This window comes from Sceloporus occidentalis, unplaced genomic scaffold (genome assembly GCF_023333645.1).
Source record: "Sceloporus occidentalis isolate IW3139 unplaced genomic scaffold, rSceOcc1.0.p SCAF_9, whole genome shotgun sequence".
Lineage (NCBI taxonomy): Eukaryota > Metazoa > Chordata > Lepidosauria > Squamata > Phrynosomatidae > Sceloporus > Sceloporus occidentalis.
Genome location: NW_028316989.1, coordinates 32155227 through 32277122, shown reverse-complemented (window position 1 = coordinate 32277122; position 121896 = coordinate 32155227). Strand labels below are relative to the sequence as shown.

Genomic DNA, 121896 nt, shown 5'->3' with positions numbered 1-121896 from the left:
GATATGACTGAATCTTAGAATCTTATAAAATAAGATCCTAAGATAAAATATAAAATGTTATTAAATCCATATAAATATTTTTGTAAAATATATAAAATTATATTTTATAAAATATAAAATAAGATGCTAAGATTCAATTATATCACTTTCCATCTTCCATAAATAAGCTATATAAGAGATAAGGGGTATGTGTGTGTACACACACACACACACACATATATATAAACAAACACACACACACACAGAGCTTATCTCTTATGTAGCTTGCTTATTGAAAAGTTGGAAAGTGATAGATATTAGAATGTTATTTTATCCAAACACTGGAGATGTGTGTGTCTTCAGGATGCCCCATTAATTTCATAGTGTTTTCTTAGGCAAGGAGCACTCAGAGGTGGTTTTGCCAGTTCCTTCCTCTGCTATAAAGCCTACAGCACTTGGTAAATGGGTTGGCCGTCTCCCATCCAATTACTAACCAGGGCTGTCCCTGCTTAGCTTCCAGGATCTGGTGCCTTTAGAGTGGAAACCAATTAGCTTTTATCTCCAGCAAGCCCAAAGCTGCTTGGTAACCAATCAAGAGCTTGCTTTGGGGAAAGCAATAGTGCATTTCCTGCTCTGATAGGAAGCAAAGGAGAGTCCATGCATTTCTATGCTTTAGTTGCAACTCAACTGGTTCCACTTGGTGCTGTTTGTGGGTCGGTTGGCGTGTTGTATAATGTTTTGTTTTGTTTCCAGGATCTTGCAGTTGGCAGCAACCTCGACCCCTCCTAGGTGAAGAAACCTTGCCAAGGGGAAAAAAGCCATGATGAGTTCTCCTTAGGGTTGCCATAAAATTGGAAACGAGGGGAAGACACACAACAACAACAAGCAACACAACAATTGTGGCTGTAGCGCTCCCTGCTGGGCTTCCACACCTTCTGCACGAAAGTGGTATTTAAATACTCTTGTTCTTTTTCGATTCAATAGCTATTGCAAGAAATGTAAATTTATAAGGATTTTTGCATACAGTAAACTGAAAAGAAAGGTATATATATATATATATATAGAGAGAGAGAGAGAGAGAGAGAGAGAGAGAGAGAGAGAGAGAGAGCATGCATGCAGTATGCAAAGGGATCTTGTAGCACCTTTTTTAAAAGACATGCATCTGAAGAAGGAGGAGGTTGAAGTCTAGGAAAAGCTCACATTGAATTTCTGTTCTAATCCAAAGTTTGGTGTTCCAGGGATTTTTTTTCCGTTGGACTTCAACTCCCAGAAGCCCCAGCCAGTTTGGTCAGTGGTCAGGAATTCTGGGAGCTGAAGTCCAAAAATCTGGAGGACCAAAGTTTGGGAAGCACTGTGCTACAAGATCCCCTTTGCATCCTGTTTTTCTAGACTAACAGGACTGTATCTTTGCAGAAAAGATGGATATATATGTGTATGTGTGTGTGTGTATATATATATATATAGGTCAGCTGTGTATGTGTGTATGTATATATGTGTGTGCATATATTTATATACATACATATATTACCCACCCAATCTTATATAGGAGATTATTAAAATGAAATGCTACACTTCGGACTATGATTGTATGATAACTGGATGAATAGACAAAGCTCTGACTATTTTATTGTATTCATGTGAGCATTTTATTGACTATATTTTTATACTGCATTGTATTATTTGATTGATGTAATCCCACCTCGATCCTCAGGGAGCGGCGGGAAATAAAAATAAAAATTATTATTATTATTATTATTATTATTATTATTATTACATATATACAGTTGAGTCTTAGATTTCCTGCCCAGGTAAGGTAACCTCTCTCCCCATCTGAAATACTTTGTTGTTCTTCTTCTTGTTATTGTGTGCCTTCAAGCCATTTCTGACTTCTGGATACCCTAAGGCGACCCCATCCTGGAGTTTTTTTTGGCAAGATTTGTTCAGAGGAGGTTTGCCATGGCCTTCCCCTGAGGCTGGGAGAGTGTGACTTATAAATAGTACATAAAAATAATAAGACTTGCCCATGGTCACCCATTGATGGTCATGGCTGAGCTGGGATTGGAACCCTGGTCTTCAGAGTTGTAGTCCAACACTCAAACCACTACGCCAACTGTCAATACTGTATAATTGTTGGCTTCCAAGCTTTCCAAGACAGTATTCTACTTCATTCAACAAGGTTGAAATCCCTTCCTGAAGATTTAAGTTACTGGTTTCAGTTTAAAGCTAAAATATGCTGGCATTTTAGTCTCAGCCATTTGCCTTGCAAACTACTACAGTATAATGCAGCCTCCCAGAATTCTGTAATTAAAACTCTATGCTCCCATTCTTTCTAAACTTTTATATAGACCACCTAAGTTAGCATCCATCACTACCTCTAGTGAACCTCTAATTCTGTAACCAATGTATGGCTTGAAGCCCTGCATCCACATTGCAGAAATAATCCAGTTTGACACTGCTTTAACTGTCACGGCTCGGTGATATGGACTTCTGGGTATTGTAGTTTGTTGTGGCACCAGAGCGTTCTGGCATGGAAGGCTAAATGTCTCACAAACTTACAGTTCCCAGAATTTGAACCATGGCACTTAAAAGAATTGCAGAGAGGTTACTCTGATCTTGCTTAACAGAGTCCAAGGGTCATTAGGGAGAAAGCCACTCTTCGAACAAAGAAGATTGTTATCATATATAACTTTCAGCAATAGTAGTTTAAATCAGAATAAGAGCTGAGCGCAGGGAAGTCATACAGCTTTGCTTTATTATTTTAAAAGTACAATTTGCTTTGTGCCTTGTTTTTGTCAAGTAAGTGACACAAATTGCGTTCTTTAATTCTACATGTGGATTCCAGGTTTTAAATCTACTTTGGTGGTTTGCTGGCAATATACTTTAACTCCCAGAAGAGGTTAAGTGTGATATACAAGGAATGTAAATGTTTTCATTGTAATTTACTTCTTACTTCCGAAAAGGCTGAATTGCAGTTAAAATTCTGCAGCTGAGATAAACCAGGAGTTATGTGTGTGTTGTTGAAGTTAAAGTTTCTTTGAATTGACTCTGGACTTGCATCTTTGTGTTAATGTTAATAAATCGACGGGTGTGGAGTTTTTAAAAAGTTTCAATATGTAATAGGAGTCAATGGGGTCATTCTAGGATGCATCCACACTGCAGAAATAATCCAGTTTGACATCACCTTAACTGCCATGGCTCAATGCTATGGAATTCTGGAAATTGTAGTTTGGTGGAAATGACTTGAAGGCACATGACAACAAGCAACAACAAAACTGTTTTTGACTATGTGCTTTTAAAATGTTTCTTTTTTTTCCCTTTAACATTTGTAATACAACATTTTAGCTAAACCTTCTTGTAAGCCGCCCTGGATCCCATGGCAAGGGAAGTGCCAAAAAATATCATCCAAAACCAAAACCTTACTTTCTGATTCAGAGCATTGCAGCTACTTAGTTTTACAGCACAATTCACATCTTCCAGTCTCCTTGCTCTTTTAAATCACTGATTTATTATTCCCTTCTAGATGTGCAATGTCTTCTGGAAGTAATCGGCAGCTTTGCAACCTGAATAAGCCAGCCTTCAGCAAAGAACAGGCCACCAAATTGGTCAAAAGGGTATTTGGAATAAAAGTCTCTGAGATCAAGCCGCTTCCTAGCTATGACGATCAAAACTTCCACGTCCGTGTCGCGAAGTCTGAAGAGATTGGAGAAGGAACCGAGGAAGAATACGTCCTCAAAATTATTAATTCTGAGGACAGTCAGAATCCTGAGCTTATTGAGGTGCAGACGCAGATTATGATGTTTCTGAACAAAGAAGGCTTCCCTGTGGCTACTCCTCATTTTACGAAAGAGGGTGAAATCATGTATCTGGAATCCGTCGGTGAGAAAGCTGCAAAATATTGGTGATACTCCTTGGCCACAGTTTTCTTCTTATAAGAGACACATGTCCCAGCTCTCTGTATTCCTTACGTAGCCAAGAACAAACTCATCCTTTGTGCCACTTTTTCCAGCTCTATGATACAGAGTCCCTTATCTCAAATTTCAGAATATTCCAAAAACAACACTTGTTTAATGGGTAGCTGAGAGACAGACACCTTTGCTTTCTGGTGGTTCAATGTAAACCAACTTTGTTTCATGCACAAAATTATGTTTAAAGTATTGTATAATATTACCTTCAGGCAATGTATATAAGGTGTAGGCAGTGATTCCCAAACTTTTGGACTTCAGCACCCAGAATTCCTGACTGTTCACCAAGCTGGTTGGGGCTTCCAGGAGCTGACATCTAAAACTCGGAGGATCACAGTTTGGGAATCCCTGGTGTAGAAGAAACATAAATGAATTTTGTGTTTAGACTTGGTTCCCATCTCCAAGATATTTCATTATGTATGCATATGCAAATATAGGTATTTTAAAAAATCCAAAATCCCAAACACTTCTGGTTCCAAGCATTTTGGAGAAGGGGGACTCAACCTGTAAAGTGTTCACGTCTTAAGGCTTTCTTGTTTCCCTCTTAGAGACTGCTTCTGCCACCAAAGAATACATGGTGAGACTCTTGAGCTACCTGCCAGGCAAAACAGTGGCAACGCTCCCAATAGGCCCTCCTGTTCTGTATGAGGTCGGCCAGCTGGCTGCTAGACTGGACAAAACACTTACGGAGGTGAGATTATTCGTTCATTCATTCATTCATTCATTCTACAGTCATAGACCAAATATAAAAATAAGATAGAGCCTCTTCTGGTGCAGAGGATGACCCCAGGGCATTATGCATGCCAACAGAAAACTTGAAAAGGTTACTTTTCTGACCGCAGTTTTTAGAATCCCTTAGGGAATCTCAGAGCTGTAGTCCAGAAAAGTAACTTTTCCAAGTCCTATGCCACAATCTGTTTTACCACTGGGCTCTTGCTCCTTTCCCAACTACCGTTTGTGTATATATGAAGAGGAAGTGGGGGGAAGTTGCACTTTGTCTCACTTGCCTCTGTTTGAGATGACCACAGTAGCCCATTGCTTTTTCTTTAATTGTAGCTGTTTAATAATACTACAAAGCCAGGTCCAACATATAAACATTTCCCATCTGATGAAATCTTTCCACTTAAAACAACATTGTTTATAAATCCTGGTGTTAGTCCAGGGGAGATTAGAACCCCTTGAATCCATGGGATTTACCTATGTATTGACCTACCATTAAACAACGTGTTGAATGGGTCTACTCTACTTAAGACTAATGGACAGGAGGCCAGGTGTAATATTGGCGTGTTAACTCTAGTGACAGTGGTGGTGCAATATTATTTGTATTTTTTCCCAAAAGAAATTCCAGCATCCATTGATAAAGAGACTACACCGAGGGGAATTTATCTGGAATCTGGCAAACGTCCCTCTTCTGAAACAGTATGTTTATGCACTGGGCCAAAGCAGCTACTTGGAAGTGGTGAAGCAAGTGATTGAGCAATTCAGTGTTAAAATAGTGCCAAACCTAAGCTCTTTTCGACCCAGTAAGTTTTCTTTTTAATTAATGCATTGTGATATGATGATTGGGATACGGTTATTTGGTGTTTTTGCTTTTCTGTATGAAGCCTGGAAACCATTCCCTGTGAGGAGCCATTTAGGGAGCTGGGTATGTTTAACCTGGAGAAGAGAAGGTTAAGAGGTGATATGATAGCTCCGTTTGAAAATTGGAAGGGATATTATATTGAGGATGGAGCAAACTTGTTTTCTGCTGCTCTAGAGACTAGGATATGGAGCGATGGATTCAAACTAAGGAAAAGTAATTCCACCCCAACATTAGGAAGAGTAATCGGACAGTAAGAGCTGTTTGACACTGGACTATGCTCCTTCTTTGGAGGTTTTTAAACAGAGGCTGGATGGCCATCTGTTGGGAATGCTTTGATTGTGTATTCCTGCATGGCAAGGAATTGGACTGGATGGCCCTTGTGCTTGATCCTTTTTTTCCTGGTTCATTGCACCTTTGCTTATACCTCTTTTTATAATTATAAATACGTTTCTCATTAAGTTGGACTGGAACTGCCATCTCCCTTCGTCACAGTAACCATTGGAGAAGGGCGATGTGAATCACAGTCCAACAACATCTGGATGGCCACACATTGCCCACTTTTGATCTGGTCCAGGAGTGTGAATCATGCAGCCCTCAAGATGTTGGAATACAACTTCCATCAGCCCCATCCACCATAAAGAATGCTGGTAGTTAGAGTCCAGCAACATTTAGAACAGTAACAGATGTGATTGTACATTTTTGTCCAACACAGAATGTCCCTATCCAGATCGTGCCTGCAGAGGTGGAGCTGGGAATGATGCAGTTCCCTCGTGTACACAGATGGCACACTGAACATTGCTCATTGACGTGCATTGGATGTGTGCACCATGTGCATTTGATTAGGTATTCCCCACCTGGTGCTTTTGCTCAGTTGAGCCATGTTGCCATTCAACACAAGGCTTGCATAACACAATTAATACATAACTCTACCTGTAGATATTCAGTCTGAAATCCCAATATAGGATCTCAGCCTTTCTTGCATTGTTTCTCTAAAGCTAACTGAAAAGTGGGCAACATATGGGTCATATGAGGCATCCTATTTTGAATCCAAGACTACTCAAATGGTTTCATTGCCCTACCTAGAGATTCCTGGTATTCTCTGGTAGTCGCCAGAGAATACCAGGAATCAAAGTACTAACAATCCTAATCCTGCTTGGTTTCCAAAATCAAATGGGATTGGGTGCAGTTTGGTAGCATGAAACATTTGGCAGGGTGAGGTGAGGATGAATACTGTGTTGGGAAAGTGATGGGAAACTTTAGAAAAGTTACTCCTTTGGATACCATCTTCCAGAATCCCCCAACCAGTTTGACCACTGACAACTCCAGCTGCTGCTGGTTAGGATACTGGGAGCTGGATTCCAAAAGTCACCTTTTCAAATTCAAGGAGAGGGAATAGAATGACAGGGATCATGACCAGAAACATTCTACACTGCAAAATTTTGTTACCGTTCTCGTATGTAACACTGATTTTCCTTGTTGCCCATTTAGGCATTAATCACGGAGATCTCAATGACCACAATATTTTAATAGACACCGATTCTGCTTCCCTTCAAAATCCACGCTACAGAGTGTCTGGTATTTTAGACTTCAGTGACATGAGCTACGGCTACTACATTTTTGAAGTGGCCATCACCATCATGTATATGATGATTGAAAGCAAGGATCCGCTCAGCGTGGGAGGCCATGTCCTGGCGGGATTCGAGAGCATCGTCCCACTGACTGCAGAGGAACGAGCTGCCCTTTTTCTCCTGGTATGTGGCCGATTCACTCAGTCTCTTGTGATGGCGGCACACACCAGTCTCCTGCACCCCGAGAACAAAGAATATTTGATGATCACAGCCAAAACAGGATGGAAACACCTGATGACCCTCTTTGAGATGGGCCAGGAGGCTGTCGAGAAGATCTGGTTTGAGACTGCAAAGACATATACCTGAAATGACTATCACCGGTCTTGCTTTCCATGGATGTGGTGGACCTGATACTGGGGTTTAAACCATTTCGGGAATTTTTAAATATTATGACCAGGAAATGCATTTGCTGCCACCTGAATAAATTATGCTAATGTACATTGGGCCCTTGGTATCCGCTGGGGTTTGTTTCCAGGACCCCCCATTGATACCAAAATCCATGGATGCTCAAGTCCCATTAAAGACAATGGGACAGTAACATGGTGTCTGTTATATAAAATGGCAAAGTCAAGGTTTGATTTTGGGAATATATATGTATATATACATACCCATGCACACACACACACATTTTTTTTATTCTTTAGATCAGTGATTCTCAACCTTCCTAATACCGCTACCCTTTAATACAGTTTCTCATGTTGTGGTGACCCCCAACCATAAAACTATTTTCGTTGCTACTTCATAAGGAGTTAGCACTATGTATTTTCCGATGGTCTTAGGCGACCGCTGTGAAAGGGACATTCGACCGTCAAAGGGGTTGCAACCCACAGGTTAAGAACCACTGCCATAGATATCTGTGGATTACATAGATATCACTATGAAGATATCTGTGGATAAAAAAACCCGTGGATATGGAAGGCTGACTATAGATATTTATCACAGTATACTGGGAGTTGGCAGCTGTTGCAATGGCATTTCACAACTGAAAACTGGGACATGTGTGGCCAAGCAACATCAGAGCATGGTCAAGATGGCAGAAATGATTAATGAGGACTAATATGCCAGCTAAGAGAGGCTGCAGCAGTTTGCTTTTACCTGAGCTGAAGGACAGCTCTGTCCCCTTCCTTCCTTCCTTCCTTCCTTCCTTCCTTCCTTCCTTCCTTCCTTCTCCTCCTGATGAGTTACATTGCGTCCACACTGCAGAATTAATGCAGCTTGGTGCCATTTTAACTGCCATGGCCCATTGCTGTGGATTTCTAGTAGTTTTGTGAGCTATTTAGCCTTCTCTGTCAGAGAGCTCTGGCACCACAACAAACTACAGTTCCCAAAATTCCCTAGCATTGAGCTATGGCAATTAAAGTGGTGTAAAACGGGATTATTTCAGCAATGCAGATGCAGTCTGTGGCAACCTCTGGGAGTTGTAATCCAAAACATCTGGAAGACCAACGTTTGAAAACCACTGCTTCAGGGTGTTTATAATTTGTTACTGTTGTGTGCTTTTTTATGGTGACCCTATCCTGGGGTTTTCTTGACAAGTTTCTTCAGAGGAGGTTTCACCATTGCCTTCCCCTGAGGCAGAGAGAGTGTGACTTATTGCCCAAGGTTTTTCCATAGCTGAGCCAAGATTCGAACCCTGGTCTCCAGATTCAGAGGCGCAAAACACACTGGAGGAATAACCCATCTGGGGGCTGCATTAACTGCCCTGGCTCAGTGCTAGGGAATCCTGGGAAGTGAAGGCTCAATGTCTCACAAAACTACAATTCCCAGGATTCCATAGCATTGAGTCAGTGCGTTTAATCCAAACTGGATTATTTCTGCAGTGTGCTTTGGTCCATAGCTGCCTATGTATTTATTGATGTAAGCTGCCTCTATCTTATTGGCAAAGCCGGATAGAAATAATAATAATAATAATTATTAATAGACTTTTTTGCACCATTCTTTTTTTGAATTAGAGAGAGCGCGAGCCAAGGGTGATGCATAGCTATAATAATAATTATTATCATATAATATTATATAATATTATTATTGCCATGCATCACCCTTCTCTCTCTCTCTCTCTCTCTCTGATTCAAAAAAAGAATGGTGGAAAAAAGTTAAACTGAACCTGTTCTTATTGGGGTTTTGCATCATTCCTTTTGGAATCATGCTGCCCTTCCAAATGCCCACACTAGAAAGACACATTCCATTTAGCCAACCAAGAAAGAAAGAAAGCAACCAGATCTAAGAAACAGCATTATACAATGCATCTGAATGTATTCACTATACATACATTTTATATATATATGTATTATATATATATATAATATATAGTATCTATATTACATAATATATATATATAGTATATATATAAACATGCATACATACATATAATATATATATATACATATTTTTGGTTTGTCATGTGGTGTTCATATAATTGTGTAAAAATATATTTGGCAATGTCGTCTTACAGATTTTTTTTTTAAAAAGAAATAACTTATAAAGTCATTGCCTTTAATGAAGCATTTAGTTGTAGCATCCCTGGCCAGTGGTTGTCCAAGCTGAGGGCTTGTCTACACAATTAAAATACTCCTCATTCTAGTTTAACAGAATGTGATCCTTCCACATTTGTATGATTCAGATTAATTCAGACATTTGGCAGGAAGGGGTGGGACTCCTCAAACTAGAGAAAAAACAGTTTTTATCAAAGAAGCCATGAAGATGCACATTATCAGACATGTAGCTGTCCATCCACTTCACACAGATATGCATGTCTGAGCATTTTCAGCAGAGGGAAAGTGAACAGATGTGAATATGCACAGAAAAAGGAAGACAAGTATCAACACGAATGTGCAAAAATCCGCATCGGTTCACATAGTACACTTGTGTGTAGCCTAACCCCGAGTCGTTCCAGTGGACAATCCACCACCCATTATTTTTCAGTGCAGTCTGTTCCTTGGCCAAATTGATTTTGTCATTAGCGCCCTTTTCCTAATGTTCAGCTGACATTTACTTCTTTGCAATCTTTGACAGTTCCTTTTAAGCCTTCCTTAACGGAAACGGAAAAACACGTGTCCAACTTGTACATGACAGCACTTCAGATATTTGGAAACAGCTGTCCTGCACACACAGTGACAGTGTGTGTTTTTGTTAATTCAGTAAAACTGTCCCAAACTGTGTCATTTCATGCTGATAATACTTTCTCAATCTTTCAAGACTGTTAGTATAAATGCTTTTAATTAAGAAGAACAAGAAGTAAGTTAGGGTTCCCAATGGCATGCCATCATAGGCTGCTATACTCTGGTTAAGGCTTCAGCACCAAGGGCTCCCAAACTATCTTCTGGGCCCCATACAGCTCTTCCAATGGTTTGCAAAATGGCAGGGAAGGCGCCCAGATGGGAAACATATGGAAGTTGATCAGCGCTCTTTGGAAAAAAAGGCCAAATGGAAGCATGGTAAATAAAGAAACATAAATCCCATTGTAGATAACTGAGGTCTGGTGTGCATGCTTTGAAACCTACCAAGCCAGAACTCAATTCATCCATGCTATACAATATCCCACCAAGGCTTTGCCTGTCTGAGACTTAAAATGGGAAAGTCCCTTTGGGAACAGATGCTTAACAAGAGAAGGGGTTTTATAGTGCTGTACGATTTTAAAGCAAGTTTTCAATGGTTTTAATTCTACTGTTAGTGTAGGTTGGACACCTTTTATCTGGGATTCCAAAATCCAAAATATTCCAAAATCCAAAATTGTCCACACGGGTGGCTGAGAAAATGACACTTTTGCTTTCTGATGGTTCAACGTGTACAAAGTTTATTTCATACACAAAAGTATTAGCTGCCTTGGCTCCCGGCCTAGGAGAAAGGCAGCATATAAATGAATGAATGAATGGATGAATGAATATATATATATATATATAGTGTATTTCATTACTTTCAGTCAATGTGTAGAAGGACCGACATGAATATCATGAGACGAGCCCCATTTCCAAGATGTCTCATGATGTTTGAACAAACATTTCAAAATCTGAATAAATCCGAAGTCCAAAACACTTCTAGTCCCAAGCATTTTGGATAAGGGAGACTCCAGTTTGTCACAATCATAATCATAATTTCACTGATTTGCTGTCTTTCTTGTGGAGTGAGAGCCAGCTTTTCCAGTTTCTAGTGTAAGAAATTATTTCATTTCATTTACAGTGGGCACTTGCTATCCGCTGGGGTTTGCTTCCAAGACCCCCCATGGAAAACAAAATCCGTGGATGCTCAAGTCCCATTAAATATAAGGACATAGCAAAATGGTGTCCCTTATAAAAAATAGGAAATCAAGGTTTGATATTTGAAATGGATGCTTGAATCCGTGTATAAAAGATTCGTGTATAAGAAGGGCCGACTGTATATTCCAAGCGGGATCCAAAGTGGTTCACCAAAAGAATTTGCTAAAAACAATTGAAATTTTAAAACGCAATTGAAATCATCCCATTGAAAGCAACATGACCCATCTATTTCAAGCGGGTGGGGAAGTGGTCAGATGGGACAAAACAGAATAGAACACATCTGTTTGTTTGTTTTGTTTCCTGGGAGATCATGGAGAATCTTGGCCAACGGATCATTGGAAGGTTATCAGTTGAAGTCTACAGTAGACTGAAGCTGCAGACTTCAACTGACCAGAGCGAAATTATTATTTTGGCTCTGGTCCCCTTGATTTTTTTGGAGAGCTCTCGGCTTCTCAGGCTGTCTCCTTTTAATAGTAAGCGCTTCCAATCCTTTATTTATTTAAATGCTAGTTACTACTCCTTTGTGAAGGCATTGCTTTAAACCAGGTGGGCTCCTTGAGCTCACCTGATAGCATCCTTCTTAGTTTCGTTCACTTAACTGTATGGTTGTGTTATTGCTTAAATTTCATCTCACCTTTCGCCCATGAGTGGGTCTCAAGGTGGTTTAGAATAGAAAATATAGAATGAATGTAAGCATTTTTTAAAAAGCAAACATGAGGGCTTTAAACTAGGTTTTGTGGGGGAGGGAGACAATATTAAGGAAGGCAAAAGGGCTGGAGAAAATAGTCAAACTGACAAAGAGGAAAGAAGACAAATACTGCAAGGACCCAACAGTGGGAGGCAAAAAAAAAAACTTGCACAGGCAGCAAGTACAGGGGACCCATGGTCTGCGATGTCTCTACACTAATGCACAGAGCATGGGAAATAAGCAAGATGAACTCGAACTCCTAGCACAACAAAGCAAATATGATATAACAGGCATCACTGAAACCTGGTGGGATGAGTCTCATGACTGGAATGTGGAATTAGAGGGGGTATAACCTTTTTTTTGTTTATTTCAAGTTCACTACACTAAGTTAAACAATGTCACATGGGTAAGATTTTCCACTGGATTGGTCAGAGTTAGAAGAACTTGACTTTCCTTCATGTAGCATAGATTGGGAATGGACATGATTCTCACTTCTGGGATGGAGTTGACAGCTAAACTTAGAGAAATACTGGAGGTGATCCCATGGTCAGGAATATTAAAAGAGAAGGGAGTTCAGGATGGATGGGAGTTTCTCAAAAAGGTGATACTGAAGGCATAAATTAAAACAGTTCCAGTGAGGAAGAGAAAGGGGAGATGTCTCAAGAACCCAGGATGGATGACTAAAGAACTTTCAACTGAGCTAAGTTTTAAACGGAAACATGTATAAGAAATGGAAAAATGGGGAAATCACCAAAGAGGAATTCAAACAAATAGCAAGCACATGTAGGGGTAAAGTCAGAAAAGCTAAAGTGCAGAATGCACTCAGGTTTGCTAGAGAGGTTAAAAACAATAAAAAGGGCTTTTTTGGATATGTCTGCAGCAAAAGGAAGAAGGAAACAGTAGGTTCACTGCGTGGAGAAGATGGCAAAATGCTAACAGAAGACAGAGAAAAGGCAGAATTACTCCACACCTTCTTTGCCTCAGTCTTCTCAGAAAAGGCAAAGGGTGCTCAACCTGAGGATAATGGAGCAGAGGACAGAATAGGGGCATTTCAGCACAGAATAAGTAAAGAGATAGTACAGGAATATCTGGTTAATCTAAAACTAATATAAATCTCCAGGACCAGATGAACTACGTCCAAGTGTAATAAAAGAACTGGCAAATGGACCCCAGAGAACAGGATCAAAATTCAAGATGACCTGAACAGACTAGAAAGCTGGGCCAAAGCTAACAAAATGAAATTCAACATGGAGAAATGTAACGTTAGAGTGGAAAAATGAAATGCACAGATATAGTGTAGTGGCCTGTTATAATAAAAAGCTATAGAAAGATGGAGCCACTTTGGTTTGAAAAGACATAGTTCCTAATTTGCGGTTTGAAAGCTAGAGAAGAACTAGAGCAAAAGCGTGGTGAGTGCATCATGACCCATAAGGAACAGGCACCAGTGAAATAGACACAATATAGATAAGGAGACACTGTTGATATTCAAAAGTAAGGCTAAAGGAAAGATACTGAATGCCTGAGGGAGGGGGGACAGAGTCAGGAATGCAGTTTAATATATGCATAATTCTCTGTTCTGATTGAAAGAATTCTGTATGTTTGAATTGTAATTAGCCAATGAGATGTGGAGGAGAGCTTCCTTGTGTAATTAACTATAAAATTAAGCCATTTTGTCTTGAGGGGGAACTCAGCTTTTTGGAACTTGAATTCCACTGACTTCATGTTTCCTTTGTCGACAAATGGAAATAAACTTATGGATTTTCATATTACTAAGTCCTCTTGTTAATTCTTTGCTCTGCCAAAACCTAGAATTTTAAGTTTCCTGACATTTCTGTTACAATAGGATTGGGGACACCTGGCTGAATAAAGCTACGTGTGAAAGGGAACTGGGAGTCCAAGTAGACCATAAGTTGAACATGAGTCAACAGTGCGATGCGGCAGCTAAAAAGGCCAATGCAATTTTAGGCTGCATCAATAAAAGTATAGTGTCTAGATCAAGGGAAGTCCACATTTCACTACATTCTGCTCTGGTCAGGCCCCACCTGGAATATTGTATCCAGTTCTGAGCACCACAATTTTAAAAGGATGTGGAGAAACTAGAGCATGTCCAAAGGAGAGTGACTAAAATGGTGAAAGGTCTGGAAGCCATGTCCTATGAGGAATGACATAGGGAGCTGGGGATGTTCAGCCTGGAGAAGAGAAGGTTAAGAAGTGATAGGATAGCACTGTTTAAATATTTGAAGGGATGTCATATTGAGGAGGGAGCAAGCTTAGTTTCTGCTGCTCCAGAGACTAGGACCCAATGGAGCAATGGATGCAAGCTCCAGGAAAAGATATTCCACCTCAACATTAGGAGGAACTTCCTGACAGTAAGAGCTGTTTGACAGTGGAACAAACTCCCTTGAAGTGTACTGGAGTCTCCTTTCTTAGAGGTCTTTAAACAGAGGCTGGATGTCCATCTGTCAGGGATGCTTTGATTTGGATTTCTTGCATGGCAGGGGGTTGGACTGGATGGCCCTTGTGGTCTCTTCCAACTCTATGATTCTAATGAACATAAGCATTTTTTAAAAGTATGCTGCAGACACTCACATAGACAGCAGTAGATGGTGACTCCCATGTTAGTGGGTTGGTGAGTTTGCTCTGTGTTTTAGTCTGAACTGTTTGTGGTGCGGAATCTAACTTGGAATTAGGCTCCAGCACTGTGGACTAAAACTCAATGCCCCAGTAACATGGAAATTCAATGCCCCAGTGCCACGGTGTACATTAACTGTTTGCAATATATTTTTTTGTTTCTTTTTAATCTTTCGTGAACTCCCCAGTTCCACTGAATGATCCCGAGATCATGTAACAGGAGAGAAGGAGAAAACTGTATCTCCTTCCACTTTCTCCATCCCATGGAGAAAATTATATACCTCTTTTATGGCCATGCTTTTTCACAGTTTTGCTCCTTAATAATAACCCAATGGTTTAAAAAAAAAAAATTAAATGAATTTTATTAAGCTTTAAAAAAACATACATAACATCACTTGGGCAGACTAGCCTTAACATTACCATAAGGACAATCATGAAATACAAAAATTAACAACAAATAGTGTAAGAAAAACTTCCTGCTCTCGCAGTTTGACCTGGGTACCATCTCATTCTTTAACTTCTGTTCCATCTTGATATTAATTTCCCCGTTCTTAATAACATATGACAAGATCAAGACATCATCAGATTACAATAGCACATCTTTATGCTGATCAGGGGATTTGCATTTCCAGCATTTGCTGGAATGTTTCCTATACATTTTGCAGTCTCACAGGGGTTAGGTACCATCTATAGTACATTTTATAACAGTTTTCTTTTATATCTTGGCACAAAGTGTATTTCATTCTCGTTAACCATGATCTCTCCCATTGCTCCAAAACCAATGGTCTCCCAATGTCTTGTGCCCAGGTGACCATGTTTGTTTTAACTATTTCATTTTCCATGTAATATTTCAATAGACACCTGTATAACACCGATATTGTTGTACCTTTTTTTGCCCATATAATTTCTTGCAACCCAATGGTTTTAACCTTTCACAGAAGATATATCATTTGGGAGTAAATTCAAGAAAAAACCTACCAGGAGGGTGCCTTCAATTTGATTTCCAAGGCATAGAGGCAGGTGCATAGTTATAGGGTGCAGGTGGCCGGTATCACCCTTGTGGAGGGTGTTTGTTGGCCTTATCCAGTCAGAACAGAATTTCCATCAAACCTGCAAACTTGTCCTCTTTTCAGAATCTGAAGAATGCATTGCAAGAATAGAGAGCCAATACAGTATGGTGGTTTGGACTAGGATGATAAGAGATGAGGATTCAAACCTGCATTTAGCCATGGAAACTCTGTGGGTGACCATGGGCAAATCATGATCTCTCAGCCTCAGAGGAAGGCAATGCAAACCTCCTCTGAAGAAATCTTGCCAAGAATAGGATAGCTTTGCCTTTGGCCACCATGAGTAGGGAAAGACTTGAAGGCACACCACAACAACATTTTAGGAACATCGCTGTCCCATGAGCTCAGGTATTTCTCTTACGCCATGGAGCAAATTCCCCTCCTTTCCTTCAATGGTCAGATCCCTAATTTTGTCACATCCCTGATTTTGCTTTAGGACTAAGCTGCCCAATTTTCTTCTTTCACAGAGTTACCCAAAGAGAACCCATTGGCCCTGTCTACATTATGGCCGGACGTGAGCCCATCCCTATGGGAGAAGGCGAGGAAAATTTGACTGTGGCATCATTCCTCACGGTAAGTTCCCACCTCCTCGTAGCATACTGAAAGGGTACGGCCAGGGTGCAGACAGCACTCTTCTCTAACATCACATTTCAGATGAGCTGATTCCTTTCCTGTCTAAGGTAATAGGACAGGTTTAAAGAAATTCCTCCCACCTTCCCTCCCACCTTTCACTTGCACTCTGTTTGCTCCTGTCTTCAGTGCAAAGAGTGGATGCGGCCAGTGAAGAAGGCCCTGCGTGAATTTGAAAAACTGGGCAATGGGCCCTGGACGCCAGAACAGGTGGAAAAAATCCAACCTCATCTATTGAAGCTAGGAGACCACATTTCCAAACGCTTGAACGTTTTTTCTGAGAAGGAGGACAGGGCTCTCTGGCGATGGTAAGCTTCACCTCCATTCCTGTCAGGCTTTTTGTCATGGGAGCAAGTGACCCAGAAAGAAACCCAAGACAGGGCTACAGAAATGGAGTTGTTTGGCTCTCAGTGGCTCCCCTTGAGGTCCAATGGACAAGGCAGATTGCAGTCTGGACCAGAGTTAAAGGGAAGAGAGCAATGATGGGTCACAGCTTCCATGTTATGTACTTAAAACCCTTAAAACCTGAAATATGACCCTGATTCTACACTTCCATGACACTGAAGCCACTAGTAATTCCTGGATGGTGACAATAACTGCTTTTCCTTGCCACTCTGGGTAGAGTAGCTTCTGTCCTGGATGCATAGAATTCCTTCCTTATGTCTCAGAGGTATGGCCCTATTGGTGCTAAGAACCACATATGAGATCTGCAACATTCTACCATTCTACCATCATCTGCCCTGACTGTGGCTCAAACTGACTGGGGATTCTGGGAGACAAAGCTCCAAACACCTGAAGGACCAAAGTTTGGGAATTAGAGATTTAAACCAACAGAAAGTAATCTGGATTTTTGTTGTCAAATGGCTGCTTGGAATTGGACAAGCACAAAGGGAATTTATAATTCATTTCATTTCCCAGGAACCTGTGGTTGTTTGTTTCAAAGTTTACTGACTCTCACGCAAAGACGCTACACCGGCTTTACAAGTTGGCATGCAGGAAGCGGGCCAGAGATGAAGAGGTAAGGTTGAAAATCAGAATGTGCAAGGGGCATGTATAAACTGTTGTGTGGATGCTTGTCGGTGAATGAAAACAATATAGAATCATAGAATCATCGAACAGTAGAGTTGGAAGAGACCACAAGGGCCATCCAGTCCAACCCCCTGCCATGCAAGAACTCTCAATCAAAGCATCCCCAACAGATGGTCATCCAGCCTCTGTTTAAAGACCTCCAAGGAAGGAGACTCCACCAGACTCTGAAAAAGGAGTGTGTTTCACTGTCGAACAGCCCTTACTATCAGAAAGTTCCTCCTAATGTTGAGGTGGAATCTCTTTTCCTGGAGCTTGCATCCTTTGTTCTGGGTCCTAGTCTCTGGAGCAGTCAGAAAACAAGCTTGCTCCCTTCTCAATATGACATCCCTTCAAATATTTAAAAAGGGCTATCATATCATCTCTTAACTGTCTCTTCTCCAGGCTAAACACCCACAGCTCCCTAAGTCGTTCCTCATAGGGCATGGCTTCCAGACCCTTCACCATTTTAGTCGCCCTCCTTTGGACATGCTCCAGTTTCTCCACACCCTATTTAAAATGTGGTGCCCAGAACTGGACACAATATTCCAGGTGGAGCCTGACCAGAGCAGAATAGAGTGGCACTATTACTTCCCTTGATCTAGACATTATACTTCTACTGTTACAGCCTAAAATTGCATTGACCTTTTTAGCTGCTGCATCACATTGTTGACTCATATTCAACTTATGGTCTACATTAACTCCCAGTTCCCTTTCACATGTAGTTTCATTCAGCCAGGTGTCACCCATCCTATATCTGTGCATTTCATTTTTCTGCCCTAAGTGCAGTACCTTATATTTCTGTGTTGAAATTCATCTTGTTAGCTTTGGCCTGGCTTTCTCGCCTATTCAAGTCATTTTGAATTTTGATCCTGTCCTCTGAGGTATTAACTACTACTCCTAGTTTGGTGTCATCTGCAAATTTGATAAGTATGCCCCCAATTCTGTCATCCAAGTCATTGATAAAGATGTTGAATAGCACTGGTCCCAGGACAGACCCCTGTGGGACCCCACTGGTCACTTCTCTCCAGGATGAAAAGGAGCCATTGTTGGGCACTGTTTTGGTTTGGCCAGTCAACCGATTACAAAGCCATGCAACAGTTACTTTATCTAGCCCACATTTTACAAGCTTGTTTGCAAGAATGTCATGGGGAACCCTGTCAAAGGCCTTACTGAAATCAAGATATACTATATCCACAGCATTCCCTTTATCTACCAAGCTGGTAATTTTATCAGCTGAAATTTAAAGTCAAAATGGCAACTAGAAAGGAGTCAGTCTAGCCTTTCTAGGAAGGAAATTCCAGAACCTAGGAGTAGATCAGTCCAGGCACAGGCATCTGCAGAATATCCTGAGCAATTAAGAAAGATGAAAAGAATTCATTTAGCTTCTTCTCAACCCCTTTATCATCCTACACTATTCCTTTAATTTCATTGTTATTTAACTATCCACCTGCCTCTAGAGTGGATTTCCTGCTCCTGATGTATTTAAATTATCTTTATTGTTGGTCTTGATGTTAGCACCAATATAATCTATCTTGCATCCCTAATTGTATGCTTACAATGTCTTTCTGCATGTTTGAGTTGCCTTTATTTTGCCTCATCTGGACAAGAGTTCCAGTTCTGAAGGAAGTTTTTTCCACCTCACTGTTTGTTTGTCACTTCCTTCACACCGTTTGTTACCTGTGATGGTGACTTTTTTTTTGGTAAAAGAGATTAAGAAAGACCTAGATGGAAGATATTTGATTTTGGAAATTAATACAGGAGAAGAGGTGTTAATGGTGGCAAATGTATATGGTCCCCTAGAGAGAAAAGATATTTTCTTTCAGAAATTAAATGATGAATTAATGATACATAATAAAGGAAAGCTAATTGTCACAGGAGACTTTAATGGTGTGATAAATTCGAAAAGAGATAGGAAGACCAAGAAAAAGAATAAAACGAGAGAGGCCCAGGGTAAATTGCCTAATAGTTGCTTTGAATTAATAAAGGAACATGATTTGGAAGACTTGTGGACTTTCAAGTATAACGACAAACCGGGCTTTACTTTTTTTGCAGGGGCTCACAAATCCTGGTCTAGGATAGATTTGTTTTTGATTTCCAAAGAGTTAGCAGTTAAAACTGAAAGGATGGAAATTGATCCAAGAACTATAGCTGACCATTGTTTAATTGAAATGATTTTGATTATGGTATATGGTTAACTGAAAATAACACAAACCTGTTTGAGAATAACTATAAACCAACATGGCAACAGATAAACAAAGATTTAACAAAATGGAAGAAATATGATTTATTAATATTGGGAAGAGTAGCCACCATAAAAATGGCCATTTTGCCAAGGTTAATGTTTTTGTTTATGAATCTGCCAATCCTCATTAATGAAAAAGTATTTAATGAATGGGAAAAAATTATATTAAACTTTGTTTGGAGGGGGAAAAGATCAAGAATGCAAAAGAATGTATTAAAGAATGTATTAAAAAGACAAAAAGCTTTTGGAGGATGTGCGCTACCTGATCTTAAACTTTATTATAGGGCATGTTGTATCATCTGGGTTCAAGAATGGCTAAGTTTGAAGAACAGACATTTGTTAAACCTAGAAGCAACTAATTTAAGATACGGTTGGCATGCCTATATATGGTATAACAAGGATAAGATAAACAAAGACTTTCATAATCATTCAATCAGAAAAGCCCTATTCAAAACATGGGGAATAATAAAGAATAAATTCTATTTAGGGATTCCTCATTAGGTATCCACACAGGAAGCATTTTTGGGAGATGGGAAAGTAACCCAAATTGGATAAGATATAAGGACCTACTAAAAAGAAATCAAAATACTGATATAAAAATAATTTCAAGAGAGGAACTAAACAGCACAGGTAAGACAACTAACTGGTTTGGATCTTTTCAAATTAGACAGAAGTTCATTTGTAGCTCCTCCAGCGCAGTTCTATGGTCAATGTCTGGCAGATGTTGACCGTAGAGTTGCACTGGAGGAACTAGATTCATAGGGAGGTGTTCTCTCAGTTAAAAATGGAATGTTTTTGTTATCTGTGGTTTTTTTTCACTTTTGTGGGTTTTCCACTTTTTGCCAGGTTTCTCACTAACATTTCCTTTTCTACTCTCTTTTGCTCCCAACAGCAAAAGAAGAAGGTGGAAACAACCAAGGAAGTTAAGAAGCCAGTTTGGCCAGAGCATCCTAGGACCAGCCCGGCTTCTCTTGTCTCTAAGATACCTCCTGGTCCTCCTTCTGGGACCAGACAGGTTTCTGCTGTTCCTAAGAGACCTCCTGTCCCTCCTCACAAAGTCCAGGAGCCGCCACCTCCTCCTCCTCCTCTTCCTCCTTCTCCCCCTCCTCCTCCTCCTCCTCTTCCTCCTTCTCTTCCTCCTCCTCCCCCTCCTCCTCCTCCAAGGACACGAGGACCTGTTGAATGCTACTTCAGCCCTACAGGTGAGAGACCAGGTGGAAGCTGGCATCAGGGACGTAGCCGGGGGGTTGGGGTTGGGGGTCTAGACCCCCCCCTTCAGCCCAGGGGACTTTCACGCTCCTTCCTTCCCCCCTCCTCCCTCCATCAAAAGCACAGAGGGCTCAGATGGACAGGGAAAAAAGAGGAAAGACAATTTAAGTTGCAGGCTCAGAGGGGGGGGGGGGAAGGGAGGGGGGGGGAGTGGGCCGGGGTCTCTTTCTTTCCTTTTCAATTTCCTCTCCATCCCAGTCCTTCCACTCTTCCTCCTCCTCCCCTGTGCTTCTGCCAGAATAAAAGTCTCCCAGACTCAGTCCCTTCCTGGGGAAGGAAGACAGAAAGGAAGGGAAAAAGGTAAGGAAGAGGAAGGGGAGAAAGGAAGAAAGAAAAAGGAAGTAAGGAAGCTTCTGAAAGGAAATAGAAAAGGTGACTTCTAACTTTCCTTTCAGCAGTTATATCCATATACAATATAGTAAATAATAATAATAATAATAATAATAATAATAATAATAATCTCTTATCAACTACAGCTTGAGGCTTCCTTACCCAAAATGCTGAGGACTAGATGTATTTTGGAGTTTTTCAGAGTTTGGTATATTTATATATGTCTAATGGGATATAATGGGAGATGGGATCCATGTATGTTTCTTATGCATCTCATAGACATAGGCTGAAGGTAATTTAATACACAATATTTTTAAAATAATGTTGTTTCTGTACACTGAGCAGTCAGCAAAACCTTGAGACCACTATTCCTTGTATAATTCAATAATTCAGTAACTGATCTAAACCTTCAGGATGCCCAGGTTTCCTTGAGTTGGGGTCAGACCAGATGCTCTCATGGTCGGTTTTGGGTTTTGGAATAATTCAGATTTCAGAAGTCCAGATAAATGGACACTGGGGCTCTACTCTGTAGATTTCTTCTGATAATGAACTCAGGTTTTCAAAAACAGTCATTTCTGGATTTTTGCAACAACAAAAAAGAGGAAGGAGGGTCTGTGATGCAAAAAAGCAAGACACTTCCTTCCAGACTTGTTTTTTCTCTTTTTTAAAAGAAAAATAAAATAAAATACAGTTAGCTGGCCCCTTTTCAGCATGTCAATGGGGTTGCTTTGACTGAGAGTTCCTGCATGGCAGAATAGAGTTGGACTGGATTGCCCGTCTTGGGGTCTCTTCCAACTCTAGGCGGCAGAACCCCAAAGGTTGCATTCATGCCTGTTCTGGACCTACTTACTCCCAAGTACTCAATTCCTAGGTGACTTGCAGAAGACACTGAGCCCTTTTGCTCCTTTCTTCCTTTGTTTGGCAGAACAAAGCTTCTGGCATGATGAAAAGTACAATTATCGCAGAAGAGGAAACAGAGTCTGGCGTTGGCCACGGCACGGGGAACAGAGGGAGCCTCAACGCAGCTTGGGGAACCAATCCCGCAAACGGCAAGCGGATCAGTCCAATGATGGCCAAGAGCATTGGGGCCATAGGGACTGTTATAACAAGTGAGCCCTTACTTTCTCCTTTGGAACCTCCACTTTGTGTCGTCCAACAACCAAATTTCTCTCATGTGTTGTAGATACTGGTGCATTCCTTCCAACACATGTTGGAAACTAGGAGGACACTCTGAGCAATCTGAGCCTATCAGGAGGGAAATTTCAGCATCTTTGTCCAATGCAGGAATTTCCTTTGCTATAGGTTTTAGGTTTGTGTGGCTTTCAGCTACAGCCTTGGTTGCTATTTGGTTCTTGTTTCTTGGGATAGAAGAGCACTCTATTAATGGAGGCAGTTTAATATACCTTTTCGCGTTTAGGGGAACAACCTGAACACAATTCCTAAGACTGCCAAAAGATTTCTTCTTTTGAAGTGACACCTCTCTTTTATTGTCTCTTGTTCTGTCCAGGTCCGACCAGTCAAAACGGAGGCGTTTGGATTAAGGTCTGGCCCCTACCAGGTAAGCTACCAATTGAATTTTTTAAGTTCATCGAGACACTGGAGATAGTTAAAGATTTAAATAAAAACATACAAATGTATTTTGAAGTAAATCTAACTAAAGAAACTCCACTGCAAACAGTCTGGGATGCATTTAAAGTGGTACTAAGGGGTTGGTTGATTCAAAAATTAGCAGAATTGAGGAAAAAACATAATGAGAAATTGTTTAAATTCAACAAAGAGTTACAATTGACAGAGAGAATTTTAAAGAATGATCCAAAAAATAAAAGCACGCTAGAAGAATCAAAACACTTGCTAAAGCAAATTTCTATCTTAATGGTAGAAGAATTGGGGGGGGGGGGGGAAATAAGATTCACAAGACAGAAATTCTTTGAATCAGCAAACAAACCAGGAAAAATACTGGCCCACCAGATTAAAAGAGAAAAAGCCCCCTAGCTTTGGAACCATTACTTTTGAGTATCCGCCAGAATCACCTAATTGAAGGCTTTACACTTAACGGGAAGCGCTATAAATTAAGTACATATGCTGATGATTCGGTCCTTATGATTTCTAATCCAATTGAAAGTTGTGAAACATTGGCTCCATACAGACAGGCCAAAATAAAGCTGCTTCAAGTCACTTTGGAGGTGTGCTGTTTCAATGATGCATGTGTCCTAAGAGTCTGAAAGCTGCGCCAAAGGTGCGCTCCAGTCCTTAGGACTGGATTGTGCCTCTGATGCTGCTTCTGGACTCTTAGGACACATGCATCATTGAAACAGCACACCTCCAAAGTGACTCGAAGCAGCTATATTTTAGCCTGTCTGTATGGGGCCATTGTTAGGCCTAATGAAGAAATTTGGAAAATTAGCAGGGTATAAAACTAACTTTGAAAAATCCATCATCTTGGCCATGAATATGACAAAGACAGAGACTGATGTATTAAGGGAAAAAACTGGCTTCAGTATACAAAAAGTAGTTAAATATTTGGGAATAAATTTGACTTCTAAAAACACGGATCTTTTTAGAAATAACTATGAAAAATATTTAACCCCCCCCCAAAAAAATTTCAAATCTTTATAATTTAATTCGTAAGACAGAAATCGAAACTGAAATAATAAAAGACTATATGATTAAGTGGGCAAAAGATCTGAAAGAACCTATTCAGTTAGACAGTTGGGAAAGACTATGGAATACCTACTTGAAATATGGAAATTAGGGAAAATGTCTATAAATCGATTCTCCGCTGGTACTTAACCCCCTTTAAGCTTTCCAAAATGTATAAAGATTACAATAACATTTGTTGGAAATGTAAGAAAGAAGTAAGGACATATATGCACTGCTGATGGCACTGTAATAAAGTTCAGAAATTCTGGAAAGGAATTCACCAAGAGATAAATTTGATCTTTAACCTTAAAGGAGTCCCCAGACCATGTTGAATATGGAAGAGAAAACCTCTGGGAAAGGAAAAGTACTGTTCTACATGACTGTGGCAGCAAGAACAGTTTTGGCAAAATACTGGAAGTCGAATCAGATCCCATCGATCCCATCAATGTGAGAATGGACTCTGAAAGTCATGAAGATTTTCGAAATCGATAAGCTATTCTTGCCTCCTGAAAAAAGATATGTTGGGGAAATTCTATAAGGAATGGTAACCTTTGAGAAATTATATTTAAATTAGAAACCTGGTTTCTAAAGGACTCTCTACCCAAGTGGTTAAAATGAATAGATTGCCGCAATCGCTATCAGATCATAATCCTATCTCTTTAAAAATCCAAATTTAAAAATCTGCTTACAGTTGGTCATTAAATGAAAAGCTTCCCCTAAGATTATAGAAGAAGCAAAAGAAATCCTCAAATATTATTTTCAGGAAAATATGGGGAAAGGTACTAAAGATACTATAGTATGGGAAGCCTTGAAAGCAGGTCTTAGCATTGGATTTAAATATCTTTTTATTTACTTGTTTTTAATTGTTGGAAAACTAATACAATTTATTAAAAAAGAGAGAAATTATATTTAAATTAAAGAAAGGGGAGACAGATATATGTCCTTTGAAAAGGAGTAGGGACAAGGTTAACCCAAAAGGTTAGGAAATAAGTAAATTTTCAAGAGTATTGAATTTTCAACACTCCACAAAGGATAAGTATTTTTAGTTAACGAGATGCTAGTTATTTAAAATAGTAATAGCTTTGAAAGAAAAATTTAATTTGTTTAGTTAAAAGAGTTAGTATGTCTTTATATACTCAAGAAGCAATATGGTAGATACCGTTTCTTTCCAGGAAGTCTAGGTAATGACAACGTGCATTTAAACTTGGAACTGTATTTTTTTATGTACGTTTTATATCCCCTGTCCCTTCCCTACTGGCCTTGGCTTTGGTGCCTGGCAAGGGAAGGAGGGGAAAGGCTCGGCGCCTCCCACCCCTTCCCTGCTGGCTTGACTTCGATGCCTGGTAGGAAATGAAGGGCAGGTCCAGACTGGGTGACGTTAGTATTGTTCCCCTCCCCCCATTGTTAGCTTGGAAGTCTTATTATGTATTTCTGTTGTTTTTATGCTGAAATTGTAATGTTTTTATTGTATTTATTGATAAATCCCACTATTGTACGCCGCCTTGATCCCTGGAAAGGCGGGATAGAAATAATTTTTTATTTATTATTTATTTATTTATAAAATTTATTTTTAAAAAATGCCTGACCCCTCCCCTCCTGTAAGCTACAACAGCCAGGGGGCTTCACGTCCTCACAGCCTTTCTTTTGTCTTGCACTGCAAACCCTCACCTGTCCGGCATCTATCCCAGTGATGGTGAAACTTTAACAGACTGAGTGCCCAAACTGCAACCTGGACCCCTTATTTATTGCTTTCTAGTAAGAAACTCTGGCAAACTCTGTGCTAGGGCAATAGCATGTGTGCCCACAGAGACGGCTCTGAGTGCCACCTCTGGCACGTGTGGCATAGGTTCGCCATCACTGATCTATCCAATGGAAGCTCCCAAATTATCTAAAGTGCCCCAGGATTGACTCTGAAGCATGATGGCCTAGGAGGGAAAGGCCCCAGCGTCCCCTGTCCCTTCCCTACTGGCCTTGGCTTTGGTGCCTGGCAAGGGAAGGAGGGGAAAGGCTCGGGGCCTCCCACCCCTTCCCTGCTGACTTCGATGCCTGGTAGGAAATGAACGGCAGGTCCAGACTGGGTGACGTCGCGTTGCTGGACACCATTGGTTCAGACCATCCCATGGCAGGATAGCCCCTAGACGTAGAAGGAAGCAGTCATTGCATGCCAAAACATGTTTCTTGGGAAGGCATCTTTGGCTATTCTATGTAAAAAGGAATGCGAGAAAGGAGGGGAAAGGCCCAATCTATTGCAGATAGACCAATTGTATTGCAGATAGGATTGCCATAACTGTCCACTAAAACCTGGGACAAAATGTAGGACAACAGCTAGACCAAACTGTAGGACAACTGTAGGACAAAACTCATTTAAATGTCCTACATTTTGGGCTGAGTTTTGTCCTGCAGTTGTCCTACAGTTTGGTCTAGATTTTGTCCTACATTTTGTCCTAGGTTTTAGTGGACAGTTATGGCAATCCTATCTGCAATACATTGGTCTATCTCCAATACATTGGGCCTTTCCCCTCCTTTCTCACATTCCTTTTTACATAGAATAGCCAAAGATGCCTTCCCAAGAAACATGTTTTGGCATGCAATGGCTGCTTCCTTCTACGTCTAGGGGCTATCCTGCCTTGGGATGGTCTGGACCAATGGTGTCCAGCAACGTCTGGACTTGCCCTTCATTTCCTACCATGCATCAAAGTCAAACCAGCAGGGAAGGGATGGGAGGCTGCAAGCCTTTTCCCTCCTTCCCTTGCCAGGCACCAAACCCAATGCCTTTTCCTCCTTGCCCGTCATGCTTCAGAGTCAATCCTGGAAGTGAGGGACAGGAGCGCTTTGGATAATTTGGCAGCGTCCATTGGATGGATCCGAACCGGACATGTCAAAAACTTACTAGTCTGGGGTTGCAGGGCAAGACAAAAGAGAGGCTGTGTGACCCCATTGAGGCCATTTGGACCACTTATGGCAAATGTACAGAGTAGGATGTTTCAGTCCGCTGGGAGGGGTCAGGTCATTTTTGTTAATTTATCAATCAAAGAGCAGACGTCCAACTAGTCCTGTCAGCTAAGCTTCAATGTTCTGGTTTCAAATGTCAATACGTTGTTTATGTATTATGTATATATTATATTTTCCTTTACTATTATTATTCCTTACTATTGTTACTACTATTAAAACAGCTGTATTTTGACTTATTCTATGATAAAACAAAGATTGGTATTTTCACAGATCTAATTGGTGTAGTGTGGGCTTTTTATAGTTACTTGTTTGGCTATTTATTTATTTATGTATTTGTTTTTTGGTCAGTGAAAGGGAGATGCAAACGGTGGTTATTATGAGTTTTCTTTTAGCTCTGTGCAGGCCAGAATTAAAGTGTTGCATATGTGAGTTTTAAATCTGGTAGTTTTAGAGCTCTTAACAGAAAAAAGATTACAAAAGATTTCAAACACAGACCACTTCCCTTGTCTTAGAGGTGAGATGTAAAATGCAAAATTAAACACATACATACATGGATGCCATAGGATGAAAGGGGAGAGGAGGAAGAGGAGAGAGAAACCAGGACCTTTTAGAAGCAATTTAAAAAGTGGAGTGACAGAGGATTAATTGGCTGTCTCTCCAAATTGTGACAGTTGGAAGGTACGCTACATATTCCCTACTTTTTGCTGACAGCATATTGATGGCAGTTGAGCATGAAGAGAAGGTTGAGGAAGAATGGAAACTAATGTCCTGCCAAACCCTTTTGCAGTTAAAGAGAATCTTTTTTAAAAGGTGGAGTGATTTGCATTGGGGAGGTATCTGTCATACTATTATACCATCCATACTACAGTGGACCCTTGTTATACACTGGTGTTTGGTTCCAAGATCCCCCGTGTATAACAAAATCTGTGTATGCTCAAGTACCATTAAATATAATGACATAGCAAAATGGTGTCCCTTAGAAAAAATGGAAAATCAAGGTAAATTTATACTTTTTTGGAACATTTTCAAACCGTGTATGCTTGAATCCGTGTATAAGAAGGGCCGACTGTATATATGTTTCGGGGGAGAAGAGAGAAGAAAAGGACATCATTTCCCATTTTCCAAAGACAAAGCTCTTCATGATCACCATGATATTCCTATTAAATCCACAGGTGTGGGGCAGGCAGGCAGATTCATGTTTCTATATCGTACGGCAGTTAGGAAAAGGAATGGAGATAAATGTGTCTTTTCCCCCTCCCAGTTGTAGGAACAGTAAATGCGAGAGAATTAATGGGTTGACAATCAAAGATTGTCTTTAAAATTAACCTGAGTTACTTGGTAAATATTTCCACTTTTAGCAAAGTTAAAAAAGAGGGAACCTATTTACAAATTAAGGTGATTCGTGAGAAATGTTTGAAAAGACACACTGGTTTGTCTATTGGCATTATGTTTTCCCATAAGCCCTCATTAGGCAGCATTAATCTGCTCAGAACTCACCCTGCTTTACCTAAAAATAATGTTATACTTGTCACAGAGTTTTCAGAACAACAGCATAGCAATGGCTGTCATGTCTTTGTCACTTTCCCCATGTGAAAAGCTGAATAAAAGTGTATTCATTATATATATAACAAAATAACCAGAAAAGAGAAATTCGTAGCTGACAAAGAGAAGCTATCTCCGCGGAAATCCTCTGCTAATACCATTTTTATTGGGCCACCAATAAAGATAACAAGGGCGTGAAATGCATCTGAATTTGAAATAACGACAGTCTCAAGATCAGAATTAGATTGAACTGAGAAAATCAATTTGAATAAGGACAAAATTGTTCAGTGGCACAGCAGAAATTATTTAAACACCTTTATTGAACTTCAACAACACCTACTTTTCAGATTCTATGTCTGATGATATTTCTCTTCTGTGCAGCAAAAGTATCTTCCATCACGGAATAATCTACATGGCAGAGGAGAGAATATTAGGATTAAAATTTATTTGCAAAACAGGAGACATTACACATATGCTTAGTTTCACAGATGAGAAAAAATTCTCAACTCGAGTCCATCAAGCTAATCTTCATTAAAACAAAAGAGAATGGTTCGACCAATATGCAGTCAGGAGGGGAATATCCCAAACCAGTATGCTGTATCGGTTTAAGTGGTAGACTAGGACTTTGGGAGACCAGGGTTTGACTCTCCACTCAGCCATGGAAACCCATAGGTTACTTTGGGCAAGCCATACTCTTTCAGCCTCAGAAGATGGCAACCTCAAATCCGATCTGAACAAATCTTGCAAGAAAACCCTATGATAGGTCTCCCATAAGGTAATTGGAAATTACTTGAAGACACACAGCACCAACAATGGAGTGTTGCTGGTTAGACCCCATCTAGAGTACCATGTTCAGTTCTGGGCACCTCATTTTAAGAAAAATATAGACAAAGTTGGAACGGGTTCAGAGAAGGGCAACAAGGATGATAAGAGGTATGGAGAACAAAACCTATGAGGAAAACTTGGAGGATCTGGGCATGCTCTGCTTGATGAAGAGAAGGCTGAAAGGTGGCATGACTGGCATCTTTAAATACCTCAAGGGCTGCCACAGAGAGGCGGGTACAGGTTTGTTCTCTGCTGACTGTGGAGGTAGAACTAGGTTTAAATTTTAAGCTACAGAAAGGTAGGTATTTGGCTGAACATTAGAAGGAACTTCTTAACAGAGAGGTAGATTCAGCAGTGGAACCAGTTACTTAGAGAGGTGGCGGTGGGTCTCCAAGGGCCAGAACAGACAGGCCAAAATAAAACTGTTTCAGGTCACTTTGGAGGTATGTTGTTTAAATGATACACACATCTTAAGAGTCCAGAAGCTGCTCCAAAGCTGGCCTCCAATCCTTAGGACTGGAATGTGGCTTTGGTGCAGCTTCCGGCCTCTCAGGACGCATGCAGCATTTAAATAGCATACCTCCAAAGTGACCCGAAACAGCTTTATTTTGGCCTGTCTGTTGGGGCCTCTACTCTGGATTTTTGCAAAAAGAGGCTCAATGCTCAAGATGGAGATCCTGAATTAAGCAGGAGGTTGGACTTATGGCCCATAGGGATCCTTCCAATTCAGCAATTCCAGGATTTTATATAACTCAAGTCCAAAACACACTGCAGAAATAAACCAGTTTGAGACTGCTTTGACCACCCTGGCTCAATGCTAAGGAATTCTGGGAACTGTAGTTTCGTGAGACATTTAGCCTTCTCTCTGTCAGAGAGCTCTGAGGCCACAACAAACTACAATTCCCAGAATCCCATAACATTGAGGCAAGGCAGTTCAAGCGATGTCAAACTGGATTATTTATGCAGTGTGGATGCAGCCTTAGTGATTAAAAAACAAACAAACCCTGGGTGCTGCATATTAATTTGTAGATTGATTTCTTGGCAAGGAATGCCTCCTCCTCCTACTACTGAGCCAAACACTGTTGTTCGGCAGTGATTCCTGTCTATTGCGAGACCTGTACAATGAAAATGTGTTATTACTATTACATGGTTAGCTTGTAATGAAACAGAAGACCAGCATGGATTCATTTGGTGCTCGTATGCCACCATGTGGCCATAAAGACATGCACAGATTTGCAATCTTATGGGACAAGTAACTTTCATCATGGCCTCCCTGTTGTTTACCAACATTGGGAAATGCCCTTTAAGTCGACACATAACAAAAAAGCAAACAAAGCACGAAGTCGAAGGCTTTCATGGCCGGCATCCGTGGTCTTTTGTGGGTTCTTTGGGCTCCGTGGCCACGTTCTAGAAGAGTTTCTTCCTGACCTTTCGCTGGCATCTGTCTGCAAACAAGAATCAAGAGACACAAAAGACACTGCGTTAGGGTTGCCGTAATTGTCCACTAAAACCCGGGACAAAATGTAGGAGGAAATCTAGACCAAACGGTAGGAAAACCGCAGGACAAAACTCAGCCCAAAATGTAGGACATTGACAGTCCTCAATTTTTCTTAAACGTCCTACATTTTGGGCTGAGTTTTGTCCTGCAGTTTGGTCTAGATTTTGTCCTACGTTTTGTCCAGGGTTTTAGTGGACAACGATGTGAAATTATTTCGTATCAGATCGTGGTTGTTCATTGCCAGCAGATTGACTTTGATTTAGGGCGACTCTATGAACGAGAGACCTCCTCCAAGCCTCCTCCTTAAATCCTGGAAGCTAAGGCCTGTGGCCTTTTGGACTGGGTCCCTCCAGCTGTAACGCCCCATTTCTCTTTCCTCACTCCTTCCAATGCTTCTTACTGCCAGGCCCCCTTGAAGGCTGAGGGCAGGAGGAATGTTTTTAAAGGGCATTTCCCAATCTTGGTATCTGCTGGGCAGATAGATAAACTGGGATCTGGATTGAGCTCTGTCCTGAGCACCTTGCTTCACCTTTGGTTTCACAGAAACCAACAGAGCCTCTGTGACTGTGAGGCCTACTGAAAGCACCTTGAACCCTAGCCTACACTTCTCCCAGGGCTTCCAGACAACAGCAGTGTGTTACACAGAGTTGTAAGTTGTAAGAAAGGACTCCTAGTTGGCTAACTTCCCAGCAGCTAGTTTTAACCAGGCCAAAACCAGGCCTAAATCGTGCTAAGAAGCCTTTCCACGACGGAAAGGCGCCATTTTCTAAGCCGCCGCTCGATAGCTCGGCGCTCGGCTATGACGTCTCCCTACTAGTTCCGCAAATCGACTCTTCGGCCTGCGTAGCGTTCCGACCACCCGGCGCATGCGCAGTGGTATAACTCGCTTCTCAGCGGAGCTTTCGGACGTCGTCGGCGAAGATGGTGAAGCTGACGGCGGAGCTGATCGAGCAGGCGGCGCAGTACACCAACGCCGTCCGAGACCGGGAGCTGGACCTGCGCGGTGAGGAGGCCGGCGGCTACTTTACAGGAGGGATTTGGGGCCTCCTCAACTGAGGCGGCCAAGAGGCGGGGGTACAGTGGCCCTCGAGGGTCCTATTTCCTCGAATAGGCCTGGAACGCGTCGCTGTGGGACATAAAAGCGGGAGAGCTTAGTTGACGGTGGCCCTCGAGGGTCATAATTCCTTGAATCAGCCTAAAACGCGTTGCCCTGGGACATAAAAGAGGGAATGAGTTGAGAGAGTGGCTTATGGTCCAAAACACACTGTAAAAGCAATCCACTTCGAGACCACTTTATCTGCCTTGGCTCAGCACTAAGGAATCCTGGGAATTGTAGTTCATTGTGGCACCAGAGCTCTCTTTGGCAGAAGGCTCAATGTCTCACAAAACTACCCAGAATTCCCTAGCACTGATATAAACTATAAAGTAAATTTGTATGGAGAGTAACTACATATATAGTTACTTGGAAGTAACTATGTGCAACTATAATTACTTGAAAGTAAGTATATAATATATATAAATATAATTATATACTTAAGTATATATAATATATATAGTTACTTGAAAGTAACTATTTATACATATAGTTACTTTAAGTATAAATTCATACTTATTGTCCCAGAACTCCCAAGGAAACTCACAGATAACAGTTTAAGAGAATACAGAGTGCCTCTGCACTGTGGAAATAAAGCAGTTTGACACTTGAACTGCTTTGGCGCCATCCTATGGAATCCTGGGAGTTGTAGTCTTACAAGGTCTTTGGCCTCCTCTGCCACAGAGTGCAGGTGCCTCACAAAACTACAGGTCCCAGAGTCCTCTAGGATGGGGATCCGGCAGTTAAAAGTGGTGCCAAAGTGCCTTGTTTCTACAGTGTGTGTAGATGCACCCACAGTGAAGTGTATTCAGGTGCAATTAAGCAGATTAAGAGAACAGGCACTTTACAAACTGGATTGTTCCTGAAGTGTGGAACCCTTCTTGAGGTCTCTTCCAACTCTACGATTCTACTGTGTTGCTGACTGTTACATAATGCATACCCCACATCTCCCTTTTCCTATAGTGACAAGAGCTAATCTTTCTTGTTTTGTGGTGCTCCGTCAGGTTATAAGATTCCTGTGATTGAAAACCTGGGCGCCACCTTGGACCAGTTTGACGCTATTGATTTCTCCGACAACGAGATCCGGAAGTTAGATGGGTTTCCTTTGCTGAAGAGGCTGAAAACTTTGCTAATGAATAACAACAGATTGAGGTGAGTGGGTTAATTGGTGAAACATAGATACTCTGATACATGTCTGGCCATATTGGCAGATCTACCCATTGCTTTATTCATATTGTACCCCTTTTGCAAACTGGGACCCAAGGCACCTTACAAAACAGAGAATGACAGTCTTGAGTTGCTCCTACTCTCGTTCCATTTACGCGAGACAAGCTTAAGACCAGCTTGGATTTCAGAAAGAAAACAGCACTGTATTAGTCCTTTCCAAACCCAGTGTAAAATCTCCTTTAATTTCCTTTTTATTGTAGCCGAATAGGTGAAGGATTGGAACAGTCCCTGCCAAACCTCAAGGAACTCATTCTTACTAACAATAACATCATGGAATTGGTAAGCAAAATAAAAGATGAAAGAAACTTACATCCATTTCAAGTGGACAGAGTGTATGTGTATCATTTGGAACTAACATTGTATGTGTTTTTGTCTCATTCAGGGTGATCTAGATCCTTTGGCAACTGTCAAATCACTGACTTACCTGAGGTATAGATCTTTGTTTCTTATAGCCTCATCCTCTGATGTCTATTCTATAGTTTAAAGTTAACAAGAAATGCAGTGCTAATATATATCTATATATATACACACACACACACACACACACACACACGTACATGTGTATATATATATATATATAGAGAGAGAGAGAGAGAGAGAGAGAGCTGCAAACCATGCCCTATGCAGAGTGGCTTAGGGAACTAGGTATGTTTAGTCTGGAGAAGAAAAGGGTAAGGGGTAACATGAGAGCCATGCTTAAACATTTGAAGGGATGTCATATTGAGGATGGAGCAAACTTGTTTTCAGCTGCTCCAGAGTCTAGGACACAGAGCAATGGATTCAAGCTGCAGGAAAAGAGATTGCACCTAAACATTAGGAAGAACTTGACAGTAAGAGCTGTTGGACAGTGGAAGACGTTTCCTTAAAGAGAGGTGGAGTCTCCTTCTTTGGAGGTTTTTAAACAGAGGCTGGAGGGCCATCTGTCAGGAGGGCTTTGATTGTGTATTCCTGCATGGCAAGGGTTGGACTTGACCCTTGTGGTCTCCTCCAACTCTATGATTATTTAAGATGAATTTTATAAATAGCTTAGTTTTCATGCCTATATATATATATATATATATATATATCTCAAAGGGAAAAATGGAAGGTATTTAGCATTTTTTTAAAAAAATCCCTTAAAATTTTATTTTAACAGACTATTAAGAGATGTTATTTCACCTAGTTCTTATTAATATGTTCATCTAATGGCATGGGCTATAGCATTTTACATTAGGAGAGGGTTCACATGGGTGAATGCATGAACATAGAAAAGTAGATATCAAAGAGAAAAGTAGGCTGAAGCATTCAGTTATCTAAAGTTCCATGTACAATCTGAAATAGTACCAATTTGCCACTTCAAGAGCTAGGCCTTTCTCCTTCTCCATGAATTAGACAAATTGTCACATAAAAGTGCCGTATCTGTAGCATTCATTCAAAGACTGTTTTCTCTAGTTATTTAAAAGATATGCCTTCATCTTAAAACAAAACATGACAGTTTCTTTACAGCAGTAAAATTAATAGAATGTGTCTTTTACAGATAAGTAAAACAATCAATTCAGTTTAATTTTATTGCTTTAGATAGTGAACCATTGATCCTTTAGTTATTTATTTTATTTATATCCCAGCTTAATGCCAGCATGGCATTTATTATATTTGTTATGTGGTTGTTGTAGTGTTTTATTCTGTTTCTCACTGCTTCCCCCCACTGTTTTAATAAATGGCTTTATTACATTGCTTATGGAGCATTGTATATCTGTGAACTAAGTAGATACCATTCTTCTTTCTCCGCAGCATTTTGAGGAATCCTGTGACAAATAAGAAACATTATAGGTTGTATGTAATCTACAAGGTGCCACAGGTCAGAGTGCTGGATTTCCAGAAAGTGAAGTTAAAAGTAAGTCTTTCATCATTTATGAAGTGTTTATCCCCTTAAGAAGCTAGGCACTAGTTTTTGTGGTGCCTGATTGTATCCTCCGTACACTATATAACTATTAAATATGAAAGTGCCTATCTTACCTCTGACCAATGTATATCAGCCCATCTTTTCAAAATGCTGGGTTATTTCTGAACATACCATTCAGTATGTCCAGTTTAATTTTGAAGTAGCATCTGTGAAGATATTTTATAGCAATGGGGACATTAGCGTCTTTCTCATAGCTGTGACTAATGAAGAAAACCTGATTGTATTGAAAAACCATCTGGATTAAATGTAGGTTTTCATGTGTGCCAATTTTATTTCCTCTGGTGCCTTTGAGTTTTTTAGCTTTTGGAAAATGGAAATAATAGAGAGGGAATTTGGGGGAAATCTCGGGGGGGGGGTCTCTTGCCACTTGAGGTAAGCAACAAACAGATCTTTGGGGGGATAAATAATAGGTTTAGAAGTCCCAAGTTTAATGGCAACATACTTTCTTCTTGATAATTGCTGCTCATTGTGCCATTTCCTTTTGGGGAAAAGCTATGCGCAGTATATAGTTGTTCCTGTTGATGTTTTCATTAACCTTGTGTGTGTGTGGTATCGCTGTAGGAGCGTCAGGAGGCAGAGAAAATGTCTACAGTCCCAAATAAGCAAATTGCTCCACCGTATACCTGAGGAAACAAGGGTTGGGTTGCTATTCTCCTTGACTTGTTGGGGCTTTGATTTAGAGGGTCAGTATAAACCATAAGTATGAAAAGTCATGTAACGGTAAACTTATAGTATTTATTTATTTATTTATTTATTTAGGTATTTATATCCCGCCCTTCAGCCCTAATGGCTCTCAGGGCGGCTTACAATTATTTTTAATCAGACAGTTCCCTGCCCTCAGGCTTACAATCTAAAAGACACGACACAAAAGGAGAAGGGAATGGTGAAGGGAAAGGGGATGAGTATAGTATAGTATAGTATAGTATAGTATAGTATAGTATATATATAGTATATATTATAGTAGGCATGAACCAGAAAGTTGGGGATCAGAAGAATGCATGAGTGTTTACTTATTTGTTCTTCCCGTATCAACACCATATCTCAACAAGTTAAATGTATTTTGGCAGGTATTACTGGTTATTGTTAATCGATATATAAATCCCTGCCCTTCTAATACTCCCCAATAGCTGGTAAAGGTATACTGCCTCTGAAAAAGGGGGCTCTACTTAGTTATGGTGGCAGATAGCAGTTAATAAACTTCTGCTCTTCAGTGAATTTCTTCTCCTTTGAAAATCATCTCATCATCATGCAGCAGTTAATTCCATAAGCTGGATATGGAGGTACTTTGTCAAGATATGAAAATGAAAGAGTTAGGTGAGAAGAGGCAATTGAGATAATTGAAAGGAGAAGAAGAATTTAAATCTCTGGGACTGACTTCTGAGCAGATAAGCATAGGCTTGTATTTGTTAGATAACCTCCTGTCAGGGTTCATGGCACAGCCATTTCCTCAAAGGGAGCTAATATTTCAACCTTTTGTGTTTTATTTTTTATTGAATTTTTAAATGTAAGATCAAAAAGGAAGCAAAGAGAAAGAGAAGGTGAAAGTAACAAGAGAGATAACTGAAAGTACATAGCGTATGTTCATGAGCTGGCATATGTACTCACATATAAGCTGTCCATATATCCAAAGATATCGAGTTCATCTCTGTAGAATGCACATTCCTATGGAGATAAAGCAGTATTTTAGTACAGTATTCAAAGCTTAGGAATATTAACTAAAACAAAAGTGCACTAGTTGTTTGCCATGTAACTCATTACTTGCAAATCCTGAACAAAGTAATTAATTACAAGCACATTCACCCATGTTAAATATAATAATTAAAAATCATGAAACGTTGGTTAAATCCACCAATTCCCCCGTACTTTTACCATCACAAGTAAACTCTGCTCACTATGAAGAAAAGAATGCAATTCTGATGATTCCTATGTTGGAATCTTACTAGTAACAACATTGGCCTTTGTGACTCAAGAAAGGCAACAGGTTTAGAGTAGCTAAACTGAAAGAAAGAAGCTGGTAGCATAAGTTTTCGTAGACTTTCAATTAGTCTCCGAAAGTAGTCAAAGGCATACTGATTTTCCAGACTAACTCGACTATATCTTTGAATTCTATTTTTTTTTAAGTTTAGTCTACATCCAGATTTTATTTCAAAGAGTCATAGCCCCTATACAGACAGCCAAAATAAAGCTGCTTCGAGTCACTTTGGAGATATGGTGTTTCAGTGATGCATCTGTCCTAAGAGTCTGGAAGCTGCACCAAAGCTGCACTCCAGTCCTTAGGACTGGAGCGTGGCTTTGGTGCGGCTTCTGGATTCTTAGGATGCATGCATCATTGAAACACCATATCTCCAAAGTGACTCGAAGCAGCTTTATTTTGGCTGTCTGTATCAGGCCATAGACTTTTTGAAGATGCCTTTTGTTTTGGTCTAGCAGCAGTACACAACCAACATTTCCTAGTCTAGCACAGTGGTCCTAAGAGCTGAAGGCCAACAGTATCTATAGATGCAAGTTTGGGAACTCGACTAGCTAATCTAGAGTCCAGTTGAATTCCATTTGTTGTGCTATTTGTAAAGCTGAAGGTATGTTCAATATAGTATTACTTGAACAGAACTGTTGTTGTTATTTGCCATCTTGTCAAATCTGATTCATGGTTAACCTATGAATGAGAGACCTCCAAAATCCCCGGTTATCAACTGCCCTGCTCAGGTCTTGCAAAACAACTGCCCTGCTAAAGTCATTGTAATGAATGACCATAATAGTTTCCCTTCTCTCCTCTATCACGCATTCTGGATGTATTGCAGGAAGACTTTGTTTTCTTTATTAATGAAGTTGGAGTACTGTTCTTTATATGCCTTCTGCTTAAAAGATAGCAGCCTTACCTTTTTATGGTGCTCAAAGGGAACCGTATAAAAGGCTGTAAGCAAAATAGTGCCTGAGAGCTTTTGAGTACATAAAAGTGTCAGCACTTCAAAAATTGTGCTTTGGCATGGGAAGCCTGCATACGGTTCCACTGAGAATCAGCTTCCATTCCCAGCTTGTTCTATCCCATACCAGTAATACAGTAGTTGAAAAGCAAAGCCGCCATTTAAAATATATATCTACCAAACTCAGACTGAAAACAAAGTGCCATGCTCAAAGTGAGCCCATGTGAAAGCTGGGCACCTCCTCTCCCCCAGAGAGACTGGCCACAATCCAAAGAGCTACATTATGTATGCTTAAGGGCTTGCATGAACTTCAAGAGATTTCTGTTTGTTTGTTTGTTTGTTTGTCTTTGAATACTTAACTTCTAAGCCGTATCACAAACTGCTTTTGAAACTGCTTCTTGGGCATCAGTGTGTCTTATTTCCCATGCACCCAGCCTTGTTCATGAGAGAAGAGAACTAGAGGTCATTCAGGGTGGATTTTTAAAATGTATTTCTTTAACATTTGCATCAACTGTACATTCATTCCAACTAGTGTTGCCAGTTTTTCAAAACAGCAATAAGGGAAGCTGAAATTCATGACATGTAGGTTCAACAGTCAGGAAGCAGCTATGAACAAGTTTGTGTCCTACCTAAATACCAACGGAAAATCTTGATTTTACATTAGTAAATTACACAATATACACATTTTTGTCTTTAGTGCCCCACATCCCAAAATGTGGGATGATGGTGATGATGATGGTGGTGGTGGTTTGCATCTTGCACTGTCTATATAACAGGAAAAGCTTTCCAGTCCTTTAATAGGAGTTGTTGTTGTGTTCCTCCAAGTCATGTTTGACTTATGGCAACCCTAAAGTGAGCCAATCATAGGGTTTTCTTTACAAGTTTCTTCAAAGGAGAGTTTGGCATTGCCATCCTCTGAGGCCGAAAGAGTGTGACTTGCCCACGCTCAAGCAGGGAATCGAACCCTCATCTCCAGAGTGGTAGTCCAATGCTCAAAACACTACACCATGCTGGCTTTCCCTTAAAATAATAAGGTACACCTATCAGCCCTATCAGGAGCATGTTTTCTCACACTCAATAAATGGCCTTTTTTTTACTAATACAAATCTTAACTTTGAAATATAATATCTATTTTTCAGTGCCTATTCAAAGCTCTGTAGGCATGTATATTTAGTCTGGTGACCAAAAGGATAACACATTGGTGCCAGATGTACCTCCCATGGGAGTGCCATCCTTCTGCATCTTCTGTTATGAAGAATCCCTAGGATGATCTTAACCTTAAGTGATCCTGTCATGCGCTGGACCACTTCAGTTCGGAAATCCATGCTTCCCTAGTAAAGCAAGAAAAGTTAATTGAGAAACCAAAGATGTTCACCGCAGAGTTATGATCTCAGAACTGAAATAAACGCAGATACACAGCATAGTAAAAGCACATAGCAGTTCAAACTTTGAGTGAGTGTGCATCCCATACAACCATAGAACAAAACACATTTGCATTTTCCCTTTCCTTGTAACCTCATACGGTGAGCCTTTCATATCCATGGATTCTTTATCTATGGATTCAATCATCCACGGCTTGAAAAATATTCCAGAAAGATATAAATTCTAAAAAGCAAATCTTGAATTTGCTGTTTTGTATAATGGGTGCCATTGCACTATGCCATTGTATTTAATGGAACTTGAGCATCCATGGATTTTGGTATCTCCAGCAGATACAAAGGGCCCACTATACCTGCCAGTCTCATGAGTCCAGCCCTGAAACTCCCAGTACAATCTCTACTCCTCCCACATCTGCTTGGTCACCATCCTTAGGAACGTGAGCAGCCGACATGACCTTTAACACAAGACAGCATGTCCCACCATCCGCTCTTAATAATACTATAAGCACATAAAGTCTCTAAGAAGGTATGACAGAAAATCCGAGGGACTGACAGGTGGGGAGGGAGTAATCTGCTGGGCTCCTGTCTAATTCCAGAAAACCTAATACACGCCACAGTCTGCTATACAGCTTCCTTTACTGCTGCGCCCACTCCATTTGGCAACTGAGAAAAGCTGCTGTATCTTTTGCTAACTGGTTGTTTTTAAGCCACCGTTCAAGAAGTCTGGTTGCTGCCTGGTAACCCTTTTTAGGATAATGCAATATGTCCAGGCATGTTTTTTATATATAACGGCAAACCACATGAGCAACCTTCCTGGCCTAGTCCTACAATCTGCAGCTCCCCCAAAAATTTCGTTCCCTACCAAAAGCACTCCTCTTTCAGCTTCCCTTTAATTGTCTGGTCCACAGCCAAATGCCGACAGGGAAGCATTAATTCCTTCTAAGAAACACTCTTTGAATGAGTCGATCTGTTCCTGCCTCTAAAACTCTTCCTCCCATGTCACATTCCTCAGTACACTCATGCTGTGCTCTGCCATTGGCCTTCATGTGCTTCCATTTGAATTCTTTGCGCAGTGTTATCTCACATGCCCCAAAGTCTCTCTGATCGCGTTTTTCAAAGTACTTCATAAAGCTCAAGGTACGCATGGTTTCTTATGGTATAACAGGTTTATTCTGTATGCTTCAAACTTTACCTTTAGTGTGGAGAACGGTTGGAAAAGAGCAAAAGGGGGGTCATGATTTGCTGCTTTTTTTCAAGAGCAGTGTAGTATAACAGTTAGAGCACTGGATTAGGACTGTAGAAAAGCAATTGTCCTTCATCCAATAAGTTCATTAAGGGCCAACTGTAATTTGTTTTATAAGTTGACTTAAGTCCAGTAATGGAGAGTGATACCTCTGGAATAGCCCTATATGGTTCCTGTCCACCAGTGATTATTGATTGATTATATGATGGATCTATTGATTATATGTAGTGCTTAGTAACTCAGTTCTTCTTAGGGGCAGATTCCTCTTCTCTGTCCAGTCTGTATCTAACATTGAAATTATTTCTCTGACCACAGCCATATTTTAATCCCGCTCCTTAGGGCTAAGCCGAGAAGAATGTACGCAGTGTGCTAGGAACAGCCATTTGCATGAGTGGAAATGTGTCCCCGCATGTGGTGAGGGCTTTTACCCTGATGAGATGTTTGGACTCCCGCACAAAGTCTGCAGAAGGTAGGATCTGTTTCAACGGCATAGTCCTAAAGCTCTTGTAAAACTGGTGCAGCTTTTAAGTTTCTGCACACATTTGTCAGCTTGCTATTGTCTCCTTTTAACGTCCCAAAATATCTGCTCTCAGTACAGAAAAAGGACTGGTGTCTGATCAAGCCTAGGGTTACCATAGTTTGAAAATCAAAAAGGAGGACACATTTATCAACAATTTCAAACCACCAATCACTATGACAACTCTCACTTCAAATACCCCATACAGGACACATAAGCTGAGATTATCGCTACTAAAAATGTCTAGTGGCAGGAGGCAAAGCAGCAGAAGACATTTTAAAAATCCCCAGGCACCTTAAAAAATCCATTCAGACATAAAATTTAGGTCTGAAAAAGAGGACATGCCTGGGGAAAAAGAGCTCTCATGTGCTCTAACTCCTCATCCCCACCATGGTCCTAAAGGTTGCTGGTTCCCCTTGTCTTTCTTGCATTCCAGTACTTTGATTGAAGGTTCCCTTGCCATCCTCTTTTTCCTCACCGACCCCAGGATCTTTCCACCACCCCGTCACTGATCTATAGCATGGATGGGCACTTTGTTCTGACCTCAGCAGTGGTTCTGGGTGGTGAATGGGGACCCTGGGAACACAGCCTCCAGTTTTCACTGGGGAAGAGAGGTGAAAAGCCACAAAAGATAAGGTAAAGGTAGCCCCTTGACCTGAATGTCTGGTTGTAACCAACTGTAGAAGGTGGTGCTTGTCTCCATTACTAAGCTGAAAAGCGAGCGTTGTCCAAATATGACTCAGTAGATACATAGGTACCATTTTGGTACCCATTTACCGAATGTGACCAGCATGACTGCACCGAACACTGTTACCTTCCCATTGAGAAGTGGTACCTATTTATTTACTTGCATTTGCATGCTTTCGAACTGCTAGGTTGGCAGAAGCTGGGACTAGTGACAGTAGCTCACCCCATCATGAAGCACCTGGGTCTCAAACTGCCAACCTTCTGATCTTCCAATCATCAGAATCGGTATCTTAACCACTAAGCCACTGCAAGTAAGGGGTAAATTCAGGGGAAATTAGGGGCCAGAATACTCTTGGGGGTAGCCCGAAGTATCCTGACAAGTGTATGCAAGACCCTGGTCTGAAAGATGTAGCACCTTCAGAATTTTGCATTTTTCATAATTGATTCAGACAGGAGGAAAACTGTCCAAATCAGAGATAGCAATTGATTGAAGGAAAGTCTCTGATTTCTGGTTTTTAGCACATAGGAAGCAGGGCTTGGATTGTGAAGTGGATATGCCACTAGTTGGGTATGTCTTTCCTTTCCCCTTCCTTCTGTGCCAGAGATGGGGAAGCTCCAGTCCACAGCCTGAATGTGGTCCATAGGAATTCCCTGTATAGACACAAACTTCTTCCTCTGCTTTCTCCAATCAGTGATCCAAGATAAGAGGGCACCAACAGTTTGAACACTTTTAAAGCTCTATGTGAGAACTTAGATGTGCTTTGTAGACATGGTAGCTGTTGCACCAGGGTTACACCTGGATGGGCATTGAACTGTGGCTTATATAGTTGGTGGGGGAATGTCCAAATTGATAATAAATACATCTACCTCTGTCCACTTTGCTTTGGCCTGACCCCAGGCCCTTGGCTCTGCCAGCTGCTGGAATGTGCTGCCTGAAATCTTTCCCAAATTGAAAGTTGGTCCCCAGGATGAAAGAAGTACTACACTCCTGGTCTGCACATTAGAAAATGTTACTGTCATGCTGTTAGTTACCAGAAACATCTGCTTTCTCTTTGTTCTTCAGATGTGAAGACAACTGTTTAAGTTGTGATAGCTCTGGGAGGAACTGTCTCAGGTGTAAAGAAGGCTATAACCTGCTTAGTGGCTCTTGTATTGCAAGTGACAGATGCCACAATGGTAAGTACATGCATGGAATTTTACTAAAGAAAGTTGGGCCTATTATGCTTTTAGTCACTCAGGTAGCCTGGTTGTCTCTTGCATGCTTCTTTCCCCTTTCTCCAGAGGTGAAAGATGAGCCATCTTGCAGAGGAAAGGTGAAAGACGGCCATGGTAGACAGTGTTTCAGACTTGGGGAAGGTACTGAGTGTATGATGGTGGGAACGGTATTAGACTTTCAGTATTAGGTTGGAGACCAGACAAGAAATGTATAGGGACCTTAGGAAGTGAAATTTCAATTGGTTCATTACTTCTCTGCATACCTGCATTCCCCAGAATCTCATCCATGTCTTCATCCAGCTGTTCCTCTTCCGTCATTCCCATCTTGCATCAGAAACTGAAATGATTTTAATTGCTTTTGAGGTTGAGGTTTCTTATTTATGGAATATATAATGAACCTTGGTGGAATTAAATTGGAGCTGGAAATGACGGCGGAAAAGAATTAGTGACCTGAAAATGTGCTAGTAAAACGATCACTATAATTTCACCTGACACAAGATAGAGAATCGAGTTCTTGCAAGGGTTGACTTCTCTGCTGGATGAGAAGAATTTACATATTCAGATCTGTGCAAGATGCTAAATGCCACTTTTATGGTTCATTCAGAGGTTCAGCCACTCATTGCAAACTTTACCGGCTGTTCCATTTTAACATGTCTAGAGACATACTTAAAAAGTGTTGATTTCCTTTGCTATGCCTACATTATGTTGGAGGTTAGGAGGAGGGCATATAGGGGAAACCTGCTGTCCCTCCATGGCTTTAGAATAGCATAACCATCTCGGCATGTGAAGAGTAGCCATAACTCAGTGGGTAAAGCTAATGCTTTGTCTGGGGGGGGGGGGGGGGAGATTCTAGGTCCAGCCTCTTGCATCTTTTGCATACAATAAATTTGAAGCTATTGTATGCCTTCACGGGTCTATTGACAAAATCCCTCCATGGTTGAATTCTAAGTAGTGTAACCCAAAAAGCAACTATCCCAAACTCTGTGTAGTATCTGTATAGATAATGTTTGTGGAAGGCTACATCAGGACAAGGCAGGAAGACACTCCCCGCCTTGCAGCATTGTAACAAAGGGGTGACATGTTGTTTTCCATTCTCTCTTACGTGTAGCAAACCAGCTTTTGCTGCAGTTCTACAAGATCTAATTCAAATGAAATGTTCACCTATTTTTTCTTCTTCTCCCCCGTCTCAGCTGATGAAGTCTTCTGCGAAATGGTGAAATCGAATGAGCTGTGTGAGCGCAAGCCATTTATACAGTTTTGCTGTCGGACATGTCTCTTGGCTGGCTAAGATCAGTGCTTAAACCTACTTTTTAGAGGCCTGGTTGTTGTCAGGACAGGACACCCTTGCTCCCCATTTCCCCCCAACTTCGCCTGATGTTGGCTGAAGCTTCAGCTTGCAACTCCGATTGCTTTAATATCATCTGCAGGCTTCGGCGTGGTTTCTACAGTGTCACGTCTGGTTAACTCTTCAGTCTAGGTTACATCATTACCTGGCTCATTGAATTTCTAAAGGAAAAAAATAGAAATGCAAATTGCAACATGAATCCTTCTCAGATATGGCTTGCAAAAGTAGTGTGAACACCCAACTTAATTCAGGGTCATCAGCCTTTCCAAATTGCCTCCAAGCACAACCGTGCGGGTGACCATGCAGACGTCAGTTCTTTCTGCACCTTCAAGAAGAAAAGAACATTCCTCCCATTGGAAAAATAAAAGACTGCAACTTTTCCAGATGGCTTATGCATTTCTTGGACTGGCTCCATTTGAGTTGCATTCTCTTCCTGTACAGTATCGCTACCCAATACAGTTTCGTTTCGGCAGAATTGCAACAGAAAATTATAAGCACATTCCCGATTGCCTTTTAGTAGCAAGGCGGCCTTAAGCAAGCTTAGCAAAGACCAAAGAGGAGATCCTGGAGTCAGCTGGAAAAAGTCAGAGAGGTCTCCATTGATCCCAAAGTGTGCATCTAACTTTGAGTTGTCTGGAGCAGATGGCCATTCCTAAGTGATCTGGTGTGATTCTTGGAGACACAATAGCCAAGAAAACCCAGTCATAGGTCACCATACATCAGAAATGACTTGAAGGCACACAATAATATATCCTGACTAGCCTGAATGACTGGATGTGAAGCCTTCTGTATGAAATTGCTGGCAACAAATCCATCTCTTGATTCTGAATGCAGACTAGAATAATTTCCTTCCTCCAACAAGATTAGTCCTTGCAGAACGTTTGTATCTCTTAGCATTTGCAGTTTTGATGATGGCTTCGTTTTTCTGGCCTACCACAACTTGCTGGACAACACCTTTCTGTCAGATGACAACTCAGTGACTTCAGTAAGCAATCCCTTCCAAGACACATTCCATTTAGCCAACCAAGAAAGAAAGAAAGCAACCAGATCTAAGAAACAGCATTATACAATGCATCTGAATGTATTCACTATACATACATTTTATATATATATGTATTATATATATATAATATATAGTATCTATATTACATAATATATATATATATATATATATATAGTATATATATAAACACGCATACATACATATAATATATATATATATACATATTTTTGGTTTGTCATGTGTTCATATAATTGTGTAAAAATATATTTGGCAATGTCGTCTTACAGATTTTTTTTTAAAAAAGAAATAACTTATAAAGTCATTGCCTTTCTTCATAGATGATTAATTTTTTAATAAAGCAAACGGGGACAGGATTTTATATTTCAATGTGTCATCACCTCTTTTAGTGACATCTTTGTAAGCTTCTGCACAAAAAAATGTCTCCTTATTTCTCTGCAGACATATGTAAACAACGGCTCTCCGTTTTAAATATATATATAATGTCTGTTCTGATTCGCGTTGTCGGCCGTTTTAATAAGTTAAACCTTCGGCCCGTGAAATTGGCAGTAAAACATTAATTGAGTCTGTAAAGTGGGTTTCTAACCTCTTTTTCCCTGGCTAAAATGAACTGACACTCTCATGATGCTTTTAGAGCCATGCGCTCTCAAGCTGGGCTGGATGAATAGTGAACGCTGACAGTCTTTCTGATCAGTGCCAAAGGAAATCAACAAGGCGACCACAACATGAATAAAATGTTTATAATCCTGATGAGCTGCTCTGTACTATTTTTTTCCCCAAGCTACCAAAGTAAATTGTTTTATTTTGCTATGAAGAATAACCTACTTCTGTGTAGTTTTTTTAAAAAGTGTGTGTGTGTAAGAGAGAGAGAGAGAGAGAAGCAATCTATACTTATCATTGAGTTTTGCACATGCAAACACATTTTCTTGACATGAGAGCCATCTAACCTTATTAAGTATACAGTGGGCCCTTGTTATACGCTGGGGTTTGGTTCCAAGATCCCCCGTGGATAACAAAATCTGGATGCTCAAGTCACATTAAATATATTGAAATAGCAAAATGGTATTCCTTATTTTAAAAAAATGGAAAATAAAGGTTTGATATTTGAAATTTATACTTTTTTTTAACATTTTCAAACCATGGATGCTTGAATCCGTGTATAAAAAATCAGAGTATAAGAAGGGCTGACTGTATTACTGTATATATGCATGTATAAGAAATTTAGGTCAAAAAATGACCCAAAAAACCTGAATCAACTTATCCATGGGTCAATGTAAGTACCCTATCTTAACTCTTATTTAAAAGGAGGAAAGGCAAGAGTATAATCTGTCCTGGAAGCACCAACCCTCTCTGTTCTCTTATCCATCCAGTGATAAGAGTGAGCACAAACATCATGGCTGGAATTTTGTAGGATCTCTGACATTGTTTTGGTTTGCATCATCCTTCTGGTTCTTTGCTATATGCCCCTAAGTTTCACCCTCGACTTAATCATGGGTCGTATCAAAATCCATAATTTTTGCCCCCAAACTTGTCCTCAACTTATACATGAGGCGGACTTATAATCGAGTATATACATTATTTATTATCGGGATTCATATTACAGGACAATACAGCTAAACACATACAAAGAGTAATAGTTAAAATGGAATTCAACTCTTCAAAACATCAAACAACTTAAACCCTAAATAGAGAAAAAAAGCAATTATAAACATACAGCAGCCTTGGCCCATTCTTTAAAAATGTCTTGAGTAGCTCATTCCCACAAAAGAGATTGAGGGACCACAACACAGTTCAAGGCAGGCCTCCCTTTAAAACGTTCATTGTTTTATGCTTGGGAGAACGTGGATTTTAGAGGTGTTCCCCAACCAGATGCCTTCCAGATGTATTGGAGCACAATCCCTTGTATTCCTAGTCTTGCAATGATGCTTCAACACAGCAGGAGGCAACCAGCTTGTGGAAGATGAGTATGAGACACAAGAAGGTGGGTATGAGACACAAGAGTCCTATATGGCCATTCTCCACCACATTATTCCAATTATATGGGTGAAGATAGCGGACACACACTTTTGACCACTCCGACTGATCTGTTGCTTCGTCTCAATGCCTTCCATCTATTGGAAGGGAAGGTTTGAAGGAGGAAGGGGCTCACAATTTGGAAAAACCAGATTAGATGAGGTTCAAAACCATGGAGGACAATAGGACCAGGGACTGGAACTGTGATGGACTGGGTTGGGCTGGTGAGAATCATTCCTCCTTGTTGCATAAGTAATTGATCGCCCAAACAGGGCTGTAACTCACAGAATATTAGAGTTAGAAGGAACCATTAAGGTCACTGAATCCAACTCCCTCCTCAATGTGAGTTCTGTAATGAAGCATTTAGTTGTAGCATCCCTGGCCAGTGGTTGTCCAAGCTGAGGGCTTGTCTACACAATTAAAATACTCCTCATTCTAGTTTAACAGAATGTGATCCTTCCACATTTGTATGATTCAGATTAATTCAGACATTTGGCAGGAAGGGGTGGGACTCCTCAAACTAGAGAAAAAACAGTTTTTATCAAAGAAGCCATGAAGATGCACATTATCAGACATGTAGCTGTCCATCCACTTCACACAGATGTGCATGTCTGAGCATTTTCAGCAGAGGGAAAGTGAACAGATGTGAATATGCACAGAAAAAGGAAGACAAGTATCAACACGAATGTGCAAAAATCCGCATCGGTTCACATAGTACACTTGTGTGTAAACTAATCCCGAGTCGTTCCAGTGGACAATCCACCACCCATTATTTTTCAGTGCAGTCTGTTCCTTGGCCAAATTGATTTTGTCATTAGCGCCATTTTCCTAATGTTCAGCTGACATTTACTTCTTTGCAATCTTTGACAGTTCCTTTTAAGCCTTCCTTAACGGAAACGGAAAAACACGTGTCCAACTTGTACATGACAGCACTTCAGATATTTGGAAACAGCTGTCCTGCACACACAGTGACAGTGTGTGTTTTTGTTAATTCAGTAAAACTGTCCCAAACTGTGTCATTTCATGCTGATAATACTTTCTCAATCTTGCAAGACTGTTAGTATAAATGCTTTTAATTAAGAAGAACAAGAAGTAAGTTAGGGTTCCCAATGGCATGCCATCATAGGCTGCTATACTCTGGTTAAGGCTTCAGCACCAAGGGCTCCCAAACTATCTTCTGGGCCCCATACAGCTCTTCCAATGGTTTGCAAAATGGCAGGGAAGGCGCCCAGATGGGAAACATATGGAAGTTGATCAGCGCTCTTTGGAAAAAAAGGCCAAATGGAAGCATGGTAAATAAAGAAACATAAATCCCATTGTAGATAACTGAGGTCTGGTGTGCATGCTTTGAAACCTACCAAGCCAGAACTCAATTCATCCATGCTATACAATATCCCACCAAGGCTTTGCCTGTCTGAGACTTAAAATGGGAAAGTCCCTTTGGGAACAGATGCTTAACAAGAGAAGGGGTTTTATAGTGCTGTACGATTTTAAAGCAAGTTTTCAATGGTTTTAATTCTACTGTTAGTGTAGGTTGGGCACCTTTTATCTGGGATTCCAAAATCCAAAATATTCCAAAATCCAAAATTGTCCACACGGGTGGCTGAGAAAATGACACTTTTGCTTTCTGATGGTTCAACGTGTACAAAGTTTATTTCATACACAAAAGTATTAGCTGCCTTGGCTCCCGGCCTAGGAGAAAGGCAGCATATAAATGAATGAATGAATGGATGAATGAATATATATATATATATATAGTGTATTTCATTACTTTCAGTCAATGTGTAGAAGGACCGACATGAATATCATGAGACGAGCCCCATTTCCAAGATGTCTCATGATGTTTGAACAAACATTTCAAAATCTGAATAAATCCGAAGTCCAAAACACTTCTAGTCCCAAGCATTTTGGATAAGGGAGACTCCAGTTTGTCACAATCATAATCATAATTTCACTGATTTGCTGTCTTTCTTGTGGAGTGAGAGCCAGCTTTTCCAGTTTCTGGTGTAAGAAATTATTTCATTTCATTTACAGTGGGCGCTTGCTATCCGCTGGGGTTTGCTTCCAAGACCCCCCATGGAAAACAAAATCCGTGGATGCTCAAGTCCCATTAAATATAAGGACATAGCAAAATGGTGTCCCTTATAAAAAATAGGAAATCAAGGTTTGATATTTGAAATGGATGCTTGAATCCGTGTATAAAAGATTCGTGTATAAGAAGGGCCGACTGTATATTCCAAGCGGGATCCAAAGTGGTTCACCAAAAGAATTAGCTAAAAACAATTGAAATTTTAAAACGCAATTGAAATCATCCCATTGAAAGCAACATGACCCATCTATTTCAAGCGGGTGGGGAAGTGGTCAGATGGGACAAAACAGAATAGAACACATTTCTTTGTTTGTTTTGTTTCCTGGGAGATCATGGAGAATCTTGGCCAACGGATCATTGGAAGGTTATCAGTTGAAGTCTACCATAGACTGAAGCTGCAGACTTCAACTGACCAGAGCGAAATTATTATTTTGGCTCTGGTCCCCTTGATTTTTTTGGAGAGCTCTCGGCTTCTCAGGCTGTCTCTTTTAATAGTAAGTGCTTCCAATCCTTTATTTATTTAAATGCTAGTTACTACTCCTTTGTGAAGGCATTGCTTTAAACCAGGTGGACTGCTTGAGCTCACCTGATAGCATCCTTCTTAGTTTCGTTCACTTAACTGTATGGTTGTGTTATTGCTTAAATTTCATCTCACCTTTCGCCCATGAGTGGGTCTCAAGGTGGTTTAGAATAGAAAATATAGAATGAATGTAAGCATTTTTTAAAAAGCAAACATGAGGGCTTTAAACTAGGTTTTGTGGGGGAGGGAGACAATATTAAGGAAGGCAAAAGGGCTGGAGAAAATAGTCAAACTGACAAAGAGGAAAGAAGACAAATACTGCAAGGACCCAACAGTGGGAGGCAAAAAAAAAAAAACTTGCACAGGCAGCAAGTAAAGGGGACCCATGGTCTGCGATGTCTCTACACTAATGCACAGAGCATGGGAAATAAGCAAGATGAACTCGAACTCCTAGCACAACAAAGCAAATATGATATAACAGGCATCACTGAAACCTGGTGGGATGAGTCTCATGACTGGAATGTGGAATTAGAGGGGGTATAACCTTTTTTTTGTTTATTTCAAGTTCACTACACTAAGTTAAACAATGTCACATGGGTAAGATTTTCCACTGGATTGGTCAGAGTTAGAAGAACTTGACTTTCCTTCATGTAGCATAGATTGGGAATGGACATGATTCTCACTTCTGGGATGGAGTTGAAAGCTAAACTTAGAGAAATACTGGAGGTGATCCCATGGTCAGGAATACTAAAAGAGAAGAGAGTTCAAGACAGATGGGAGTTTCTCAAAAAGGTGATACTGAAGGCATAAATTAAAACAGTTCCAGTGAGGAAGAGAAAGGGGAGATGTCTCAAGAACCCAGGATGGATGACTAAAGAACTTTCAACTGAGCTAAGTTTTAAACAGAAACATGTATAAGAAATGGAAAAATGGGGAAATCACCAAAGAGGAATTCAAACAAATAGCAAGCACATGTAGGGGTAAAGTCAGAAAAGCTAAAGTGCAGAATGCACTCAGGTTTGCTAGAGAGGTTAAAAACAATAAAAAGGGCTTTTTTGGATATGTCTGCAGCAAAAGGAAGAAGGAAACAGTAGGTTCACTGCGTGGAGAAGATGGCAAAATGCTAACAGAAGACAGAGAAAAGGCAGAATTACTCCACACCTTCTTTGCCTCAGTCTTCTCAGAAAAGGCAAAGGGTGCTCAACCTGAGGATAATGGAGCAGAGGACAGAATAGGGGCATTTCAGCACAGAATAAGTAAAGAGATAGTACAGGAATATCTGGTTAATCTAAAACTAATATAAATCTCCAGGACCAGATGAACTACGTCCAAGTGTAATAAAAGAACTGGCAAATGGACCCCAGAGAACAGGATCAAAATTCAAGATGACCTGAACAGACTAGAAAGCTGGGCCAAAGCTAACAAAATGAAATTCAACATGGAGAAATGTAACGTTAGAGTGGAAAAATGAAATGCACAGATATAGTGTAGTGGCCTGTTATAATAAAAAGCTATAGAAAGATGGAGCCACTTTGGTTTGAAAAGACTTAGTTCCTAATTTGCGGTTTGAAAGCTAGAGAAGAACTAGAGCAAAAGCGTGGTGAGTGCATCATGACCCATAAGGAACAGGCACCAGTGAAATAGACACAATATAGATAAGGAGACACTGTTGATATTCAAAAGTAAGGCTAAAGGAAAGATACTGAATGCCTGAGGGAGGGGGGACAGAGTCAGGAATGCAGTTTAATATATGCATAATTCTCTGTTCTGATTGAAAGAATTCTGTATGTTTGAATTGTAATTAGCCAATGAGATGTGGAGGAGAGCTTCCTTGTGTAATTAACTATAAAATTAAGCCATTTTGTCTTGAGGGGGAACTCAGCTTTTTGGAACTTGAATTCCACTGACTTCATGTTTCCTTTGTCGACAAATGGAAATAAACTTATGGATTTTCATATTACTAAGTCCTCTTGTTAATTCTTTGCTCTGCCAAAACCTAGAATTTTAAGTTTCCTGACATTTCTGTTACAATAGGATTGGGGACACTTGGCTGAATAAAGCTACGTGTGAAAGGGAACTGGGAGTCCAAGTAGACCATAAGTTGAACATGAGTCAACAGTGCGATGCGGCAGCTAAAAAGGCCAATGCAATTTTAGGCTGCATCAATAAAAGTATAGTGTCTAGATCAAGGGAAGTCCACATTTCACTACATTCTGCTCTGGTCAGGCCCCACCTGGAATATTGTATCCAGTTCTGAGCACCACAATTTTAAAAGGATGTGGAGAAACTAGAGCATGTCCAAAGGAGAGTGACTAAAATGGTGAAAGGTCTGGAAGCCATGTCCTATGAGGAATGACATAGGGAGCTGGGGATGTTCAGCCTGGAGAAGAGAAGGTTAAGAAGTGATAGGATAGCACTGTTTAAATATTTGAAGGGATGTCATATTGAGGAGGGAGCAAGCTTAGTTTCTGCTGCTCCAGAGACTAGGACCCAATGGAGCAATGGATGCAAGCTCCAGGAAAAGATATTCCACCTCAACATTAGGAGGAACTTCCTGACAGTAAGAGCTGTTTGACAGTGGAACAAACTCCCTTGAAGTGTACTGGAGTCTCCTTTCTTAGAGGTCTTTAAACAGAGGCTGGATGTCCATCTGTCAGGGATGCTTTGATTTGGATTTCTTGCATGGCAGGGGGTTGGACTGGATGGCCCTTGTGGTCTCTTCCAACTCTATGATTCTAATGAACATAAGCATTTTTTAAAAGTATGCTGCAGACACTCACATAGACAGCAGTAGATGGTGACTCCCATGTTAGTGGGTTGGTGAGTTTGCTCTGTGTTTTAGTCTGAACTGTTTGTGGTGCGGAATCTATCTTGGAATTAGGCTCCAGAACTGTGGACTAAAACTCAATGCCCCAGTAACATGGAAATTCAATGCCCCAGTGCCACGGTGTACATTAACTGTTTGCAATATATTTTTTTGTTTCTTTTTAATCTTTCGTGAACTCCCCAGTTCCACTGAATGATCCCGAGATCATGTAACAGGAGAGAAGGAGAAAACTGTATCTCCTTCCACTTTCTCCATCCCATGGAGAAAATTATATACCTCTTTTATGGCCATGCTTTTTCACAGTTTTGCTCCTTAATAATAACCCAATGGTTTAAAAAAAAAATTAAATGAATTTTATTAAGCTTTAAAAAAACATACATAACATCACTTGGGCAGACTAGCCTTAACATTACCATAAGGACAATCATGAAATACAAAAATTAACAACAAATAGTGTAAGAAAAACTTCCTGCTCTCGCAGTTTGACCTGGGTACCATCTCATTCTTTAACTTCTGTTCCATCTTGATATTAATTTCCCCCTGTTCTTAATAACATATGACAAGATCAAGACATCATCAGATTACAATAGCACATCTTTATGCTGATCATGGGATTTGCATTTCCAGCATTTGCTGGAATGTTTCCTATATATTTTGCAGTCTCACAGGGGTTAGGTACCATCTATAGTACATTTTATAACAGTTTTCTTTTATATCTTGGCACAAAGTGTATTTCATTCTCGTTAACCATGATCTCTCCCATTGCTCCAAAACCAATGGTCTCCCAATGTCTTGTGCCCAGGTGACCATGTTTGTTTTAACTATTTCATTTTCCATGTAATATTTCAATAGACACCTGTATAACACCGATATTGTTGTACCTTTTTTTTTGCCCATATAATTTCTTGCAACCCAATGGTTTTAACCTTTCACAGAGATATATCATTTGGGAGTAAATTCAAGAAAAAACCTACCAGGAGGGTGCCTTCAATTTGATTTCCAAGGCATAGAGGCAGGTGCATAGTTATAGGGTGCAGGTGGCTGGTATCACCCTTGTGGAGGGTGTTTGTTGGCCTTATCCAGTCAGAACAGAATTTCCATCAAACCTGCAAACTTGTCCTCTTTTCAGAATCTGAAGAATGCATTGCAAGAATAGAGAGCCAATACAGTATGGTGGTTTGGACTAGGATGATAAGAGATGAGGATTCAAACCTGCATTTAGCCATGGAAACTCTGTGGGTGACCATGGGCAAATCATGATCTCTCAGCCTCAGAGGAAGGCAATGCAAACCTCCTCTGAAGAAATCTTGCCAAGAATAGGATAGCTTTGCCTTTGGCCACCATGAGTAGGGAAAGACTTGAAGGCACACCACAACAACATTTTAGGAACATCGCTGTCCCATGAGCTCAGGTATTTCTCTTACGCCATGGAGCAAATTCCCCTCCTTTCCTTCAATGGTCAGATCCCTAATTTTGTCACATCCCTGATTTTGCTTTAGGACTAAGCTGCCCAATTTTCTTCTTTCACAGAGTTACCCAAAGAGAACCCATTGGCCCTGTCTACATTATGGCCGGACGTGAGCCCATCCCTATGGGAGAAGGCGAGGAAAATTTGACTGTGGCATCATTCCTCACGGTAAGTTCCCACCTCCTCGTAGCATACTGAAAGGGTACGGCCAGGGTGCAGACAGCACTCTTCTCTAACATCACATTTCAGATGAGCTGATTCCTTTCCTGTCTAAGGTAATAGGACAGGTTTAAAGAAATTCCTCCCACCTTCCCTCCCACCTTTCACTTGCACTCTGTTTGCTCCTGTCTTCAGTGCAAAGAGTGGATGCGGCCAGTGAAGAAGGCCCTGCGTGAATTTGAAAAACTGGGCAATGGGCCCTGGACGCCAGAACAGGTGGAAAAAATCCAACCTCATCTATTGAAGCTAGGAGACCACATTTCCAAACGCTTGAACGTTTTTTCTGAGAAGGAGGACAGGGCTCTCTGGCGATGGTAAGCTTCACCTCCATTCCTGTCAGGCTTTTTGTCATGGGAGCAAGTGACCCAGAAAGAAACCCAAGACAGGGCTACAGAAATGGAGTTGTTTGGCTCTCAGTGGCTCCCCTTGAGGTCCAATGGACAAGGCAGATTGCAGTCTGGACCAGAGTTAAAGGGAAGAGAGCAATGATGGGTCACAGCTTCCATGTTATGTACTTAAAACCCTTAAAACCTGAAATATGACCCTGATTCTACACTTCCATGACACTGAAGCCACTAGTAATTCCTGGATGGTGACAATAACTGCTTTTCCTTGCCACTCTGGGTAGAGTAGCTTCTGTCCTGGATGCATAGAATTCCTTCCTTATGTCTCAGAGGTATGGCCCTATTGGTGCTAAGAACCACATATGAGATCTGCAACATTCTACCATTCTACCATCATCTGCCCTGACTGTGGCTCAAACTGACTGGGGATTCTGGGAGACAAAGCTCCAAACACCTGAAGGACCAAAGTTTGGGAATTAGAGATTTAAACCAACAGAAAGTAATCTGGATTTTTGTTGTCAAATGGCTGCTTAGAATTGGACAAGCACAAAGGGAATTTATAATTCATTTCATTTCCCAGGAACCTGTGGTTGTTTGTTTCGAAGTTTACTGACTCTCACGCAAAGACGCTACACCGGCTTTACAAGTTGGCATGCAGGAAGCGGGCCAGAGATGAAGAGGTAAGGTTGAAAATCAGAATGTGCAAGGGGCATGTATAAACTGTTGTGTGGATGCTTGTCGGTGAATGAAAACAATATAGAATCATAGAATCATCGAACAGTAGAGTTGGAAGAGACCACAAGGGCCATCCAGTCCAACCCCCTGCCATGCAAGAACTCTCAATCAAAGCATCCCCAACAGATGGTCATCCAGCCTCTGTTTAAAGACCTCCAAGGAAGGAGACTCCACCAGACTCTGAAGAAGGAGTGTGTTTCACTGTCGAACAGCCCTTACTATCAGAAAGTTCCTCCTAATGTTGAGGTGGAATCTCTTTTCCTGGAGCTTGCATCCTTTGTTCTGGGTCCTAGTCTCTGGAGCAGTCAGAAAACAAGCTTGCTCCCTTCTCAATATGACATCCCTTCAAATATTTAAAAAGGGCTATCATATCACCTCTTAACTGTCTCTTCTCCAGGCTAAACGCCCACAGCTCCCTAAGTCGTTCCTCATAGGGCATGGCTTCCAGACCCTTCACCATTTTAGTCGCCCTCCTTTGGACATGCTCCAGTTTCTCCACACCCTATTTAAAATGTGGTGCCCAGAACTGGACACAATATTCCAGGTGGAGCCTGACCAGAGCAGAATAGAGTGGCACTATTACTTCCCTTGATCTAGACATTATACTTCTACTGTTACAGCCTAAAATTGCATTGACCTTTTTAGCTGCTGCATCACATTGTTGACTCATATTCAACTTATGGTCTACATTAACTCCCAGTTCCCTTTCACATGTAGTTTCATTCAGCCAGGTGTCACCCATCCTATATCTGTGCATTTCATTTTTCTGCCCTAAGTGCAGTACCTTATATTTCTGTGTTGAAATTCATCTTGTTAGCTTTGGCCTGGCTTTCTCGCCTATTCAAGTCATTTTGAATTTTGATCCTGTCCTCTGAGGTATTAACTACTACTCCTAGTTTGGTGTCATCTGCAAATTTGATAAGTATGCCCCCAATTCTGTCATCCAAGTCATTGATAAAGATGTTGAATAGCACTGGTCCCAGGACAGACCCCTGTGGGACCCCACTGGTCACTTCTCTCCAGGATGAAAAGGAGCCATTGTTGGGCACCGTTTTGGTTTGGCCAGTCAACCGATTACAAAGCCATGCAACAGTTACTTTATCTAGCCCACATTTTACAAGCTTGTTTGCAAGAATGTCATGGGGAACCCTGTCAAAGGCCTTACTGAAATCAAGATATACTATATCCACAGCATTCCCTTTATCTACCAAGCTGGTAATTTTATCAGCTGAAATTTAAAGTCAAAATGGCAACTAGAAAGGAGTCAGTCTAGCCTTTCTAGGAAGGAAATTCCAGAACCCAGGAGTAGATCAGTCCAGGCACAGGCATCTGCAGAATATCCTGAGCAATTAAGAAAGATGAAAAGAATTCATTTAGCTTCTTCTCAACCCCTTTATCATCCTACACTATTCCTTTAATTTCATTGTTATTTAACTATCCACCTGCCTCTAGAGTGGATTTCCTGCTCCTGATGTATTTAAATTATCTTTATTGTTGGTCTTGATGTTAGCACCAATATAATCTATCTTGCATCCCTAATTGTATGCTTACAATGTCTTTCTGCATGTTTGAGTTGCCTTTATTTTGCCTCATCTGGACAAGAGTTCCAGTTCTGAAGGAAGTTTTTTCCACCTCACTGTTTGTTTGTCACTTCCTTCACACCGTTTGTTACCTGTGATGGTGACTTTTTTTTTGGTAAAAGAGATTAAGAAAGACCTAGATGGAAGATATTTGATTTTGGAAATTAATACAGGAGAAGAGGTGTTAATGGTGGCAAATGTATATGGTCCCCTAGAGAGAAAAGATATTTTCTTTCAGAAATTAAATGATGAATTAATGATACATAATAAAGGAAAGCTAATTGTCACAGGAGACTTTAATGGTGTGATAAATTCGAAAAGAGATAGGAAGACCAAGAAAAAGAATAAAACGAGAGAGGCCCAGGGTAAATTGCCTAATAGTTGCTTTGAATTAATAAAGGAACATGATTTGGAAGACTTGTGGACTTTCAAGTATAACGACAAACCGGGCTTTACTTTTTTTGCAGGGGCTCACAAATCCTGGTCTAGGATAGATTTGTTTTTGATTTCCAAAGAGTTAGCAGTTAAAACTGAAAGGATGGAAATTGATCCAAGAACTATAGCTGACCATTGTTTAATTGAAATGATTTTGATTATGGTATATGGTTAACTGAAAATAACACAAACCTGTTTGAGAATAACTATAAACCAACATGGCAACAGATAAACAAAGATTTAACAAAATGGAAGAAATATGATTTATTAATATTGGGAAGAGTAGCCACCATAAAAATGGCCATTTTGCCAAGGTTAATGTTTTTGTTTATGAATCTGCCAATCCTCATTAATGAAAAAGTATTTAATGAATGGGAAAAAATTATATTAAACTTTGTTTGGAGGGGGAAAAGATCAAGAATGCAAAAGAATGTATTAAAAAGACAAAAAGCTTTTGGAGGATGTGCGCTACCTGATCTTAAACTTTATTATAGGGCATGTTGTATCATCTGGGTTCAAGAATGGCTAAGTTTGAAGAACAGACATTTGTTAAACCTAGAAGCAACTAATTTAAGATACGGTTGGCATGCCTATATATGGTATAACAAGGATAAGATAAACAAAGACTTTCATAATCACTCAATCAGAAAAGCCCTATTCAAAACATGGGGAATAATAAAGAATAAATTCTATTTAGGGATTCCTCATTAGGTATCCACACAGGAAGCATTTTTTGGGAGATGGGAAAGTAACCCAAATTGGATAAGATATAAGGACCTACTAAAAAGAAATCAAAATACTGATATAAAAATAATTTCAAGAGAGGAACTAAACAGCACAGGTAAGACAACTAACTGGTTTGGATCTTTTCAAATTAGACAGAAGTTCATTTGTAGCTCCTCCAGCGCAGTTCTATGGTCAATGTCTGGCAGATGTTGACCGTAGAGTTGCACTGGAGGAACTAGATTCATAGGGAGGTGTTCTCTCAGTTAAAAATGGAATGTTTTTGTTATCTGTGGTTTTTTTCACTTTTGTGGGTTTTCCACTTTTTGCCAGGTTTCTCACTAACATTTCCTTTTCTACTCTCTTTTGCTCCCAACAGCAAAAGAAGAAGGTGGAAACAACCAAGGAAGTTAAGAAGCCAGTTTGGCCAGAGCATCCTAGGACCAGCCCGGCTTCTCTTGTCTCTAAGATACCTCCTGGTCCTCCTTCTGGGACCAGACAGGTTTCTGCTGTTCCTAAGAGACCTCCTGTCCCTCCTCACAAAGTCCAGGAGCCGCCACCTCCTCCTCCTCCTCTTCCTCCTTCTCCCCCTCCTCCTCCTCCTCCTCTTCCTCCTTCTCCCCTTCCTCCTCCTCCCCCTCCTCCTCCTCCAAGGACACGAGGACCTGTTGAATGCTACTTCAGCCCTACAGGTGAGAGACCAGGTGGAAGCTGGCATCAGGGACGTAGCCGGGGGGTTGGGGTTGGGGGTCTAGACCCCCCCCTTCAGCCCAGGGGACTTTCACGCTCCTTCCTTCCCCCCTCCTCCCTCCATCAAAAGCACAGAGGGCTCAGATGGACAGGGAAAAAAGAGGAAAGACAATTTAAGTTGCAGGCTCAGAGGGGGGGGGGAAGGGAGGGGGGGGGAGTGGGCCGGGGTCTCTTTCTTTCCTTTTCAATTTCCTCTCCATCCCAGTCCTTCCACTCTTCCTCCTCCTCCCCTGTGCTTCTGCCAGAATAAAAGTCTCCCAGACTCAGTCCCTTCCTGGGGAAGGAAGACAGAAAGGAAGGGAAAAAGGTAAGGAAGAGGAAGGGGAGAAAGGAAGAAAGAAAAAGGAAGTAAGGAAGCTTCTGAAAGGAAATAGAAAAGAAAGAAAAGGTGACTTCTAACTTTCCTTTCAGCAGTTATATCCATATACAATATAGTAAATAATAATAATAATAATAATAATAATAATAATAATAATCTCTTATCAACTACAGCTTGAGGCTTCCTTACCCAAAATGCTGAGGACTAGATGTATTTTGGAGTTTTTCAGAGTTTGGTATATTTATATATGTCTAATGGGATATAATGGGAGATGGGATCCATGTATGTTTCTTATGCATCTCATAGACATAGGCTGAAGGTAATTTAATACACAATATTTTTAAAATAATGTTGTTTCTGTACACTGAGCAGTCAGCAAAACCTTGAGACCACTATTCCTTGTATAATTCAATAATTCAGTAACTGATCTAAACCTTCAGGATGCCCAGGTTTCCTTGAGTTGGGGTCAGACCAGATGCTCTCATGGTCGGTTTTGGGTTTTGGAATAATTCAGATTTCAGAAGTCCAGATAAATGGACACTGGGGCTCTACTCTGTAGATTTCTTCTGATAATGAACTCAGGTTTTCAAAAACAGTCATTTCTGGATTTTTGCAACAACAAAAAAGAGGAAGGAGGGTCTGTGATGCAAAAAAGCAAGACACTTCCTTCCAGACTTGTTTTTTCTCTTTTTTAAAATAAAAATAAAATAAAATACAGTTAGCTGGCCCCTTTTCAGCATGTCAATGGGGTTGCTTTGACTGAGAGTTCCTGCATGGCAGAATAGAGTTGAACTGGATTGCCCTTCTTGGGGTCTCTTCCAACTCTAGGCGGCAGAACCCCAAAGGTTGCATTCATGCCTGTTCTGGACCTACTTACTCCCAAGTACTCAATTCCTAGGTGACTTGCAGAAGACACTGAGCCCTTTTGCTCCTTTCTTCCTTTGTTTGGCAGAACAAAGCTTCTGGCATGATGAAAAGTACAATTATCGCAGAAGAGGAAACAGAGTCTGGCGTTGGCCACGGCACGGGGAACAGAGGGAGCCTCAACGCAGCTTGGGGAACCAATCCCGCAAACGGCAAGCGGATCAGTCCAATGATGGCCAAGAGCATTGGGGCCATAGGGACTGTTATAACAAGTGAGCCCTTACTTTCTCCTTTGGAACCTCCACTTTGTGTCGTCCAACAACCAAATTTCTCTCATGTGTTGTAGATACTGGTGCATTCCTTCCAACACATGTTGGAAACTAGGAGGACACTCTGAGCAATCTGAGCCTATCAGGAGGGAAATTTCAGCATCTTTGTCCAATGCAGGAATTTCCTTTGCTATAGGTTTTAGGTTTGTGTGGCTTTCAGCTACAGCCTTGGTTGCTATTTGGTTCTTGTTTCTTGGGATAGAAGAGCACTCTATTAATGGAGGCAGTTTAATATACCTTTTCGCGTTTAGGGGAACAACCTGAACACAATTCCTAAGACTGCCAAAAGATTTCTTCTTTTGAAGTGACACCTCTCTTTTATTGTCTCTTGTTCTGTCCAGCTCCGACCAGTCAAAACGGAGGCGTTTGGATTAAGGTCTGGCCCCTACCAGGTAAGCTACCAATTGAATTTTTTAAGTTCATCGAGACACTGGAGATAGTTAAAGATTTAAATAAAAACATACAAATGTATTTTGAAGTAAATCTAACTAAAGAAACTCCACTGCAAACAGTCTGGGATGCATTTAAAGTGGTACTAAGGGGTTGGTTGATTCAAAAATTAGCAGAATTGAGGAAAAAACATAATGAGAAATTGTTTAAATTCAACAAAGAGTTACAATTGACAGAGAGAATTTTAAAGAATGATCCAAAAAATAAAAGCACGCTAGAAGAATCAAAACACTTGCAAAAGCAAATTTCTATCTTAATGGTAGAAGAATTGGGGGGGGGGGGGGGAATAAGATTCACAAGACAGAAATTCTTTGAATCAGCAAACAAACCAGGAAAAATACTGGCCCACCAGATTAAAAGAGAAAAAGCCCCCTAGCTTTGGAACCATTACTTTTGAGTATCCGCCAGAATCACCTAATTGAAGGCTTTACACTTAACGGGAAGCGCTATAAATTAAGTACATATGCTGATGATTCGGTCCTTATGATTTCTAATCCAATTGAAAGTTGTGAAACATTGGCTCCATACAGACAGGCCAAAATAAAGCTGCTTCAAGTCACTTTGGAGGTGTGCTGTTTCAATGATGCATGTGTCCTAAGAGTCTGAAAGCTGCGCCAAAGGTGCGCTCCAGTCCTTAGGACTGGATTGTGCCTCTGATGCTGCTTCTGGACTCTTAGGACACATGCATCATTGAAACAGCACACCTCCAAAGTGACTCGAAGCAGCTATATTTTAGCCTGTCTGTATGGGGCCATTGTTAGGCCTAATGAAGAAATTTGGAAAATTAGCAGGGTATAAAACTAACTTTGAAAAATCCATCATCTTGGCCATGAATATGACAAAGACAGAGACTGATGTATTAAGGGAAAAAACTGGCTTCAGTATACAAAAAGTAGTTAAATATTTGGGAATAAATTTGACTTCTAAAAACACGGATCTTTTTAGAAATAACTATGAAAAAACATGGCAGATCATAAAGAAAGATATTCAGAAGTGGTCTAATTTGAAAACTTCATGGTTGGGTACAATTGCCATCATTAAGATGGCAATTCTACCCAAAATGTTATTCTTATTTCAAAATTTACCCTTTTTAATTAACGACTCACCTTTTACTAAATGGGAGAAAGACATTTCAAAATTTATTTGGTGCAACAAAAAACCCAGAGTTAAGATGAAAATATTGTATGACGCAACTGAAAAAGGTGATCTGGCATTACCAAATTTAAAATGGTATAGATATGTATGAACTCAATGAAGAACGGTACCTATGCTTTTGCTTATAGGCAAATGTATGAGAGATTTAGAATGGGTGTGAAAAATCGTGGAATAGGGGAAATCGATGCAGATCTTGAAAAAATATTTAACCCCCCCCAAAAAAAATTTCAAATCTTTATAATTTAATTCGTAAGACAGAAATCGAAACTGAAATAATAAAAGACTATATGATTAAGTGGGCAAAAGATCTGAAAGAACCTATTCAATTAGACAGTTGGGAAAGACTATGGAATACCTACTTGAAATATGGAAATTAGGGAAAATGTCTATAAATCGATTCTCCGCTGGTACTTAACCCCCTTTAAGCTTTCCAAAATGTATAAAGATTACAATAACATTTGTTGGAAATGTAAGAAAGAAGTAAGGACATATATGCACTGCTGATGGCACTGTAATAAAGTTCAGAAATTCTGGAAAGGAATTCACCAAGAGATAAATTTGATCTTTAACCTTAAAGGAGTCCCCAGACCATGTTGAATATGGAAGAGAAAACCTCTGGGAAAGGAAAAGTACTGTTCTACATGACTGTGGCAGCAAGAACAGTTTTGGCAAAATACTGGAAGTCGAATCAGATCCCATCGATCCCATCAATGTGAGAATGGACTCTGAAAGTCATGAAGATTTTCGAAATCGATAAGCTATTCTTGCCTCCTGAAAAAAGATATGTTGGGGAAATTCTATAAGGAAGGGTAACCTTTGAGAAATTATATTTAAATTAGAAACCTGGTTTCTAAAGGACTCTCTACCCAAGTGGTTAAAATGAATAGATTGCCGCAATCGCTATCAGATCATAATCCTATCTCTTTAAAAATCCAAATTTAAAAATCTGCTTACAGTTGGTCATTAAATGAAAAGCTTCCCCTAAGATTATAGAAGAAGCAAAAGAAATCCTCAAATATTATTTTCAGGAAAATATGGGGAAAGGTACTAAAGATACTATAGTATGGGAAGCCTTGAAAGCAGGTCTTAGCATTGGATTTAAATATCTTTTTATTTACTTGTTTTTAATTGTTGGAAAACTAATACAATTTATTAAAAAAGAGAGAAATTATATTTAAATTAAAGAAAGGGGAGACAGATATATGTCCTTTGAAAAGGAGTAGGGACAAGGTTAACCCAAAAGGTTAGGAAATAAGTAAATTTTCAAGAGTATTGAATTTTCAACACACCACAAAGGATAAGTATTTTTAGTTAACGAGATGCAAGTTATTTAAAATAGTAATAGCTTTGAAAGAAAAATTTAATTTGTTTAGTTAAAAGAGTTAGTATGTCTTTATATACTCAAGAAGCAATATGGTAGATACCGTTTCTTTCCAGGAAGTCTAGGTAATGACAACGTGCATTTAAACTTGGAACTGTATTTTTTTATGTACGTTTTATATCCCCTGTCCCTTCCCTACTGGCCTTGGCTTTGGTGCCTGGCAAGGGAAGGAGGGGAAAGGCTCGGCGCCTCCCACCCCTTCCCTGCTGGCTTGACTTCGATGCCTGGTAGGAAATGAAGGGCAGGTCCAGACTGGGTGACGTTAGTATTGTTCCCCTCCCCCCATTGTTAGCTTGGAAGTCTTATTATGTATTTCTGTTGTTTTTATGCTGAAATTGTAATGTTTTTATTGTATTTATTGATAAATCCCACTATTGTACGCCGCCTTGATCCCTGGAAAGGCGGGATAGAAATAATTTTTTTATTTATTATTTATTTATTTATAAAATTTATTTTTAAAAAATGCCTGACCCCTCCCCTCCTGTAAGCTACAACAGCCAGGGGGCTTCACGTCCTCACAGCCTTTCTTTTGTCTTGCACTGCAAACCCTCACCTGTCCGGCATCTATCCCAGTGATGGTGAAACTTTAACAGACTGAGTGCCCAAACTGCAACCTGGACCCCTTATTTATTGCTTTCTAGTAAAAAAACTCTGGCAAACTCTGTGCTAGGGCAATAGCATGTGTGCCCACAGAGACGGCTCTGAGTGCCACCTCTGGCACGTGTGGCATAGGTTCGCCATCACTGATCTATCCAATGGAAGCTCCCAAATTATCTAAAGTGCCCCAGGATTGACTCTGAAGCATGATGGCCTAGGAGGGAAAGGCCCCAGTGTCCCCTGTCCCTTCCCTACTGGCCTTGGCTTTGGTGCCTGGCAAGGGAAGGAGGGGAAAGGCTCGGGGCCTCCCACCCCTTCCCTGCTGACTTCGATGCCTGGTAGGAAATGAACGGCAGGTCCAGACTGGGTGACGTCGCGTTGCTGGACACCATTGGTTCAGACCATCCCATGGCAGGATAGCCCCTAGACGTAGAAGGAAGCAGTCATTGCATGCCAAAACATGTTTCTTGGGAAGGCATCTTTGGCTATTCTATGTAAAAAGGAATGCGAGAAAGGAGGGGAAAGGCCCAATCTATTGCAGATAGACCAATTGTATTGCAGATAGGATTGCCATAACTGTCCACTAAAACCTGGGACAAAATGTAGGACACAGCTAGACCAAACTGTAGGACAACTGTAGGACAAAACTCATTTAAATGTCCTACATTTTGGGCTGAGTTTTGTCCTGCAGTTGTCCTACAGTTTGGTCTAGATTTTGTCCTACATTTTGTCCTAGGTTTTAGTGGACAGTTATGGCAATCCTATCTGCAATACATTGGTCTATCTCCAATACATTGGGCCTTTCCCCTCCTTTCTCACATTCCTTTTTACATAGAATAGCCAAAGATGCCTTCCCAAGAAACATGTTTTGGCATGCAATGGCTGCTTCCTTCTACGTCTAGGGGCTATCCTGCCTTGGGATGGTCTGGACCAATGGTGTCCAGCAACGTCTGGACTTGCCCTTCATTTCCTACCATGCATCAAAGTCAAACCAGCAGGGAAGGGATGGGAGGCTGCAAGCCTTTTCCCTCCTTCCCTTGCCAGGCACCAAACCCAATGCCTTTTCCTCCTTGCCCGTCATGCTTCAGAGTCAATCCTGGAAGTGAGGGACAGGAGCGCTTTGGATAATTTGGCAGCGTCCATTGGATGGATCCGAACCGGACATGTCAAAAACTTACTAGTCTCGGGTTGCAGGGCAAGACAAAAGAGAGGCTGTGTGACCCCATTGAGGCCATTTGGACCACTTATGGCAAATGTACAGAGTAGGATGTTTCAGTCCGCTGGGAGGGGTCAGGTCATTTTTGTTAATTTATCAATCAAAGAGCAGACGTCCAACTAGTCCTGTCAGCTAAGCTTCAATGTTCTGGTTTCAAATGTCAATACGTTGTTTATGTATTATGTATATATTATATTTTCCTTTACTATTATTATTCCTTACTATTGTTACTACTATTAAAACAGCTGTATTTTGACTTATTCTATGATAAAACAAAGATTGGTATTTTCACAGATCTAATTGGTGTAGTGTGGGCTTTTTATAGTTACTTGTTTGGCTATTTATTTATTTATGTATTTGTTTTTTGGTCAGTGAAAGGGAGATGCAAACGGTGGTTATTATGAGTTTTCTTTTAGCTCTGTGCAGGCCAGAATTAAAGTGTTGCATATGTGAGTTTTAAATCTGGTAGTTTTAGAGCTCTTAACAGAAAAAAGATTACAAAAGATTTCAAACACAGACCACTTCCCTTGTCTTAGAGGTGAGATGTAAAATGCAAAATTAAACACATACATACATGGATGCCATAGGATGAAAGGGCAGAGGAGGAAGAGGAGAGAGAAACCAGGACCTTTTAGAAGCAATTTAAAAAGTGGAGTGACAGAGGATTAATTGGCTGTCTCTCCAAATTGTGACAGTTGGAAGGTACGCTACATATTCCCTACTTTTTGCTGACAGCATATTGATGGCAGTTGAGCATGAAGAGAAGGTTGAGGAAGGATGGAAACTAATGTCCTGCCAAACCCTTCTGCAGTTAAAGAGAATCTTTTTTAAAAGGTGGAGTGATTTGCATTGGGGAGGTATCTGTCATACTATTATACCATCCATACTACAGTGGACTCTTGTTATACACTGGTGTTTGGTTCCAAGATCCCCCGTGTATAACAAAATCCGTGTATGCTCAAGTACCATTAAATATAATGACATAGCAAAATGGTGTCCCTTAGAAAAAATGGAAAATCAAGGTAAATTTATACTTTTTTGGAACATTTTCAAACCGTGTATGCTTGAATCCGTGTATAAGAAGGGCCGACTGTATATATGTTTCGGGGGAGAAGAGAGAAGAAAAGGACATCATTTCCCATTTTCCAAAGACAAAGCTCTTCATGATCACCATGATATTCCTATTAAATCCACAGGTGTGGGGCAGGCAGGCAGATTCATGTTTCTATATCGTACGGCAGTTAGGAAAAGGAATGGAGATAAATGTGTCTTTTCCCCCTCCCGGTTGTAGGAACAGTAAATGCGAGAGAATTAATGGGTTGACAATCAAAGATTGTCTTTAAAATTAACCTGAGTTACTTGTTAAATATTTCCACTTTTAGCAAAGTTAAAAAAGAGGGAACCTATTTACAAATTAAGGTGATTCGTGAGAAATGTTTGAAAAGACACACTGGGTTGTCTATTGGCATTATGTTTTCCCATAAGCCCTCATTAGGCAGCATTAATTTGCTCAGAACTCACCCTGCTTTACCTAAAAATAATGTTATACTTGTCACAGAGTTTTCAGAACAACAGCATAGCAATGGCTGTCATGTCCTTGTCACTTTCCCCATGTGAAAAGCTGAATAAAAGTGTATTCATTATATATATAACAAAATAACCAGAAAAGAGAAATTCGTAGCTGACAAAGAGAAGCTGTCTCCGCGGAAATCCCCTGCTAATAACATTTTTATTGGGCCACCAATAAAGATAACAAGGGCGTGAAATGCATCTGAATTTGAAATAATGACAGTCTCAAGATCAGAATTAGATTGAACTGAGAAAATCAATTTGAATAAGGACAAAATTGTTCAGTGGCACAGCAGAAATTATTTAAACACATTTATTGAACTTCAACAACACCTACTTTTCAGATTCTATGTCTGATGATATTTCTCTTCTGTGCAGCAAAAGTATCTTCCATCACGGAATAATCTACATGGCAGAGGAGAGAATATTTGGATTAAAATTTATTTGCAAAACAGGAGACATTACACATATGCTTAGTTTCACAGATGAGAAAAAATTCTCAACTCGAGTCCATCAAGCTAATCTTCATTAAAACAAAAGAGAATGGTTCGACCAATATGCAGTCAGGAGGGGAATATCCCAAACCAGTATGCTGTATCGGTTTAAGTGGTAGACTAGGACTTTGGGAGACCAGGGTTTGACTCTCCACTCAGCCATGGAAACCCATAGGTTACTTTGGGCAAGCCATACTCTTTCAGCCTCAGAAGAAGGCAACCTCAAATCCGATCTGAACAAATCTTGCAAGAAAACCCTATGATAGGTCTCCCATAAGGTAATTGGAAATTACTTGAAGACACACAGCACCAACAATGGAGTGTTGCTGGTTAGACCCCATCTAGAGTACCATGTTCAGTTCTGGGCACCTCATTTTAAGAAAAATATAGACAAAGTTGGAACGGGTTCAGAGAAGGGCAACAAGGATGATAAGAGGTATGGAGAACAAAACCTATGAGGAAAACTTGGAGGATCTGGGCATGCTCTGCTTGATGAAGAGAAGGCTGAAAGGTGGCATGACTGGCATCTTTAAATACCTCAAGGGCTGCCACAGAGAGGCGGGTACAGGTTTGTTCTCTGCTGACTGTGGAGGTAGAACTAGGTTTAAGTTTTAAGCTACAGAAAGGTAGGTATTTGGCTGAACATTAGAAGGAACTTCTTAACAGAGAGGTAGATTCAGCAGTGGAACCAGTTACTTAGAGAGGTGGCGGCGGGTCTCCAAGGGCCAGAACAGACAGGCCAAAATAAAACTGTTTCAGGTCACTTTGGAGGTATGTTGTTTAAATGATACACACATCTTAAGAGTCCAGAAGCTGCTCCAAAGCTGGCCTCCAATCCTTAGGACCGGAATGTGGCTTTGGTGCAGCTTCCGGCCTCTCAGGACGCATGCAGCATTTAAATAGCATACCTCCAAAGTGACCCGAAACAGCTTTATTTTGGCCTGTCTGTTGGGGCCTCTACTCTGGATTTTTGCAAAAAGAGGCTCAATGCTCAAGATGGAGATCCTGAATTAAGCAGGAGGTTGGACTTATGGCCCATAGGGATCCTTCCAATTCAGCAGTTCCAGGATTTTATATAACTCAAGTCCAAAACACACTGCAGAAATAAACCAGTTTGAGACTGCTTTGACCACCCTGGCTCAATGCTAAGGAATTCTGGGAACTGTAGTTTCGTGAGACATTTAGCCTTCTCTCTGTCAGAGAGCTCTGAGGCCACAACAAACTACAGTTCCCAGAATCCCATAACATTGAGGCAAGGCAGTTCAAGCGATGTCAAACTGGATTATTTATGCAGTGTGGATGCAGCCTTAGTGATTAAAAAACAAACAAACCCTGGGTGCTGCATATTAATTTGTAGATTGATTTCTTGGCAAGGAATGCCTCCTCCTCCTCCTACTGAGCCAAACACTGTTGTTCGGTAGTGATTCCTGTCTATTGCGAGACCTGTACAATGAAAATGTGTTATTACTATTACATGGTTAGCTTGTAATGAAACAGAAGACCAGCATGGATTCATTTGGTGCTCGTATGCCACCATGTGGCCATAAAGACATGCACAGATTTGCAATCTTATGGGACAAGTAACTTTCATCATGGCCTCCCTGTTGTTTACCAACATTGGGAAATGCCCTTTAAGTCGACACATAACAAAAAAGCAAACAAAGCACGAAGTCGAAGGCTTTCATGGCCGGCATCCGTGGTCTTTTGTGGGTTCTTTGGGCTCCGTGGCCACGTTCTAGAAGAGTTTCTTCCTGACCTTTCGCTGGCATCTGTCTGCAAACAAGAATCAAGAGACACAAAAGACACTGCGTTAGGGTTGCCGTAATTGTCCACTAAAACCCGGGACAAAATGTAGGAGGAAATCTAGACCAAACGGTAGGAAAACCGCAGGACAAAACTCAGCCCAAAATGTAGGACATTGACAGTCCTCAATTTTTCTTAAACGTCCTACATTTTGGGCTGAGTTTTGTCCTGCAGTTTGGTCTAGATTTTGTCCTACGTTTTGTCCAGGGTTTTAGTGGACAACGATGTGAAATTATTTCGTATCAGATCGTGGTTGTTCATTGCCAGCAGATTGACTTTGATTTAGGGCGACTCTATGAACGAGAGACCTCCTCCAAGCCTCCTCCTTAAATCCTGGAAGCTAAGGCCTGTGGCCTTTTGGACTGGGTCCCTCCAGCTGTAACGCCCCATTTCTCTTTCCTCACTCCTTCCAATGCTTCTTACTGCCAGGCCCCCTTGAAGGCTGAGGGCAGGAGGAATGTTTTTAAAGGGCATTTCCCAATCTTGGTATCTGCTGGGCAGATAGATAAACTGGGATCTGGATTGAGCTCTGTCCTGAGCACCTTGCTTCACCTTTGGTTTCACAGAAACCAACAGAGCCTCTGTGACTGTGAGGCCTACTGAAAGCACCTTGAACCCTAGCCTACACTTCTCCCAGGGCTTCCAGACAACAGCAGTGTGTTACACAGAGTTGTAAGTTGTAAGAAAGGACTCCTAGTTGGCTAACTTCCCAGCAGCTAGTTTTAACCAGGCCAAAACCAGGCCTAAATCGTGCTAAGAAGCCTTTCCACGACGGAAAGGCGCCATTTTCTAAGCCGCCGCTCGATAGCTCGGCGCTCGGCTATGACGTCTCCCTACTAGTTCCGCAAATCGACTCTTCGGCCTGCGTATGGCCGCCTCAGCAACCCGGAAATACGGTCTAAGTGGCCGCTCTAGGATTCGTCTCGATGCCCGCCCATAGAACGAACGCTCCTCCCGGCTTCTTAGCAGACCAGAGTGCGCCTGCGCGGGACGGCGGCCATTTTAGAAGCCGGAAGCGGGAGTACTGAGGGTGAGTGAAGCCTCCGAGGGGGGAAAGGGGCTTCTCTGAGGCTGAGGAAGCGGCGGGGGCGGTTGTGTCTCTCCACGTGGGGCTGCTACGAGAGGCCGGGGATGCAGTGAGGCCTACTATGGCTCTTGGTTGTCTCCTGCCTCTGCTGTTCCTTCGAGGCTGGGAAGGAGGAGGCATGACTCTGCAGCCTTGGCTATGGCTCTGGAGACCAGGGTTCGAGTTCTGGCTCAGCCATGGAGACCCACTGAGTGGCCTTGGGCAGGTCACACTCTCTCAGCCTCAGGTTGAACATCAGCCAGCGGTGTGACACGGCAGCTAACAAGGCCAATGCGATTCTAGGGTGCATCTCATTAGAAGTGTAGTGTTTAGATCAAGGGGAGTCATAGTGCCACTCTATTCTGCTCTGGTCAGGCCCCACCTGGAATATTGTGTCCAGTTCTGGGCACCACAAGTCAAAAAGGACTTTGAGAAACTGGAGCCATGTGTCCAAAGGAGGGCGGCTGAAATGGTAAAGGGTCTGGAAACCATGAAGCCCTATGAGGAACGACTCAGGGAGCTGGGGATGTTTAGCCTGGAGAAGAGAAGGTTAAGAGGGGATAGGATAGCCCTGTGTAAATACTTGAAGGGAGGTCATATTGAGGAGGGAGCAAGCTTGTTTTCTGCTGCTCCAGAGAATAGGACCCATTGAAGCAATGGATGCAAGCTACAGCAAAAGAGATTCCACCTCAACATTAGGAAGAACTTCCTGACAGTAAGGGCTGTTTGACAGCGGAAGAAGCTGCCTTGGAGGTTGCTGGGTCCAGTCCAGCCCCAGAATACAATGCCTTGGCCAATTCTGAGGGCCAGTGTGGTCTAGTGGGGGTTGGAATGGGGTTGGACTGGATGTCCCTTGTGGTCTCTTCCAGCTCTATGATTCTGTGACTCCGGAGACCAGGGTTCAAACTGGCTCAGCCATGGAAACACTGGTGGCCTTGGGTGAGTCACACTCTCTCAGCCTCAGAGGATGGCCATGACTCTGAAGACTAGGGTTTGAATCCAGCTCAGCCATGGAAACCCATTGGGCGGTGTTTGGCAAGTCACACTCTTGAAGCCTCAGAGGATGGTCATGGCCAGCCCCCTCTGAAGAAACCTGCCTAGAATACCCTGTGATAGGAATTCTTAGCAAGTTTCTTCAGGGGGGGCTGGCCATAGCCATCTGAGGCTGAGAGAGTGTGGCTTTCCCAAGGTACCCAGTGGGGTTTTGTGCTTGAGCAGGGAATCAAACCCTGACCTCCAGAGTTGCAGTCCAATGCTCAAACCACTACACAGCACTGGCCCTCAGAATTGTCCAAGACATATGTATTCATCATTACTAAAGACTAAAAAGAAGACTAAGAATAGGGAAGGGCAGTTGTTAAAGGATCCTAAAGAGCAAAGATATACACTTAAAGTGGTACAAGCCGTTGTATCCCAAATTGCCACATATGGATGCAAGAGCTAGACAGTCAAGAAAGCAGATAGGAAGAAAAGCAATCCATTGGAGATGTGGGGCTGGAGAAAAGGGCTGAGGATCCCATGGACAGCCAAAAAGACAAACCAATGTGTCCTGGAACAGATCAAGCCAGAAATCTCCCTCTGAGCCAATTAATTTGAAACTGTCATATTTTGACCATATCATGAGAAGGCATCATTCAGTCGAAAAGACAATAATGCTAAGGAAAGTAGAAAGTGGTAGAAAGAGAGTATCTCCATCTCCAGATTTCTCAGCTTGGTAGAAAAGCTTTCTTGGCAACAACATCATCTGGAGGGATGCATGATTTGCACCCAGATCTAAAAATTGGTCAAGCAGCGGGTTGCTGCTGTTTAGTGACATTGAATGTTAGTAATGCAGAATGATATTTTTTTTTTAATGAATTAAATGATAAAAGTGACACTGAGCATGAGTCTGTGGTTTTGCTTTCAGAATCACCAAAGCAAAAAAACACTGGCAGTGTTAGGAACAGATCAGAACAGAAAGCATTAATTGACAGCATAAGTTTCTTAAAACTAGTGCTGTGTTGCCATTTTCTTGCAGAAATAATAATAATAATAATAATAATAATAATAATGCTTTATTTATATAGCACTGTAGATTTGCACAGCGCTGTACATACCAACAATAAAATAGATAAGAGTAAACCTGCCCATGGCATACAATCTAAGAAATAATAGCATAATACATAACAATAAAGGAAAGGGTTCAATAAAACAGGCAAAAAATTAAAAACATCAAATAGCAAATAATAGAAGTGCAGTCTTCTGTAGCCTCTTTATGTTTTGAAATAAGGAGTGTTCTCTTAATATAGTAGTCTGTCATGTTGTTGTTGTGTGTCTTCAAGTTTCTGACTTATAACAACCCTGTCGTGGAGTTTTCTTGGCAAGGTGTGTTCGGAGGGGGCTTGCCTTTGCCTTTCTCTGAGGCTGGTGACCCAATGGGTTTCCATGTCTGAGTGAGGATTCAAACCCTGGTCTCCAGAGTCATAGTCCAGTACTCAAACCACTATACCACACTACACTAGTCTTTCACATAGTCTTCACCTATTATTGGCTTCTCTTAATTTGTAACATTGCAGAAAAATTATGCCCATTGCCGCCTTTATTTCAGGCAACATCGTGATGTATTGGATTGTAAAATGTCCATTGCCTAGCTGAACATTTGCTTTTCCTTGGGGCTTTCAGCTGAAAGTTGTCTCGGAGCCTATTTTGTTTGCTAGTGTTTAGTCCTAAGCCACGTGAAGTATTAAAACAGAATAATGCAACTTTAAATATGAGTATGGTATTTTGCTTTCTGGTTTTCATTTATTGAGGATGGCAGCAAAGTTCCACATCCAGGGATGTGGTTGGCAGTCAGAGTGAGCTGTTTGCACATGCCTCTTAAATAGTCCTTCATTGTGACTGGACTGTTACACACATTGTACAAACAACAACATACACACACAGACCTGTGTTGCCGCCAGTTGAGCACAGCATATTGTGCCTTTGAAATGGACTCCAATATGTGAAGCTTATACTGTGAGAAATTGGTTATCTCCAAGGTGCCACAAACCTATTTTGTGAAGATGTTCATGCCAGCGTTAGAAAATCATTCAGCCCACGCTATCGAATTTGACACTTGGATTATGGTAGGTTACCATATCTCTAGCACTATACGTTTAGTCTTGGCACACATTGATTGCAGACTTTCCTTTTGGGCACTCCTTTGTTTTTACTGACAGTCTTGTCCCCCAGAAATAAGGAAAGCTGTCACTGAAACCTTTCCTAACCTGGAGAAGTGGTGCTGAAAGTTATTCTGTTACAGCTTGAGGAGATAAGTAATGATAAAACATGTAGGTTCGTTGCCAGTTTAAAATGAAGAAAAGCTGGCAGTCCTTTGTGTGATAATTCTATGATGTGATCTCCATTGTAACAGTGTTGTTTTCTTTTACAGCCTAGCACAGCCTAGAAACACAATGGTGAGTTTCTGTCCTAGTTTTGTAGTCCTATAAGGGTCAGGCTGTCCGAAAACAAGTCTAATCAAAAGTGTGGGGTGGGAGGATTATGTTGAAAGGTGCACAAAAATGTTGAGTAAAGTACTGTTAATTCAGTAGTGTATTCAAAATCCAGACGATGATGGTAGCAAATGTGGGTTCCTCTATAGCAATTCCATGTGCATAGAATGAAGCAGCCAGGACGACAGATCTCCAAGAGTAAATGTTCGTTCCTTTCTGGCAGTTGTTTTGTTCTTGTCACAGAGTCCTTTTGGTATACATGGAAACGTATACAAAATGTAGAGATATAGGAGGGTTAGGGGGGTGTTGTGGCTGCCGTAGAATTTGCAGGAACAAATTTAAGTGGCTATGGCCCCATACAGACAGGCCAAAATAAAGCTGCTTCAGGACACTTTGGAGGTATACTGTTTAAATGATGCATGCATCCTAAGAGTCAAGAACCCACGCCAAAGCCACGATCCAGTCCTAAGGACTAGAGCGTATTTGGCGCAGCTTCCAGACTCTTAGGATACATGCATCATTTAAACAGCATAAATCCAAAGTGACCTGAAGCAGCTTTATTTTGGCAGTCTGTATGGGGCCTATGTAATCTAGACTATGTCTGAGAGAAGCAAAAACAGCCAGCGTCTTGACTACCTACTAAAATGATGTTTCCAAGTACATTGATTAATGTGCACTTGTTCAGAAGTATTGCGTTTGATACGATGGTACACATTGTCATTCGAGTTTTTAAATTTCTTTGCAGTCTCGAAGATATGATTCCCGAACTACCATCTTTTCCCCAGAAGGTAATTATTGTAATAAAAAGAAGAAGCAGGGAAAACACTCCCGATTCAAAGTGTTTTTCATTGCTGTTTTATTTGAAATGCCTAATTGCATTAATTCTTGGAGAATAACATGTATATTGTGCCATTGTGATGAGAAATATCTTTATAGTTGAAACAAGTTAGCATTAGATCATGCTTTATGATCCTAGCTTGCTTTTCAACAGACATTAGTTTATACTAAGCACATCTTCTCCTTTTCTGAATAGTGTGATGCTCGTAAGTTTAAAACAGGTATTTTCCTGTTGCTGAAAAATGCATTGGATGTGTGCGTTTTACTGGCTTTATTGAAAGCATGAAGCTTTGGTGGCCTGTTTTATTTTAGTTTTTGTAGGATTCTGTTTATCCTAAATTGTAATTGTATGCACACTTTCCTACAAGCAGTTACATCTTGTTGGAAATAGTGAAACTTACATCAAAATAAACAAAGGGTTGTATTGTGAGCCTGTGCTTTTGAATTTTGTTTAAGTTAGCAATAAAATTACATGTTACTCTTTTGTTCTAATATTATTTCTAAAAGTAGTAACATTTTATTTCTAGCTTAACTGTATTCCTCTACCTTGAGATGGGTAACATGCATCCCAACAAATGCTCTTGACCTGCAGCACCCATTATCCCTCACTATTGCTTGCGCTGGCTAGGGCTACTAGGGGCTGGAATCCAACCACTGAAGATGTTTCCCACTCTGCTGTAGCTGAACTTGGATAACATAGTTTTTGACTGTTTAGATTAGAAACCCAGAACACTAATGACAATACTTGTATGCTTCGTGGCCTGGTGTTTAAGTTGTTACCTCTGTTACCAATTTTTCTTCCTTAGGGCGCCTGTATCAGGTTGAATATGCCATGGAAGCTATTGGCCATGCAGGCACCTGCCTTGGAATCCTAGCAAATGATGGTGTGTTATTGGCAGCAGAAAGGCGCAACATCCACAAACTCCTGGATGAAGTCTTTTTTTCAGAGAAAATATACAAGCTCAATGAGTAAGTTGGATACTGTTATACTTGTTCTATGTGTATTCCTGATTCTTGTTATCATTTAGATTGTCCTCCCATACCTCATTGAAACTTGATAATGTTAGAAGTTTTTAGTTCAAATTATCAACTGCTGTCTTTGATTCCCTACTCCTTTCAAGTTCCATTTACAGATTTTCCTTCTTTCAGGGCTAATGTCACAGGAAGAGTTATTTTCTTGTGCATATACACAAAGTAGATGGTTTTTCTCCAAAATAAGTTGATGGAAAACTTAACTAGTTAAGAGTATCACTTTGCAATTTGTACATATTAAGAAAGAAAGAGTCATATCTGTTATGTTTCATCATTATACACACACACACTCCACATTCGTTATGAATAATCTCATTTTATTACTTGCCAGTGTGTGATTTGTTTTAGCATTTGTTCTTCAAGGTGTTTGGTTTTTACATATAGATTTCATGCACCCCGGAAGCCTCTCAAATTTCAATCTAGTCTCAGAATGGTCTTTTGTTTTGCCTTGAAGAGAGCACAGTAGCTTAACAAAGAAATATTTTCTGTCTCATGGGTTCAGTCTGTTTCATCTGGACAGACCTGGTGGATGTTATTTTACTGTCGGTTAGTGCGTTCCTTGCATCTTCTTATTTTTTTCTGTCTTCAGCTAGTGAAAATTTCATGATACAGATCAGGGCAAAGAACCATGCAGCACCCCGACATTGTTTGATCAAAGCTCCCTGCATTTCTCACCATCAGCTATGCTGGCTAAGGCTATTTGACCTTGCAGTCCAACATCTGGAAGTGCACATGATTCCCATCCCTAATATAGATGCATCTCTGCTACAGTTTTAGTTAATCCTCTTCTCTGGATCAACACAAGCAGGACCTTTTCTCTATTTGCTTTTCCTGGGGGCTAGTAGGAGACGTTTTACCATATCAGCAAATCAGCTTTCCATCAAATTAGTTCCATTCCAGTTATTTATATCTGCCCTTGTACTAAATTCAATCCTTCAATTGCTTTGTTTGGTTTCTTTCAACTAGAGCAATGACTATCTTATATCTATCTTAAATTCAGCAAGAAAAGCATTTTCCAAAGTTCAGTGGAACTACTGGAGATGAGAAGCACTTTTTGTCCAGAACGCCATTAAAGCTTTTCATATCTATAGCAGCTGTGTCCATTTTATGTTTCCCTGAGCAGTACCAGCTTTTTATAACCCTTCAAATCAGGGATAGGCAATTTGCGCTCTTCCAGACACTGTTAGATTGCAGCCTGAGCTGGCATTCCTGACTACAGGCTCTGCTAGGTAGCAAGATACAGGTTACATTCCCCGACGTGGAGGGCCAGGCTGGTCTATTGCCATAATAAAGGTCATGGATGCATCTGGAGGGCCATATGTTGCCCACCCCTGCTTTAAAACTAACAGGCTTTTTTATGCCTCACATTTTCCTTCCTACAAAAGTGACTTAGTATTATGTTCTCTAGGCATCTAAGAAGGCAGATCTGCATCTTTTTGCCTTCATTTCTATGTTGACAAAAAAAGCTTTGCTATTTTTCCAGTGGTCTGTTGCGTATATTCTGAAATCTTCCCTCCAGCACACCCTATCTGATACTGAACTTAGAAATCCTATACATAGCCTGCTTTGCATATTCCCTTAAGAGCAAACAACCAATTCTTATACCTTCCTGAGAATTTCTCCCCACATGCCTTTGAAATGCCAGATTCCATGGTTTGGAATGACTTATATTTAGATATTCTATGCATATGTTTTTCATTATCTTCTGTGGTCTTTGACATTGAAAACATCATAGGTGAACACCGATGAGGAATTATCTATTGGACTGTTTACAGAAGTCCAGTTTGGTGTTTTGTTACAAGAATCTTCATTAATTTTAATGTATGTAGAAGCAGATGCATTTCACTACTGAAAACATTTTGATAAATCATATATTCTTAGGAAGTGATAACTCTGTATAGGGAATATACCACTGTGGCAAAGGGTGCCTCTTTCAAAAATCATTCATAAAGCTCATGACAAAAAACAATGTACTTTGTGTTTCAGGGATATGGCTTGCAGTGTGGCTGGAATAACTTCAGATGCCAACGTGTTAACAAATGAACTGAGGCTAATTGCACAGAGGTAAGAATCCAAGAATTGTAGGAGCTTTTAAAGACCAATTTGTGACAGACAGTATAGGTCAATGAAGCAAACTTGAAAGATCGGCTTATGTTTTTTAAGGAATCGTTCCTTTTTGTATTAAAACGTCTCAATCACATAAGTCTTGCAATAAAAAAGTAATATGTGTAGGAACGTATCAATCCAGTTTTAAATCAACTGCCTCAAAGTGAGTACAATAAATATTTCAGGTTATTTGGGCCAGTTACACCCTCTCAACCTGACCTACCTCTCTGGGTTGCTATGAAGCACCATATTACACTGTCTTGATTGCACTGAAGGAAAGTGGTATATTAAAATAGTTAATATGTAATGTGTATTATGCAACCTTGATTATACTGGAGCAGCATAGGTAGCAAGTAAATAACTGTTGAAAGAGGTGGATTATGAGCCTGAACAAAGGAGAATTGCGGAGAGAAGATTTCGCGTTTCATAGAATCATAGAAGGAAGCAAAATTGGGAGCAAAGCCATAGTTCAGCTGTAGAACATCCACTTTACATGGAGAATAGCCCATGTTCAGGCCTCTCTAGGTACAACAATTCCTATTTGAAATACTTAAGAGCTGCTCCCAGTCAATGTACACGATGAAACTATATGCATTCTGTATTAAGTTGTTAAGAAGGTCTGCATTCCTAAAATGAAACTGGGTGGACCCTTCTTTAACCCTTCCATGTACCTATTCTACTCTTGACCCATGAAACAAAAACAACAAAATACTTTGTTTCCAGTTATGGCAACTCATTGAAATCTGGATCATAGAATCATAGATTTGGAAGAGACTACAAGGGCCATCCAGTCCAACCCCATTCTGCCATGCAGGAAATCTCAATCAAAGCATCCCATCCAAGGATGGAGATTCCACTACACTCTGAGGGAGTGTGTTCCACTGTTGAACAGCCCTTACTGTCAGGAAGTTCCTCCTAATGTTCAGGTGGAATCTCTTTTCCTGTAGCTTGCATCCATTGCTCCAGGTCCTAGTCTCTGAGGCAGCAGAAAACAAGCTTGCTCCCTCCTCAATGTGACATCCCTTCAAATATTTAAACAGGGCTGTCATATCACCTCTTAACCTTCTCTTCTCCAGGCTAAACATCCCAAGCTCCCTAAGGCGTTCCTCATAGGGCATGATTTCCAGACCCTTCACCATCTGAATGTAAAACTTGACAGAGTACTGATTCATGTCTGCATTGTGCTATTTCTGTCTACATTAATGGAGGTTAAACATTACTTGAAATATTATTTTACGACCCACCTCTCCAAGGGTTGTTTAAAAATGTGATTCTTAGCATATGAGTTATTAGCATATTTGTCACTGTTATGCTTTTTCATTATGTTCCAGGTATTTACTGCAATACCAAGAGCCAATCCCTTGTGAGCAATTGGTAACAGCCCTGTGTGATATCAAGCAAGCTTACACCCAATTTGGGGGTAATAATTTTTCCTTGAATTGTCAAATAGTACGCTTAAACAGCATATGCCAGCCTGTCCTTAAAGTGGTGACCGTAGACTTGCAACAGCATGTTGCTGAAGGGCTTTTCAGATGGTGAATCACTGCAGAAGGCTGACTTAGGATGGTAGAGACCATTTTTTAATCTGGTGTCGATAAATCAGTAAATAGAACAAACTGTCCTTTGCTAATCTAATTTTTTTGTGCAGCATAGAAAAAACAAACAGCAAATTTATTTTCATTCTCTGCTTTTTAATTAACAAATCTGTTCATGAGTGTGTGTTGTAATGCTTGAACTAGTCTGCCCTTGAGGCTAACTTCAGCAATGCATTCAGGTATTTTTCTTTAGTGAAAATAAACTTTAGAATGATGTCAGGGGGGATCAGTCCTAGAACACTGTATAAGTAGTTCTATAACAAACTACAGATGTATTGCAACTAATCACCTTTAAGTATTAACTTCTTCCCAGAAACTGGGGAGGTACCAGATGAGCAGCAAAGGTTTCCAGTCTTCCAAGATCTTTGAAAGAAAGAGTGAGGGATTTATTTGGAGCTTATCTTAAGTAGCAGATGTACAGAGCACTTTGTTAAATCCTAGTTCAGAGAAAAAGATTCCGCAGTCAATTTGACTTTTCTCCTTTTAAAGTAGGACTCTTGGCAAATTATGCTACTTAATTCAAATCACTCATAACCTTGTATTTCACAGGAAAACGTCCTTTTGGTGTTTCATTGTTATACATTGGCTGGGACAAGCATTATGGGTTCCAGCTGTATCAGAGTGATCCTAGTGGAAATTATGGTGGATGGAAAGCCACTTGCATTGGAAACAATAGTGCTGTAAGTTTCTCATCTCTTATGTTTGCCTTTTTCCATATTGTTGAAAATAACATTTTTGTAAGGAAGTATACAGGAACTTCTTTAGCTTAATTTCTGCTAACCTGTTTGGCTGCTTCCATATTCTTGCACAATCCTACATCAAAATGGAGGTGTCAGCATTTACCTTCTTTCACAGGCAGCTGTGTCAATGTTAAAGCAAGACTACAAAGAGGGAGAAATGACTTTAAAATCTGCACTGGCCTTAGCTGTCAAAGTTCTGAATAAAACCATGGATGTCAGTAAACTGTCTGCAGAGAAAGGTGAGTAGTGCAGTGACTTTGGATATAAATATTTAGTACACCATCATAATAGATTCTGTCTGTCCCTTTTGAGGAGAGGTGTTCTTTTGTCTTGCAGCTGCCAGGATGTTGCTAGTACTGAATTTAATGGAAATACTTTAAAAATTAATTGGTATGTGTTGTCCATTATAATTTTTCCATTTAGTTACTGTATTCAGATGAATGATGCAGCAATGTCTAGGACTGAGACTTCAACAATACAACAAGCTTGTTGCTATCAGAGACTAATTTTTTAAAAAGATTATGAATAGCAGTAGCTTTCAGTGGCAGAAAGACTCTTTTCTAATGAGAAAAAATCATCTCATTGCTAGGTTGCCTTAGAGTCACTTGCTACATTTCTCTTTGATGTGGTCAGATTGGTGCTGTGTCCTCAGATGTTTTTACATCATAGACTATATGGATTATTAGCAGTTCTGATGTCTGTAGCATGTTCCAAAGCCAGAAGACACATTCAGTGTGAGCCATGTTGGTCACACAACAAAATACAACAAATTTCCAAATCCACAACACAGCAATTCCTTTATTGTGCCAGCTGAAAAAGCAAGAAATGCATCACACAAGCTTTCAAAACTCTTCATTAGTCAAAGGTGTAAAAAGTCATATCAGAGAGAAAAAAATACCGTTAGTGTCATAGGTTTACATTCTGTCTTAAGATGTTGCTTTTGTTGTCAAAGAGGCATAAAATGCAGGCAATAAAATTTCAACTGCATTAGCATCAGAAAAAGTGACTTCCCTTGTGATCCAGGTTGCTTATGGCCTGTGTGAGGCTGCTTGCTCCTTCTTAGACAAAGAACATTTAAGTTCTCAAGAAGCCGCTGTCCTGTCACATCTGGAAAAACCTTCAGGTTATTTTGGATTTTGTTCTATAGCATTTTTTTCCCCACTACTGAATGCAGGGAATTTTAGTCAAGCTTTACTTTTTAATGTTCCAAGGTGGCTTTCCTGGTGGTCCTGGAAAGAAGTCACAAATGAAATATTGGTCTGATTCAGTATGTTTTTAAACTGAATAATTTATTTTGAATCATTGTCAATTCAATAACAAAGGCAGCTTCTTTGCTGTTTCACAAGTACAAGATTTTGTAATGCTTTCTTTAAAACGGGGAACCATGCCTGTCTCCCTTGGCTGGTGGCAATTCTAAATTAGCTTTGATGACATAAATTTAATATATAACTGGTTCTTGTTTCAGTTGAGATTGCAACTCTAACAAGAGAGAATGGAAAGACAATAATAAGAGTTTTGAAGCAAAAAGAAGTGGAAGTGTTGATAAAGCAGCATGAAGAGGAAGAGGCCAAAGCAGAGCGCGAAAAGAAAGAGAAAGAGCAAAAAGAGAAAGATAAATGAATCAAGCACCTTGACAGAGGTGGAGGGCCATTTCAATAAACTAGTACTGACCTTAGTGGTGAAGTCAGGGAGCCATGAATCTTGTTTATTGAATCCGTTCCTTTGCACTGTTGAAAACTGTAAGTTTTTTCCAGAGTGAATTATACTATCTCAGTTCTTTTCGTCTTTATTTCTTTTTTATTGCATAATAAAGCTTTGAAATGGTTCTGTCAGAGTCCTGATTGCCTCAGTAATATCTAATATGCGCCTCCTGGCGGAAACAATTTCATTTGAAAGATATGGTTGCTTGGAAAGATTTTTAGCGGAAATTAGGTGCTTGTTACACTTATTTTTTAGTAGTGTTTTTTTGCCCAGGGAAAATGGGGGGCAAAGAGCTTTTATCACATGCAAAAAACCATCTGAAATGGAACAGGAAAGTGGTGGCTTTCTCTGTTCTTCTCCACATGACATTGTAGCAATTCTGTTCTTTCCCCAAGGAAGACAGTCATAAAAGTGTGCCTTTTGTCACACTGGAAAAATCCATTTGACAAAAGGCACACTTTTGTGACCGTCTCCTTCAGGAAGAGAATGGAAGTGCCACATTGATGTGGAGAGGAACACAAAGCCACTACTCTCTCACTTTGTTTTAGCTCTCTTTTCTCATGTGATCAGGCTCAAAAGACTTGACAACATATTGGCGAGTCTGTTAGGATTCATAGTATAACTATAAATAAGCTTGATATGTAGATATGCAAAATCATACAGTCATATCCTAGCAATAAATTCCTTAATGACCCAGTTTCTCTTCAGGTGTTTGCTTGCACCATGAGTAGAGGTAAGTATGGGTCAGCATGTAACCCCTACTCACAAATGAAACCCCAGTTATATTTAAGATTTAACATGGGGCTTGCAAATCTATTTAGCTAATAGGCAGTTGCAAGAGGTTTGTTCATCTAAATATGTCTGAGCCTTATGCACATCTTCATACCCAACAGCTGGAGGAGTTCAGGAGCAGAGCTTGCATGTTTGCTCATATCTTGTCCTCATTTTACCTGTTCTTCTGGTTCAGCTGTCTGCGTAAGTCTCCAATTGTTTCAGTTTGAAAGCAGATGAATCGTAATAAATAGTAGTGGAACATGTAACATTGGACCAATTTTCTAATTACTCTAAAATTATTTTCCAAAACATGCAATCTTATCTCATATATGTCTCTTTAAAAGTAAATTGTTTTAGTCCAATTAAACTTTCTCCCCGATAAGTGTGTATAGTGTTTCAACTCTGATTATCCATAAAAACTTCCTTTTCATCTTTTTTTCTTTCATGTTTTAATTGCCCCAGTGATTTTTAAGTCTTCCTCCTTCCTGGAACAGTTTTATCAAATGGATCCTTATTTGCAGACTTTAATGGACAATTTCAAGTTTCTTGCACTTAATCTGTTTAAAAGGTCACAGAATTCTCTGGTGGTTGGGAAATGAGATTTTACTGGAACAGAGGAATAGCTGTTTTGATTCAGCTGTAATTTTGTCTTACACAAAACAGCCAACCGCCCTTAGGAATGAACTGATCAAATTAAAATTATAGCTGATAATTTCTTATGTCGAGTTTGTGCGAAACCCTGAACCTTTAAAGCTAACAGCTGTGTTCCTTCTGACTTTAAAAGGCTCGGGATTTTCAGGATATTTATATCTATGTAAAAAGAATGCGGTGAACATTAAAAAAAACAGTGACCCAATTATTTGAACATCAGTGCTGAAAATATTATAGCTGAGCTAGACAGAGAAGAGAAGAAGGGTATAGCTGTTGCCTTTGTGTTGTACTTATTATTATTATCATTTATGTAGAACCATCCATCTACAGAGCATTTTATAAACAGAATAAGGCATAACCATTTCAATAATGTAAAATACAAAAATACCCTATTAAAATAAAATGCAAGAAAGAATGAACACATATACAAGCACAAGATGCAGAATAAGTCCCTGAATTGTTTGGTTCTTTGTGCTTGGTAAGAGGATGCTGTACAGACTAGATCAAGGAAGGAAATGGCTGGCCTTCCAGATGTTGGACTGCAGTTTCCATCATGCCTAGATAGCACACTGATTGGTGAAGGATGATGGAAATTTAAGTCCAGTAATATCTGGAGGACAACACATTCCCTATTGCTGTATTAGATGGACCCTATCTTTGAACTGAGCAAGAATATTTAGGAAATAGGCAACAGTGACATTTATAAATTAATATACAGTCCTGGCTGATTCATTGGCTGACCATCTATTTTATTTTAGAGAGAATTCGGCTGTAGGGGAAAAACTAAAAAATGTGTTTATGAAACAAGTTTGGTTAGCGTATCAGTACCTATGCGCCAGTACATTGAAGAAGAAGCTGCCTCAAGGTGACAAGAAGGTGACATGTCAAAAAGGTATTTTGGCTGAGCTTTATTGATTTCCTAAAAGACTTAGCTATGCGTGCCTCTGGTGTATTTCTATTTAGGACAACAGCGTTTGAACAGAACTGAGAGCATGAAAGGTGAGGGAAGAGATGTGAAGGTCTTTTCAAGCAAAGACAAGAACATTGTGAAGCATTCGCTAGGGGAGTAAGAAAGTGCATGTTTGTTTTATGTGCCTTCAACTTGTTTCTGACTTATGGCAACCCCATGGTAAACCTGTCATGGGGATTTTGTGGCACGTTTCTTCAGAGGGGGCTTGCCATTGCTATCCTCTGAGGCTGAGAGAGAGTGACTTGCCCAAAGTCACCCAGTGGGTTTCCATGTCTGAACAGGGATTTGAACCCTGGTCACCAGAGTCATTGTCCAATGCTCAAACCACTACACCACACTGTTCCTGCTGTTAGGAAGGATCGAATAAGGGGAATTTTAATTAGCTCAAATACGAGAGGTGTGTCCTAACAACGCACGCACAGGATCATGTCCCTATGTGTATACCAGAGGTTGCCTAGTCCACCCCCAAGAGAAAGAGACTCTGATACCAATGAGGTGCAATTAAACTAGAAACATTTATTAAAGCCACACAACAAAAGGGATCACACACACACACACACATACAATGCTATAGCAGGGGAGGGGTGAGTTTTGGAGAGTAAAGGAAGGAAGAGAGAGGCACCATTGGGAATATTTACTTTAGACGTCTTCTCCAAGGAACCGGGTGAGATGTAGGATAGATAGTGAGACACGGCTGCGGGAACGGGAAAGAATCACAGTGGCCGCAGTGGCTTAGGAGCTGAGTTCTGGCGGGCAAAGCTAACTTAGAGGCCTGGTGACAGTGAGCTTGGCTTCGCTCAAGTGATTTCAGCAGAGCAAGATGCTCTAGGAACTCAGGCTCGGAACTGGAAACTCGACAAGCGCACTGAGGGCTGAAAACTTAGACCTTATATAGGACTAAACATATCCTCAGGTGATGGCTGCCTGCGAAACAAAGGCTTTGATTACTTGGCTTTGTCTAAGCCAAAAGCTACACAATGGTTACACAATGCAAGAGGTCTGACACTTTTCAGGAGAGCAGCTACCTTGATGGCCGAGCCGTTAAGTTAACCACTGGCTCATTAAGAAGGAAGCCACATCTATTGTGTTCCTTGCAGAGGTCTCTGCGAATCTGGGTTAGCAACTCCCAAAACTTCCTCTGAAAGGTTTAAATCTACCTTTTTCTGAGACCATGCCTTGTCAGGGCAGCTGGCTACATGGTCTCCTCGCTCTTAGGTTAATGGCGGCTGGCTGTGGGGTCAGTCAGGAGTCATGGCTTCAGACCGCATGTCATCCAAAATTTTATATAAAACCATACTTGGTAACACTGCCACTGGTTATACTGAATCCATTTTTTGGTGTGACTTGGATCACATCTTGTGAATTCATAGGAGGCAGGCTGTGATGTGAACAAGGGAATATTATTAGTGTCAAACCCTGGTGATATCATAAAGCATTATACATAGAGCATTAGTCACTGTTGTACAGAGTCTGCCATTCAAAGGAAACATATCAAATCAACACATGAAGAAGACAAGATAGATCTTGTCACCCACATCTTTCAAGACAGCACTTTTGCCCTGAGATTCCTACTCAGTGACTTGACCAACGAAGATCCAAGTCATGAATTCTGGAAATCCTAGCGTGAGAACATTTGGATAGCAGCTAAATAAATAAATAAACTGCACAATGCACATTCTGAGTGAAGTGTGCATATAGAGCTTTGCTGCTGAGCGCCTTCAAGTCATTTCCAATTTATGGTGACCTTAAGGGGAACCTATCATGGGATTTTCTTGGCAAGATTTGTTCCGAGGAGGCTTGCCATTGCCTTCCCCTGAGGCTGAGAGAGTGTGACTTGCCCAAAGGTCACCTTGCATGGCTGAGCTGGGAATCGAACCCTGGTTTCCAGGGTCGTAGTCCATCACTTTAAACCACTATGCCAGGTAAATGTGAATTGGATAACCGACTTAGAATCAGCAAAAATGTTTTTACCTGTGTTTAGCAATTTGATTGTTCTGCCTGCAGACAGCTGCTTTTATATATAGTGTGATATACTGTATAATTAAACAGTCAATCCCCAGAACCATTGCCTTGCATAATTCAAAACTCTCAGTCTAGTCTTTAAAAGTAAAAATGAAGTGTGCATTTGTAAATCAGTAAATATGATGCAGGCAACAAACAATATAGAAGAAGCTGCTTGCGCAGTACTTTCCCCTCCATATATTCCAACTTGTGAGATTGATTAGAATGTTCTGTAATAAACCCCAGGCATTTCATATATTTGACATTGGAGAATAACGACAGTTGGCTTGAATTCAGGGGTCCCAGGTTATATATATATATGAACCCAAATACTATACTGCACACCTAGGTAATTTGCAAAGGTGCGCATGCATGCTTTCACCCTTTATTTTATCATTTTTAGCTAACTCAAGGAATTTGAAGTGTCAGGCTGATAAATATATTTTCTTCTTACATGACAAAAATATGTGTTATATTGCTGCCTGTCCAATACGTTCCGATATTTAGCTTTATTTGTGACACCAACATTTTTCTCCTGGTTAGATCACAAAGCAGACTTTTATAAGCCAAGTCTAAACTACGTGAAGGCTTAAGACTTGCTGGGGGAAAGTACTGAGGATCTCATGGTTGGGCAAAAAGACAAACAAATGGATGTTAGAACGGATCGAACCTGAAATTGCCTCGGAAGACAAAGATGATCAAATTGAGACTGTCTTTAGTAAAAGCGTTCCTATACTTTAAATCAAACATTGATCAGAACAGAGACTGGAGTCAAGAAGACTAGGAATGAGGAGGGCAGCCATGAAAGAACTAGGCAAGATCCTAAAGAGTAAAGATACACAACTGAGCACTAGAGAGCACAGTTCTGGACTTAACATCCCAAAATCTCATCAGTATCTGCTCTGTATGATCAGTAGATTAGCAGATTTCTCCTATTCTTTCTGGGCTTGTCTCTCATGATTCCTGTGGCTTTTTCTCTTCCTCTGTAATGTGCCCTGAAATGAACAGAGATAGAAGAGCGCATAGGGGTCAGCCAAAGATGTTTTGCTGTCTGAAGCAAATCACAAGATGGTGCACTTCCTCCCCTCCATTCCAGTCTGTAGAGAGATCTTGTAGCACCTTTGAGACTAACTGAAAGAAGTTGGCAGCATGAGCTTTCCTAGACTTCTGTTCCTGGCTTTCCACTCCACCAAAATGCATCTGAAGAAATAGACTGAAGTCTATGAAAGCTTATGCTGCCAACGTCTATCTTTCAGTTAGCCTCAAAGATGCTACAAGATCTCTCTCCATAGTATTGGTTTAGTTATCTTGACTTCAAAGGAGAAGGCTTGATTTGCTCTAGGACCCATCGCTTTGTCCTTTTAGCAGCCCACAGTATCTGTAGACCCTTTCTCCAGCACCATATTTCAAATGAGTTGATTTTCTTTCTATCGGCTTTCTATGTTGTCCAGATTTCAAAACTATGCACACATGTAGAACCTGGAAATATACAGTAATTCCAAATGTATTAGAAGGAGTAGACTAAAGTCTACGAAAGCTCCTGCTGCCAACTTCTTTCTCTCAGTTAGTTGCAAAGGTGCTACGAGATCTCTCTATGTACATTTGGACATTACATTACATAACGTCTTTCAGTTCGTGTCAAAGGTGCTACTAGATCTCTCTACATACTGATTCTAAAGACTAATGCGGCTATAGTTTTGAATCCCTCCATTCCAGGTTCTGGATTACTGCAAAGGAGTTGTCCAAGGTGCTAAACCTAATTTGGAGACAGGATTCAACACAATAGGCTACTATCAGAACCAGTGGATTCAGTTCCCAATATACAGACAAACAGTCTTAATGTGATGGAAAACAAAAGGACTTTATTGAAGACATCAGGACATATGTTACCACCAAAGTGTCTAGATCAGAACTAGAATCATAGCGTTGGAAGAGACCCCAAGGGCCATCCAGTCCAACCCCATTCTGCCATGCAGGAAATCTAAATGAAAGCATCCCCGACATGGAAGGAGACATTTTGTTAGCTTTGGCCCAGCTTTCTAATCTATTGAGGTCATCTTGAATTTTGATCCTGTTCTCTGGAGTATTAGCTACTCCTCCTAGTTTGGTGTCATCTGCAAATTTGATAAGTATGATGGCCCCAATTTTCCCGCTTCCCACCATAGTATTAAACTACTCAACTCAACTAGCTCCATCTACTCACTAATTGGTGGTCAAACATTTATTCCCAAGCAAAATCCTAATGGTTCTCATTATTATCCATTCCCCCTCCCCCCCAAAAAATACCATACCTTAGCTCTAACTGTCTACTGTAGTAAAAGTATTCCTCCGCATTCCCAAAGTTCCCTGGAAGAACATATAAATCCAAGACACTGCATAGTATTGCCCAGCCCTTGCCTGACTAGCACATGTCCAAACCCACCATACACTGTACCTATACTATGCAATCTCAGAATTTAAATATTATGCCATCCCACAATCCAAACACTATCCAGTCCCACAGTCCAAATACTATTCAGTCCCAAAATCCAAATACTATTCAAACCCACAATCCAAATACTACGCAATCTCAGAATCCAAATAGTGTGTCATCCCCAAATCTAAATACTATACAATCTCAGAACCCAGAATCCAAATACTATGCAATCTCAGAATTTAAATAATGTGCAATTTCAGACTCCAAATATCATGGAATCCCACAATCTACGCCACCCCACAATCCAAACCCTACACAAAAGAGCCATAGGTATCAGCATATAAGGTCCATCATGACAGCTGCTCCTTCCATGGCTAGCCTACAAAGTATAAAGAAGGCTAGGAGTGGGGAAGGGCTAGAAAAGATCCCAAAGAGCCAAGATGAGCAGCTGAGCACTAAAGTCAGAGTGGCACAAGCCATTGTCTTCCCCATATAAAGCAGGGATGCAGGAGCTGGACAGGGAAGGAAGACCAGTGTTGTGGATGGCCCCAAAAACACACACACACACTCACATGGCAGCAAGGGAAGGGGCGGGGCGAAGAGGGGCCCGCCCCTTTATATTGGCCCCTCCCCCTAGGGGCGTGGTCTACTCTCTAGCAGTAGAGCAGCAGCATTCGAAGGGGCTTCATTTGGAGAGGCGTCGCTGAAGGAGGAGGAAGGATGCTCTGCTTCCTCTGCCTGAGTCCTTCTCTGGATCCAGCAGCCATGGAAGGGAAGCAGCTGCGGGGCATCCCTGCTTTGCCTCCCTGGCTCCTCTGCCTCCTGCTTCTGCTGCCTTCCTCCTGCTCCTCCTTGGAGGGAAGGGGAGCCCCCAGGACTCTAGGTAACAGCAGATCCTCCATTGGGGGCTTTGTATGGAGAGGGAGGAGGCAGCAATGCTGGTGATGATAGTGATGCTCATGGTTAGGATTAACGTTGTTGTTCTCGTTGTTTCATTGTATCATCGCTGTTAATTTGATTGCCATTGCTGTTGCTGCTCCTGACTTTATTGCTGCTCCTGGGATGTCCCAATTGTGGAGGGAGGGAGCTTGTTTTCTGCTGCTCCAGAGAATAGGAGACAATGGAGCAATGCATGGAAGCTGCAGGGAAAGGGATTCCAGCTCAACATTAGGAGGGACTCCCTGACAGTCAGGGCTGTTCCACAGAGGAATGATTTTGGAAAGCGGTGGGGTCTCCTCCTTTGGAGGTTTTTAAACAGAAGCTGGAGGGCCATCTGTCAATGGGGATGCTTTGACGGAGAGTTCCTGCATGGCACCACAATTGAGAAGCTGGATTCTGTCCAGAGGAGGGTGGCCAAAATGGGGAAACCTTGCCCTGTGAGGAGAGACTCTGGGAACTGGGGATATTTAGCCTGGAGAAGAGAAGGCTAAGAGGTGATAGCCCTGTTTAAATATTTGAAGGGATGTCATATTGAGGAGGGAGCAAGCTTGTTTCCTGCTGCTCCAGAGAACAGGACCCAGAACAATGGATGTATGCTCCAGGAAAAGAGATTCCACTTGAACATTAGGAGGAACTTCCTGACAGTACTGCATCTATTCTTATTGCTGTTGCTGCTGCTACTAATTTCATTGCTGCTACTGCTATTACTGTTGCTGCCACTATTAATTTTTACTACTGTTGTTGCTGCTGCTGCTGCAACTGCTGTTTTATTACTGTTGCTGGTACTTCTATGACTATTTTATTATTATAATTATTATTATTGATTCCGCTACTACTATTATTAATTGCATGATTATTGTTGCTACTACTGCTGCTATTAATTATAATACTATTGTGGCTGCTACTATTTTATTACTGTTATTGCTACTATTAATTGCTTTACTATTATTGCTACTACTGCAACTACTGTTAATTTTATTACTATTGCTGCTTCTGCTACTACTATTTTATTGCTATTAATGTTGCTGCTACTACTGCTATTAATTACATTACTATTACTGCTGTTGCTACTACTATTTTATTGCTATTATTGCTGCTGCTACTGCTACTACTGTTAACTGCATTACCATTATTGCTACTACAGCTACTACTATTAACTTTATTACTATTGCTGCGGCTACTGCTATTATTAATTGCATTACTATTATTGCATTACTCCTACTACTGCTACTAGAATTTTATTACTATTGCTTCTACTACAGCTACTACTTTTTATTACTATTACTGGTACTACTGCTACTATTATTGCTGCTATAATTATTATTGTTTTATATATAATAATAGCAATCAAATTATTATCTCTGCCATTATTATTATTATTATTATTATTATGCCTTTTTTCCAATCATGGGACTCAAGGCGGCTTTACACTCTGTTGTAAAACAATAACCAGCTGCAACACTTTGGAGGAGCTGGATGGTGTTCATGCGAATGTGTTTTAAAATGAAAACTTGGGGTTTTTTGCATTTCGTTATGGAAGGTAACTCTCTTGCTCTTTCTCTCTCTCATAATAATGTGTGTATATAAATACATTATATATAATCTATACTATAAATACACACACACATATATATAGATCTCTCTCTATATATATATGTATGTATGTACATATGTATGTATATATGAAGAGCAACATATATATCTGTGTGTCACACATACATACATACAAACACAGTTGAATCTTAGATTTCCTGCCCAGGTAAGGTAACCTCTCCCCCATCTGAAATACATTGTTGTTGTTGTTGTTGTTGTGTGTCTTCAAGTTGTTTCCAACTTATGGCGATCCTAAGGTGAAACTGTCATGGGGTTTTCTTGGCAAGGTTTGTTCAGAGGAGGTTTGCTATTGCCTTCCCCTGGGGCTGAGAGAGTGTGACTTATTGCCCAGGGTCACCCAGTGGGTTTCCATGACCAAGCAGAGCATCAAACTCTGGTCTCCAGAGTCATAGTTCAAGACTTAAACCTCTACACCACATTGGCTCTCATGACTATAATTATATATGCAAAGAACATCACACACACACACATATATGTGTGTGTGTGTGTGTGCGCACACCTTGCTCTTCATGAGCTGTACTTATTTAGAGGAGCAGTATAGCAATTTGAATTTCTCTCAGAGCAAAGGTGGGACACAGATTAATACTGCTTTAGCAGCCCACAAACGTTGTCTTGCTTGTAGAGGGTTAGGTCCAGGCTTTCCCGTCCTCCACGGAACTCAGAGGGGTTTATAGAATCATAGAGTTGGAAGAGACCACAAGGGCCATCCAGTCCAACCCCATTCTGCCATGCAGGAACTCACAATCAAAGCATCCCCATTGACAGATGGCCATCCAGCCTCTGCTTAAAGACCTCCAAGGAAGGAGACTCCACTACACTCCGAGGAAGGAGTGTGTTCCACTGTCGAACTGCCCTTACTGTCATTAAGTTCCTCCTAATGTTGAGGCGGAATCTCTTTTCCTGGAGCTTGCATCCATTGCTCTGGATCCTGTTCTCTGGAGCAGCAGAAAACAAGCTTGCTCCCTCCTCAATATGACATCCCTTCAAGTATTTAAACAGGGCTATCATATCACCTCTTAACCGTCTCTTCTCCATGCTAAACATCCCCAGCAACCTGAGTCTTTCCTCATAGGGCATGGTTTCCAGACCCTTCACCATTTTAGTCACCCTCCTTTGGATACGCTCAGTCTCCATCTCAGCTGCTGTCCAGTCGGTTGAATAACAGTCAGTACCCATTTGCAGAGTGCATGGTATTTGAAAATAAATATTGTAGATAGCTAGGGAACGCCCGTAAAGACATGGGAATGCCAACCCATCTGCTAGTCAGGACAGAACATGGAGAAACAGAATGGTTCCCAATTGGCAAAGGAGTCAGACAAGGCTGCATCCTATCACCCGACTTGTTCAACGTATGTTGAAAACGTATTGTAAGTATAGCCAGCATGGACACAGAAGGAGGAGAGTGAAAATAGGAGGAAGGAATATCAACAATCTGAGATACGCAGATGACACCATAGTACTAGCAAAAAACCTCAAAGACCTGGAAGAACTACTATGGAAGATCAAGGAATAAAGTGCAAAGGCAGGCCTGTTGTTGAACATAAAGAAAACCAAAATAATGACCACGGAGCACTTATGCAAATTTGAATTGGACAACAAAGAAATAGAAATAGTCAAAGAATTCTCATACCTGGGATCAATCGTTGATAGAAATGGAGACTGCAGCCAGGAAATCAGAAGAAGATTAAGAATGGGAAGGGCAGTTATGGAAGAACTAGAGAAGATCCTAAAATGCAAGGGTATACAATTGAGCACAACAGTTGTACAAGCCATTGTATTCCCTATTGCCGTGTGTGGATGTGAAAGGTGGACAGTTAAGAAGGAGGATAGGAGGAAAATCAGTTCATTCAAAATGTGATGCTGGAGAAGAGTGCTAAGGATCCCATGGATGGCCAAAAAGACCAACACATGGGTCCTGGAACAGATCAAGCCAGAAATCTCTCTGGAAGGTAAGATGACAAAATGCAGGTTGTTGTACTTTGGACACATCATGAGAAGGCATGAATCACTGAAAAAAAACAATAATGCTAGGAAAGGTGGAAGGAAGTAGAAAGAGAGGTACGTGCAAGATGGATGGACTCTGTTAAAGAGATCACAAGTATGAGTTTTCAGGAGTTGAGCAGAGCAATGGAGGACAGGGGGACATCTTGGAGATGCCTCATCCATGGGGTCACCATGGGTCCAGATCAACTCGAGGGCAGTTAACAACAAAGGGATGGAATGCACTGTCCTTTCACAGCCTTGTTCTTGCTGCTTGTGGGAGGGATACTTAAATATAGAGCAAGAGGAATGGGTGGTTCACCAATCCTTCCTATAGAATTGCCGAGTTAGATAAGACCACAAGGGCCACCCAGGCCAGCCCTCTTGCCATGCAGCAACTCACAATCCAATAGCCTTTTATTTTTCAACATAATGCAGTCCTTGTTTGTCTGTTGGTGGGAAGGAAGCCTCATTGGGTTTCCGTGGGGCCAACATCACACACACACACACACACGTTAAAAGTGTAGCCCTATGAAGCTCATTCGGTGACCTGGGTCAAGTCACACTCTCTCAGCCTCAGAGGAGGGCAATGACAAACCTCCTCTGAGCAAATCTTGCCAAGAAAACCCCAGGATAGGGTCGCCTTAAGTCGGAAACGACCTGAAGACACACAACACATGCACACGTTTACTAAAGAGTTTAGTCAAGCTCATTCCCAGATAAGTGGGTGCAGAATTGCAACTTTTAGGCACAGGAGGATTGTAGTGTTTATAAGGCTTGGAAGCGTGACCCAAAATGCAGTGGTTTGTGTTGGGAGAAGAGTATGCAGGTAAGCAGGCAATGCAATGTCTCTTTTCTAAGGGTACCAAAAAGGGAGGGAGGATTTAGTAGCCTCCTCCTCCTTTTATTTTAAGATAAACTGATTTATTTCAGCAGGAGCTTTCCACAGATTTCAATTCACTTCTTCACATAGCATTGCTCATAAGGTTGGAGCCTGAGATGCTGACCTGGCACGTTTGTACTGCATGCTTACTTGAGATGTAAGAGATACTGAACAGATTGAAAGTAAAAAATGCACTGGCTAGGACTTTGGTTTCCGTCTGGAAGGAAAAATTGCAATTTTATTTTGAATACAGGAGTCTAGCCTCCACCGCTTCACACCATTATTACTGTATATTGTAAAGACAATGTATTCTCTCAATGGCTTAAAATTTTTTTTTGATCCATCTTCATCCTCCAGTTTCCAAATAGAGCTGATCCTACATTTTCTGCTGCTCTGCAAAGAGTTCATCCCCACTCCATTATTGTTTTCTAGGCTAACCCTGGTGCAGTGAGCTGCATATATAAGAACCACAACTGCCAAGGGATGTAGTGCTAGGTTTCAGGCTTTATGAAACAAGTATCCCTTTCCCTTCCCACCTTGTGGTTGCGAATCCTCTCAGGATTTAAATGCATCATGGCACAGAGCTGGTTTCTGGGCCTGCGGTGTAGATGTTGGCTTGCATTGGGGAGTGATTTCGAATGGTTTAAATCCGATTCGAAGGACAGTCGAGAGTTTTGAACACGAGTATTGCAATGGGGATGGGGTGGGAGGGATATAAAACCAAAGCCGAGATTACCAGAAAGTCTTTAAACCTTTTGTATATTAAAATAAATAGAATGAAAAATGGTTTTATCAGTCCCAGATTAAAGAGACTTTCAGGAAGAACACTTGAGGATCCTGTGATAAGAACTTACTTTTCTTCTGGATAAATTCATCCTTAACCCTTTTTATTCACACACTGTTTCCCACGCTTGATATATATTTATGTTCCTTTCTTTTATCTTGTACTATTTCTTTTTATCTTATTAAATATAAAGTCACACAATTTGGTTGTACACACACACACACACACACAATTTCACAATTCATTCGAATTGTTGCATCTGTAGGATTTCTTTCCCTGTTTGTGTGCACGCATTTTTTAAAATGAATAAGTTATATATAGGTAGTATTCTGATGCTGTTTCCTACATAATTACTGAGAGTGAGGAAATCTACTTTTTAAAATTCTGTTATGGTTCATAATTCTTGGCATGATGTGTTCAGAGGGGTGTTGTCTTTTATCTCCTATGAGGCCGAGAGAGTGTGACTTGCCCAAAGTCACCCAGTGAATTTCCATGGAAACCAGTTACTTGATAAGGATCAAACTCCTTTTGGGTCATGAACTGTCTGGATCATGATTTCTCAGCCTTGGTACCCCCCTGGAAAAATAGTTAAAATACAACTTATCTCACAATATATTTAGGCTGCAGTCTGGAGACCAAGCCCAGTTGAGCTTGGTAGGATTTAGGCTGTGTCTGCACTCCAGAAATAACCCAGCTTGACACTACATTCTATGACCTAATGCTATGGCATTCTAGGAATTGTCATTTTGGGAGACATTTAGCCTTCTGTGTTGGAGACCTCTAGTGCCCTGCCATACTGCAGTTCCCAGAATTCCATAGTATGGAACCATGGCAGTTAAAGTGGTGTCATCCTGGATTATTTCTCCAGTGTGGATGCAACCTTAATTCCAAATAAATATGCGTAAGGTAGGGTGCTTCCCAGTTAAGATGTGGGGATGGGATGCAAAAAGGAGTGCTTATTAAAGTGCTCCAGAATCATTTCGTAGATTCATCTGGTATGAAATACAACATTCTGTTCTGCTTCAAAATCAGTTGATGTGTCTCCCCCTTCTTTTTATATATTTGTCCACAAGCAGGAATTTGGAAACCTTGCGGGAATAATGCTCTGCAGAAACAAATACTATTTCCTTCCGTGGTTTTCCTTTCCTTTGATTACCTTATGGGTGCTTAAGATAAGGCAATTCTTTTTCCAGAAGTCTGCAGAGAAATGAGGGAGGGATGGTTATATAACACCAGACTCTCCAGAAGTGAAAAAAGCTTATGTGGATGTGTTGGCAGTTGTCATTGTGAAAGTCAGTATTCTGCTTTTGCTGGGGAGCAGGATAGCTTGAAGGTCTTGTTTTGTGCCACTGGTTCTGGAATCTAGTTATTATAGCATTGCACAGTGCAGCTATAAACTCAGTGCACCTGCACACAGTCCCTGCAGCATCATTTGCTCGGTCTGTCGCTTGCTGGGAGCCTGGAAGCTGTGTGCAATTTTTATTATCATAAATTATCAGTTTGAATCCCTGCCCATGAGAACCAGTGTGCTGCAGCGCTTTGAGTGTAGGACTTGGACACTGGGAGACCAGGGTTGAATCCCTGCTCAGCCATGGGTGCCTTAGGCAAGTCACACTCTCTCGCTTCAGAAGAAGGCAAAGGCAAACCTTCCCCAAACAAATTCTAATACGTATTCCTTAGGGTTGCTCTAAGTCAGAGATGACCTGAAGACACACAATAATTCCTATCCATAAATGCATAGAATAAATAAACTGCATATGAATATAATATTAATATAGAATCACAGAGCTAGAAGAGACCTCAAGGACCATCCAGTCCAATCCCTTGCCATGCAGGAATACACAATCAATGCACCCCTGACAGATATGTGTTATAACTATCTTTACCTTCCACAATTCCTATTTTTAAAAACTCCTTTGTTCTCCCTTCTGGGTCTTTTTCATTCTTTCACAAGCAACTTTTTATCGTGCCCTTTCTCCTGTCATCAGCTGATTCTGGTTTTGGGATACGGTATTTAAAATCCAACCATTTTCTCCATTTTGGGAGAAAGGTGGGCTGTAAGTGCAGTCGGTCAATCAATAAATTTGGCATTAATAAATTTAAATTGTAGGACCTTAAGGATATACACGCTTGGACCCAAGTCTTATGACTATAGCAGGACTCATTTCTCAGTCATCACGTATAGGATCCGTCTGTTTACTGAGCATGATTTCTTCTCCTTTTAACAGATGGCTGGTGAAATCCACAGGGGGACCCTCTTAAACCTGGCACACAAGAAGTGAGCTGTCTGGAGCGTTATTGTTATTGCCAGTGACTTTGCCAGACAGCTCAGGAGGCCACCGCTTGAGTAATGACACTTGCGTACGCTGATGTCTACAAAATGTCAAACACTTTCCAAATAATTCAGAAGGGATCGTTTCTGTGCTCCGTTAAGCCCTTAATCTGAGGATGCCAGCGCACAGAAGGGAAGGAGTACTGTAACAGGCAGGCTATATATTTGCTGAATTGCTTTCCTTAAATGGCCTGGAACTGCTTGCATTTCCCAGTGGTTCATGGTTAAGCTTGCAAAATGCACTGGACAGATATATTTTTTTGCTGATAGGCGGCTGGTGTTTACATAAACATTCCGGTTTTTTAGCTCCTTGAACACCACGATGATAAATATTGCATGAGGAACCAAATTTATATTGTGTCAGCAGCATCCCCACCTTTTTGTATGCCTCTCCTTTTAGCATTCTCAGGTAGCACTGCAGTCGGTGTGACTTAGCAGTTTAGCTCAGCTGTTAGTAAATGCAGAATTACATGTTAGTAAATGCAGAATTGGTGCTGTTTTGACTCATATCTGTGGCTGCAGATGTAATCCAAAATGCAAATCTGGAGTTGAAGTGTATGGCATGAAGCACTTAAAGCAACCATGGTAGCTTATATATCAGTTATCAGATGACCAACATTTTGCCACTTGAAACTTACCCCTTTCTACCTAGTGGGACGAGATGTTCCCTCAAGTAAACCAGGCCCAAGCTGTATAAGGCTTTTTATATTCTCTCTCTTGCTTATGAAGTCTGCACAAACAGCCTTGCCTACTAGGGAAGCAGAGTTTCTTTGTGGTCTCTGTGCCTCATGCGAATTGCCTTACACCTGTGTAGATCCATTAATGGAATATTCCAAAACTGAGTTGCTTTGGTGAGGGTCTTGTTGACTCCCCTCTCCCTCGTCTTCCTGCACCGGAGGGTGAGATATCAAAAGATGAAAACTGCAGGCTTTGCTGAGATTGAATGATGGGTCAAGACTAGGCAATGCCTCTGGTTTGTATATGCCATCTCATCACTTGTTTGTTTTAATATGCCATTCTGCCTTGAGTCTCATCTGTGGAAGAAAGGCAAGGTGTAACTCTATCTCAGAACTTTTCTATAGTAGAATAGCATCTTAAATACAATCCCTTTCATTTGGGTTGATGTTCACCTTATCTGCTGGTCAAGAAAGTATTTACATGTGTAGATCAGGCTGTAGCCCCTACTTTCATTCCTAGATGAGACACTGTCAGTTCACAAGAAATAATAACATCGTTGTGTGCCTTGAAGTCATTTCCAACTTATGGTGACCCTAAGGCCATGGGGTTTTTATGGCAAGTTTCTTCAGAGTGGTTTGCCATTGCCATCCTTTGAGGCTGACGAGAGAGTGAGACTTTCCTAAGGTCACCCAATTGGTTTCCATGGCTGAGCCAGGATTCGAACCGTGGTCTCCAGAGTCATAGTCCAATGCTCAAACCACTTCACCACTGTGACTATCAATAAGAAATAATATTGCCATATAAGTATACTGTACTCCCAATGGAGACATGTAGTGTTTATCCGGAGAAGTCTAAACAGCAGGGTGAACCTTGGATTTTGAAATATGCTTCATTAATGCTTGGCTGTTTTTCTCTTCATTTCTCCGCTGCCCTTTAGTCTCTCACTGCTCAGGTGGCTGAGTGCCCCCTTTATGCATCCTGGATATGTTCTGCTACTTAACCTGTCTCTTTCTATTACCTTTTTGCTCTCACATGCGCATTTCCACCCGAGCCATGCTAATTTGCTGGACTGAAAGGCTAAGCATAGCTGAATGTCATGGCAGGCAGCTATGTGCCAGGTTTTCTCCTTTGCTCCTGGAGGCAGCAATAGCTGCCAGTTGAACACCAGCCTATGCACCCCAGATGAAATTCTGGAATAAATATAGTGTATAGTGAACAAGTCTGCTAGGCTGAAGTTTGCACATATGGAAATGCCGAAAGAGGCAGAATGTAAAAGAATCCTGAGCATGACCTCAAGTGGGTTATCAGCCTATTTTATTTTGCTGGTATTAGGAGCCAAATCTGCAGAAGAGACCGGAAATTATTGATTTGTTTTCTCCCAATATACAAACAGGGTGGGAAAATGGTAGCTTTCTGTGGTGCTCAACTTTCTGCCTGTCCTCTTTCACTCTTGGCAAATGATGTGTGACTTGAGTAAGTGTAAGTACTTTCTAAGCCTCTTGGTTTCCTTTTTTTGCAGTGCCAGAAATATGAATGTGTAAAAGAGAATTTAACTACTGTGTTTTATAGGTAATGGGATCGCCCTGCTTGATTTTCATACAGGTACATCTGAACCGTCTTTTATTGCAAAGAGCGAAGACCGCTTGTTTAAACACTTATTTGAAGACTATGAAAGATGGGTTCGCCCGGTGGAACGCTTGAATGATACCATCAAAGTGAAATTTGGCCTTGCCATTTCCCAGTTGGTGGATGTGGTATGTTTAGATGTTTTGCTGCTATATTGCTACTTGGCACAATATAGTCAGTTGTCGGAGGCGCATGTTCTGGAGAGGGTCTTTCATGGAGGCTTTGTGAGGATTGTATGTATGCAAGGAGAAATGCATGCATAAGAAAAGTCTATTCTGTCATGGTTTCATCTAACATTAAGAATTTTTCCACACCATGATCTACAAATATTTAGTATAAATCACCTTCTACAGACAAGAGCCAGGGCCAGCATCACCCTCTGGCACTGATGTGTATTTAGCACAGCTTCAGAGTCACACCAATGATGCCTTCTGAGAGCTCTCCTTTTCTGGCACTTTTGAGCACAGAGCAGCTTAGAGAGATTACTGAATTTTCCTACAGTTCTCTCCAAAAACCCCCACAGGATTGCTCTTAGGTATTGTGAGAAATTAAAATGATAGCCCTTTCCTCGCCGGGAGTGCCCACCAAGGTTCATGGTGGAGCACCATTATAGCCGAAGGCCCACCAGATAATGCCATGCCGAGTCCCCTATGAAATCTGGAGCTTTTCCCTGTGATAGTTGTAGCATATATGCCATGCATTATCTACCGCTGATAATCTGTTATCTTAGCACAAGTTCCCTGAGATAGTTGTAGAAAGTATGCCATATATAATCAATCACTGTTGGGAGTTGTATAAAAGCTTATCAAATCATGTGTCATATATGTAACCATTATTTTTCCGCTAGGATGAGAAAAATCAACTAATGACGACAAATGTTTGGTTGAAGCAGGTAAGCGTAGTACATTATAAACAAAATGGCCATCACTTTCTATTATTCTGGGACATTGTTGAACTGTACCTTTTGATTAGATAAGGGAGGTGGATTGTTGAATGCAGACTCTTCATTTAATAGAGTACCCAGTTTGCTATGTTAAGGCTGCTATTCTATCTGCATTTACATGGATGTAAGTTCCACTTAACCTGATTGGGCTTACTTCAGAGTGCCTAAGTATATTACTGTGCTGTAATGGAAATAAATGATGTGGATTGTAGCTTGTGTATGAATTGAAGGGCAATATACACTGACAAAGCTGAAGAACTGCCTTTACATTACAGTTTTCATTAGCAGACACATCTTATATAATAGTGGGACTGCAAACATGATAATGGAAAGGATTCTTTGATCAAGTTACTTGATCTCTCTATAGACAGTAAATTAAAGTCTTTGCTGTGTTTAGTCATTTTAATAGAATGCTGTACATGTCACATCTTGCCTGCTATCCTAATTACTTCAAGTTAGCAGTTTTAAAATGAAGATGTTTGTTAAAACCATCTGTTTGTAGGAATGGGTTGACGTAAAGCTAAAGTGGGACCCTAAAGACTATGCTGGAATAACATCTATCCGTGTTCCATCTGATTCCATATGGATTCCAGACATTGTTTTGTATGACAAGTAAGTATTAAATGTTTTTCAATAGTTATTATCATTTTAAAAACTTACAAGAGATCATATAATTTCAGAATTTTTAGGATTAAGAGCAAATTACTCCCAAATTACACCCACCTAGCGGTTAAGGAATACTTACGTTGATTGTCAAGAGTTAATATCCATAGGGAGAGGCAGGATATAAATAAATATTTGTTGTTGTTGTTGTTGTTGTTGTTATTACTATCAACCAATTTTTCATTATTATTAATAATAATCTGGCTCTGAAAATATACTCATTTTAAAAACATTGTTCTACTAGAGAAAGTAAAAAGTGCATACATAACCTTAAAAGGTATCACAGTAGGCATCTGAAAATAAACTGCATTAAAAACTGTGTATGCTATTTGTGGAAAACAAGCTGCCACATATTTAGTAACTCTTCTCCGAATGTTTGTTCAGTGCAGATGGTCGTTTTGAAGGGACATCCACAAAAACAGTTGTGAAACATGACGGTACTATTGCTTGGACTCCACCAGCAAATTACAAAAGTTCCTGTACCATAGATGTTACTTATTTTCCGTTTGATCTCCAAAACTGCTCCATGAAATTTGGTTCCTGGACCTACGATGGCTCACAAGTCGATATAATTCTCGTGGATGAAGAAGTTGACAAAAGGGATTTCTTTGACAATGGCGAATGGGAAATAGTGGCTGCGACTGGCATCAGAGGGAACAGAACTGATGGATGCTGTTGGTATCCGTTTATTACGTACTCATTTATAATTAGACGGTTGCCTCTCTTTTATACGCTGTTCCTCATTATACCCTGCATTGGGTTGTCCTTTTTAACAGTCCTTGTCTTCTATCTTCCATCCTATGAAGGTGAGAAGATCTCTCTGTGCACATCGGTGCTGGTATCTTTAACTGTCTTTCTTCTTGTCATCGAAGAAATCATACCCTCCTCTTCTAAAGTTATACCTTTGATCGGCGAGTACTTGGTATTTACAATGATTTTTGTGACCTTGTCCATTGTAATAACTGTCTTTGCAATTAATGTTCACCATCGCTCTTCGTCGACGCACAGCGCGATGGCACCTTGGGTCCGCAAGATTTTTCTTCAGAAGCTTCCCAAACTGCTTTGCATGCGGAGCCACGTCGATAGATACTTTGCTCAGGAAGAGGAGACCAGCAGTACCAACGGGTCTGAGTCTTCTAGGAACACCTTGGAAGCGGCCTTAAACTCTATCCGCTATATCACAAGGCACATCGCCAAGGAGAATGAAGTACGTGAGGTGTGTGTATTAGTCGTGGTGTATTCAGCTGTTGGGAGAGGAGGTCTGGAACAGGAACATAGTAAAATCCATATCTGTTCCTTTTCAGAATGCTTTGGTTTTGCATGCCAAAATTGAGTCCTTGGCATCTCCAGGTATGACCAGAAAAACACTTGGAACTTGGCAACTGGCACCATTCGGTGTTAATGCTCTTGGGCTGGATGTACCAATAGTCTGACATGACATAAGGCATCTTCCTGCATTTATAAAACTACCATTTTCAGATACTTGGCTCTCTCATAGTAGTAGCGGTCTAACTTTATGTGAGACGTATCACAGTTGGGAGAGCGCTGTGCCCCAAAAAGATATGTTAACACCAACTGTACAAAGTGGGAACTACCAATATCTCTATAATTCCTGCTACGTTTCAGATACGCGGAGCACAGACTTACCGTATACACTCAACTATAAGCTGACCGTATGTATAAGTCGAGGGCAATTTTTGGGGTCAAAATGATGGATTTTGCTATGACCCATGGATAAGTCGAGGATAATATTTAGGGGCATACAGCAAAGGATCTAAAAGATGAAGCAAAGCAAAACAATGTCAAAGAACTTACAAAAATCCAGCAGACATAACTCTTTCTGCTTCCTCTTAAGGCTGGATGGATGAGAAAATAGAGGGAGTCAGTGCTTCACATATTATACTCTTGCTTTTCACTAGGGAATGGTTCCTTCTTTTAAATAAAAATTAAGATATAGTACTTACATTGACCCATGGATAAGTCGACCCAGGTTTTTTGGGTCCATTTTTTTACCTAAATTTCTAGACTTATACATGAGTATATACAGTACTTAGGACAACCTGGAGAGTCTAAGGGGATCTTTATTTATTTACAGATAGTCCAAGCAGACAACTTCTAGGCCAAAGAAACTTGAGCACCTCAACACAAGACCTTTTTTCTTTTTCTTTTTCTTTTTAAAAAATTGGTCCTTTTTAAAAAACCGAAGGGTGTTTTGCACACAGAGTATACTGTACCCCTTGCAGTAACAGTAGCCAGAAAGCACCAACCAGATTCAGTACCAAAGGCAATATTGAGAATAAGGTGCACACACAACCATTATGAGGATATGGATTTATTTACAAAACATCTAAAACAGGACAAAATAACAACTACATAGCTAAGCTAAATGTATGTTATACTGTATATACTCATGTATAAGTGTAGAAATTTAGGTTAAAAAATGACTCAAAAAACTGAGTTGACTTATCCACAGGTCAATGTAAGTACTGTATCTTACCTCTTATTTAAAAAGAGGAATCATACCCTGGTGAAAGGCAAGAGTATAATCTATCCTGGAAGCAACAACCCTCTCTATTCTCTTATCCATCCAGCAATAAGACTGAGCGCAAACATCGTGGCTGGAATTTTGTTCTTTGACATTGTTTTGGTTTGCTTCATCCTTTTGATCCTTTGCTATATACTCCTAGGTTTTACCCTCGACTTATCCACGGGTCATATCAAAATCCATAATTTTGCTCCCAAACTTGCCCTCAGCTTATACATAAGGTCGACTTATAGTGAAGTATATACGGTAAGTTTATCTCATTAGGCAAAATCCAGGGCCATAGAAGCAGAAGTATAACCAGAGTATGGAAGTACAAGGCAAGCTAAGCCAAAGTGTGATGCAAGCCATGTTATTGCTGTATTGTACAATATTGAATAAGCTGGAGTCTTGCGTCAGTGACATTATATTTTAGAATTTTGACATTTCTGCAGGGCTTAGCATATTTTCTAACAATAACAAAACAGCTGTAAAGCAAACAGTTTCTGTCTCTTGGAAATATATGAGCAACAATAGCTGAAAGACTTTCCTCTCGAACATATCCACTAAAACTTTACATTTGTGTTACTTAGTTTGGGGTTTTTGTCAGGTCTGTTTGTTAACACTTGTTCTTCTTTATAGAGATGTACATAATTCCGTCTGCTAGCTTTTTGCTTAGTCTGATGAATAGCTAAAAATCTGACCATGTTTAAGAAAAGATTCTGACCTTTCCCCCCTGTTCTTTCTTTAGGTTGTTGAGGACTGGAAGTTTATAGCGCAGGTGCTTGACCGCGTGTTCTTATGGACATTCCTCCTGGTTTCGATTATTGGATCATTGGCACTGTTTATTCCTGTGATTCATAAGTGGGCAAGCATAATAGTACCAGTCCATATTGGAAGCATTAATAAATAAATGTGTGGGCGGGAACGGAGTTAATCCTTTTAGGAATGTTATTTTTAAAGATGCATAGTAGTACCATTATCTGGCACCATTTTAGCATTGAATTATGAAATCTTTGAAGGGATAGACTTGGGAGGGGAAAGGGATAGACCTGGGAGGGGAAATCTATGCCTATGCTTCAGTATGAACATCTTAGGACTTCTACAAAACATTTTTCTAAGTGTTAGTTCGTCATTTTCCCATCACTGTTTCAGATTTCACCAGTATGCTATTGCTGCCTTGATCCAAAATCTACCTGCAAAACATATCTGGCTCAATATAGAGAGTAACCAGTTTCAAACTGTTTCATATATATTACCTTAGTGACTTTTTACTAGGATCCTATAAAACAGGAAGATTTGATGACTCTAAATAGTAGGTGAAGTGGAGAGAATAATGGCTTGCCTAATGCAACCAAGGGATCTTGTTGGTTTAAAAATGGAGACTGCCAAATTCTTAGGCCTTTCTTCTGAATCATGATGTGGCACCTCTGCTATTGACCCATGATGATTTACTTTTCAGGTATTTCTAATTACATTTCAGTTAGATTCCTCTGGAATCTGTTCTTCTGTCTGTTGTGTGTTGCCATGTAGCAAAACAGTCGGCCCTCCATATCCACTGGTTTTTTTATCCATGGATTCAACCATCCACAGCTTGAAAATATTTTTTAAAAAATCTAAATTCCCCAAAACAAGCCTTGATTTTGCCATTTCGTATAAGAGACACCATTTTACTACACCACTGCATTTAATGGGACTTGAGCATCCATGGATTTTGGTATCCACAGGGGGTCCTGGAACCAAACACTAGCGAATACCAAAGGTCTGCTGTACAACTCTGCCCTAAGGCAACATAAGGCAACACAATGTTCTGAGAAGCAAAATGAAATTGTATTGTGGCAGACTTCTAATATGAAATATCCTGTACATATAGTATATGATTCTGGTTCAGAAAAAAATGAGCTTGTGATCTGTAAATTCCTGGACTCTAGTTCAACAAAAGGCTCTGATTTTCTTCATTACATCTGTATGAAGCCTGGGATAATTTGAAGCTAGATGCTTTCGTCTTCCATTAATAAAGGCCCTTAGTTATAGATTGAGAAATATTGAGCTAACTAACACATTATATTTTCCCTCTCAAACCTTATTTTTTGGAATAGAGATAATGACAGATCATGTATAATTGTTATCTGACAGCAATTTCTGTGACTGTGAGACACTTTTATTACAGATGTTGGTACTGACTCTGATACATTGGTTCACACTTTAGTTTCCAGTGTGCATGAATGCTCTCTGCAGCTTATTTGGAGAAAAGCAACTGCTGTAATACATGCCTTAAGTTAGCTTACTGACAAAAAGCAAATCCTGAAATGTTGAATGTCTCCAAACCTTTGACCACTATGGCAAAGTAATATATGATGTTAATCTTATTCAAATGCACTTTAAAGATATGGTACGTATGCTTTTGTCAGCTGTGGATGGTAGTAATTAAAAATGCATGTTTGTAGTTGATAAAGGATAGATCCGTGGTCATTGATGGTTTTTCTTGTGGGGAGATCAACATTTTTAAAATATCTGGGAAAATCCAGTTTTAACTTAAACATTTTTTAAAAATATTTTAAAGTTTACCGATGATACCAGTGCACTTTAGGGGTTATTAATCATCTTTGTTATTAATAATAATAAACCAAAACTTGAATTTGATATTTGTCTTTTATTTGTAAAATCTTTTGAAAAGTCTTATCTTTCTGCACACTTTATAGTTGTATAATGCATTTTTAACAAAGCAGTGAGTCAACTGGATCAATTGAATATTTTTATTTTACTGTACTGGTTATCATTCTACACACTTGGCACCTTTTCGTCTGTCAATAATAGTGAATTTACTTTTGCAGTATGAAAAATATGATGCATTTTGTCCTTAGTGAGAGGGAGATTCTGTTTTCCTTCTTTATTTTGTTCACCATCTTTGAGATGGTAAACTCAGAGCTGCATCCAGCTTTTATATCTGACTGCATAATGCATTTATGTCATACTAGTCTTGTTTCTGTTTACTAAGCTGTCCCTGATATTTCCAGACTTATTATTTGCCTCTTGGCTGCTGCAATGCACCAAGTTGGTGAATAGTTCAGCAGAGTTTTGGAAGTATCCATCTCCCCATCACCAACTTTAACTTCCTTCTAATTCCTTCTCAAACTTACTTTCTCCTTGGAGCCTTTGGGAAAACTACATAGTCAACATTTCTAACTGGAAGTAAGCCCAAGTAGATAGAAATGAATGTGTACTGAATTCCTGTTTATCCCCACTTTCTCCTCTACTACCACCTCATTTTTACTTTTGCATTTGAAATTTAGATCATATGCCTCTCAAGATCATTTTGTCTACTCTGGGTTGCAGGTTTTCTGCAAACTCTTAAGAGCTGGGCTTTGCTGTCACCCGTAATGCAGTTATTCATACTCCTTGTATCAGTAGTCAAAATGATCTACATGAGAGCTGGTGAAAGTTAGATCTCATTTCTTTTTACTACTTTTAATTTTGGTATCTGCAACTGCTAGCTATCCTAGTGATTTTTAATTCATCCTCATGCGGTGCCCCCTCAGGGTTTGTTTAACCCAAGTGTTATTTGACATAGTTTTTTGTGGGTTTTTTGGGCTATGTGGCCATGTTCTAGAAGAGTCTATTCCTGACGTTTCGCCAGCATCTGCGACTGGCACCTTCAGAGAATGAGGATGCCAGCCCCAGATGCTGGCAAAACGTCAGGAATAGACTCTTCTAGAACATGGCCACATAGCCTGGAAAACCCACAGAAAACTATGGATGCTGGCCGTGAAAGCCTTCGACTTCACATGTTATTTGACAGTTTTCGTCACATTCAGGCTCAAGAAAATGCACAGACATTAACAACAACAAATTGGTTTATTTTCTGTATGAAGAATACTATAGTTAAGAATTCTGGATAAATAATACAGTAGTTGACAATTTTGAACAAACCTCTCCAAAACTGGTTGCATTGTTTTCTCGTTTTTGCTTAATCGTATTTTCCCCCCCGAAAGGCAGAATGCTGCTGTCTACACTTGGGAGGAAAGTCTGGATGGACTCCACGCCTCTTACCTGCCCTGGAGCACCTGGCACCTGTTTTCCCCACAGCAGTTGTATTTCTATGAATCTTGTCACTGCCTTTCTTTCATCAGATCCCATCACCACTGCTTCCAGAACGAAAACAGATGGCTGACTGGCAGGCAATGTCCATTTGCCAATGTCCAGGCCAGTTCCCCGCTCAGAATTATATTTACAGAAAGGTTTTTCTGGCAGCAGGATCCAAGGAGGGGAAAAAAATATTTGTAACCATCGTTTCGGGAAGGGAACTGGCCCAGATACCAGTAAATGGTAGCACCTTCCAGGCAGTGATCTGTCTTGCATCTTTCTCCCCTCTATCCATGTTGGATCCCTTGTTTTACATACAGGAAACATTGACATTTCCTGGAAACCTTGGAGAAAAATGAGTTTTTAAATTCAATTTATTCAGAATTGGTGCTGATAGGGCCATGCATCATGTGTCCTGATTGTGCCAGATTCATGGGTGAAGTTGTTTTTTCCCTCTCTGTGTAGGCAAGCCCTTAGTCTCCGGTGCTGAAATGTGTCACTCAATTGGCAAGATTTTGAACTTCTTAAAAAACAATATGTTAGAATGGATTTACATGCCTCTCCTTTAGCTGAATACTGCAAAACAGCACGTATTCCTAGAGGACTTAGGATACAAAAAAGTCCAGGCTTATTTACAAATTATACTGATTTTAAGACTAAATGGGCAACTATTCTTAACAAGTGTTCCTTAGATTTAATGTTACTCTTGGCGGAAAGACTCAACACAGAATTAGATAATACTAAACTTAAGATTGAGAAATATGTCACTCCCCATATTTATTAAAATGCTGTAGTAAAAATGTATCTATACTTCTTCCATTTCATTAGGATCCTTCCTCACCTCTGAGCCATAGGATTGGGCTGACAAGCAGATAGTAGTGGCAAGATGGGATTTTTAAACCAAATCTGCAAATTCACCACCTGTTTTGTTTTGGTTTTTTTCAGTGACAAAATTACTAAATAAATAATTGGTGTGTTTGTTCCTTGTGTTCTTTCTATAGAGTGCAGTTGAATGTGATGGTCATGGACCAGTGCTGGTCTGTGAGATGCTGGTTATTGATCCACGGTGAGTTTCCAGGGAAGTAAAACAGTTGTAGCCGTTGTGCACAAATATTGTGTTGGTCCCTGACACATTGGAGGAAAGGTGACCAGTTCCTCACAAGAGATTACTTAAGAAGCACTGCTTTGCAGCATTCCTGTATTAGCAAAACTATACTCCAAGTCAATAATCCAGCATATCAAAAGACTTATTTTTCTACAGGCTGTAGTAGTGACTTGGGGGAGAATACCTTATGATTCCACATATTTTGGTTGACGTTGTTAAAACTGCCTTGAAGGTGGAAATTATAAAACTTTGCCTTGTATGCAAGCAATTGCAAACCCATCTGCATCATCTGCTACCATATACCAGCTTTTGGAAATGTCTGCTACATTTCAGGTCTGTGGTAGCTGGAAAGCCTTTCAAGTGTCTACTTGACCAGCTCCTACCTACCTCAATAACTCTCTTGTATATTTTTCTAAACTATAGACAGTGTAGTGACATATAACAGGATCCTAATATTATAATATTGGAGTTGCTGGCACGGCTTTGTTTTGCTGTAATACGACAACATCTGTGTTTGGGTTGGCACGATAGACCAAAATGTAAATTTGTATTAGTCTGAGGCTTAGTAACAGCCACTCATTACAAATCCTTTAAACAAACCAAATATTATACTTAGTTCTACAAAGAAAGTGAAAAAACTCTTACAGTCTTCCTAAAAAGGTTAACTTTGGAATAATGTGTGTAACATTGTCAGTTGGGTTCACATTCATGTACCTAGCCTATTCAGTGCTCAGTTACCCTTATTTCATTATACAAAGACACAGAAATAAGTACTTTAACATAAAGAGAGAACGTACACAGCGTTTGAACAGCAAACGACAAATTGCATTTTACAGGGTACCACTGTTTACACTTCGTCGCCGATCATCAACGGTTGCAAAAATAATCCTGCTGTCCCCAGAATGCACACCAGAATAAATACCCAAAGGAAAATACGGTCAATTACCATGGCCACGTATTTCCAGTCATCTTGAGTCTGGAAAACAAAAGTAGACATTTATATCAGTTCAGGTGTAACTGGATTTTATAAGCCTGCCATAGAGGAAAGAAAAACTTTAAGCAATTCATATTGCCTATAGCATAACACAGTTTGTCAGTTGTGTGATGGCTTTTGCTGAAGAGACAGATTGTTCAGTGTGTGAAAAGTGTTTCTTGTTATACTTGGATAAATAATCCATATATCAGGTTTACTGAGAATTTGTGCAGTTGCAACAGACTGAATGTAATCCACATTTTGTACACCTAAAAACAGTGTTAACAGCCATGCTTAGTAGCGTACTGTCTAAGGATAAAGTTAAACTTTCCCACTAACTGCTCTTATGATTCCAGAAACCTATAAGCGGCAGTCTCTGTTCCCTGGTACTCAAAGCAGCACATTAATAAACCAGCAATTTAAATTGTTTAGAAAATACTAACATGCCCATCAAAACCAATGGGGCTGTAATTAAATGGCTGATAGGTTTCACAGGGACAGTCCTAAGGGAGTAAAGTCTGGATCTGTACCTTTGAAGGCAAAAACAGGCTTATGACAGCTAAATATTTCTTTAATGAGATGGGAATTGAGTGGCTCCCCAGATTGTGATGGACTAGAACTCCCAGCATTGTCACTATTGGCAATACTGGCTGGAGCTGCTAGAATTGATCTCTGAAGGGATGCATGATTCTCAGGCCTGTGCTATAGTTTCTGGTACTGACCTTCTATAATTGTGTGCCTTCAAGCCACTTCTGACATGGCAATCCTAAGATGCCCATAACTCATAAATCATGTCCGTACCTCTTTTGCTTCGTTCTGCAATTTCATGTTTTCCGCAATGTACTTGACGCTCTCGATTGCATCTCTCATTTCTGGCGATATCACCGAAGTGGAAAGCACAGCATCCATCGATTCCGAACTGGAGCTCTGGGTCAGGTTGCTGTTCAGCTTGACATATTTAATATGTTGATGCTGGTAACAGTCGCATGTCAAATCTTGACACAGGACGCCGTCTTTACCGCAACTGGATTCAGAGGCACTGAGGCAGTTCAAGTGGGAGAGCTCGGTATTGTAAGGCGACTTGGGCTTCTGACTCTCCTCCTCCTCTTCTTCATCATCGCTAGTAGGCCTGGTCATAAACATGACCCTGGGGAGAAAATTTAGGAAAACAGCTTTGACCCACTGGGGCATAGTGTGCGTCCTGGGAGTCCTGTAGTGCACATTAAGCACGAAGACAGTGATGACAATGGAAAGAGTGACAAAGATCATGGTGAAGAGGAGATATTCCCCAATCAATGGGATCACCAAGGAAGTCGAAGGAATGGTTTCGGTGATCACCAGGAGGAAAACGGTTAAGGATAAAAGGACCGAGATGCATAGCGTCACTTTCTCGCCACAATCTGAAGGTAGGTAAAACACCAACACAGTTAAAAAAGAGATCAGGAGGCAGGGGATAATCATATTGATAGTATAAAACAAGGGCAGCCGCCTGATATAAAGGGAATAGGTGATATCAGGATAGACCGCTTCGCAGCAGTTGTACTTGATGTCGTGTTTATAGCCAGGGGCTTTAATGATGGCCCATTCGCCACTTTCCCAGTAGTCCTTGAGGTTCATCGTGGAGCCAACTAGGACTAAGTCGATCTCCGCTTTATCATAGGACCAGGATCCAAACTTCATGGTGCAGTTCTGGTAATCAAATGGGAAGTAGGTCACATCGATTTTGCATGAACTTTTAAATATAGCGGGTGGCATCCAGGTGACATTTCCGGTATAATTCAGCAAGGCCTTGGTTTTGTCATCCACCTGGAAATCCCCGACAGCACTGTCGAAACAACAATAACACCCCAAAGTTCATCATGCTGTTTCAAATCATTCTGGTAAACTCACAAGATATCTAAAGGTAAGTGTGTAGAAGTCTATTTTACAGGTCTGTTGCAATGGTTACTGAGAATCCTATATAGACACTTAGGGAAAGCCCCCCAAAATCAGAACATGGGCTGGAATCCTAGATTGCATTGGTGGAGCAGAGTTATACTCCCTCCTACCTCTTTGTACTCTTTATGTACTGATTTTCTGCTGAGGCACCTCCTCATGGCCCCTTCTTTACTTATTTATTTTATGTGCTGCGTTTCTCCTAGAGTGGGACCCAAGGCAGATTGGCTAAAAACATAATAAAAATTTAAAACTAATGAACATCATCTCAGTAAAACAATATGAAATTACATTAAACATGACAAAGGTTCACAAACATAAAGAGAACACAGAACTCATATAAAAGCTGCCTTGGGGTTGTCCGAATGGGTCAGATGGCTTGGGTTCCCTCCAGCCTCACATCATCTAGGGCAGACAACATAGGTTGAAACCCCTTTGGCTGAATTAGAGTATCTGGTTTGATCCTTGGGTAAAGAGCTTTTACTCCAGTGTTAAATAGCCCTGGTTTTCTGCAGAGTTTCTGATATTCTGCTGCAAAACCAGGCTGTCCAGACAGTCCCTTTACCTTTCCAGTACATGATGCATCTGAGAAGCCCTCCAGTTGCCCCATCTGGTGCAGAAAGACGGTGCCTGGCCACATGGATGCAGCAAAGTGCCCCATTTCCACAGGGGAGGGGACAACTGGAGACTTCTCAGATGTATCGTCCGCTAGAAAGATAAGGAGTGGTGCGCTGGTCATGGCTTGCTGCAGGGATGGATGTGTGAACACCCATCCATCCCCACACCAATGCAGGGACTAACTTGGGTGAGTACCAGGTGGGCCAGGATAGCATAGGCTCATCCCATGTATCTTCCCAGGCCCCTTGACAATGATTACATATTACATATTAAAAGCCTGCTTGAACAAAAAACATCTTTACCTGTCTGTGAAAGGAAAGTAGGGAGAGGGCCAGCCTAACCTCCTGTGGAAGGGAGTTCCAGAGGATGGGAGCAGCTACCAAAAAGGCTCTCTCTCAAGTCCTCACCAAGCGAGCCCATGATGGTGATAGCAACAAGAGAAAGCCTTCCCCTGTAGATCACAGGATGTTTGCAAGTTTGTATGGGGAGATAGGGTCTTTTAGTGGCCAGGTAGGATGGTAAGGTGGCCAAGCAATGGCTTTGTGTCAACACTCAGCTGCAGTTTTTTGGTGTCAAAGATCTTCCAATAGCTGGAGGTACTTGAACATTTGGTTTATTCTGCATATGGTTATCAACATTCACTTTTCCTGGTACATTGACCTTGTTTTGTTTTCTTTTGAAAAGGGAGGCACTGAAAACCTGCCAACACTAATGTGCAGGTGTGCACAATCACAAACATTCTTCCTAGGGATATCCATCAGCCAAAAAGGCTCAGGCCTCCTTTGAAAAGCCTGTTTCTTCCTACATCTGGTTACTGATACATGAGTTCCTAACTGGCCCCCCCTTCACTGGCCATGGTGTACATGTACGGGTGTCCCAGGAGCAGATCAGTAAGCAACAAGTGTTTGGTGGCAGAGGATTGTCACTGCGGACAGAGGTACTGTATATCTTCCTCCCCGACGACCATTGAAAAATCATACTTAGGTTAATTTGACATTATGTCTGCATATTGCACCAATATGGGCTGTCCTTGCTCATAACTCTTGAAAATTAGAACATGGGAGGGCCAGATGGGATTAGAAGGTCAGCAAGGACATCTCTCTGCACCATAGTCCTTTGCAGATTTGCCAGATGCAACCGTGCTCCCAGGCTATAAATAAAAACATTTATCTGGACAGAGGATGCTGAGAGACTGGAGTTGGGTGAATGGCATTTCCCGGCAACTGTAGTTCTGTTAACCCCTCTCCTTGAATGTATCTCTTCCAACACAATTGTGTGTGTGTGTTTATTTTGTGTGTACTTGAGAACTGCCACCTGTATCAACTGCATGAAGCAAAATGTTTCCTGCTGCTACGCTCCCCCTGCCCACAAAAAAGGGCTCTTGTTTCCAAAACAACAATGGCAAATGCATGCATTATCTGCCAAATTAAGCTGTTTTACACTTGTAATTTTAGCCTTTTTGCCGATGGATATCCCTAGGAAGCATGTTTGTGATTGCGCACGCCTGCAAATTAATGTTGGCAGGTTTTCAGTGCCTCCGTTTGCAAAAGAAAACAAAACAAAGTCCATATGCCGGAAAAAGAGAATTTTGATAATCCTATACAGAAAAAAAAAATCAAATGCTCAAGCACTTCTAGCTATTGGAAGATCTTTGGTAATACTTATATAGCATACAAAATTAGCCTGCCATAAGCTAACCAATTATGAGTAAAATGGATGTGTCAAATAGACGCCAATTGATTTAGGATATGTGCAAAATAATAATTTGGCGCCACTGCACACACCACTGCAGACCCTCATAACTAAATCTCGAATCAGTCCAGATAGTAAGCACTGGAGTAGTAATTCTTAAAACAATTAATTCTGGTGTCCCGCAAGAAGTAGACAAAGGCTTTTGATAACCTGAAATACTGGCTCACAGTGTTTGCTTGTCATCTCTGCATGATTCATGGCTAGAGTCTGTTTTGGCTTCCTTCCATTCAGCCATTGCTTTCCTTTTTTACTCCAAGTATAATCTGGCTCTTTCAGGCAAGACTTACAAATGCCAAAATGCAACCTTTGGGGGGTGATGGAGGTGTGCATTGGGACCAAACCAGATGCAGCTTCAGCTCCATATATGAGATTCATATGCACAGCTTTTCAATTTTAACTAGCTGATAGGGGAAGGACTGAGACCATGGGGAGAAATTTACTTACTAACCTCTTACTAACCTTTTTTACATTGCACAGTTATAGCAATATGAGATCACTTTAACTGACTGGGCTGTGCAGTTTGGTAGGCACTAGAACAGTCTGGGAGAAATGCCTGCAAACTATGAATCCTGGGATTCTGCAGGATGCAACTATAGCAGTTAAAGTACTGTCAAAGGGCAATGATGATTTAGTGTGATCTTCACAAAAATCATGCCTCTGCCAACAACTAGCCGTGGGAAGGAAGCTTCTTTTGACACTTATCTCAAAGCATATAGCTGGAAGGATGGGTTTTGCACTGGCACCATAGCAAAGCTAAAGGGTTAGTCCCTCTCATTGCATGCCCTGTAGTGGTTATTTGCATTTTTGTGTGTCCGATGTGCCTTCAGGTTTGCTCGATTTAATGGCAACACTAAGGCGAATCTATCATGGCCTTTTCTTGGCAAGATTTTTTCGGAGGGGATTTACTAGAGCATTCCTCCAAGGCTGAGAGAGTGTGACTTGCCCAGTGTGTTTCCATGGCCGAGTGAGATTTTGAACCCTGGTCTCCCAGATGCCTATCCAAGGGTGCATCTACACTGTAGAAATGGTTCAGTTTGATGCCACTTTAACTGCCATGGCTCAGTTCTACAGAATCCTGGGATTGGTGGTTTTGTGAGGCTGCAGCACTCTTGGGCAGAGAAGGCTAAAGATCTTGCAAAACTACAAATCCCAGGATTCCATAGCATGAGCTACAACACATAAAGTGGTGCCAAGCTGCATTATTTCTACAGTGTAGATGCAGCCCCAACACTCAGACTGCTACACCGTGCAGGCTCTCTAAAACTAGGTCAAATGCGATTAAGATCACATCTAACTTGGGAAGCACTGCTCTAGGGAGATGGTGGTTGTGAAAGGAGGCATAACCACTTCTCTGACTCCTCCAAGATCTTAAGCGTGATGGGAATTATAGTCCAAACACATCTGCAGGACAGAATAGAAACAGGACATTGGGCAAGACAGATCAAAGTTCTCACTCAAAGTTCTCAGTTGGTAAATGGAAAAAGATGAATCCTCCTCCTACACCATGCACACTTTAACTAAAACCCAATACAGATCTTGCAATCTTACTTGTTATATAATACAATATCTGGTTTCCAAATCTTTTGCGATGGCACGCGGATGAACTGGACACCTCCGTACTTGTCTGGATTCCACTTCAGCTTGTAATCATTCCAAATCTAACCAAAGAAAGGAGACAAAACCAATCAGTGTTTAAATCAAACTTTTCCAAGATGGGTCCCTTTTCTTGCTACAGAATTATAGCACTATGAGCCCACTTTATCGGCTATTGCTACCTCCTATGGAATCCTGGGATCTGTAGTTTGCAGAGGCATTACTGCTCTCTCGCTGAGAAGTCTAAATACCTGCCCCTAAACTAGAAACTCCAAGATCCCATAGGATGCAGCCATGGCAGCCAAGGTGGAATCATCATGCAATTATTGTATAGTGTGACTGGACCCTTGGTGCTACACATCTGGTAACTCAGGCAACCAGAAGGCTGACCATGCTTCATTGAATCTTTTGACTCTGCAGATGAGGGTTCAAATCCTGGCTCAGCCATGAGAACCCACTTGGTGAACTTGGGCAAGTCACACTCTCTCAGCCTCAAAGGAGGGCAATGGCAAACCCCCTCTGAAGAAACATGCCAAGAAACCCCCACGATAAATTCAACTTGAAGGCACACAACAACAACAACAGCTTCTTTATCAGGCATAAGTGATTCTAACACTATCACTTTCCTCCTTCTGCAACATTTTTTCTCCATCTTTTCCTTATGAACCAAATAGAGGGCTTCAAAAGCTATTGCGATTAATTTTGGCACTTTGTGTTTTGGCCTAATAAACGTAATATCCACACAATGTGCACTTTTGGACCTGAGATTTTCGTTTTACAATGAACTTTGCAATCTTTGTACTGTCATGCAGACAAAGCAGACAACCACTAGGTGTCAGAAGGGTATTAAAAATATGATATGATTCTATTTCTTACAGTTTTATTAACTCTGTTGTTGTTATTTGTTACTATTTTTTCCTAGCCCATTGCTTCATATCTGCCCCACTCCCATTTATACATATAAAAATAAAAATACACATGGATGCACATATATTTTGCACAACCCTCCAACATTTCACAGATGAAAGCCCAAACCGGTTCAAATGTATGTTGGAAATGTCAGTCGGCAGTTGGTTCATGGTTTCATGTTTGGTGGCGCTAGCCTAAGCTTAGATTATACTGGAGACAGACACATTGAAATATTGTCATTTAAGGTGGATGGAAGGTATAAGAAAGAATTAAAGCTTTGACTAGGAATTTTGAAATAACCTAAATGGAAAAATACAAATGTTGGGCTAATCTCTGTGAGAATACTGGAAACAAAGAAATATTTTAGGAAATAAGTGTATGAGAAATAAATGTATTTAGGATTCATGTTTTTTTGGGTGGATGGGGGAAGTCACAGTACTGGAGTATCTTCATTTTGGGATTATATATATATAATTGCCATATTGTACTTACGTGTCTCAGCCATAAATTGGTTTCCATAATTTGGTTCACTTCATCCTGGGGGCAAGAAACATAACTATGTTTGATACTGTTTTACTATACAGTGGATAGGGAAGAGAAGAAGATAAAGCCCTCCTACCCAGGACAACAACCAGAAAAAATGGGTCCTTTTGCTCTCAGATCTGTGGCCCAGGGCTGCTGTCACATTGCAGAATTAACGCAGTTCAATACCGCCCAAGTATCAGAAACTTTGGTTTCAAGAATCAAAGCCAACCCTACCATTAAGTAGAAGGAGGCAGATGCCTCAGCAGCCGCTTTGAGGTGCCTTGGAATGAACATGACATGTTTTGCTATTTGATTTGTTATCATTGCAATTTTGCTGCAAATGCCCGCCATGTCAACATAACTGGAGTGGCATTAGATGCTATGCCCCTCGACGTGCCTCAAGCAGCAAAACTCCTTGGGCTTCTGTTGGGAATGATGTAGTGGCGATCCAATTCAAATTGATATTTCAGGAACCGAACAACAACAAGGTGGCCTCAGATCTACTCACCACCTTGACCAGTTGTGAGAGGGAGACCTCGAACCAGATCATGACTGGGTCGGATACATTCGCCACAGGCCGGATGATGTTGTTGTAATTGGCAAACAATTCGTTATAGAGTCGGTGCTCGGCTTCGGAGCAGTTGCAAACTTTAAAACAAAAGAACAGCAAGGTGAGAATGCAAAGATATAGCCATGTTAGTCTGCAGAATCAGTCTGTAGAGTTCTTGTAGCCCCATTGAGACTAAATAAGAGAAAGAAGTTGGCAGCAGCAGCTTTTGTAGACTTCAGTCTACTTCCTCAGAGGCATTTATGTAATGTAATGTAAAGCCCAAATGTATGTAAAGAGCTCTAGTAGCACCTTTGAGACTAACTTAAAGAAAGAAGGTGGCAGCAGGAGCTTTCCTAGACTTCAGTCTACTTCCTCAGATAACATTTCGTATACTGTATTCTGTAGTATATTGTAGTATACTGTGGTATATTTACATATGTTAGTCTGTAGAATCAGTCTGTAGAGAGATCTTGTAGCCCCTTGGAGACTGAGAGAAAGAAGTTGGCAGCGTGAGCTTTCGTAGACTTCAGTCTACTTCCTCAGATGCATTTATGTAATGTAATATAATGCCCAAATGTATATAAAGAGCTCTAGTAGCACCTTTGAGACTGACTGAGAGAAATAAGTTGGCAGCAGGAGCTTTCATAGACTTCAGTCTACTTTGCATCTGAGAAAGTAGACTGAAGTCTGCAAAACTTCTTTATTTCTGCAAGATAAGAAGATATAGATGAACCTTATCCTGAATTCCAAAATCCAAAATGCTCCAAAATCCAAAAACTTTGTTTCGTGGATGGCTGAGAGAGTGACACCTTTGCTTTCCCAAACGTTGACTAGAATCTGGGGAAGCTTCATGTCCACAACAATTCCAGTTATCATGGATAATTCAATAACTAGCTATTATGCTTCTGCAGCAGCTGCCTTTGCTCATTGAATTTCTCTGCCCTTCTCTTCTACAGGAGGCAGGCACCAAATTAAAACCAGAGAAAGTAGTTTGGGCCTCATTATTCCATCGGAGAGAGAAAGAGAGGCAGCCAATTTAATTTTTGCTAATGCCCATGTGGCAATGGATGCGACGACGCACCCGATGTGGTGTGGGTTTCAATGATACAATTATATAATTAATATAAGCCAGCAATAAAGCTGTGTGAATCGGGAAGAATGGGGCTACATAGTGCGGGTGAGCGTTGCCTTTTGTCCTTGCTAAATTTAATAATGGAGAATGTAGCAAAAAACTAGAGTATTTTAAAAAATGAGCTATTGCTATAAAAACAGAGAAAGCCAGCAAAAACAACCTCCTTGCATTGCGTTGCACTGCACTTGATAAATTGCCTAAATCTGTCTTTTATAGTGTGTGATAACCCACAAGCACCGTTTGGAAGTTACTTTTTGGACTACAGTTCCCAGAATCCCCTACCAGTCGAATCGGGAACCATGCTTGTTGGACAGCATGGAAACTGCAGTCCAATAACAACAACCACAAACCATAAACAACCCTTAATTTTTCCAAGCTGTATCCTAGACTTTTCAGACCCATTTCATTTAGTCCATGAATGTGTTAAACATCTGCATGACATTTCCTCATCTCCGGATTACAAGCTTGTTATTGACTTTATTTTTTTAAGTTATTAAAATATGTCAAGAGATAGCGTATCACATTAAAAATAATTATATTGACTGAAGACACTTCACCCATTATGATTAGCTGTGCTAATTTTCATAAGCAAAGACCAAATGGGTGATTATCGATACAAGAAAGCTATAATATCAAAATTCATCCTAGGTACAGTTACTCTCAGCCAGAAAACAATGTTAATTACTCCCCTTCTGCAAAAATAAATGAATACACTGGGGCCACTATTTCCCCCATAATGGCTCCACCGCTAATGCTTCTGATTTTCTGTCACTAAAACTATATACTCTTTCTGAGAGGCATAGATACATGCTGAGATACACAGAGATATGCACACATATATAATCACAGAGAAAGGTTCAATAAGGTAATAATTAGTTGACTCTGCAAGGTTATATAAATGGAAGAAAAAATATGCCTAAGTCAGTAGTAAATGATCGGTTTAACCAAGAAAGAAAGAAAGAAAGAGGTAAGTAGGGTACTCCAAATGTACCTATAAGTGGACATAATCTACAGAAACCTGGGATTTATAGTTTTGTGAAGCGCCAGCACTCTTTGGCAGAGAAGGCTAAAGACTTTGCAAACCTCCTCTGAACAAATCTTGCCAAGAAAACCCTAGGATAGGTTTGCCTTAGGATCACTATCAGTCGGAAATGACTGGAAGGTACACAACAATAACAACAAGTTAGGATAGATAATAGGATTTAGCCCTCTGTGTTTCCGGTGCATCACCTCTCCAAGTGACATGTGCAGCTTTCTTGCACATCTGTGCAAATTTAAGCATGCCAGAAACCTGTGGATTAATCTTGGTGCAGGTCACTTTCAGAGCAGGTTGCTTGCGTTTCTAGGAACTTATCGCTTTCAGAACCTTAAATATTTTTCTGTTCCTACATCTAACATTTGAGCTCCAGTTTTCACTCTTCTCAAAAACCTATAGCAGTTTCCTTTCAGCCTCTTGCTATTCTGAGTCATATAATATGAAGGGACACACACACAGAGTTTGTTCAGATAAAGTTTCTCTACTTATATAGCTCAATATATTCCTATCTGAAAGAGCAGAAGAAAACAAACATGACCCAAACTGGAATGATAAAAAAATATATATCATGAATGCTATCTTCAGATTCGTTTCACAAATGCTGGCATTTAACCTTCAAAAATTCAAGCCTAGTAGTTTTTAAAATATTGCATATTGCACTTGGAAAAGAAATGGATGTCATTCTCTCCTTGTTGGCCAAAATAAGGGAAATAGTGTGTAAATTTATATATCAATATTTTAATCATTCGATGACGGCTTTCTTTTTTAAAAAATGAGGAAAAAGCATACTACTTTCCTGGAGTATTAGAATTCTGTCTTGCAGACCTTTATATTTATAGTTCTGGACTGACCCTTATTGTTGGCTTACTCTCTTTGTGAGTTTACCTCCACCCCTCATCTATATTACCTTTTCTGTTTCCATCATAAACACCCTGGAGATGCAATTCCAGGTTTAGCAGCGATGAGGTGTACTTACTCCAGCAATGCCTCCGGCCTTTGCCCACACTGCAACATTTAAACATTTAACATGCACAAATGTTTCCTCACCCGTTTGTGTGAGAAATTACAAGAGCCGCTTAGCAAGAGCAGTCTAAATCAGCCGGTTGCTTTGGGAAGGAGAATTTTCACGAAAAGGAAAAGAAAAAGCACAACTCCCAAATCAATATGAATCTGAACAGCAGGCAACTAAATCCCTAACCTGAACCAACTTCAAAAAGGAACATTAGCAAGGAATATTTCCTACCTCTTTTCATAGCCTTGCTTTCTTTCCCCTGTGCTCTCCCCAAGCCAGAAGCCACTCACCTTGAAGGAAGAAGACAAATGCAAATACCAGAAGCGGTTTCTCCATCCTTTCCATGATGCTATGAATTTAACACTCATCCACAGACCGAGGCAGATGAAAGAAATCAGCTGGCAGCGTTGCACAGACTTCTGAAACAGCCTCGGTTTTCTGATGGATGCAGTGATGACAGCTGAGAGAGTCTGCACCAGGCTTCTACTCTCAGAATCACTACTTTCCTTCCTTCCTTCTGTCCATCCTTCCTTCTTTTCTTTCCTTTTTCCTCCCCTTCTCCAGTGACAGCCCTGCCTTTTTTCTGACTGATGAAAATGGTCAGCCAAAGAGGTGTGTGCACTAGCTTCTGCAAGCACAGACAGCTCCTTGGTCATATAGTAAGAGAGGAAAGAAGGAAGAAAAGAAATAAGAAAAGGCCGCCTGCCGATGCGTAAGGGAAGCCAGGGATAATCTGATACAGTTCAGAGCATTTTGCTTTTGCACCCGCAGACAGGATCGGAACCCTTCCGCTCAACTTGGTGCCAAGATCTTGCTCCAATTGTCTTGGCTTAATGAAAATGGAGTCATTAAACTGTACACCAAGGAACAGATCACTGACATTAGAGATATAGAAAGGTACTCAGGTGTGCAGGGGAGTAAAAAAGAGGAAAATCTTCTTTTTTTGGAGCAGACTTGTCAATTGGACACTGTTAATGAATTGGCTTAAACAGGTCTTAGGTGTCTATGGGTTTTCTTTTTTATGGGCAAGAACAGAAGTTGAGAAGGGCGAAGGAGAGGAAGCTGGGCTTTGGGTCAGTGCTTAGAACATGGGCC

At 40.6% G+C, this 121896-nt stretch overlaps 5 protein-coding genes and 2 long non-coding RNA genes across 11 annotated transcripts; 4 read left to right on the top strand and 3 right to left on the bottom strand.

Annotated features, from left to right (window-relative positions):
• Nucleotides 1-242: 242 nt before the first annotated feature.
• On the bottom strand, nt 243-31669 carry LOC149307189 (uncharacterized). The gene is made up of 4 exons (XR_016282342.1): nt 30292-31669; nt 28804-28871; nt 4148-4289; nt 243-778 (listed from the first exon to the last, which is right to left on the bottom strand). It is a non-coding gene; the product is annotated as an uncharacterized LOC149307189 (long non-coding RNA).
• HYKK (hydroxylysine kinase) lies at nt 3483-8418 on the top strand. The gene is made up of 4 exons (XM_089538564.1): nt 3483-3855; nt 4490-4632; nt 5281-5464; nt 7012-8418. The coding sequence occupies exons 1-4, from the start codon at nt 3507-3509 to the stop codon at nt 7455-7457; spliced, it is 1122 nt and encodes a 373-aa protein (XP_089394690.1). The 5' UTR covers nt 3483-3506; the 3' UTR covers nt 7458-8418.
• LOC149307188 (U2 small nuclear ribonucleoprotein A'-like) lies at nt 31632-45505 on the top strand. Of its 2 annotated transcripts, XR_016282341.1 has the most exons (8): nt 31634-31789; nt 32884-33031; nt 33307-33385; nt 33489-33535; nt 34877-34979; nt 40931-41060; nt 42859-42971; nt 44201-45505. XR_016282341.1 is itself a non-coding variant. In XM_089538565.1 (6 exons), the coding sequence occupies exons 1-6, from the start codon at nt 31708-31710 to the stop codon at nt 35673-35675; spliced, it is 525 nt and encodes a 174-aa protein (XP_089394691.1). In that variant the 5' UTR covers nt 31632-31707; the 3' UTR covers nt 35676-35735. The 2 variants fall into 2 exon arrangements, 1 of the variants encoding a protein (XP_089394691.1); XM_089538565.1 differs by lacking the exons at nt 40931-41060; nt 42859-42971; nt 44201-45505 and adding an exon at nt 35610-35735 and having other exon boundaries at nt 31632-31789.
• Nucleotides 36583-70104, bottom strand: LOC149307187 (uncharacterized). The gene is made up of 4 exons (XR_016282343.1): nt 68785-70104; nt 67297-67364; nt 39184-39300; nt 36583-36710 (listed from the first exon to the last, which is right to left on the bottom strand). It is a non-coding gene; the product is annotated as an uncharacterized LOC149307187 (long non-coding RNA).
• A 207-nt stretch (nt 70105-70311) lies between these two features.
• PSMA4 (proteasome 20S subunit alpha 4) lies at nt 70312-81927 on the top strand. Its single transcript, XM_089538563.1, has 9 exons — nt 70312-70362; nt 73732-73756; nt 74538-74580; nt 75436-75598; nt 77648-77725; nt 79099-79187; nt 79912-80042; nt 80218-80341; nt 81568-81927. The coding sequence occupies exons 2-9, from the start codon at nt 73754-73756 to the stop codon at nt 81720-81722; spliced, it is 786 nt and encodes a 261-aa protein (XP_089394689.1). The 5' UTR covers nt 70312-70362; nt 73732-73753; the 3' UTR covers nt 81723-81927.
• A 2159-nt stretch (nt 81928-84086) lies between these two features.
• Nucleotides 84087-106221, top strand: LOC149307185 (neuronal acetylcholine receptor subunit alpha-5). Of its 3 annotated transcripts, none has more exons than XM_089538562.1 (6): nt 84087-84120; nt 99428-99579; nt 100299-100343; nt 100897-101006; nt 101442-102273; nt 104330-106221. In XM_089538562.1, the coding sequence occupies exons 3-6, from the start codon at nt 100317-100319 to the stop codon at nt 104489-104491; spliced, it is 1131 nt and encodes a 376-aa protein (XP_089394688.1). In that variant the 5' UTR covers nt 84087-84120; nt 99428-99579; nt 100299-100316; the 3' UTR covers nt 104492-106221. The 3 variants fall into 3 exon arrangements, with proteins under 3 accessions (XP_089394688.1, XP_089394687.1, XP_089394686.1); XM_089538561.1 differs by lacking the exon at nt 84087-84120 and adding an exon at nt 89337-89498 and having other exon boundaries at nt 101442-102264; XM_089538560.1 differs by lacking the exon at nt 84087-84120 and adding an exon at nt 89337-89498.
• A 1086-nt stretch (nt 106222-107307) lies between these two features.
• On the bottom strand, nt 107308-121391 carry LOC149307184 (neuronal acetylcholine receptor subunit alpha-3-like). 2 transcript variants are annotated; one of them, XM_089538559.1, is made up of 6 exons: nt 121033-121391; nt 117580-117719; nt 117039-117083; nt 115593-115702; nt 110541-111564; nt 107308-109742 (listed from the first exon to the last, which is right to left on the bottom strand). In XM_089538559.1, exons 1-6 carry the CDS (start codon nt 121040-121042, stop codon nt 109614-109616), a joined length of 1458 nt encoding a protein of 485 aa, XP_089394685.1. In that variant the 5' UTR covers nt 121043-121391; the 3' UTR covers nt 107308-109613. The 2 variants fall into 2 exon arrangements, with proteins under 2 accessions (XP_089394685.1, XP_089394684.1); XM_089538558.1 differs by having other exon boundaries at nt 121092-121391.
• Nucleotides 121392-121896: the final 505 nt, after the last annotated feature.

Excerpts from the sequence above, each read along its gene's own strand:
- LOC149307188 (XM_089538565.1), top strand. The coding sequence starts at position 31,708 with ATGGTGAAGCTGACGGCGGAGCTGATCGAGCAGGCGGCGCAGTACACC. Across the intron at positions 31,790-32,883 it reads CCGGGAGCTGGACCTGCGCG|GTTATAAGATTCCTGTGATT; the intron begins GTGAGGAGGCCG and ends GTGCTCCGTCAG. Across the intron at positions 34,980-35,609 it reads TCCAGAAAGTGAAGTTAAAA|GAGCGTCAGGAGGCAGAGAA; the intron begins GTAAGTCTTTCA and ends GTATCGCTGTAG.
- LOC149307184 (XM_089538558.1), bottom strand. The coding sequence starts at position 121,146 with ATGGAAAGGATGGAGAAACCGCTTCTGGTATTTGCATTTGTCTTCTTC. Across the intron at positions 115,703-117,038 it reads CCAATTTATGGCTGAGACAC|ATTTGGAATGATTACAAGCT; the intron begins GTAAGTACAATA and ends TTCTTTGGTTAG. Across the intron at positions 109,743-110,540 it reads TGCAGAACGAAGCAAAAGAG|ACTCAAGATGACTGGAAATA; the intron begins GTACGGACATGA and ends TTTGTTTTCCAG.
- PSMA4 (XM_089538563.1), top strand. Across the intron at positions 75,599-77,647 it reads AAAATATACAAGCTCAATGA|GGATATGGCTTGCAGTGTGG; the intron begins GTAAGTTGGATA and ends TTTGTGTTTCAG. Across the intron at positions 80,342-81,567 it reads TAAACTGTCTGCAGAGAAAG|TTGAGATTGCAACTCTAACA; the intron begins GTGAGTAGTGCA and ends TTCTTGTTTCAG.
- HYKK (XM_089538564.1), top strand. The coding sequence starts at position 3,507 with ATGTCTTCTGGAAGTAATCGGCAGCTTTGCAACCTGAATAAGCCAGCC. Across the intron at positions 3,856-4,489 it reads CATGTATCTGGAATCCGTCG|AGACTGCTTCTGCCACCAAA; the intron begins GTGAGAAAGCTG and ends TTTCCCTCTTAG. Across the intron at positions 4,633-5,280 it reads TGGACAAAACACTTACGGAG|AAATTCCAGCATCCATTGAT; the intron begins GTGAGATTATTC and ends TTTTCCCAAAAG.
- LOC149307185 (XM_089538560.1), top strand. The coding sequence starts at position 89,381 with ATGGAAGGGAAGCAGCTGCGGGGCATCCCTGCTTTGCCTCCCTGGCTC. Across the intron at positions 99,580-100,298 it reads TTTCCCAGTTGGTGGATGTG|GATGAGAAAAATCAACTAAT; the intron begins GTATGTTTAGAT and ends TTTTTCCGCTAG. Across the intron at positions 101,007-101,441 it reads GACATTGTTTTGTATGACAA|TGCAGATGGTCGTTTTGAAG; the intron begins GTAAGTATTAAA and ends ATGTTTGTTCAG.